The sequence below is a fragment of the Lathyrus oleraceus genome, chromosome 7 (genome assembly GCF_024323335.1).
Source record: "Lathyrus oleraceus cultivar Zhongwan6 chromosome 7, CAAS_Psat_ZW6_1.0, whole genome shotgun sequence".
In the NCBI taxonomy this organism is placed as follows: domain Eukaryota; kingdom Viridiplantae; phylum Streptophyta; class Magnoliopsida; order Fabales; family Fabaceae; genus Lathyrus; species Lathyrus oleraceus.
The window spans coordinates 339,348,757-339,492,935 of NC_066585.1; the positions used below are offsets into that span (position 1 = coordinate 339,348,757).

The 144,179-nt window shown below is 38.7% G+C and overlaps 1 protein-coding gene and 2 pseudogenes across 1 annotated transcript; all 3 read right to left on the reverse strand.

Annotated features, from left to right (window-relative positions):
- Positions 1-15,726: 15,726 nt before the first annotated feature.
- On the reverse strand, positions 15,727-85,903 carry LOC127103717 (uncharacterized; annotated as a pseudogene).
- A 111-nt stretch (positions 85,904-86,014) lies between these two features.
- LOC127103718 (short-chain dehydrogenase TIC 32, chloroplastic-like) lies at positions 86,015-90,418 on the reverse strand (annotated as a pseudogene).
- Positions 90,419-95,708: 5,290 nt separating this feature from the next.
- LOC127103719 (uncharacterized) lies at positions 95,709-97,941 on the reverse strand. Its single transcript, XM_051040950.1, has 4 exons — positions 97,469-97,941; positions 96,739-97,135; positions 96,299-96,640; positions 95,709-96,161 (listed from the first exon to the last, which is right to left on the reverse strand). Exons 1-4 carry the CDS (start codon positions 97,939-97,941, stop codon positions 95,709-95,711), a joined length of 1,665 nt encoding a protein of 554 aa, XP_050896907.1.
- Between the last annotated feature and the right edge of the window lie 46,238 nt (positions 97,942-144,179).

A 144,179-nucleotide genomic window follows, 5' to 3' on the forward strand; every position in this document is an offset into this window, starting at 1 on the left:
TCACGGTTAATTTTAAATATAGAGATATTATCAAATTATATGTTGCTAATGTTGTTAACTATATGATAAAGTTAAAATTACTTTTTATTTATAAAAAATAGAAAATATTATGATCAGAAATAAAATAAAAAATTTAGTCAAATAATTAAAGTTAATGAAAACTATTTTATTGATGAGTAAATTTGAATAAAAAATAAATTGATTATCTGCTTTGATTTTTATTAATCTCATCAAAATATCATCTAATTAAAATTTGTCAATAGCCTATTTTGGTGAGGATTTTTTTTTATATTTATATGTATTCTTATCAAAAAATTATAATACTAAAATGGAAGAGTGGTTTTTATTTATTTTAATTCAAAATCCCTACCTTTAATCTAAAATATAATATTTATTTTAGGATAAAAATTGATTGTATGTAAAGAGCAATAATATAAGACATAACTTTCTCTATAAAATTGGACCGATCATGGCTAATTTTAAGTAAGAAAATATTTTATGTCTTTTAAATTTTAAAAATAATTCACTGGTGTTTCTCTCAATATGTATGCTTTTATTATTTTATAATAAATTAATTAAATATTGTGGTTTTATGTTCATAGAGGTTGAGGTAAAATAAGATAGAGATAATTTAAATCTGAAATAATATGCGGGTAATGACCTTAACTATAAAATAAAGTTAAAATTATATTTTATTTATAACAAAATAAAAAATAATATAATGAAAAATAAAAAAGAATTAAATTAATTAATTAAAAATTATAAATGATATTATTAATGAGTGACTTTCAATCAAAAAAAAATTAATTGATTATCTGATTTGATTTTCATTAATTTCATTAAGATATCTTCTAATTAAAATTTGTTACTAGCCCATTTATGTGAGAATTATACTTTTATATTTTTGTCAAAAAAAAATTGTAACGAAAACTTTATAATGCTAAAATGTGAGAGTGATCTTTTTATTTTAATGCAAAATCCCCTGTTTTAATCTAAAATATAATATTACTCTATACTCAAGATTTGATTAAAACTAAGAATATATTTCATTTTATTTGATTAGCTATTTGAATATTTTATTTTATTTTTCGTTAAAATAAATTTTAGCAAAGAATAAATTAAATTAATTGGATTTTTAATTGTGTAAACAAATTTTACTAATATAAATAGGAACTTTTATTCTTGAAAAGGACACAATAAAAAAATCTTTGAAGGAAAAACTAGTGAAATAAGGAAGTCTCAGGATAGGTATACATTTTTTCTTTCTTGTTTTATAAGTTACTTGAAAACTAATGATTGTTAGCTTTTATTTATTTCTTATAACTCGTTTGTTTTTCATTATTATGATTCTTATGTTATTGCAACATATTAATATTTAAATTATATATATATATATATATATATATATATATATATATATATATATATATATATATATATATATATATATATATATATGAACTTTAGATTTAAATATTGATTAAACATAAACAAGTTTAAATAAATTATTTATATTGTTAAAACAAATTCTTACAATGGTGTATATTCGTGATTGATCTCCCATGCTAATTCAATATATATAATTTAATTGTTTATTTGTTTATTTAGTTTAACAATGAGCAAAGAATACAAGTGCAATGCACCAGGATGTGGCCGGTCTTTCACATCTCTTAATGGTTTGTATGGTCATCAAGGAGTTCACACCGAAAAAGAACCAAAACAATGTCCAACATGCAATCGAATCTTTTCATCTGAAGTAGGTCTTAATATTCATCAGGTGAAGGCACATGGCGGAAGAGCATATCGTCCACCAGGAATTGATTTGAACCATTTTCCTTAAAATATATTTAAAATTAATATATTTTATTTATGAATAATTACAATTATATTTTATTGAAATTTGTGATTTTTAGTTTTAGGAGTGATTTATATGCTTGTGCTATTATATTCTTATTAATTAATGATGAATTATAAATAAATAAAATAAAATATTAGCAGTTTTATTTTGAATTTCTTAAATTTTATATATTCTTGATGATTCTTTGTACTTTTTAATCAAATTTAATGGACTTTTTACCTCATTCAGATCTTGTTTTTTTCTTACAAATATATATTAATAAAAAGTAGCTATTATATAGTATATTGTAAATATTATATTAAACATAACTTTAAACTATACTCTTTTAAGTTCTATTTAGCTCTATTATTTCATATGCAATACACTTTTTTCCTTGATAAGGTTTTATTCCAAAGAATTTTTCTAATAAGACTTTTAACGAGGTAGTTCAATGTAATCTATTTTATTTTATTTTTTGGGTTTTGGCCTAGTATGCTTTAGAAATTTGTTTTCTCTTAAAAGTTTTAATAATATTTTTCTTTGAAAAAATATATATTATTGTTTTTTAAATGTATTTTTATTATTTTATACCTATCTTTGTGTCCTTGATAATAAGGGTAGATATGTGGTTCTATATGTTTAAAGGTACTCTTATTTTTTAGGTAAAATTACACCAGACATTCTTTAAGTTACTTTTCTGTAACAAGTTGGTCTTTTAAGTCTTTTTTCTAATAATTTGGTCCATTAGAGTTATTCCTATATCATTTTCTTTATATTTTGAATATTTACAAATCTGCTATTGTTGTATTTGTGGTTGTATTTCATAATTCTCATACCACTCAAAATAATTGCATCTATAATTAGCATATTAACCCTATTAAAAAGGATAATGATACACACGCTTGGTAATTTAAAGGACCAAGTTGTTAAAAAAAACTTAAAGAACCAACATGTTACACAAAAATAACTTAAAGGACTTCTGGTATAATTTTGACTATTTTTTATTATAATAAAATAAAGTAAGAAAAATGATAAACTCCGTAAACTAATGAAATACTTACACATCAAATAAACCAAAAAGCAAAAAAGATTTCTGATAATTTGTCCAAAGATATTCAAAGCTAAAGATTTTCACCAAAAAATAAAGTCAACTGCAAAAAGCATGCAAGTGGTTATTGCGTTATCTACTAATACGTTTGATAGGATCTTATGTTATATTAAGTGTGAGTAGCTATCAAAGTAATAATGTAATGCACATACACACTCAAAGATTTTTCTAAACTTCATATATTTTCAAAATTCTTAAAAGATTTCGGCCAATCACTAATGAATCATGGAGCCTATCTTATCAATTTGGAAGAAAAAAATTGTTGGATATCGATTATGACACTTGTCTAATAGATTATTCTGTAGTCATGTCCAACAATTACACATTTAAAATTATTTTAGTATTAAGTACGCAATTATAAAAAATATCTAATGGAAAAAGATTTTAGCATTCTTGCCGAAGGATGGTGACACAAATTCAAAAAAAGATCCCATAGGCTAATGTCGGATAGATAGGAAATTATTAAACTACCAACCTAAACGATAATGGCGTTCGGGTGGAAGGAGTTCCTAGTCTTCTTGAAGTTATCTCCAATCATTTTGAGAATCACCTTAAGTATGTTATTTTAGTTAGATCATATATTGAGAATCTTCCTTTTTAATCTCATAGTTCTTATATTACATATGTGTTGGATATATATTTAAGTGAAGAATAGGTTAAACAAGTTGTTTGTGACTATGATAGTTTTAAAAGCATGGACCTCAAGATAATTTTTGTTTTTTAAAATATTTATGCTTTGAAATATGCATAAAGACAAGTAAAGTACATATAAACATTTGTAAAAGAAATTGGGCATGGATGAACGTTGGACATATGATGATCATAGGAAAATCAAATTATTGACTTTATTCACTATATGCGGAGGGATGATCTTTGAATTGAGTATAATTTATGACCGGGTGAAATCGTCGTGTTGATGCAGATGGAAATAAACTGGGAAAATGAACCATGCAATGCAAAAATATGTAGGACAAAATTGGAGTATGACACTTAACATGTGTAAAAGCTCTATATGTTGTAAGCAGGTTCATGAGTTGGTCATATAAAATGTTCAAGTCACTTTTAGGGAAACTCTAATGAGTAAGTTTACGGATACATGAGTAGGATAAGTGGTTAGATCGGACATGTATAAGTCATTGGTGCAATCTCTCTATCTCTTATCTATTTACTTTTCATTGTGTATTTTCTTTCTATTGTATTCCTTTTTTTATATTAATTAGTCATTTTTTATCATAAAATAAAATTAAAATAAAAAAATAAAATAAAACTAGCAATCACTAGTTTTTTAGTAAATCGTAAAACAAAAAAGAAAAAAAAACCTATCTCGAAACCAAGTTATTCCAAACATAAGAGGAGAAAATGGTGAATTGTGATATTCAAAAATTAAAAATAAATTTTAAAATATGTTATTTAGAAAACCAATATGACTAATTAGATAAGAGATAGAGACAAAATGAATAATTAATATAAAAAAAATGATTGTATGGCTATTTTAGAATTCTCATTCAAGAGCAAAAATATAAGACAATTTTTTTGTATAAAGTTGGACTATTTTCAAAACACTAATAAAACTTTAGTTTTTTTGTCCATCATTCATTTACTATATCTTTTCTAATTAAATTTATGAATTTTGGCAAGACTAACATGTTATCCAAAGAAATAATTAGTTGAGGTATTGTGATTAAATAATCCATGAATCATGGTTAATTTTAAGTATAGAGATATTATCAAATTATATGTTGCTAATGTCGTTAACTATATGATAAAGTTAAAATTACTTTTTATTTATAAAAAATAGAAAATATTATGATAAAAAATGAAATAAAAAATTTAGTTAAATAATTAAAGTTAATGAAAACTATTTTATTGATGAGTAAATTTGAATAAAAAATAAATTGATTATCTGCTTTGATTTTTATTAATCTCATCAAAATATCATCTAATTAAAATGTGTCACTAGCCTATTTTGGTGAGGATTTTTTATATATTTATATGTATTTTTATCAAAAAAATTATTATACTAAAATGGAAGAGTGGTTTTTATTTATTTTAATTCAAAATCCCTTATTTTAATCTAAAATATAATATTTATTTTAGGATAGAAAATGATTGTATGTAAAGAGCAATAATATAAGACATAACTTTCTCTATAAAATTGGACCGATCATGGCTAATTTTAAGTATGAAAATATTTTTGGTCTTTTAAATTATAATTTTTTAAAAATAATTCACTGGTGTTTGTCTCAATATGTATGCTTTTATTATTTTATAATAAATTAATTAAATATTGTGGTTTTATGTTCATAGAGGTTGAGGTAAAATAAGATAGAGATAATTTAAATCTGAAATAATATGCGGGTAATGTCCTTAACTATAAAATAAAGTTAAAATTATATTTTATTTATAACAAAATAAAAAATAATATAATGAAAAATAAAAAAGAATTAAATTAATTAATTAAAATTTATAAAATGATATTATTAATGAGTGACTTTCAATCAAAAAAAATTAATTGATTATCTGATTTGATTTTCATTAATCTCATTAAGATATCTTCTAATTAAAATTTGTCACTAGCCCATTTATGTGAGAATTATACTTTTATAGTTTTGTCAAAAAAAATTGTAACAAAAACCTTATAATGCTAAAATGTGAGAGTGATGTTTTTATTTTAATGGAAAATCCCCTATTTTATACTAAAATACAATATTACTCTTCACTCAAGATTTGATTAAAAATAAGAAATATTTCATTTTATTTGATTAGCTATTTGAATATTTTATTTGATTTTTCGTTAAAATAAATTTTAGCAAAGAATAAATTAAATTAATTGGATTTTTAATTGTGTAAACAAATTTTACTAATATAAATAGGAACCTTTATTCTTGAAAAAGGACACAATAAATAAATCATTGAAGGAAAAACTAGTGAAATAAGGAAGTCTTAGGATAGGTATACATTTTTTTCTTTCTTGTTTTATAAGTTACTCGAAAACTTATGATTGTTAGCTTTTCTTTATTTGTTATAACTTGTTTGTTTTTCATTATTATGATTCTTATGTTATTGCACATATATATATATATATATATATATATATATATATATATATATATATATATATATATATATATATATATATATATATATATATATATATATATATATATATATATATATATATATATATATATATATATATATATATATATATATATATATATATATATGTATATATGTATGTGTGAACTTTAGATTTAAATATTGATTAAACATACACAAGTTTAAATAAATTACTTATATTGTTAAAATAAATTTTTCAATGGCGTTTATTCGTGATTGATCTCCCATGTTAATTCAATATATATAATTTAATTGTTTATTTGTTTATTTAGTTTAACAATGAGCAAAGAATACAAGTGCAATGCACCAGGATGTGGCCGGTCTTTCACATCTCTTAATGGTTTGTATGGTCATCAAGGAGTTCACACAGAAAAAGAACCAAAACAATGTCCAACATGTAATCGAATCTTTTCATCTGAAGTAGGTCTTAATATTCATCAGGTGAAGGCACATGGCGGAAGAGCATATCGTCCACCCGGAGTTGATTTGAACCACTTTCCTTAAAATATATTTAAAATTAATATATTTTATTTATGAATAATTACAATTTTATTTTATTGAAATTTGTGATTTTTAGTTTTAGGAGTGATTTATATGTTTGTGCTATTATATTCATATTAATTAATGATGAATTATAAATAAATAAAATAAAATATTAGCAGTTTTATTTTGAATTTCTTAAATTTTATATATTCTTGATGATTCTTTGTACTTTTTAATCCAATTTAAATGGACTTTTTAACTCATTCAGATCTTGTTTTTTTCTTACAAATATATATTAATAAAAAGCAATTACTATATAGTATATTGTAAATATTATATTAAATATAACTTTAAAAATGTATAACATGATTTTTGTTTTACAATAAAATAAAAGATTCATATGACTAGAACCCTTAAAATCATGATACAAATACATTATGAATAAATATTAATAATTATGGTCACACTTATTATAAAAGTAATTCAAACCAAACTTAATATTAAAAAGATGTTTATTGAAGTTTAAGGTTAATAGATTGAGCTTTATTTAATTTAGTGTCAGATTAGTAACAAATAAATAATTTATTTTGTTGATTTGCAAAATTATTTATTTTGTTGATTTGCAAAGTAACCTAACTACTTTGTTGAACAAGATTAAGTTTGATGATTTGTAAAGTAATCTAGCTACTTTGTTGAACAAAATCAAATGGGATATTTTCTTATCCACAATGACATACACATCCTTCTTTTCATAACTGCTTCGACTTTAGATGGATCTACTGATACTCCTCCTTGTTATATGATATGACCATGAAACCTCACTCCGTTCATCCAAAATTTACACTTACTTAACTTGGCAAAAAGTTGCTTCTCTTGTAGTACTGGCAGAATGGTCCTTAGATGTTCTCCGTGCTCTTGTGGAGTACGAGAATAAATAAGGATGTCATCAATAAAGATCACCACGAACCGGTCTAAGTAAGGTTGAAATATCTGATTCATATAGTCCATGAAAACAGCAAGGGCATTCGTCACACCAAAAGGCATTACAAGAAACTCATAATGGCCATATCGGGTTCTGAATGCAGTCTTTGGTACATCCGAATTCTTAACTCTAATTTGATGATAGCCCAATCGTAAATCAATCTTCGAGAACACATAAGCTCCTTTCAACTGGTCTAACAAATCGTTTATCCTTGGCAGGGGGTACTTGTTCTTAATGTTGACTTTATTCAACTGGCGATAATCAATACACAACCGCATACTACCATCCTCCTTCTTCACTAGTAACACTTTAGGAACATAAGTAAACTATACTCTTTTAAATTCTATTTATCTCTATTATTTTATATGCAATACACTTTTTTCCCTTGATAAGGTTTTATTCCAAAGAATTTTTCCAATAAGACTTTTAACGAGCTAGTTGAATGTAATCTATTTTATTTTATTTTTTGGTTTTTGGCCTAGTACACCTTAGAAATTTGTTTTCTCTTAAAAGTTTTAATAATATTTTTCTTTGAAAAAATATATATTATTGTTTTTTAAACGTATTTTTATTATTTTATACCTATGTTTGTGTCCTTGATAATAGGGGTAGATATGTGGTTCTATATGTTTGAAGGTCCTCTTATTTTTTAGGCAAAATTACACCAGACATTCTTTAAGTTATTTTTGTGTAACAAGTTGGTCTTTTAAGTCTTTTTTTGTAATAATTTGGTCCATTAGAGTTATTCCTACATCATTTTTCTCATATTTTAAACATTTACAAATTTGTGATTGTTGTATTTCTGGTTGCACTTCATCATTTTCATACCATTCAAAATAATTGCATCTACAATTAGCATATTCACTCTATTAAAAAAGGGTAACGGTATACACGTTTGGTAACTTAAAGGACCAAGTTGTTAAAAAAAACATAAAGAACCAACATGTTACACAAAAATAACTTAAAGGACCTCTGGTATAATTTTGACAAGTTTCTCAAATAAAGATACCGTAATGATGCTTACGATATGATGTGAATGCAAAACTCTGAATTTCCGTGGGTAATGATGCCACGGGAAACACACTACTGCTGGAGAAACCAAGCAGAGAGGAAAGGGACTAACACCGGGAAATAACACGAAAGACTAACAAACTGGGGAAAGTGTTTAAATTATAGGGGTAAAATTAACACTCCACCGGGGAACGAGAATGTAGGTTCTTGTAACAACCCGTATAATATATATCTAGAATAATATCATACAAGTGTTAATTTTTTGTACTGTCACAACATAAGTGCCTAATGACATCAATATATACACATGTCCAACTAAAAACATCAATGGAACATGGTATACAATAGTGCCTAAACAATAAAAATCTAAGAACTATGTGCAATATCTTCATTGCACACAACTCCACAGCGGAAGATCATGATAAACAGCATCCCTTGAAACATCCATAAATAGCTTCTCTTCTATTCAACTTGCAAGGATTACCTGAAAAATAACAACAATAATGGGATAAGATAATAATCTCAGTGAGTTCTCCTATCCTATGGATCCACTCGGCTCTACAGGGTTCCTACTCGATTCTAACTCAAGTATTCACCTTCCGTTATTTGTGCATCACTTGCACCTTGTAACTAGGACTTGAGTAACAGAGGGATAAACACAATATATGGAAACATGTCACTTGAGTGCATCCATTCAACAAATCACTATTCGGATTCACACAACATCGATCCCTAACCGGACCTACGTCTAGGCCAAGGCTTGGTTCACGCATGCCCGTATGATTCGACTTTCACGGTGGATATCAGGTTCCCCTATGGGATTCGAACCCACTTTTAAGAACCATCCCTCGTATGGGACTCAAACCCGCTTTTAAGAACCATCACTCGTATGGGACTCGAACCCACGTTGAGTATCTTTCACCATATGGGACTCGAACCCACTTTTAAGAGCCATCACTCGTATGGGACTCGAACCCACGTTGAGTATCTTTCACCATATGAGACTCAAACCCACTTAGGTGTCCATATTTTCCCGATGTCTGTCATGGTTGGGACTCAAACCCAATTGAGGCGCGAATATTGGTGCCACATCCCCACTTACCACTTTACATAGCCTTGAAGTGGATGTGCACAATCACAACTAATTCCGAATACGTGATTAGGTCTCAATAACAAATAGGACTTTCGGAGCAATGCTCCTCACCAAAATAGGTCTTTTGGAACAAATGTTCCTCACCAAAAATATCAAGCAATCCTCATGATATCATATCGATTCTCATGGCATCATAACATGATCCATTCTCATACATGAATCACACATGTTCCATACAAAGAATATTGATTCACTTACCGAGTGAATACTTGTCCACGATACACACTTAGGTACCGTTGCGTCCAAGCATCACCGTATACACATTTCTATAACCTAGATTATCTTTCTAAGTTATTAATCAAGTTATTCTCCTAGGCTTCCTCACTCATATTTGTAAGGTTTTTAATCATGTTATTTCACCTTCAACATAACAATAATATTTAACTTTCATCATAATATAATTCATAGCATTTATAAATCACATAATATTTTATAACATGGAACAATAATAATAGTCGTTTATGTTATCTTTCTAACGTCCGTGTCCAAAACGGAGTTATAACCCTCAGTTAATTCATTAATCTATCTTAATCAAGATTTAGATTAACATTTATTCATTGCATAAGTATTTGACAACAACATCCTTGGCCTAGTGGTAAGGCTTCTACCATACCAAAGAGGTCCCGGGTTCAAACCCCATTGGTGACATATTTTAATTCATCAAATAATTAATTCTCAATTTCTCTCAAAAATTTCACTAAACAAATCGATTAGTGTGAAATATTACAACCTAACCTCATAAACCATTTTCCTTTCCATCTACCATTTTTACCTACCATTTTCACATAACATGATTCTTCAACAACAATCAACACTCAAGGATTTCTCAACCTCATAAACACATGTTCATAGCAACAACAACAACCATGTTCAATCACAACAACACCATAATCATAGAAAACATGGTTAACTCATGATTCATGGAATATTTCATGAATAACTTATATTGTTATGAATTCATGTGATTAACCTCCACAACTTCAACAACAAAACACATCAGCATCAAACACTCAAGAATCACAACTTCAACAACAAAACACATCAGCATCAAACACTCAAGAATCACAACTTCAACAACAACAACATGATATCAACACATAGCATGGATGAGAAGTATGAACACAACAAGTTCATCACAAATTCACACAAATCCTAACCCCCCAAACATAGGTTATTTTCCCTCAAATGCTAAATCTATCTAAGAACTCACCTTGAAGATGAAAGTTGTGAAATGGAGATGAAGTTGGTGATGATGAAGATGAGATGATGGTGGTGATGAACATGATCTTCATGAGCTTTTCCATATTCTTCCTTCCTTCCTCTTCTTCTCTTTTTCCTCTTTATTTCTTTTCTTTTTCTGATATCTCTCTTTCTCTCTTACCTACTTCTTCTTATCCTTTTCTTTCTCTTTCTCTTACAACCACACAAATATATATATATATATATATATATATATATATATATATATATATATATATATATATATATATATATATATATATATATATATATATATATATATATATATATTATAATATTAGGTAGTAATAAAATATCCCAATTGATATTTTATCTTCCAGTACCAATTGATCAATTATTAATGTTATCAAAAATGTCCTCTCTTGTATTTATTAATATTTCTTTGTCCCTTTTTATTAATAATTAATCTCTTCAGAGTTCACTGGTTACTCTATTGGTCCCAATTGATAACACTTAGAGCATATAGGAGCTCTAATTGTTACAATTGATAATAGATAGAGTACATAGGAACTCAATTGGTCTTAACTGACAACTAATTAAGCATTTAAGGGAATATGGGATATTACAGTTCTGATAATTGAATTAGAACCAACTTCTAATATTGGAAAAAGGATCCAGCTTCTTCTTTAATAGATTTTATTTGAGAAAAGGGTGATCGCTAAATAGGATATGGGAACCAATGACTACACCGCGGATCTTCGAAACAAATTTCTCAAGTAAAGAGAAAATAACATCATCTGAAAGAAATCTCGTCAAACTTCTCTAGAGAGAATTTTCCGGAGAGATAGCCATTTGATTAGATGATGATTTTTGATAACGGCCTTATTGGGGAAATTGCCATTAGTCGTAGTTAACTTCATTTTGGGGAAGATAAAGCAAAGCGATAATCTTCGACAAACTTCTCTGACGGGAATTTTCCGGAGAGACAATCATTTAACGGAAGAGTAATTGATATGTTGATAAACTTAAAATGGGGAATGGACAAACTTCTCAGAGAAGAGACTGCCAGTTGTCATTCAAAAAGAAACAAGCTTCTCAAATAAAGAGACCGCTACTTGTCGTTGGATAATAAACTTCAACCATGATTTGGATTGTATGCCATAAATGGGTTTCCATTTCTTCTTTAATCAAGCATTCCGCTTGAAAAGGGTAAGTAAACTTCAAGAAACTTTTCGGGTTGTATGTCACGAACAAGACTCTGTCTCTTCTTTACTCAAGTATTCCACTTGAAAAGGGTAAAAGAGCTATAACAAACTTCTCTGACGAGAATTTTCTGGAGAGATAACCATTTGATGAAAGGACCTCATTGGGGATAGACAAACTTCTCGAAAAAGACGTTCATTTGTCATCCAAAATGAAATAAGTTTCTCAAATAAAGAGACCGCCACTTGTTGTCGAATAAATTTTCACACGATTCGGGTTGTATGCCATGAATGGGTTTCAATTTATTCTTTAATCAAGTCTTCCACTTGAAAAGTATAAATAAACTTCCTCAAACGATTCGGGTTGTATGCCATGAACGGATCTCAGTTTCTTCTTTAATCAAGACTTCCTCTTGAAAAGGGTCAAAGAGTTCCAACAAACTTCTCTGAAGGGAATTTTCCGGAGAGATTACCATTTGATGGAAGAATAAGGAAGTTTATATGTGTGTTAACTTCACTGGGAAGAGACAAACTTCTCGGAGAAGAGACTTCCATTTGTCATTTGAAACAAAATTCGGGAACAAAACGAGCTTCTCAAATAAAGAGACTGCCACTTATTGTCGGAATTTCAAAAGGAGTGTTATAAGGACGCTGTTGGGGAACAAAATTCGTCTTTGATGGGGAACCATAAGCAAGTTTTTCATAGGGGATCAAAGTATTTGGAGGTACAAAATAAATGTACCATCAATCTAGGTTTTTACAGCCTAGAGAGATTCAATATCACACTTGTCATAGATCAGGTTCAACCCAGGAATAAGCTGGAGAGGGATATTCAAACAAGACTCTTCTCAGTGAGGAATGATCTCAAATTGGAGATTTATCCTATCCAAATATGAAAAGGATAGCTAAATTAAAATCTTCCATGAGGGATAAACTCAGTGGGAATTTAGAAAGGGTATACACTTTCTGCTTAAGGTCGACGACTTTACTGAAGAGAGGAAATATATATCACTTGAGGGATAAACGCAGCCAAATTAAGTAAAGCAACACAGGGGATACAATATGAATTGTGAATTTAGTTACACATGATGTATATACATGCGTAAATGCGTGTTATGTTTATGTTGACAAAAATAGGCAATAGTAGATGAACTGGAGATGAAATAAACATCTCAGCGAAAATCAACACTCGGCTAATCTCAATAGGATGGAAACCTCACTAGAGATAAAATAAGAAGTCGTCAATGGAGTAAAATTTGCTTTCAAGCCCAATCTTCTCTGGGGATACTAACATAATGGTGCCAAATGGAGGGAAGGTCTCCTAAAGAAGCAAGTATCATATATTGCTGCAATTCCACTAGGAATAATAAATACATTATTTTAAGAAAGCACTAAGCTTCACACATAAGGATTCAACCTTTTATAGGATTACTGTTAACATTCCTTATCGTGTCCATAAATTAAAAGAAACACACACACACTTCTTAAAAGCAAGAACAAAATATTTTAAATTTTTTATTTCAATAATTTCTCATCAAAAGTAAAAAGTCATTTTGCAATAAAAAAATGAAATAAGAGTTGCAAGCAAATGGATAAAGTCTCGAATTTTATTGAAGGAATGGTAGTCCGTAAATGGAGGGACTCCATAGATTATTTACAAAGATGAAAAATGGTAAATGTAGGAAAAGGCTACATTAAAATGCAATGATCACTATTCTCCCTACCAACTTTGAAATCCATTGTGTTCGAGCTCCTGGAGAGAGTAATTTGATTAAGAAAACTTTTAATGAGCGAGGTCGTTTTAAGTTGATCAAGTATGGCCTGATGCAGTTACTTGCCATAATCCCTAACTTTTGTCTAGATTACCCCTTGTGGGTGTCAATCTACCGGGATAATCATTTTTTATTTATGTCTCTAACTTTTGCATGGACCGTCCTTTCGGGTTTTCGGCCCACCGAGACGCTCTTTTTTTGCCTAAGTCACCCTTGTGGGTTTTCAACTTAGAGAGTTATTCTTTTTATTTTTTAGGCGAAGTATTTTTTGACTGCATCGTGTCGCTACGTGAAAAATATAGAGTCGTCATCGGTTTTTATTTATTCCAAAGAAAAGGTAAAATATCGAGAAAACCCCAAAGAATGGTCATCACAACCACGAATAGATTCGGAAGTCGGTTATGCAAGGGGAATGTATTAGCACCCCTCACATCCATGGTACTCTATGGGAAGCATCTAGGATGTTTATGCTTAAGTGGATATCGTTATCAAAATGTTTGCTTGCTAAAGGTTTGCGGAGTGGAGATGGATTTTTAATTAGTGTGCTCACCAAGGATTTGGGTCCTCGTGCCTACGTATGCTCACTTGTTGAAGTGAGAAATCAGAGCCCCGTAGTTCATGGGTACAAAATGTTGTTTGTTTTGTTGATTTTATACCTTGAAAAGGGTTTTCGAAAGTGATGCCCTAAGGGTCAAACAAAAGGTTTAAATTAGTTGGTGTTGTTTTTAGGTTTTGAAAATAAAGTGTTATTGACTTCGGATTAAACTAAGGACTATGGATAAAGGTGAATACTTCGAACTACCAAGCCAAACATCTTGTGTTTAAGATATTCAGAACGAGTGTAGGAAAGCTCCATTCTCGTCCCTTCTTTACCATTTAAGGCTCGTGACATACAATCCTAATCGCCTCTTATTATGTTTTTTATTTTGATTTGAGAAAAGACCGCTTGACATTGGATCAAGGGTTTGCTTATTGATTATGAAATAGTGATCTCTCCTGATGTATAATGGATGACTGACAAGTAATAAAGAAGGATAAGGAAAAGCAAGTAAAAAAGTACACCCAAAAAGGGGGGGACATGAAAAGTACAAGGGATTACAGGAAATAAAAGGTCTCATTGTCAGGTAGCCCAAGAGAAAGCCTTGTGTGTGCAAGTGTGTCCTATACTAACAATTGGATAATTGAATTACAAAGCATGTCTCCCTAAGGTAGTGCCATAAATGCTCTCCATTCTTGCAATAAAATATTACAAGTCCTCGGAAACTCCAGGTTGCATAGGTCAATCACACAGGTCCAAGTCCAAATGCAAGGGTGCTACAAGAAATCTCTAAGTCCATGATCCATTGTCCATTCCACGCTTAGGTCTTATTATCTTTGTCCTTTTCCATTTTTTTATGTTTAGTCCGTTTTAAGTCAATTTTCAAGATGAAGTGAAGAATGTTAATGGATGCATAATATGAAGCGGAAATAAAGCGAATAAAATGACAAGAATAAAATGTTAGGAGTTAGGTGCGAAAATGTAAAGAGTTAGGAGTTAATTGTTAGATGTTAGAAATTAGAAGTTATAATTAATCAAAATCGAAGAATATAAGAGAATATAAAGTTAATACTAGAATTAATATTATAAAAAAAGCAATATCTAAAATTAATATTCACAAACAATATCAAGATAACAATCCGAAATTAAAATCAAACAATAATATTTTGGTTAATCTATGATTAAAAATCTAACATTCTAATTAATCTAATTCTAAAACTAATATAATCTAATCCAAAAACTAATCTAATCTAATCCAAATAATATTCCAAACTCTAATTCTAAAATCAACATCTAAGATCCATTAACTAGAATTAATCTCTAATCAACCTAATAATATTCTAAAAATAATACTAATATAATCCTAAAACTAATCTAATCTAAAAAAATCCTAATTAAAACTAATGACAACAAAAACAAGGGAAGATGAACTCCAAAACCGGTTTGGGCCTTGAATTTGGAAAGGATCATCAAGGCTCAACCGACAAGGAGGTGCACTCGGTCTAAGTATGAGAAGCACAATCACTTTGGGCTCCATTTGAGGCCTAAGGCCCAAATCAAGGGTAAAGAAAGAAAGGAGACTTCGCTGCATGAAATATAAAGTACTTGCCTGACACATTGAAGAGCCTTGGAAGCAAGAAAGAAAACTTAATTTGCAAGAGGAATATCACGTTCTCGGGTGAATCCGGTCCTCACAATGATGGAGAGTTTTGAAAGAGTACAAGCACACTTTTGTTGCCACTTATAAGAGCCAAATGGGAGATGACGTCATATGTAAACCATTTGTGTCTGGCGGAAGGTATGTTCACTATCCTCCATTGGATCCCCATCTTCTCCGTCGTTTCAACCATCGTCTTCGTCAACAACTTCGTTAATAGAAAATGACCTAGATAATTAGGTGTAACACCTCAAAATTTGCCCTCCTCTCTTGGGACTAGCTTAACATATTGCATATCATTTGTTAGGTCATTAGGCATTGCATATTGCATATCATGTGGCAACTTTGTGCAAGTCATCCTCATAAGTCTTGATCAGGAAATGAAGAGGTTGAGATTCAAGCTTGAGGGTTTATTGAATGGATCACTAGTCATCTGAGGATGTGTGATTCAAATTAGAGTTTCTGGATCTCAAGGAGATTTATCTTCATCTTGGTTGCAATGGTACATCATCATCATCATGGTTTTGTTATCATCCAAGAGATTCAAGAGATTGATCAGATACCTTAAGATTAGGGTTTTGACCACTGGTCAACCCTAATCAATTGAATCAGTTGTATTGGGCCAATCAGGGCTTGGCAAGGAGATGGGGTCTATAATGGATATGGGGATCATTTCATGATTGTATTGAGCTTATGGAAGCTAGGGTTTCATCATTGAGCCATTTCATCAGAGGATTGGGGCTCAACTTGATCAGTGCATAGCCAAATTCATCTATCAATCAGAAAAGTTAACTGTGGTCAACTGTGCCAGGATTGATGGATTTGGAGGTGGGAGAGGGTTGGATACACTTCATTCATGTTGAAACAAATTTCATTTGGCATTTCAAACATCAAGAATGAAGAAAATAAAGTCAGGAGAAAAGTTTCCAAAGATGGAAAGTGACTTGTAAATGAAAGTTTCCAAAAATGGAAAGTTTTTCACCTCAAAATTACGTGTCCAAAAATGCTTCAAATGAAATTTTATTCAACATGAAAGTTGTAGATCTTGCTCTCACCTTTCCAAAAAGTCCAAGAACATGAATTTCTCATGTGTGGTTGGCAAGTTATGATCAAATCATTTTCCAAAAATGCCTAAATTCAAAGTGGCATAACTTTCACATGGAATGGCCAAATTGAGTGATCTTTCTTTGAGAAAACCACATTTCACATGTACTTTCATGATGCATGATCAAATTTCATCAAAAATAATCATGGCAAAAGGTCATTTTTCAAGTGATCACTTTGAAAATTGGTGTGTAAAATGGTGAAATTTCAAATTACATGGATTTTGCACACAAGACCAATTCCAACACATCCCAAATACCAAATAGAACTTGCTTGAACTGATATTGCACTGTTACATTGGCTGGTTTGGCAAAGGCATTTTTGACATTTCACTTAAAACTACATTTGTGCTAATCATTTCCAATTTTGCTAATTGAGATTAAAAAGTGGATTAAGCATTGGTATAAGAGGTTAATTATAACAGAATTGATAATCACATTGCACATTTCAAGATCTAACTACTTTTCCCTCCAAAAACCTCCAAATTCTCTCAAAATTTTCACACACTTTTTCATCAATTTCATCACAATTCTTCATTCATAGTGTGAATTCGTGTTGGATCTACCTTCTCCAATCACTTGTGTGCATCTGTTTCATCAAATCAAGGACAAAAGCTTGCATAATCGTGACTGTTGGAAGCTTGATCTACCATGGCAATTTCATAATTCTTGCATCTGGAGCATTGTTGAGCTAAGGCATTCGTTTCATTCAACTTCCACATCAATAATCTTCGTCTGTTTTGGCTTGTTGGACGTTGAAGAGCAAGAATCACGATATGCCATCTCCAAGAGGTAAAATCTCGATCTCTTTAATTGCTTGAATTATCATGTGGCTTAGATAGATCTCTCAACATAGATTATCATGCTGTTTGTGGTTTTGGATTTGGTTGAGTATCGAGAGAGAAATCTTGATTGGAAGTTTGATGTGCAAACCTATTTTTGTTCGATTTGCTTAGCACAGTTAGAGTTAGGTCAAACTAATTGCATATTTGTGATGTGCGTGTTCAGACGGTTTCATTGATGTATAGCATATTTATTTTGGTGAGAAAAAGTTCTTGAGGATTTTCTGGAATTCTGGTGATGTTCTTGATGAAGAGCAAGCTCGCGCGCGTGTTTGATCCATATTTTTCCATTTCCTTTTCAAAAACGTGTTTCCCGCTTCCAAGAGCCAATGAGAGCGCGCCACTGAATAAATGAATACGGCGTCGTTTTGCTTGCGTTGCAGAATATTACAAAATTGCCATTTTCAGTTTAATATTATTTCATTATTTCTTTTTCTTTTTCATTTTCCATTTCATTTTTGATCTATGATTTAGAAAATTCATAACTGATTCATTTCTTGTCCAAATTTTGTGAGGTTTTTTGCATTATTCTCCTTGTGATGTGTAGTTTTTAATGGTGATTTTTAATATTTTTGTGCACGTGTGAAAAAATAAATTGCTTAGGGTTTGTTTGGATGTGTGCAATTTGTACATGCTTTGCCATTTCATTCATAAAATGATGATGCTTCCATAGAAATGTTTGAAATTGTTTTTGCTTATTCTGGACTCTTTTATGGTGATTTTGGTATGTAGTTTGTAATTTTTGGATCCCTGGTTGATGAGATATGAATTTTCGATTAGAGGTGTGACAATTTGTGTCACACCAAGCTTGATGAACTTCATGATTTTATTTGCCTTGCTTAGGGACATTGGATTGAGCCAAATTTTTGCATGATTGAGCATATGTATGTTGAGAACACATGTGAATTTTTCTGGATTTATTGATGACATTTCCTATTTGATTGGAATTTCCTCCCCTGTTGGGTCATTTTGTGATTTTTTGTGACACTTGTTTGTATTTGGCTTGTGAAATTCTGGTAATTAATTGGATGGATGTGAAATTTGACATGTGAATTCTAGACACATTATAGGTCATTGTGGTTTTGGTCCAATTCATTTATCATGTATTGTCACTGTTTTATGATTATTGGAAGTTGATGCTTGTTTTGATGCCTTGTGTTGGCTTGCTTGAACTTGTCTGGACTTTTTGATTTTTATTGACCTACTTCCTTTGATCCAAATGAGCTGAAATTTGATATGCTATTCATTGGATATGTTCTGTTTAGACTTAAATTTTTGTGGAATTTATTGAAATGTTTTGGTATGCTTTTGATGATGATCATTCTGTTTGGTCCTTTGAGGTTGCAAATTGCATGTTTGGTGCCTTTTTGTGCATGAAATGATAATGGTGAATGATATGAGCATGGGACCAATTGGATTTGTTTCTAAATTGTTTGATTGTGATTTTGGATAATTTTCACTTGCTGTTTTGATTTTTTCATCTCCTTTGGACCCTAGGCTTGGCCTAGTGGTCTTGTTTCTCATGTTTGAGTTTGCTTTTCAAGTTTGAGATGCAAATGCCTTAAGGAGAAAAATGCAAGTTGATTGAATTGAGTTTGGTTGCTTGTTGTAAACTAACTTGTGTGTTTTGTAGGATGCTTGGCTCAATTGAGTTGATTGTGCTTTGCACATGGCATTGCTTGTACATTGTGTTAACTGTTGACTTTTGATGTTTACTTTTGGTTTGTCTGGTATACTTACTGTATTTGATTGATTTCAGGTACATTAGTTGCTAACAGTTCTTTAAGAACTTGCTTGCTGTTGCTTGGTTGTATAAACCAATTGAGGTAGAATTTCTTTTCTCCATGTAGTCTGGAAGACCTGGCCTGTTACTTGGCCAGGCACCTGTCTGAAGTCCTCCTTAAGAGGCAATGATTGTGCTTGTTTATTTTTGTCCCCAAGCAGGAAAAGTCCTTGATTAAGGCAATTGGCGGATAAAAGAGATATGTAATCTATCTCCCGTTATTCTGTTGAGTCGTCCCTCTGCTCACACCACTGTGTTGATGCATTGGGACACAAACCCAAGATCTTGTACAGTTGTACAGTTGTGTCAGAGTCATGAGTGTAGAAGGGTTCCCACTTTCTGAACCCACGCTCCTTTGTCTGAAGCTCTCCCTGGACAGGGATAAGAGCTGTGAAGTCTAATCTTCACTCACCTTTCATCAGCTTCACCCTGACTCTCAATGTCAGGGTTAAGAGCTAACACCACCCTTGTACAGATGACTTGCCTTGGCAGTCTAACCCATTGTTTGAGCCCACTTCTGACTAGATATAGTGTGTGCTAAATGTGAATGTTTGCTTTGTTTTGCTTATGCTTGCATGCTTGTTTTTCCTGGTTAGGATTAGCTTGCTGTTGTGCAAGTAGATAGTGAACCTTAACATAGGGCAATGATGCATGATAACACCTAGGCTCGAGTCCAGCTCCCTAGTAGTGTGTCTCCCTTTGTTTCTGGTTAGGAGATATTTTCTCCCCTGTTTAGGGGAACTACGTTGCCATGATCCTCATACCATATGAGGTACGTAGGCAGGAGGTCGTGCGAGATTTCTCTGGGAAAACTTCTTTTCTTTTTGTGTGTGTTTGCTTGACAGTTGCTAGGCTCGAGTTCCCGACTCCTTAGTAACTTGTTGTTGTTTGTTCTTGTTGTGTGCTTGGAAGCTGATATAAGTCCATCAAGTGGCATTCGGGTTCCAGTGTGGGTTGTTGGTTCGGAAGCTGATGTAAGTCCAGTGATTGGCGTTCGGGTTCCATGTTTGCCTGCTTGTGTTTGTTTTGATGTCTCAGCGTCTGTGCGTGTGTTTTGTTTCGGCGTGCGTGAGCCGAACTACGGTAGCTCTGATTCTCATTCCAGATAAGATACGTAGGCATAGGATGCGATATCCTAGCGAGCCCTCTTCCCTCTTCCTCCACCTGTGTTGTTTTCAGTGTGTGTGTGATGTTTTAGCAACCTTAACCTATCTTTTGAGCGTGGATCCCGTCGAGTACGATGGATGCGTAGGGGTGCTAATACCTTCCCTACGCATAACCGACTCCCGATCCCATTCTCTTTGGTCGCGAGACCATGTTCTTTCCAGGTTTACTTCGAGCGTTTCCTTTCCCTCTTTTGGGATAAATAACGCACGGTGGCGGCTCTGTGTTGTTTTGTTTTAGCCCGCCGGTTGTTTTTCGCGGATGCGACAGCTGGCGACTCTGCTGGGGATTCTCAAGATGTTGACCTGTGCTGGTCCATCTTCCCTAAGCGAGTCTCTCCTAGCGTTCTAGGATAGTTTAGGTTGCTTGTGCTTTATTTATTGCATTTATTATTCTGACTGTGTATATATTTGCATAAATATTTGCATGCATCATACTATCATGTTGCCGTCCTCTGTGCAGGTGGTTCCTCTGTTTTGGGGTGGGTGTTCTGAGTGGGGCTAAAACCCAGGCCCGAGTATACACCTAGGATTAGTGTGGTCTCACGTTCCTCACATGCCGGTTGGGCATGCTGTTGCGACGTGACATACCACAAGCCGGACGAGGTTCATCTGAGAGTGCTTTTCCTCAGCGGGGTTTTCCACTTTGGTTGGGTTACCTCTTTTGAGCTATTGACTCTGGTGACCGATCATTTCCCGGATCTTTGGTTTAGACGATCTCAAGAGAGCTACAATGGCACACCCGAAAGGGCAAACCCATTGAGTATCTCTGCCCGATTGTCGAGACTATTGTCCGCCTTAGGATGACCTGATTAGAATTTACCTGTGAGGGGAGGGTGATTCTTTCAGATGCATGTTCAGATGGTGACTTTGATGGTGACTATTGGTTCCGTTGATCAGAGTCCTATTTATAAGTCAGATTTATGGCCATTTATTTCTGAGACGCCGGAGTGCTGTCCAAGTTATTTATCAGTGGGGATCCGTTTATTTCAGGATTCCCCGGGCCGATTCAGAGATGGTTATGGGTATCTGCTCAGAGGTTGTCTGATGATGATGGTGATGTATCTTTCGTTTATTTCGGAACCCTTGAGTTGGATTTGTGGTTACATTTTCCTTCAGATGGTTGTGATCAGTTCAGAAATCAGGGCTGTGATTCAGAGCAACAGATGATCAGATGACTTGGAGGATGGCAATGCATTGCATTCATTCATCAGCATCATCACATTTTGCATTTATCTGCATCTAACACATGTTTATCCATATGCAGGGACGTTTTTGATCGAGATCCTGGTTGAGAGACTTCTTAGACATGAGGAGGCCCGATTTAAAGGACGATGTTGCGTATAGCTTCTTTGACCCAGAGATCAGTGTGCTGAAGGATATGATAGCTTTGATTACACCCGACCATGTGGGGATGTTTCGTGAGGCATATGGGGGTATTCTGAAGACGGTTTTCAGACTCACTGACAGAGACAGGAGCGCCATTCATACTCTCCTCCAGTTCTATGATCCTGGTTTGAGGTGCTTCGTCTTCCCAGATTACTTATTGGGGCCTTTGATGGAGGACTATGCTGATATCTTGGGCATTCAGATCAGAAATCAGGTTCCTTTCTATGCTACTAAGGAAGAGCCTGATATTGGAGGGATTTCCCGTGCTCTTTATTTGAGTCCGGAGATGGTTAAGGAGAGTCTGAAAGAGAAGGGGAAGTTGCCTGGTTTTCATCTGAGTTTCCTAGAGGCTAAGGCTAAGGAGCATGCTGAGTTGGGTAATTGGAAAGCTGTCTGTGCTTTGATTGCTGCGGGCATTTATGGGATCATTCTGTTTCCTAACCAGAAGAGCTTCGTGGATATTAACGCCATTCGCTTGTTTGTTCAGAGGAATCCTATCCCTACCTTGATCGGAGATGTCTATTACTCGGTCCACAATCGGAACGAGAAGAGGCGAGGGGGGTTGATTCGATGTTGCGCTCAATTGCTATACAAGTGGTTTATGGGTTATTTGCCTTCCAAGGGTGCTTTTGTTCTGCTTGGCCAAAATGTTAATTGGGCAACCAAGCTGATGGGTTTGAGGGCCAAGGACATAGCTTGGACTCACAATAGTGGGGTTGGACAAGATTTCATCTGCAGTTTTAGGGGTTTTCCCAATGTGCCACTTTTAGGAGTGCAGGGTTGCATTAATTATAACCCGACACTTCTTAAGAGACAAATGGGATTCGCTATGGAGCTTCCTCCGTTCAAGAGTGAGGTTCAGGAGACTTTGTACTTCCTAGCTGAGGGCAATCAGGCCAGGTTGAAGCAGGTAGCTGAGGCATGGCGTAGCATTCAAAGGAAAGGCAAGGTTTCTTGGGGTAGAGCTAATAACAGATCTTTTCCTCCGTTCGATGACTGGCTCAGTAAGAGAGTGGAGCTTACTTGTCTACCATTTCCTGTGGTCGATCCTTGGTATCCGTTGGTTGAGGAATCTCCTTCTTCTGTTGGTATGGATGAGTTCCTAGAGATGAAGCGGGAGAGAGATCAGTTGCTTGCAGAGAAAGCGGAATTGGAGATGACTGTTGCTCGGGTTCAGATGGCTAACCAGGAGATCAAAGGGAAGATGGAAGATCAAGACAAGCGACATGCCCTGGAAGCAAAGCGCTTTGAGATGGATACTGCCTACTATGGGAAGGTCAGTCAGGCTTTGGAATCTTCAACAAAGGAGCACGACGTCACCAAAGAGAGATTGGCTAGAGCTTCAAAGGTCATTGAAGATGAGAAGAGGAGGCAAATCCTCGTGAGAGATCAGAGAGACGCCAGAGCCAGAGTCCTCGCTGCAGAGTGGGAAGCGGAGAAAGCAAAGATCATCGCCGAGAGAGATCATTACCTTGCTGAGAGGGATCATTACTTCAGGCAGATGAAGATTCACCAGAAAGAGGTGGGGAGATTACAGCAGGAGAACACCGAGCTCAGGTTTTCCGCGGAGTTTGCGAAGATGGTTGATGAGATCGGACCTTCTGTGGGACCCTCATCAGGCTAGCTTTATCATTTGTGAGGATTACCGTCAGGCTTGTTGACGGAATTCATTTGCTTGTATTTCTTTCTCGATTCTGGAAATCTGTATCTGATTTGATGTATGACTATGGCACTTATTGTGCATTTTGTTATGTGATGGTTATTTTCATTCAGTGATTGATCTTCAAGCTTTATTTGCTTTACCATATGCACTCACACAAGCACACACATGGTTGGGGGTATTTCGCTAAATCATATATCTCTGATCTGTATGATGAAATCAAATGCTGAATATCAAAATATTGCTGCCGGGTTATTATTTTGTCTCGATGAAGCCAGGATCAAGAGACAAAGTGTTCCGCATATGGATAAACACTGCATTCATGCATGATCATAATAACTTGTGTTTTATTTTGCAGGTATCTGTTGCTAACGTGCTTGATTGTTTCAGGAATCATTGCTCGTGCTCGCAGAGCTGTACCTTTGCACTCAACCCGTCCTCACAGATACTTCACGCGGCGCAATACTCCCAGACTGATGGATCTCCCAAATACAGACATCCTCGAGCTGAAGGACAAGATGAACGAGCTGATCAACATTATGCAAGGTTTCGCAGTTGGTCAGAAGGCTCTAGCTGATAAAGTCGAGAAGCTCGAGCGGGCTTCAGCAGCAAACAGTGGTGTGAACCTGGATGGTGTCTCCAACCAGGGGCTGGGTGGTTCTCGGGATGGTGGCAAGAGAGCAACCGTGGGTATGATGAATAATAATGCTGGAGGTTTTGGTGGTGCCGGTGGTCAACCTGGGCCGATGGGTCAGAACTTGAAAGATAGTCTTTTCCCTCCTTTCTTCGGGGTTGATGACGACAGAGAGGAAGATAGGGAGGCCGATCAGTTCTCGATGCACAATGAACCTTTTGGTCAGTATGGTGCCCCACCACAGAACAAGGAGATTCAGTTGCTGGCTGAGAAAATCAGGGCCTTGGAGAGTTATGCCACTCCTGGGGTGGTCAACATGTCAAATATGGGGCTTGTGGAGGGGATTGTGATCCCGCAGAAATTCAAAGCGCCCGCGTTTGATAGATATAATGGGAGCACTTGCCCCGAGACTCATCTGCAGGCGTTTGTCCGTAAGATCTCAGCTTACACCATGGACCAAAAGCTGTGGATGTACTTCTTCCAGGACAGCCTGTCCGGAGGCTCACTGGAGTGGTATACCAAGCTTAAGTCCTCAGATATCAAGAATTGGCAAGATCTTGGGGACGCATTCTTTAAACAGTATCAGTTCAATGCTGATATGGCCCCGAGTCGTACCCAGCTGCAGGGTATGTCTCAAAAGAATAATGAGGGGTTTAAAGAATATGCCCAAAGGTGGAGGGAGTTGGCTGCCAGAGTGCAACCTCCTCTAGTTGACAGGGAAATGTCTGATCTCTTCATGGGGACCCTGCAAGGGGCGTACGCTGAGAGAATGGTTGGTTGTCCTGTGACCAACTTTTCAGACATCGTCATGGCCGGAGAGAGAATTGAGAGCTGGTTGAAGCTCGGGAAGATTCAGGGTAATGCTTCGTCGTCAGGATCGAAGAAGCCCTTCAGTAATGGTCAGAGGAAGAAAGAGGGGGATACCAGTGCGGTATATGCTCAGAGAGGACCCAGTAGGGATCGTTACTTCCAGCACACTGCTGCGGTAACTATTCCTGCTGATAATCAACAACCGCAACAGCAACAGCAGCAACCTCAACAGCAGAGACAACCCTTTCAGCAGAGGCCTCAGAGGGCTGGGTACCAAGTCAGGGGAAGGATGAATGATAGGCAGTTTGACAGGCCGCCGGTGACTTATTCTTTTTTGTTAAAAAAGTTGATGGATTTGGGGCTGGTACAACTCAGAACTTTGGCACCTTTGAGACCTGATCAAAGGCCAGCCAATTATGATGAAAATGCAAAATGCGAATTCCATTCGGGTGCTCCCGGACACAACGTAGAGAACTGCAAAGCTTTTAAGCACGTAGTTCAAGACTTGGTGGATTCGAAAGCAATCAACTTCGCACCATCTCCCAACGTCAATGCTAATCCCATGCCCGCGCATGGTCAAAGGGGGGTGAATGCTATTTCTGAAGAGAGTAGGGTTGGGCTGTCTACTGTTGATCAGTTGAAGACTCCTTTGGCTGAGGTTAAGAGGCAATTGATGTTAAATGGGGTTCACCCGGGCTGCGGTATTGATTGTGCTGAGTGCACTGTTGTTCAGAATGGATGTTCATTGTTGAGGAGGACTGTTCAGGGTCTGATGGACGAGGGGAGTATTTTGATTGAGAAGGCTGATAAGGGGAGAGATGAGGTCTTCACCATAACGATTTATTTTGATCCGGTGGATTTGTCTACTCTTGCTGAGGCGACTCCAGTTACCATCACGGTACCTGGACCAATTCCGTATGACAAAGATGATGCCGTGCCATGGCATTATGGTGGAGAGGTATACTGCAATGGTGAGAAGGTGGAAGACCAGACTGCAAGTGAAACCACCGTTTCAAAGGTGGATAATGCCGGTCCCAGCGGTTTCACTCGCAGTGGGAGGTTGTTTGCACCAGATGCCTTGAGGGGAGGAGAAGGAGAAAAAGAGAAAAAAGAAAAGGCCGAGGCTTTAGCCAGGGAAAAAGGAAAGCAGTGGTGAGTGATGGTACTCCAGTGGCGACACCGGCGCCGGTGGGGTCGGAAGAAAAGCTTGATGATGATGCAGAAGAATTCTTGAGGATCATCAAGAAGTCTGAGTACAAGTTGGTTGACCATCTACAGCAAACTCCTTCCAAGATATCGATCTTATCGTTGCTGTTAAGCTCTGAGGAGCACAGGGAGGCTTTGTTGAAAATTTTGAAGAAGGCCTATGTTCCTCAGGAGATAACAATTAATCAGTTGGAAACGGTCGTGTCTAATGTGCATGCCAGCCATGGGCTAGGTTTTACAGACATGGACCTGACTGTGGATGGGAGGAATCATAATCGGGCATTACACATCGCGATGGAGTGTAAAGGAGCCGTGCTTTCGCATGTGCTGGTTAATACCGGCTCCTCATTAAATGTGTTGCCAAAGAAGGCTCTGGCTAAGCTGAATTGTGATGGGCTGATTCTGACTCCGACTGATTTGATAGTGAGGGCGTTTGATGGGTCAAAGCGGGCCGTGTTCGGAGAGGTTGAGCTTCCTGTAAAGATAGGTCCGGAGGTGTTCAAGTCGACTTTCTATGTCATGGATATTCAGCCGGCATACAGTTGCTTGTTGGGTAGGTCGTGGATTCATGCTGCTGGAGCAGTGACCTCGACTTTACACCAAAAGTTGAAGTATATCTGGGGAGGCCAGGTTGTTACCGTCTGCGGGGAAGAGGACATCTTTGTCAGCCACCTGTCCTCATTCAAGTATGTGGAAATGGACGGCGAAATCTGGGAGACGCCAAGCCAAGCATTTGAAACCATTAAGGTGGAGAATGCTCTTTTTGCCAAGGAGGAAGAGAAACCGTCCATATCTTCATACAAACAGGCCGCTGAGGTGGTGAAGAGTGGAGAGGCTCCTGGTTGGGGCAGGATGATGGATATCTCTGCGAAGAAAGACCGCTTCGGAGTAGGGTACCAGTCGGGCCGAGGCTCAGGACAAGGCAGAGGACGTCGTACGTCAGTCACCTTCACTAGCGCCGGAATGCTGGATCCGGATCACATCTGCATGATAAGTGATCAAGCTGACAGCGACTGCGAGATGGACTGGTGGATAAAGTCGTGCGCACCAGGGATGGGAATCCAGAACTGGAAGGCTGAAAAGATCATCCGGGTCACTCTGCTGGAAGAGTAATATTTTTCCTGTTTTGATTTTATATGCATGAAAGCCATACGTGTTGCCCGACACGTAATGGTTCATTGTAAGGGCCACCTCATGTTTAAAATTTGCAAGTTTGCATCATTAATAAAAGGATGGTTTTTCAGTTAAAAGCGGTGTTCCCTGTTTTTCACCTATTTTTGCAGTTTAAAAATAAAAACAAAATAAAAATGGCAATGCTTTCATTTTTCTTTTTCAATTTGTCTCGTTCCGGTTCTAAGCAATGCATGAATCCACATTCATGCAGATGCGATCATTCTCCGGATCTCATTGATAACAATTCTGTTACACCCTCATATGACTTCGACAATCCAATCTATCTTGCTGAAGAAGAAGACGAAGAAGATTGTGAACTGCCAGGGGAATTAGCCAGGTTGTTGAAACAAGAGGAGAAGGTGATTCAGCCGCATGAAGAACAGATTGAGGTTGTGAATCTGGGTACCGACGAGGTCAAGAAAGAAGTGAAAATCGGGGCTGCTTTGAAGGAAAGTGTCAAGAGCAGATTGGTAGTATTGTTGAAAGAGTATGTCGACATCTTTGCCTGGTCTTATCAAGATATGCCAGGGTTGGATACCGATATTGTTGTGCACAAGCTACCGTTGAGAGCAGATTGTCCTCCTGTGAAGCAGAAGTTGTGCAGAACTCGACCTGATATGGCGATGAAAATCAAAGAAGAGGTGCAGAAGCAGTGGGATGCAGGGTTTCTAGCTGTCACTAATTATCCGCCATGGGTCGCAAATATCGTGCCGGTCCCGAAGAATGATGGGAAGGTGAGAATGTGTGTGGACTACCGAGATCTGAATAGAGCTAGTCCGAAGGATGATTTTCCGCTACCTCACATTGATGTGTTGGTAGACAATACAGCTCAATTCTCGGTGTTTTCCTTCATGGATGGCTTTTCTGGCTATAATCAAATCAAAATGTCGCCAAATGATATAGAGAAAACAACGTTCATCACACCGTGGGGCACTTTTTGTTACAAGGTGATGCCATTCGGTCTCAAGAACGCCGGTGCTACTTATCAGAGGGCCATGGTGACTTTGTTTCATGATATGATTCATCGTGAAATTGAATGCTATGTTGATGACATGATAGCAAAGTCCCAGACAGAAGAGGGACATTTGGTAGATTTGGCCAAGTTGTTTGACCGGCTGAGACAGTTCAGGCTGAGGTTGAATCCGAACAAGTGCACGTTCGGAGTGCGGTCCGGTAAATTGCTGGGGTTTATTGTAAGTGAGAAAGGAATCGAGGTTGATCCTGCTAAAGTAAAAGCGATAAGAGAAATGCCTGAACCGAGAACGGAGAAGGAGGTTCGTGGTTTCTTAGGTAGATTGAACTACATTTCACGGTTCATATCTCATCTAACAGCCACGTGTGAAACAATATTCAAATTGTTGAGAAAAGATCAAACGGTCAGGTGGAATAATGATTGCCAAGCGGCATTTGAAAAAATAAAAGAGTATTTGCAGGAGCCTCCGATTCTGATGCCTCCTGTGGAGGGAAGACCGTTAATTCTGTACCTGACAGTCCTCGAGGGGTCTATGGGGTGTGTATTGGGGCAGCATGACGAGTCTGGTCGAAAAGAGCATGCCATATACTACCTTAGCAAAAAGTTTACTGACTGTGAAACAAGATATTCACTGCTCGAGAAAACTTGTTGTGCTTTGGTCTGGGCTGCTCACCGACTAAGGCAGTACATGCTGGTTCATACCATTTTATTGATTTCCAAGATGGATCCAATCAAATACATTTTTGAGAAGCCAGCATTGACCGGACGGGTTGCGAGGTGGCAAATGATTTTGACTGAATATGATATACAGTATACCTCTCAGAAGGCGATCAAGGGGAGTGTATTGTCTGATTACCTTGCTCAGCAACCCATTGATGATTATCAACCGATGAAGTTTGAATTCCCTGATGAGGACATCATGTTTCTCAAATCGAAAGATTGTGAGGAACCAATCCCGGAGGAGGGGCCTGACCCTGAATCCGAATGGATTCTGATGTTTGATGGGGCCGTTAACGTGAATGGAAGCGGTGTTGGTGCTATTTTGGTTACGCCGAAAGGATCCCACATTCCTTTTGCTGCTCGGCTAACATTTGAGTGCACCAACAACGTGGCTGAATATGAAGCTTGTATATTGGGGATTGAAGAGGCGATTGATTTGAGGATCAAGAACCTTGTCATATATGGAGATTCGGCTCTGGTGATAAATCAAGTTAACGGAAAATGGTATACGCATCAGTCTCATTTAGTGCCATACCGGGATTATACGAGGAGATTGTTGACGTTTTTCACCAAGGTAAAGATGCATCATGTGCCTAGAGAGGAGAATCCTTTGGCAGATGCTTTGGCTACTCTGGCCGCCTTGATTAAAGTGCAGAGGTGGAATCAGTTCCCCAGTGTTGAAGTAGGTCGTCTGGATAGACCGGCTTATGTGTTTGCTGTTGATACAACGTCTGATGATGAGAAGCCATGGTATTACGATATCAAGCGCTATCTGGAAACTCAAGATTATCCTGAGGGAGCATCTAAGAAGGACCGAAAGACTCTGCGGAGGTTGGCCATGGTGTTCTACCTGAATAAGGATGGGGTTTTGTACAAGAGGAATTTTGATTGGGTCTTGCTCAGATGTGTTGATGATAAAGAAGCAAGCCAATTGATGAAAGAGGTTCATGAAGGATCGTTCGGTACCCATGCTAGTGGGAGTGCAATGGTAAAGAAGCTGCTGAGGGCAGGTTATTACTGGATGACAATGGAGGCCCAATGTTTCAATTTCGTGCGGAAGTGTCATAAAGGCCAGATTTATGCTGACAAGGTGCACGTGCCTCCAAATCCGTTGAGCTTAATGTCGTCTCCATGGCCGTTTGCTATGTGGGGCATTGATATGATCGGAAAGATTGAGCCTACAGCGTCGAATGGGCACAGGTTCATATTAGTGGCTATCGACTACTTCACCAAATGGGTGGAAGCAGCCTCTTATACAAATGTGACGAAGCAAGTCGTTGCCAGGTTTCTCAAGAGAGACATCATTTGCAGATATGGGGTTCCCGAGAGAATCATTACTGATAATGGTTCTAATTTGAATAATAAGATGATGGCAGAACTGTGCCGGGAATTCAAGATTGAACATCACAATTCTTCTCCCTATCGTCCGAAGATGAATGGGGCGGTTGAGGCAGCCAACAAGAATATAAAGAAGATTGTGCAGAAAATGGTGGTAACCTATAAAGATTGGCATGAGATGTTGCCGTTTGCATTGCATGGGTATCGAACGTCAGTGCGTACATCTACTGGGGCAACGCCTTTCTCATTGGTATATGGGATGGAAGCGGTGCTACCAGTTGAGGTTCAAATTCCCTCTTTGAGAGTCCTGATGGACGTGAAATTGCAGGAGGCTGAATGGGTAAGGACCCGGTACGAAGAGTTGAGCTTGATAGAGGAAAAGAGGCTGGCAGCCATCTGTCATGGGCAGTTATACCAGCAGAGAATGAAGCGTGTTTTTGACAGAAAGGTGCGACCTCGGGTATATCACGTAGGTGATATGGTGCTAAAAAGGATCCTTCCTCCTCAAAACGATCTGTAAGACCCCAATTTTGGCCCTAAGATCCCCCATGGCCCATAACATATCATATCATGGCCTCAAGGATCATTGCATACCCTAGCTTCCTTCTTAGTGGGTGGGTTACCTTGTGAGTGTAGTTTTTGATCACCAAGCATGTATTGCATTTGTATATCATTGCTTTTCATATGTTTACTAACCAAAAGTACAAAAATATTGTCATCTAACCATGTTGCTTGCAGATGAAGCAATCATCAGTCTGTCAGTTAAAATCAGGCATTGAGCATTAGAGGGTGACCATTCTTGAAGAATTTGGACACCATGATCATTCGTGAAGAGTTCATATAACTTGTGATATCATTTGGAGTCAAGATCTCAATTGAAAGAGGCTTGGAATTCATCAGAACATGGCCCAGTCAAGAAAAGTCAACAAAAGTCAACTGTGGTCAACTGTGCATTTAATCAGGGATTGGAAGGTGTGAGATGGTTAGAAAGACCTCATTCATGTCTATATGAGCCTCATTTGACATTTCAAAGCTTAAGAATGAAGAAAATCAAGTCAGACAAAAAATTGCCAAAAATAGAAAGTGACTTGTAATGGAAGTTTCCAAAAATGGAAAGTTTTTGACCACAAAATTACATGTCCAAGGAAGCTTCAAATGAAAATTTGTTCAACATGAAAATTGAAGATCTTGATCTCACCATCCCAAAAAGTCCAAGAACTTGAATTTCCCATGTATAGTTGGCAAGTTATGGTCCATTCAATTTCAAAAATGACCCATAATCAGAGGGGCATAACTTCCACATGGAGTGTCCAAATTGAATGATCCTTTTATGCACAAACTCCATTTGACATGTACTTTCATGGTGCATAATTGGAATTCATCAAAAATGGTCAATGCAAAAAGTCAAATTTCAAGTGTACAGTTAAAGATCCAGGGGCAAAATTGTCCAACTTGAGAAATAATGGAAATTTTTGAGTGGGGATTTTTTCAACACCTCACAAATGACATTTGAAAATGGTTGGAATCATCATAACATGCCAAGGCCTCATGGTTTGAGATTTCACTTTTGAAATGAACTTGAAAAATGAACAAAGTGCCATCACATAGTGAAATTCCAAAATACACATCCAATCAACATGAGACAAGTTGCAACAGCTCACACATGTCATTTTGAGAGTGTGTGAGCTGTCAATGAGCTGGCATGTGAAGTTACTATTTTGCCCTTGCTTGGAAAATAACAATTTTGCTAATCATTTCCATTTTGATTAATTTGGTGATTAAGGCTTGTTTAAGTGGGAGTATATATTCTTAATCCTAACTAACTTCAGAAGATTTTCACAATTTCACAAATCACAATTCCAAATTCCCTCCAAATTCATCACATTCTCTCAAGAACACATCAAGCCAAAATCCATAGAACTCCTCCAATTCTTGATCATTTGGCAAAGTTCTTTTGGATTCGATCCCCGATCATCATCTACTTCATCTGTTTTGGCAAGGCAACTTCAAATTCATCTCCATTTGCAACTGTCCGAGTGTGATGCATCAATGGCATTTGGAATTTTCGCGCATTAGAAGCGACTTCAATCGAACCTGAGCGTTGCATTCAACTTCTTGGAGCTTCTACTACATCTGTTTTGGATCAAAACACCTTGAAATCTCCAATTTCAACACTGCCTTCAAATCAAGGTTGGAATTCGAAACGCACCATTGCCTTAATTGTTATATGCGTTTTATAGTGTGTTTATCATAGATCATCGTGATGCCTTTGGTTTGTAAAATGGATGAACATAGAGGAAGTTAGGTTGATTAGAAGAAACGATGCAAAAACCTAATCCCTTCGATTCGTGAGATTTAGGAAAAATTAATGGAAATCATTGTGATATTTGAGATCCTGAGAACGAGACCTTTCCAACGGTTATAGGCATGGTAATTTTCATTGAACTTTGGTGTTCATGTGTTCTTGGTGATTCTGGGAAAGAGATGAAGAATTCTGGAAATTTTTCTCCATTTGATCCGCTTGGCTCGTGTTCCTCTTTTGAATTGTGTTTCCCGCGTACGCCTTAGCCAATCAGGAGAAGCCAGCGAAAAACTTAAACGCCGCGTTTTGATCCTGGGCGCGCATAATTACCATATTGCCACTGTTATCACTTAATTAATTAAAACAATTGAATAATTATTAAAAAATCACACAAACATTAAAAAATTCATAAAAAAATAATTAATGATCAAAAAAACATGAGGATTTTTTCTATAGCTTCCATTTTCCCTGTAGAATTTTGTGAGCATATTTTTAGAAATTGTGCTTGGTGAATAATTGGTTTGACTTAGAGATGTTTGACTTAGGTCATTTTTGTGCACATTTTGCCATTTTTGATGTGAAATCCTCATGCCTTAAAAGAAATGCTTGAAAATTTTTGTGGTGATTGTAGACATGCTGATGGTGATTTACATATAAATTTTGTGAATTTTGGATACCTGGTGATTGAGTTATGAATTTTTGAATCTAGGTGTGACAATTTGTGTCACACCTAGCTAGGTCAACTTTCTGGATTTATTTTCATGACCTAGGCTTGTTGAAATGACTTGAAATTTTATATGTGTGATCATTAACATGTCGAGATGCTATGTGAATATTTCTGGATTTTTATTTGGCATTTTCAATTTGATTGATATTTTTCATCTCTGTTGGTCAAATATGCAAGCTTGTGTGACATATGTTGGTATATCTTGTGTGAAATCCTCATATGGTTTTAGATGAATATGAAATTTGGTATGCTGGTTGTAGACACATTGTAGGACATCCCTGTTTTGGTCCCATTCATTTCTTAATTGTTTTCATTGACTTATGAATTTTTGAAGTGAATGCATATGTTGATGCTTTGGTTTGGCTTAAATAATTGTGTCTGGATTTCTTGATTTTTATTGACATAGTTCCTTTTGTCCAATTGAGCTGAAAATTGACATGCTACACCTTGAATATGTCCTGTTTAGGTGTGAATTATTTGAGGATTTTTGGAATTGATTTAATATGCTGTTGATGGAATTCATTCTGTTGGGACTTTTGATGTTGCATTTGACCTAATTTGACTTGTTTTGGTCATGAAATGATTATAGTAAATGATATAAACATGGGATCAATTGCTCTTGCTTTTGAATTGCTTTAGCTTGATTTTAGTTGAGAATCATTTGCTGTTTAAAATTTTTTCTCACTTTTGGACCCTAGGCTTGGCCTAGTGGTCTTGTTTCTCACATTTGCTTGATTTTTCAGGATGAAATGCATAATGCATAAAGGAGATTGAACCAAGTCAATAAAATTGAGTTTGTTTGATGTGGAGAACTAACATAACTTTGTTTTGTAGGTTGTGAAGCTTGAGCTTGAGCTTGTAGCTTGCATTTATGTGCTTGTGTTGTTTGTATAGTCTGACTGATTAACATTTGCTGTTTATTGCTGTCTGTCTGAGTACTGATGATACTTGATTGATTGCAGGTACCCTTAGTTGCTCAGTTCTCTTAAGAACTTGCATTGCTTTGCTTAAATAGCAATTTGCATTGAGGTAGACTCTCTATTCTTCATGTAGTCTGGAGACCCGGTCTGTTATTTGGCCGGGCAAACTGTCTGAAGTCCTCCTTAAGAGGCAATGTTTGTGATTGTTTATGTTTGTCCCAAGCAGGAAAAGTCCTCATTTGAGGCAATTGGTGGATATAAGAGATATGTAGCCTATCTCCCACTATTCTGTGAGTCTTCTCCTTGCTCCCATTACATGGTTGTAGCATTGAGATCCCAACCCAAGATCTATCGAGTCAATAAAATATGGAGAGAGTTCCATCTTTTTGAACTCCCACACCTTCTGATATTCAATACTCTCTCTGACCAGAGATAAGAGTGATGAGGCACACCCCTCATATCCTTTCATCTGCTTCACCTTAGCCCCTCAATGGCAAGGTTAAGAGCAACTTGAACCCTATTACAGTTGGCTTTAATGCCTCACCCTTTTGCTTGAGCCTCATTGAATGGTTATAGTGTGTGCTACTTGAATTTATGTGATTGATTACTTGACTCATTTATACATGATTACTTGATTGCCATTGTGCATTTACTATCATTGATTGCCGTTGTGCATTTATCATCTTTGTTTGCCATTAGTGCATGATCATTTCTTTTGTCCTTGTGACATTGATGTTTTCCCATTGAGGACAATTGTAAGTCCATATTGATTGGCTTTTGTTCCTATGACATGGAAGAGATAGAGTGTAAGACCTCATTGGTCACTCATATCTTCTTTGCTCTTTGTTTGAGCATTGTTGTTGTATGTGAGGATTCATTGTAAGTCCCTGTGATGTGGCATTTGTATTCCTAGGATCATACTGTGGAGGTTAACATAAGTCCAGATGGATTGGCAGTTGACTTCCCTGTTTTGTTTTTTGTTTTATTCTGATGGAGATTAGTGTAAGTCCATAGAGTGGCCTCTGATATCCTTACTTGTTTTAGGAGACAGGTATAAGACCATTGAGTGGCATCCAGTATCCGCTTTTATTTACTTTCATCTGTTAGATATAATGGGAGCACTTGCCCCGAGACTCATCTGCAGGCGTTTGTCCGTAAGATCTCAGCTTACACCATGGACCAAAAGCTGTGGATGTACTTCTTCCAGGACAGCCTGTCCGGAGGCTCACTGGAGTGGTATACCAAGCTTAAGTCCTCAGATATCAAGAATTGGCAAGATCTTGGGGACGCATTCTTTAAACAGTATCAGTTCAATGCTGATATGGCCCCGAGTCGTACCCAGCTGCAGGGTATGTCTCAAAAGAATAATGAGGGGTTTAAAGAATATGCCCAAAGGTGGAGGGAGTTGGCTGCCAGAGTGCAACCTCCTCTAGTTGACAGGGAAATGTCTGATCTCTTCATGGGGACCCTGCAAGGGGCGTACGCTGAGAGAATGGTTGGTTGTCCTGTGACCAACTTTTCAGACATCGTCATGGCCGGAGAGAGAATTGAGAGCTGGTTGAAGCTCGGGAAGATTCAGGGTAATGCTTCGTCGTCAGGATCGAAGAAGCCCTTCAGTAATGGTCAGAGGAAGAAAGAGGGGGATACCAGTGCGGTATATGCTCAGAGAGGACCCAGTAGGGATCGTTACTTCCAGCACACTGCTGCGGTAACTATTCCTGCTGATAATCAACAACCGCAACAGCAACAGCAGCAACCTCAACAGCAGAGACAACCCTTTCAGCAGAGGCCTCAGAGGGCTGGGTACCAAGTCAGGGGAAGGATGAATGATAGGCAGTTTGACAGGCCGCCGGTGACTTATTCTTTTTTGTTAAAAAAGTTGATGGATTTGGGGCTGGTACAACTCAGAACTTTGGCACCTTTGAGACCTGATCAAAGGCCAGCCAATTATGATGAAAATGCAAAATGCGAATTCCATTCGGGTGCTCCCGGACACAACGTAGAGAACTGCAAAGCTTTTAAGCACGTAGTTCAAGACTTGGTGGATTCGAAAGCAATCAACTTCGCACCATCTCCCAACGTCAATGCTAATCCCATGCCCGCGCATGGTCAAAGGGGGGTGAATGCTATTTCTGAAGAGAGTAGGGTTGGGCTGTCTACTGTTGATCAGTTGAAGACTCCTTTGGCTGAGGTTAAGAGGCAATTGATGTTAAATGGGGTTCACCCGGGCTGCGGTATTGATTGTGCTGAGTGCACTGTTGTTCAGAATGGATGTTCATTGTTGAGGAGGACTGTTCAGGGTCTGATGGACGAGGGGAGTATTTTGATTGAGAAGGCTGATAAGGGGAGAGATGAGGTCTTCACCATAACGATTTATTTTGATCCGGTGGATTTGTCTACTCTTGCTGAGGCGACTCCAGTTACCATCACGGTACCTGGACCAATTCCGTATGACAAAGATGATGCCGTGCCATGGCATTATGGTGGAGAGGTATACTGCAATGGTGAGAAGGTGGAAGACCAGACTGCAAGTGAAACCACCGTTTCAAAGGTGGATAATGCCGGTCCCAGCGGTTTCACTCGCAGTGGGAGGTTGTTTGCACCAGATGCCTTGAGGGGAGGAGAAGGAGAAAAAGAGAAAAAAGAAAAGGCCGAGGCTTTAGCCAGGGAAAAAGGGAAAGCAGTGGTGAGTGATGGTACTCCAGTGGCGACACCGGCGCCGGTGGGGTCGGAAGAAAAGCTTGATGATGATGCAGAAGAATTCTTGAGGATCATCAAGAAGTCTGAGTACAAGTTGGTTGACCATCTACAGCAAACTCCTTCCAAGATATCGATCTTATCGTTGCTGTTAAGCTCTGAGGAGCACAGGGAGGCTTTGTTGAAAATTTTGAAGAAGGCCTATGTTCCTCAGGAGATAACAATTAATCAGTTGGAAACGGTCGTGTCTAATGTGCATGCCAGCCATGGGCTAGGTTTTACAGACATGGACCTGACTGTGGATGGGAGGAATCATAATCGGGCATTACACATCGCGATGGAGTGTAAAGGAGCCGTGCTTTCGCATGTGCTGGTTAATACCGGCTCCTCATTAAATGTGTTGCCAAAGAAGGCTCTGGCTAAGCTGAATTGTGATGGGCTGATTCTGACTCCGACTGATTTGATAGTGAGGGCGTTTGATGGGTCAAAGCGGGCCGTGTTCGGAGAGGTTGAGCTTCCTGTAAAGATAGGTCCGGAGGTGTTCAAGTCGACTTTCTATGTCATGGATATTCAGCCGGCATACAGTTGCTTGTTGGGTAGGTCGTGGATTCATGCTGCTGGAGCAGTGACCTCGACTTTACACCAAAAGTTGAAGTATATCTGGGGAGGCCAGGTTGTTACCGTCTGCGGGGAAGAGGACATCTTTGTCAGCCACCTGTCCTCATTCAAGTATGTGGAAATGGACGGCGAAATCTGGGAGACGCCAAGCCAAGCATTTGAAACCATTAAGGTGGAGAATGCTCTTTTTGCCAAGGAGGAAGAGAAACCGTCCATATCTTCATACAAACAGGCCGCTGAGGTGGTGAAGAGTGGAGAGGCTCCTGGTTGGGGCAGGATGATGGATATCTCTGCGAAGAAAGACCGCTTCGGAGTAGGGTACCAGTCGGGCCGAGGCTCAGGACAAGGCAGAGGACGTCGTACGTCAGTCACCTTCACTAGCGCCGGAATGCTGGATCCGGATCACATCTGCATGATAAGTGATCAAGCTGACAGCGACTGCGAGATGGACTGGTGGATAAAGTCGTGCGCACCAGGGATGGGAATCCAGAACTGGAAGGCTGAAAAGATCATCCGGGTCACTCTGCTGGAAGAGTAATATTTTTCCTGTTTTGATTTTATATGCATGAAAGCCATACGTGTTGCCCGACACGTAATGGTTCATTGTAAGGGCCACCTCATGTTTAAAATTTGCAAGTTTGCATCATTAATAAAAGGATGGTTTTTCAGTTAAAAGCGGTGTTCCCTGTTTTTCACCTATTTTTGCAGTTTAAAAATAAAAACAAAATAAAAATGGCAATGCTTTCATTTTTCTTTTTCAATTTGTCTCGTTCCGGTTCTAAGCAATGCATGAATCCACATTCATGCAGATGCGATCATTCTCCGGATCTCATTGATAACAATTCTGTTACACCCTCATATGACTTCGACAATCCAATCTATCTTGCTGAAGAAGAAGACGAAGAAGATTGTGAACTGCCAGGGGAATTAGCCAGGTTGTTGAAACAAGAGGAGAAGGTGATTCAGCCGCATGAAGAACAGATTGAGGTTGTGAATCTGGGTACCGACGAGGTCAAGAAAGAAGTGAAAATCGGGGCTGCTTTGAAGGAAAGTGTCAAGAGCAGATTGGTAGTATTGTTGAAAGAGTATGTCGACATCTTTGCCTGGTCTTATCAAGATATGCCAGGGTTGGATACCGATATTGTTGTGCACAAGCTACCGTTGAGAGCAGATTGTCCTCCTGTGAAGCAGAAGTTGTGCAGAACTCGACCTGATATGGCGATGAAAATCAAAGAAGAGGTGCAGAAGCAGTGGGATGCAGGGTTTCTAGCTGTCACTAATTATCCGCCATGGGTCGCAAATATCGTGCCGGTCCCGAAGAATGATGGGAAGGTGAGAATGTGTGTGGACTACCGAGATCTGAATAGAGCTAGTCCGAAGGATGATTTTCCGCTACCTCACATTGATGTGTTGGTAGACAATACAGCTCAATTCTCGGTGTTTTCCTTCATGGATGGCTTTTCTGGCTATAATCAAATCAAAATGTCGCCAAATGATATAGAGAAAACAACGTTCATCACACCGTGGGGCACTTTTTGTTACAAGGTGATGCCATTCGGTCTCAAGAACGCCGGTGCTACTTATCAGAGGGCCATGGTGACTTTGTTTCATGATATGATTCATCGTGAAATTGAATGCTATGTTGATGACATGATAGCAAAGTCCCAGACAGAAGAGGGACATTTGGTAGATTTGGCCAAGTTGTTTGACCGGCTGAGACAGTTCAGGCTGAGGTTGAATCCGAACAAGTGCACGTTCGGAGTGCGGTCCGGTAAATTGCTGGGGTTTATTGTAAGTGAGAAAGGAATCGAGGTTGATCCTGCTAAAGTAAAAGCGATAAGAGAAATGCCTGAACCGAGAACGGAGAAGGAGGTTCGTGGTTTCTTAGGTAGATTGAACTACATTTCACGGTTCATATCTCATCTAACAGCCACGTGTGAAACAATATTCAAATTGTTGAGAAAAGATCAAACGGTCAGGTGGAATAATGATTGCCAAGCGGCATTTGAAAAAATAAAAGAGTATTTGCAGGAGCCTCCGATTCTGATGCCTCCTGTGGAGGGAAGACCGTTAATTCTGTACCTGACAGTCCTCGAGGGGTCTATGGGGTGTGTATTGGGGCAGCATGACGAGTCTGGTCGAAAAGAGCATGCCATATACTACCTTAGCAAAAAGTTTACTGACTGTGAAACAAGATATTCACTGCTCGAGAAAACTTGTTGTGCTTTGGTCTGGGCTGCTCACCGACTAAGGCAGTACATGCTGGTTCATACCATTTTATTGATTTCCAAGATGGATCCAATCAAATACATTTTTGAGAAGCCAGCATTGACCGGACGGGTTGCGAGGTGGCAAATGATTTTGACTGAATATGATATACAGTATACCTCTCAGAAGGCGATCAAGGGGAGTGTATTGTCTGATTACCTTGCTCAGCAACCCATTGATGATTATCAACCGATGAAGTTTGAATTCCCTGATGAGGACATCATGTTTCTCAAATCGAAAGATTGTGAGGAACCAATCCCGGAGGAGGGGCCTGACCCTGAATCCGAATGGATTCTGATGTTTGATGGGGCCGTTAACGTGAATGGAAGCGGTGTTGGTGCTATTTTGGTTACGCCGAAAGGATCCCACATTCCTTTTGCTGCTCGGCTAACATTTGAGTGCACCAACAACGTGGCTGAATATGAAGCTTGTATATTGGGGATTGAAGAGGCGATTGATTTGAGGATCAAGAACCTTGTCATATATGGAGATTCGGCTCTGGTGATAAATCAAGTTAACGGAAAATGGTATACGCATCAGTCTCATTTAGTGCCATACCGGGATTATACGAGGAGATTGTTGACGTTTTTCACCAAGGTAAAGATGCATCATGTGCCTAGAGAGGAGAATCCTTTGGCAGATGCTTTGGCTACTCTGGCCGCCTTGATTAAAGTGCAGAGGTGGAATCAGTTCCCCAGTGTTGAAGTAGGTCGTCTGGATAGACCGGCTTATGTGTTTGCTGTTGATACAACGTCTGATGATGAGAAGCCATGGTATTACGATATCAAGCGCTATCTGGAAACTCAAGATTATCCTGAGGGAGCATCTAAGAAGGACCGAAAGACTCTGCGGAGGTTGGCCATGGTGTTCTACCTGAATAAGGATGGGGTTTTGTACAAGAGGAATTTTGATTGGGTCTTGCTCAGATGTGTTGATGATAAAGAAGCAAGCCAATTGATGAAAGAGGTTCATGAAGGATCGTTCGGTACCCATGCTAGTGGGAGTGCAATGGTAAAGAAGCTGCTGAGGGCAGGTTATTACTGGATGACAATGGAGGCCCAATGTTTCAATTTCGTGCGGAAGTGTCATAAAGGCCAGATTTATGCTGACAAGGTGCACGTGCCTCCAAATCCGTTGAGCTTAATGTCGTCTCCATGGCCGTTTGCTATGTGGGGCATTGATATGATCGGAAAGATTGAGCCTACAGCGTCGAATGGGCACAGGTTCATATTAGTGGCTATCGACTACTTCACCAAATGGGTGGAAGCAGCCTCTTATACAAATGTGACGAAGCAAGTCGTTGCCAGGTTTCTCAAGAGAGACATCATTTGCAGATATGGGGTTCCCGAGAGAATCATTACTGATAATGGTTCTAATTTGAATAATAAGATGATGGCAGAACTGTGCCGGGAATTCAAGATTGAACATCACAATTCTTCTCCCTATCGTCCGAAGATGAATGGGGCGGTTGAGGCAGCCAACAAGAATATAAAGAAGATTGTGCAGAAAATGGTGGTAACCTATAAAGATTGGCATGAGATGTTGCCGTTTGCATTGCATGGGTATCGAACGTCAGTGCGTACATCTACTGGGGCAACGCCTTTCTCATTGGTATATGGGATGGAAGCGGTGCTACCAGTTGAGGTTCAAATTCCCTCTTTGAGAGTCCTGATGGACGTGAAATTGCAGGAGGCTGAATGGGTAAGGACCCGGTACGAAGAGTTGAGCTTGATAGAGGAAAAGAGGCTGGCAGCCATCTGTCATGGGCAGTTATACCAGCAGAGAATGAAGCGTGTTTTTGACAGAAAGGTGCGACCTCGGGTATATCACGTAGGTGATATGGTGCTAAAAAGGATCCTTCCTCCTCAAAACGATCTGTAAGACCCCAATTTTGGCCCTAAGATCCCCCATGGCCCATAACATATCATATCATGGCCTCAAGGATCATTGCATACCCTAGCTTCCTTCTTAGTGGGTGGGTTACCTTGTGAGTGTAGTTTTTGATCACCAAGCATGTATTGCATTTGTATATCATTGCTTTTCATATGTTTACTAACCAAAAGTACAAAAATATTGTCATCTAACCATGTTGCTTGCAGATGAAGCAATCATCAGTCTGTCAGTTAAAATCAGGCATTGAGCATTAGAGGGTGACCATTCTTGAAGAATTTGGACACCATGATCATTCGTGAAGAGTTCATATAACTTGTGATATCATTTGGAGTCAAGATCTCAATTGAAAGAGGCTTGGAATTCATCAGAACATGGCCCAGTCAAGAAAAGTCAACAAAAGTCAACTGTGGTCAACTGTGCATTTAATCAGGGATTGGAAGGTGTGAGATGGTTAGAAAGACCTCATTCATGTCTATATGAGCCTCATTTGACATTTCAAAGCTTAAGAATGAAGAAAATCAAGTCAGACAAAAAATTGCCAAAAATAGAAAGTGACTTGTAATGGAAGTTTCCAAAAATGGAAAGTTTTTGACCACAAAATTACATGTCCAAGGAAGCTTCAAATGAAAATTTGTTCAACATGAAAATTGAAGATCTTGATCTCACCATCCCAAAAAGTCCAAGAACTTGAATTTCCCATGTATAGTTGGCAAGTTATGGTCCATTCAATTTCAAAAATGACCCATAATCAGAGGGGCATAACTTCCACATGGAGTGTCCAAATTGAATGATCCTTTTATGCACAAACTCCATTTGACATGTACTTTCATGGTGCATAATTGGAATTCATCAAAAATGGTCAATGCAAAAAGTCAAATTTCAAGTGTACAGTTAAAGATCCAGGGGCAAAATTGTCCAACTTGAGAAATAATGGAAATTTTTGAGTGGGGATTTTTTCAACACCTCACAAATGACATTTGAAAATGGTTGGAATCATCATAACATGCCAAGGCCTCATGGTTTGAGATTTCACTTTTGAAATGAACTTGAAAAATGAACAAAGTGCCATCACATAGTGAAATTCCAAAATACACATCCAATCAACATGAGACAAGTTGCAACAGCTCACACATGTCATTTTGAGAGTGTGTGAGCTGTCAATGAGCTGGCATGTGAAGTTACTATTTTGCCCTTGCTTGGAAAATAACAATTTTGCTAATCATTTCCATTTTGATTAATTTGGTGATTAAGGCTTGTTTAAGTGGGAGTATATATTCTTAATCCTAACTAACTTCAGAAGATTTTCACAATTTCACAAATCACAATTCCAAATTCCCTCCAAATTCATCACATTCTCTCAAGAACACATCAAGCCAAAATCCATAGAACTCCTCCAATTCTTGATCATTTGGCAAAGTTCTTTTGGATTCGATCCCCGATCATCATCTACTTCATCTGTTTTGGCAAGGCAACTTCAAATTCATCTCCATTTGCAACTGTCCGAGTGTGATGCATCAATGGCATTTGGAATTTTCGCGCATTAGAAGCGACTTCAATCGAACCTGAGCGTTGCATTCAACTTCTTGGAGCTTCTACTACATCTGTTTTGGATCAAAACACCTTGAAATCTCCAATTTCAACACTGCCTTCAAATCAAGGTTGGAATTCGAAACGCACCATTGCCTTAATTGTTATATGCGTTTTATAGTGTGTTTATCATAGATCATCGTGATGCCTTTGGTTTGTAAAATGGATGAACATAGAGGAAGTTAGGTTGATTAGAAGAAACGATGCAAAAACCTAATCCCTTCGATTCGTGAGATTTAGGAAAAATTAATGGAAATCATTGTGATATTTGAGATCCTGAGAACGAGACCTTTCCAACGGTTATAGGCATGGTAATTTTCATTGAACTTTGGTGTTCATGTGTTCTTGGTGATTCTGGGAAAGAGATGAAGAATTCTGGAAATTTTTCTCCATTTGATCCGCTTGGCTCGTGTTCCTCTTTTGAATTGTGTTTCCCGCGTACGCCTTAGCCAATCAGGAGAAGCCAGCGAAAAACTTAAACGCCGCGTTTTGATCCTGGGCGCGCATAATTACCATATTGCCACTGTTATCACTTAATTAATTAAAACAATTGAATAATTATTAAAAAATCACACAAACATTAAAAAATTCATAAAAAAATAATTAATGATCAAAAAAACATGAGGATTTTTTCTATAGCTTCCATTTTCCCTGTAGAATTTTGTGAGCATATTTTTAGAAATTGTGCTTGGTGAATAATTGGTTTGACTTAGAGATGTTTGACTTAGGTCATTTTTGTGCACATTTTGCCATTTTTGATGTGAAATCCTCATGCCTTAAAAGAAATGCTTGAAAATTTTTGTGGTGATTGTAGACATGCTGATGGTGATTTACATATAAATTTTGTGAATTTTGGATACCTGGTGATTGAGTTATGAATTTTTGAATCTAGGTGTGACAATTTGTGTCACACCTAGCTAGGTCAACTTTCTGGATTTATTTTCATGACCTAGGCTTGTTGAAATGACTTGAAATTTTATATGTGTGATCATTAACATGTCGAGATGCTATGTGAATATTTCTGGATTTTTATTTGGCATTTTCAATTTGATTGATATTTTTCATCTCTGTTGGTCAAATATGCAAGCTTGTGTGACATATGTTGGTATATCTTGTGTGAAATCCTCATATGGTTTTAGATGAACATGAAATTTGGTATGCTGGTTGTAGACACATTGTAGGACATCCCTGTTTTGGTCCCATTCATTTCTTAATTGTTTTCATTGACTTATGAATTTTTGAAGTGAATGCATATGTTGATGCTTTGGTTTGGCTTAAATAATTGTGTCTGGATTTCTTGATTTTTATTGACATAGTTCCTTTTGTCCAATTGAGCTGAAAATTGACATGCTACACCTTGAATATGTCCTGTTTAGGTGTGAATTATTTGAGGATTTTTGGAATTGATTTAATATGCTGTTGATGGAATTCATTCTGTTGGGACTTTTGATGTTGCATTTGACCTAATTTGACTTGTTTTAGTCATGAAATGATTATAGTAAATGATATAAACATGGGATCAATTGCTCTTGCTTTTGAATTGCTTTAGCTTGATTTTAGTTGAGAATCATTTGCTGTTTAAAATTTTTTCTCACTTTTGGACCCTAGGCTTGGCCTAGTGGTCTTGTTTCTCACATTTGCTTGATTTTTCAGGATGAAATGCATAATGCATAAAGGAGATTGAACCAAGTCAATAAAATTGAGTTTGTTTGATGTGGAGAACTAACATAACTTTGTTTTGTAGGTTGTGAAGCTTGAGCTTGAGCTTGTAGCTTGCATTTATGTGCTTGTGTTGTTTGTATAGTCTGACTGATTAACATTTGCTGTTTATTGCTGTCTGTCTGAGTACTGATGATACTTGATTGATTGCAGGTACCCTTAGTTGCTCAGTTCTCTTAAGAACTTGCATTGCTTTGCTTAAATAGCAATTTGCATTGAGGTAGACTCTCTATTCTTCATGTAGTCTGGAGACCCGGTCTGTTATTTGGCCGGGCAAACTGTCTGAAGTCCTCCTTAAGAGGCAATGTTTGTGATTGTTTATGTTTGTCCCAAGCAGGAAAAGTCCTCATTTGAGGCAATTGGTGGATATAAGAGATATGTAGCCTATCTCCCACTATTCTGTGAGTCTTCTCCTTGCTCCCATTACATGGTTGTAGCATTGAGATCCCAACCCAAGATCTATCGAGTCAATAAAATATGGAGAGAGTTCCATCTTTTTGAACTCCCACACCTTCTGATATTCAATACTCTCTCTGACCAGAGATAAGAGTGATGAGGCACACCCCTCATATCCTTTCATCTGCTTCACCTTAGCCCCTCAATGGCAAGGTTAAGAGCAACTTGAACCCTATTACAGTTGGCTTTAATGCCTCACCCTTTTGCTTGAGCCTCATTGAATGGTTATAGTGTGTGCTACTTGAATTTATGTGATTGATTACTTGACTCATTTATACATGATTACTTGATTGCCATTGTGCATTTACTATCATTGATTGCCGTTGTGCATTTATCATCTTTGTTTGCCATTAGTGCATGATCATTTCTTTTGTCCTTGTGACATTGATGTTTTCCCATTGAGGACAATTGTAAGTCCATATTGATTGGCTTTTGTTCCTATGACATGGAAGAGATAGAGTGTAAGACCTCATTGGTCACTCATATCTTCTTTGCTCTTTGTTTGAGCATTGTTGTTGTATGTGAGGATTCATTGTAAGTCCCTGTGATGTGGCATTTGTATTCCTAGGATCATACTGTGGAGGTTAACATAAGTCCAGATGGATTGGCAGTTGACTTCCCTGTTTTGTTTTTTGTTTTATTCTGATGGAGATTAGTGTAAGTCCATAGAGTGGCCTCTGATATCCTTACTTGTTTTAGGAGACAGGTATAAGACCATTGAGTGGCATCCAGTATCCGCTTTTATTTACTTTCATCTGTTACCATGTTCATATTATTGCTCATTTGTAGCCTATTCCTAAGGACCCACTTGAATCATCTTCTATATGATTTCAAGAGGTGGACCCTCCTAAGAAGTTTTACATTCACTCCACCATTCCATTCACCCCATTGTGTCCTACCTTTTCACACATGTTTTAAAACTTTGAAATAAGTGTTGTGCAAACATTCTCACCCCTTTTCAAATTAGAAACTTGGACCATAAGTCCATGATTTTCCAAACTCCATTTTTGTAAATACTTCATTTTGAATTGACTTTAATCATACTTTGACTATATTTTGTAAATAATCCCAAATCAATTAACTTCACCCATTCAAATGATTTTGTGGCTTTGTCCATGTTTGTTAAGTTTTCATACGTTAGCTATAGGTTTGATTTACCCTAGTTGGTTGATATTAATCTCACCTATTTGTCCTTAGTAGATGAATTATAAGTCTTCCTTGCCTATTATAGGGTTAACCCCTCTCTGGCAAGTTGAAGCTTTTCTCACATGGTGGACTAGTTGTTATATAAGGTCGAGTTTTCTCCCATGGGTAACGTAAAACCTTAGGGCTTGTGTTTAAAATTGAACTCACTAATTTTTGGAAATCTTTTAGCCGAACTACGGCGTTTTGATCCTTACCTTTGATGGAAGGTACGTAGGCAACGGGTTCATCCGTTCGAACACAAAAATAATTAACATGTACATTCTTTTCTCATCATCCCACTCATGTTTGCACAATATGTCAAAAACAAATAAATATTTTTCTTATACAACAATTGTGAAAAAGGTTCCCTAGGAGTACCTAGGACGCATTGGGTGCCTAACACCTTCCCTTTGCGTAATTTACCCCTTACCCCGATCTCTGATCTTTTCATTAGTTTTCTACGTGTAAAACTTCTTAGGTTTTTGTTCGCTTTTTAACCAGTCCTTAGGATAAATAAAAGTGCGGTGGCGACTCTATATTCATTGTATACATTGCTTATGATTTAATCAATAGATCATATAGTAACGAATACACCGCTACAGAAAAGTGGCGACTTCACTGGGGACTAAAATCCTTGGTGGTATTGCCTACTTTTCACCCTTGTTGTATGATATTGTTTATGTGTTATTTGACATATTTTTGTACAATTTGGGATAACTGTATTGATTGTAATGTTTGAATTGCTTGATATACAATTGTTGTTTGCTTTGGTGATCTCTGTGAGATGAGTTCTATACCCGAACTCGAGTGCACTCTAGGATAGGAGAATGGCATAGTCTTGTCGATTGGTGTGGAGTATTCCTTAGCCAGTTGACTTGCGAGCCCATTCACTTGGTGGAGGTCATGTTGGATTAATAATGTCACACAAGTTATTTGTGGTTAGGCATTATTCTTTCAATCATGTGCCTTAGAAGCCAAGGACCTTAGTTTACCAAACCCATCTTGGCCTATTTTTAGGACGTAGTGCGGAGGTCGTTCAGATGTCAGTTCTGATGCGATTGTCACGCGATACTACACTCATAAGAGTCTCTCTTGAGAATATTTTTGGAATACGAGTATTCGTTCCTCCGATAATATCCGAGAGATGGGACGATGATTATGGGAACCTCTGGTAGAACATGTCTGGCAGGTTTAAACCCTAGTACACTCCCTTTGGGTGGTTCTTAACCGAAACTCCATGCTCGTGACTCTCAGCAAACCCGTGATTCATGGTTGAGTCGTTCAAACATCGTTAATATCAATGGAACTTGGGCGTCGATAAGGTGTAAACCTAAATCCGCCAAAATGGATGATTGATATTAAGGATGTCAGAGCCGGTTCATGTACCGTTAATATCAATGGAACTTGGGTGTTGATAAGGTGAAAACCTAAATCCACCAAAATGGATGATTGATATTAGGGATACAATGAGCTTTCCCATGACCTTTGTTTGGTGTGACTTGCTTGATCCTTGAGTGTGATTGTTGCATTCATGCATCCATGCATTCATCTACATCCATATCATCAGATAAAAAGAAAATTTTCAAGGAACTCAAAGGAGTTTATTTGCAAAAAATTTCAAACATGGAAAAAACCGGGAAAATTTTTTCACCTGATATATCTGATGAGATATTCTCATATATGATCAAAATGCTTAAACATTTCAAAGTTTGCAAATAAAACCCTTGAGTTCCTTTGAAATAAAAAACAAGCATATGCACAAACACTTCATGCATCATTTGCATAAGCAGGTGTTTTGTTCCGGTCTCCCGTCCTGTGGTCTGACCCTGCGATCTTCATTTATTTTGAAGACGCACTTCGCCGGTACTATCCCAGAGCCAACTCTTCCAGATTTATGGATCATGTTGAGCAAGAGAGTTGTGAACTCAGAGAGATATTTGCCAGACTATGTACTGTTGATGGATTTATTCCTGGTTAACCGATCCCGGGCTGGCATTGGCTACTGTTCCGGGGCATTTAATGAGCAAGGTCTGTTCACGAGTGGAGGATTCATCCATGATGATCAGCCTGAAGAGGAAACTGCTGCTATCATTGAAGAAGATGCAGGGGACTTGAACAATTTCATCATTCCTGGTGGTGTCTGCCACAATTGGGTCGCTGTGGATGTTCCTACGGTCGTCCATAGATCAGAGTAATTGTTCACTTTGTTTAAAACCCTTCTCCCATGCCAAAAGGAGAAGTGATGACATTGTTGGCAACATTTAAAACAATGATGTTTTCATTCAATTAATGCATTGTTAAACATTTGTTTTTCCATTTGTTTTCACTTTTTGCTTTTGCATGAAATCAGTGATCACAAAAAACCCTGAAAAACAAGAAAACAATCTTTTCATCTGCATAAATGATTTGCTTGTTTAAATTCAAAAGCTTTTCGTTATCCAGAATCGTTATGCAGGGATTTCTAAACCCATTGAACATAATGATCCAACGCCATCTCCCAATCTTGAATTCCTCGTATTCGAAGCAGAGGAAGATGATGTTGAAGGGGATTCCTGATGAGATTTCCCGAGCACTTGAGTAATGCAAAGCAGATCATTCAGTTGCGTCTCAAGAACCCAGCAACAGTCAGACTGGGGCATTACAAATGTAATGTAAAAAAAAAAAAAAAAAAAAAAAAGAGAGAGAGAAGAGGGTGAAAAATCAAAATGCAATGAAAAATCAGGAAAATTTTTTTCAAAGAGAAAAAAAAGGAAGAATGATACCCTCAAAGTCCCTAGTTGACTGATGCTGAATGGATTCAGAGTCGTTATGACCAGCTGAATTTGATTAAAGAGAAGAGATTAACTGCCATGTGTCATGGTCAGTTATATCAGCAGAGAATGAAGAAAGCATTCGATAAGAAGGTCAAGCCTCGTGTGTTCCGAGAAGGTGACCTTGTGCTCAAGAAAGTTTTGTCTTTCATGCCCGATTCTAGGGGCAAGTGGACTCCAAACTACGAGGGTCCATATGTTGTTAAGAGAGCCTTTTCAGGCGGTGCTTTGATGCTTACAACAATGGATGGGGAGGATTTCACTCGTCCTGTGAATTCAGATGCAGTTAAGAGATACTTTGCCTAGTAAAAAAAAAGTATATGCAAATGAAAAACAGAATAGCTCGCTAAGTTGAAAACCCGAAAGGGCGGCTTAGGCAAAAAATGAGTGTCTCAATGGAAAACCCGCAAGGGTAATCCAGAAAAAATCAGAGACTTGAAAAAAAAGCATATTTGCATCCCGATAGATTGAGTACCTCACCCTGGGGCAATCTAGGCAAAAATTAGGGATTTGGCAAGTAACTGCATCCTGACAAGACTTTCTGTTCACCAGTCGTCATTTCGTCAGAGGATTCTCGATTCGTCGTCAACTGAAGCTTCGAATACATCGAGATTCAAATTGGTAGAGAAAGGATCATTATGTTCAATGTAGCCCTCTTCCAATATATATCACTGATTTCAAATTTGTACAGATCTATGGAGCCTTGCCATTTGCAGACTACCATTCCATCAAATAAATTTGAGCTTTTTATCCAATTATTTGCACTCTTATTTGTTTCAATTCAACAAATGTTTTGCATGTTTTAATTGATAAAATATCATTGTTTTGAACAAATTAAAATTTTCAAAACTGTTGTTTTAAACAAAGTGAATATTCATAATGTTGAAAGGATACCTGAGGATATCTCAGTGCTCTCCCAAGGGTGGTATGATTCCCAACAGGTAAGACGTTTGTTCATATTCCTGGTTTGGTTGTATCCCTTTCTCCAGATCTTTGTTGGGGTTGTTCCTCAAGTAAAGTTGTTGGTGGGGTTGTTCCCCAGCATGATCATAAGTAGAGTGTTGTTGAAGACTCAGTTTTCTCCGGCAGCAGTTTCTTTCCAGCACGGATGTTATTTCTGGAAGATTCAGTCAGTGGGTTGCTATCCCCGTACTTTATCTATCCCCTCAGCGCAGTCGCGAGTAGAGCGGGTATTGATATCCCCATCATGGTCGCTAGCAGGTTGTTGTCACCCTCTCCAGTGCAGTTGCCAGTAGAGTTTGTTGATTTCTCTCTATCAGAGTATTGTTTCTCCTCAGTAGAGCGGGATTTATTTTTTACTCAGTGGTTGTTTGGGTTGATATCCCAGTTTTTTTTCATCCATCCCTCCTCAGCTTTGTCTGCAGAACGGTTGTTGTGGCAATATTGCCTGTTGAATCCTCCAATCCCCAGTATGGTCAGCTGACGGCTCTGTCATCCAGAGAATGGATTGATTTCCTGATTACTTTTAATCCTCAGTAGGGTGGCTTATATTGCAGAATCTACTGATGTGATCCTTCAGATGCATATTCTCCCCGAGTAGAGTGGTTTGTTGCAGAATCTACTTGTGAGGTGTTTTCTCCTTCAGTGGGTTGTTCCCCGAGTGAGTAGCCGGCGGTTTTCCCCAGTAGAGTTGCTTATGTAGATATATTCTACTTGGATGATGTTATTCTCCTTCAGTGGGTTATTCCCCGGATTTGTTTGGAGTTGTTATGACTGTTGTTTCTCAGTTGATACTGGGACCCCCTGCAGATGTTTTGAGAATTTCTCTTGTTCCCAACAGATTCGTCTTGGTGGCGGTTTCGCCCGTTGTGACTTTCTGTGCCTTAATTGGGACTTTCGCTGATTCATTAATCAGAGATTTGGTGTATCCTGATATCTCCAATCCGCTGCTCCCCAGCAGTACCCGCAGATCTTTGCTTTATAGCATGTTAGATCTCCGCAGATTGGCTTTCCAGCTGGTTTTTCCCCTGGAAGTATAATACTGGGTGTTTGATTCCTGGACTGTTGTGTTAGATATGTCTGTTTTGTCAGCATTCATCAAACATAAAAACACATATTCATGCATATTCATGAAACATTCAGATATTCATGTTGCATTATTTTGCCATATATCTCTTGTTTGTTTGTCTCCTGCTATGGGTTTCATAGATCTCTCTAAAAGATCTTCCCAAGCGGATGTCGGGTTTTAAATCTCTCAATATAGAGTCAACCCCGTAAGCAGAAAAAGTCTGTCTTTCCTTCTGCAGTTCTCCACCGAGATACTTCCTCGTGGATGACGGTTTCTTCCGTTTCCTCCCAACATATATATTGGGGTGGATGTTCCTATTGAGTTATATCCTCATAGGACGTGTCTTGATTCAGTCTGTCTTTTCGGAATATTCCCGAATTGGCGTTTTTGTCAAATATCTTGTGCTTCCCAGTGGGTTGTTCCCCAGCGGAGTTTTCGGGCCTCTACCCTGATACCGGTAGTTGTAAGTCCTATTGTTCCTCCTTTCCTCTTGGCGGAATTTGTGGTTATATACCTTTTATTCCTCAGCAAGAGTCGATTGGCCTCTACCCTGATACCGGTAGTTGTAAGTCCTAATTTTCCTTGCCTTTTGATGAATTGGTGGTTATATACCTTTTATTCCTCGGCAAGAGTTGTTGGTTTTCTGCCTAGTTGGGGGTAGTCGTAAATCCTATTTTCTTACTCTCCAACAGAGTTTGTGGTCTGTTATAAACCTCATTTTGGTTTCTCGTGCGGATTCGTGATTTATTCTATCCCCACGCAGAGTTTTTGGTATTCTACCCCGTATTCGGTAGATGTAAACCCTAATTCCTTTGTGGTTATCTTCATTCAATATTCGATGTTGATATTCCTCCTTTCTTCCGGGTAGTTGCTCTTGAGTAAGCACTTATATCCCCAGTAATCTTCTGGATCATTGCCGTATGCTTGCAATGTTATCCTTTTGGGAGTCGCCAGTGGGTCTTTTCACCGTTTGCTAGTGATGCATTCCCCGGGATTATTGATTGATTCTCAATGTATCCCCAGCCAGTCCCTGCGGATAATTGCCGGATGCTTGCAATTTACCCCCAGCGGATCGTCTTTCATTTACCCGTTTGCTTGGTAATGATTGTTGCTTTTTGATTGGTCATCTTTATATACCTAGTTTTGGTATCCCGATGCCTTTCTTTTCGGTCGATTTATCCTTTATTAACCCAGTAACCGGTTGTGGATAATCTTCCATGCGAGTGTATTATTCACGTTCTGACGGTAATGAATAATATATCTCATGCACTCTTCAGTCGAAGCCTTTCGTGTTTCCCTGGTCGAGTAAGATTCGTTATTCCCTTTGCGGAGTCGAATGTTCTTTGTTATCGGATAATTGCCGGATGCTTGCAATTTATCCTTTGAGTTGTCTTTCGTTTACCCGGATGCTTGGTATCGATTGTCTCTCTTTTTGGTTAGTCACCTATTATATACTTCGGTATCTCTGGTGTCTTTTCCTTTCGAGTATATTATTCACGGTCTGCCGGTAATGAATAATATTTCTCATGCGCTCTTTAGTTGGAATCCTTTGTTGATTTTCCCCAACTGAGCAAGATTCGTATTCTTTGTAGGATCGAATATCCATCCTTTAACCAGTCTGTGTTTTGGGTGATGTGTGTTTTGGCATATATACCAATCCACGTTTTCGGTAGATCACCTATTATATGCTTCGGTATCTCTGGTGTTTCTTACCATGCGAGTTTATTATCTACGTTCTGACGGTAATAGATAATATATCTCATGCGAGTATTCTTACCCACGGTCTGCCGGTAATGGATATTATATCTCATGCACTCTTTGGGTTTGTGTCCCCATTTGAGTAAGATTCGTCTTTCTGTTGTGGATTCGAATGTCCATCCTGTAAGTTGATTTGCTTTTTCAAGCCCTCCTTTTGGATGATGAGTGTTTTGGCATATATACCAATTCACGTTTCGGTCGGTCACCTATTATATACCTCGGTATCCCTGGTGTTCCTTCCTGTCTACTCCCTATTATGACTTTGGTCCCCTGTGGAGTCAGATTTTCCTGAGTTTATGTACCTTTTTCAGGTTTTTTCTCAGATGATTGGTCGATTGATATCTCTCACCCTTATACCGGTCTTAGATATTCATTCTTCCTGAGTTTGTTACCCTTATACCGGTGACATCTCATCCTTTGGCTTCCCCTGGAAAGTCTTTTCTAGATTTCCCCAGCGGAGTTGTGTTTCTATTTTGTGTTGCTGTATTGGTGTTCTTCCCAGTACATGCATTTTGCGAGTCAGCTTGAGTCTTTCCAACGAGATTTATTTTCCTTTGGAATTACTTCTATCCCCGGCTTTAGTCCTTTAATTCCCAGTGAGGTCTCCAGTCTGATTTCTGTTATACTAATCAGAGTCGTGTCTCGCGCACGTTGTGTCAGTTTTGTTTTCCCAATTTGAAGTCGTGTCCTGCTCACGCATTCTTTTTCCTTTATTATCCCCACGAGAGTCTTGTTAGTCTCTGGCCCTAGTGAGTGTATTACTCCGACGGATCGTCTGTTCTTCTGTGTGAATCATATTCCCCACAGAATTTGCTTTTGCATGCATACATCTGCATCATGAGGTCTCTTAGGGACCAAAATTCGTCTCATCACTATTATTTAAGCCCATTCTACCGCGTCGAGATGAAGATTTCTAAACTTCACCTCTCCGGATAGAATGACCTTAAATAGGGGCATCTGTAAGACCCCAATTTTGGCCCTAAGATCCCCCATGGCCCATAACATATCATATCATGGCCTCAAGGATCATTGCATACCCTAGCTTCCTTCTTAGTGGGTGGGTTACCTTGTGAGTGTAGTTTTTGATCACCAAGCATGTATTGCATTTGTATATCATTGCTTTTCATATGTTTACTAACCAAAAGTACAAAAATATTGTCATCTAACCATGTTGCTTGCAGATGAAGCAATCATCAGTCTGTCAGTTAAAATCAGGCATTGAGCATTAGAGGGTGACCATTCTTGAAGAATTTGGACACCATGATCATTCGTGAAGAGTTCATATAACTTGTGATATCATTTGGAGTCAAGATCTCAATTGAAAGAGGCTTGGAATTCATCAGAACATGGCCCGGTCAAGAAAAGTCAACAAAAGTCAACTGTGGTCAACTGTGCATTTAATCAGGGATTGGAAGGTGTGAGATGGTTAGAAAGACCTCATTCATGTCTATATGAGCCTCATTTGACATTTCAAAGCTTAAGAATGAAGAAAATCAAGTCAGACAAAAAATTGCCAAAAATAGAAAGTGACTTGTAATGGAAGTTTCCAAAAATGGAAAGTTTTTTACCACAAAATTACATGTCCAAGGAAGCTTCAAATGAAAATTTGTTCAACATGAAAATTGAAGATCTTGATCTCACCATCCCAAAAAGTCCAAGAACTTGAATTTCCCATGTATAGTTGGCAAGTTATGGTCCATTCAATTTCAAAAATGACCCATAATCAGAGGGGCATAACTTCCACATGGAGTGTCCAAATTGAATGATCCTTTTATGCACAAACTCCATTTGACATGTACTTTCATGGTGCATAATTGGAATTCATCAAAAATGGTCAATGCAAAAAGTCAAATTTCAAGTGTACAGTTAAAGATCCAGGGGCAAAATTGTCCAACTTGAGAAATAATGGGAATTTTTGAGTGGGGATTTTTGCAACACCTCAAAAATGACATTTGAAAATGGTTGGAATCATCATAACATGCCAAGGCCTCATGGTTTGAGATTTCACTTTTGAAATGAACTTGAAAAATGAACAAAGTGCCATCACATAGTGAAATTCCAAAATACACATCCAATCAACATGAGACAAGTTGCAACAGCTCACACATGTCATTTTGAGAGTGTGTGAGCTGTCAATGAGCTGTCAATGAGCTGGCATGTGAAGTTACTATTTTGCCCTTGCTTGGAAAATAACAATTTTGCTAATCATTTCCATTTTGATTAATTTGGTGATTAAGGCTTGTTTAAGTGGGAGTATATATTCTTAATCCTAACTAACTTCAGAAGATTTTCACAATTTCACAAATCACAATTCCAAATTCCCTCCAAATTCATCACATTCTCTCAAGAACACATCAAGCCAAAATCCATAGAACTCCTCCAATTCTTGATCATTTGGCAAAGTTCTTTTGGATTCGATCCCCGATCATCATCTACTTCATCTGTTCTGGCAAGGCAACTTCAAATTCATCTCCATTTGCAACTGTCCGAGTGTGATGCATCAATGGCATTTGGAATTTTCGCGCATTAGAAGCGACTTCAATCGAACCTGAGCGTTGCATTCAACTTCTTGGAGCTTCTACTACATCTGTTTTGGATCAAAACACCTTGAAATCTCCAATTTCAACATTGCCTTCAAATCAAGGTTGGAATTCGAAACGCACCATTGCCTTAATTGTTATATGCGTTTTATAGTGTGTTTATCATAGATCATCGTGATGCCTTTGGTTTGTAAAATGGATGAACATAGAGGAAGTTAGGTTGATTAGAAGAAACGATGCAAAAACCTAATCCCTTCGATTCGTGAGATTTAGGAAAAATTAATGGAAATCATTGTGATATTTGAGATCCTGAGAACGAGACCTTTCCAACGGTTATAGGCATGGTAATTTTCATTGAACTTTGGTGTTCATGTGTTCTTGGTGATTCTGGGAAAGAGATGAAGAATTCTGGAAATTTTTCTCCATTTGATCCGCTTGGCTCGTGTTCCTCTTTTGAATTGTGTTTCCCGCGTACGCCTTAGCCAATCAGGAGAAGCCAGCGAAAAACTTAAACGCCGCGTTTTGATCCTGGGCGCGCATAATTACCATATTGCCACTGTTATCACTTAATTAATTAAAACAATTGAATAATTATTAAAAAATCACACAAACATTAAAAAATTCATAAAAAAATAATTAATGATCAAAAAAACATGAGGATTTTTTCTATAGCTTCCATTTTCCCTGTAGAATTTTGTGAGCATATTTTTAGAAATTGTGCTTGGTGAATAATTGGTTTGACTTAGAGATGTTTGACTTAGGTCATTTTTGTGCACATTTTGCCATTTTTTATGTGAAATCCTCATGCCTTAAAAGAAATGCTTGAAAATTTTTGTGGTGATTGTAGACATGCTGATGGTGATTTACATATAAATTTTGTGAATTTTGGATACCTGGTGATTGAGTTATGAATTTTTGAATCTAGGTGTGACAATTTGTGTCACACCTAGCTAGGTCAACTTTCTGGATTTATTTTCATGACCTAGGCTTGTTGAAATGACTTGAAATTTTATATGTGTGATCATTAACATGTTGAGATGCTATGTGAATATTTCTGGATTTTTATTTGGCATTTTCAATTTGATTGATATTTTTCATCTCTGTTGGTCAAATATGCAAGCTTGTGTGACATATGTTGGTATATCTTGTGTGAAATCCTCATATGGTTTTAGATGAACATGAAATTTGGTATGCTGGTTGTAGACACATTGTAGGACATCCCTGTTTTGGTCCCATTCATTTCTTAATTGTTTTCATTGACTTATGAATTTTTGAAGTGAATGCATATGTTGATGCTTTGGTTTGGCTTGAATAATTGTGTCTGGATTTCTTGATTTTTATTGACATAGTTCCTTTTGTCCAATTGAGCTGAAAATTGACATGCTACACCTTGAATATGTCCTGTTTAGGTGTGAATTATTTGAGGATTTTTGGAATTGATTTAATATGCTGTTGATGGAATTCATTCTGTTGGGACTTTTGATGTTGCATTTGACCTAATTTGACTTGTTTTGGTCATGAAATGATTATAGTAAATGATATAAACATGGGATCAATTGCTCTTGCTTTTGAATTGCTTTAGCTTGATTTTAGTTGAGAATCATTTGCTGTTTAAAATTTTTTCTCACTTTTGGACCCTAGGCTTGGCCTAGTGGTCTTGTTTCTCACATTTGCTTGATTTTTCAGGATGAAATGCATAATGCATAAAGGAGATTGAACCAAGTCAATAAAATTGAGTTTGTTTGATGTGGAGAACTAACATAACTTTGTTTTATAGGTTGTGAAGCCTGAGCTTGAGCTTGTAGCTTGCATTTATGTGCTTGTGTTGTTTGTATAGTCTGACTGATTAACATTTGCTGTTTATTGCTGTCTGTCTGAGTACTGATGATACTTGATTGATTGCAGGTACCCTTAGTTACTCAGTTCTCTTAAGAACTTGCATTGCTTTGCTTAAATAGCAATTTGCATTGAGGTAGACTCTCTATTCTTCATGTAGTCTGGAGACCCGGTCTGTTATTTGGCCGGGCAAACTGTCTGGAGTCCTCCTTAAGAGGCAATGTTTGTGATTGTTTATGTTTGTCCCAAGCAGGAAAAGTCCTCATTTGAGGCAATTGGTGGATATAAGAGATATGTAGCCTATCTCCCACTATTCTGTGAGTCTTCTCCTTGCTCCCATTACATGGTTGTAGCATTGAGATCCCAACCCAAGATCTATCGAGTCAATAAAATGTGGAGAGAGTTCCATCTTTCTGAACTCCCACACCTTCTGATATTCAATACTCTCTCTGACCAGAGATAAGAGTGATGAGGCACACCCCTCATATCCTTTCATCTGCTTCACCTTAGCCCCTCAATGGCAAGGTTAAGAGCAACTTGAACCCTATTACAGTTGGCTTTAATGCCTCACCCTTTTGCTTGAGCCTCATTGAATGGTTATAGTGTGTGCTACTTGAATTTATGTGATTGATTACTTGACTCATTTATACATGATTACTTGATTGCCATTGTGCATTTACTATCATTGATTGCCGTTGTGCATTTATCATCTTTGTTTGCCATTAGTGCATGATCATTTCTTTTGTCCTTGTGACATTGATGTTTTCCCATTGAGGACAATTGTAAGTCCATATTGGTTGGCTTTTGTTCCTATGACATGGAAGAGATAGAGTGTAAGACCTCATTGGTCACTCATATCTTCTTTGCTCTTTGTTTGAGCATTGTTGTTGTATGTGAGGATTCATTGTAAGTCCCTGTGATGTGGCATTTGTATTCCTAGGATCATACTGTGGAGGTTAACATAAGTCCAGATGGATTGGCAGTTGATTTCCCTATTTTGTTTTTTGTTTTATTCTGATGGAGATTAGTGTAAGTCCATAGAGTGGCCTCTGATATCCTTACTTGTTTTAGGAGACAGGTATAAGACCATTGAGTGGCATCCAGTATCCGCTTTTATTTACTTTCATCTGTTACCATGTTCATATTATTGCTCATTTGTAGCCTATTCCTAAGGACCCACTTGAATCATCTTCTATATGATTTCAAGAGGTGGACCCTCCTAAGAAGTTTTACATTCACTCCACCATTCCATTCACCCCATTGTGTCCTACCTTTTCACACATGTTTTAAAACTTTGAAATAAGTGTTGTGCAAACATTCTCACCCCTTTTCAAATTAGAAACTTGGACCATAAGTCCATGATTTTCCAAACTCCATTTTTGTAAATACTTCATTTTGAATTGACTTTAATCATACTTTGACTATATTTTGTAAATAATCCCAAATCAATTAACTTCACCCATTCAAATGATTTTGTGGCTTTGTCCATGTTTGTTAAGTTTTCATACATTAGCTATAGGTTTGATTTACCCTAGTTGGTTGATATTAATCTCACCTATTTGTCCTTAGTAGATGAATTATAAGTCTTCCTTGCCTATTATAGGGTTAACCCCTCTCTGGCAAGTTGAAGCTTTTCTCACATGGTGGACTAGTTGTTATATAAGGTCGAGTTTTCTCCCATGGGTAACGTAAAACCTTAGGGCTTGTGTTTAAAATTGAACTCACTAATTTTTGGAAATCTTTTAGCCGAACTACGGCGTTTTGATCCTTACCTTTGATGGAAGGTACGTAGGCAACGGGTTCATCCGTTCGAACACAAAAATAATTAACATGTACATTCTTTTCTCATCATCCCACTCATGTTTGCACAATATGTCAAAAACAAATAAATATTTTTCTTATACAACAATTGTGAAAAAGGTTCCCTAGGAGTACCTAGGACGCATTGGGTGCCTAACACCTTCCCTTTGCGTAATTTACCCCTTACCCCGATCTCTGATCTTTTCATTAGTTTTCTACGTGTAAAACTTCTTAGGTTTTTGTTCGCTTTTTAACCAGTCCTTAGGATAAATAAAAGTGCGGTGGCGACTCTATATTCATTGTATACATTGCTTATGATTTAATCAATAGATCATATAGTAACGAATACACCGCTACACGATCGAAGGGGAAAATGGACACCCAATTATGAAGGTCCATTCGTGGTCAAGAAGGTTTTCTCTGGCGGAGCCTTGTTGTTAACGACCATGGATGGCGAGGATTTTCCATCCCCTGTGAATGCGGACGCAGTTAAAAAATACTTCGTATAAGGAGACCCGCTGGACGAAAAGAATAAAATAGTCCAGGCAAAAATGGGCATCCCGGCGAACCAAAAAACAGAAGAAAGGTTCGGGCAAAAATTAGGGATAAAATGAAAAACTGTACACCCGGCAAGTCGAAAACCTGAAAAGGCGACTTGGGCAAAAAAGGGTATCCCGGTGGACTGAAAACCCGAGAGGGCGGTCCAGGCAAAAGAGGGATTGAAACGAACAACTGCGTCTAGCATGATCGTTTGCGCTTTGGTTAAGGCACATGGATAATACCCGGTAGGGATCAGTCGGAAGCGTCTTGTTCAGAAGGCAGAAAGCACGGAGAGTCTGAGGACATAGGGGGTGTAACTGAGTTGGAACTCGATGAGATCACGGGTTTCACATTGCCATTAGGATAGATTTTTCCTTTTGTGCGCAATTACCTCTTTTCAGGAATTGCTTCCTTTGTATTGCTCAATTTGAGCCACACACTTTTCAATCAATAAAATGCATATTCAGTCAAATAATTTTGTTTTTGTTTTTCATTACCGCTTTGATTGCAAAAACATCCAATTATTTTGATAAAGAATTTTGCATTTTAAGACATACAGGTCCCTTCCAATGCATGCCTATAAGATTGAAAGCTTGAAATCTTATTCGGAAGGTTAAGTGACCCAAGTGTTGAAATCTTGACACGCCTGGGGCACGGTTTTATCTAACGATCTCTTTTGCAGGTGCTGTTAGGTATTCTTCACTCACTTGCAGGTTATGATGTGGAAGCTTTTGACGAAACAAATCCCCATGGAGTCCAATCAGGGACGGAGGAATGGAAGCGATGAAAAGACGACGGTGAGACGTACGACGATCCTTGGAATTAATCAAGAAGACTCTTCAAAGTCGGAAGATTGAAAAGTCTGTATAGTCCCCAGGATTTCGCTCTCCGTCGAGTATGGAGCGATTGGGAATGCAAGATGATGGAGCAGAAAAGGTCCAGACAAGTAGGGATGTATATCCCCAAGCAGAGTCGTGAGGACTATCTTCCCAGCAGATCCAAGGTCTGTGGTTCCCTAGCAGGGTCAGGATGGTTATCCCCAGCAGGTGTCAGATCGATGCTTCCCCAGTCGCCAGGCCTGAAGGTTGTTGTTTCCCAGTGGAGGTATCTGTGAGGGTTCCCCAAAGCAGAGTCGGGTTGTATATCCCTAGCAAGTCAAAGACTATTGTATCCCCACAGAGTGCGTTGGTGGTTATCCCCAGCAGTTTCCCGAGCGGATGGGGTGCAAAGAGGGTTTTCCCCAGCCAGGGGTGTTTTTCCCCAGCAGCAGCGCTATTCCCCATCAGGGTGGAGATCGGAGTGTTGGCGAGTTCCTCAGCAGAGTGTCTCGAGCTCCTCAGAAGAATCCCTTGAGGGGGATACTTTTTATGCATTCATCATGTAGAGTAAGCATAGCATGTTGCATAGAAAAAATAAATCGCGTAGCATTTCCATAATTATGGAGCATTTCGCAGAAAAATCAATCATGCATCATATTGCAAGCATAAGCTAGTCTCAAGCCGTGGTTATCATTTGAGAGGTGGTGGTGCCCAGAGGTGAAGGTGTTACTCCGAGGAGTCTAGCATCATGAATTTGAATCAAAGGTGTTCCCCAGTAGTACGATACTGGAGGAAATTTTTCCGTCGGACAGAGATGGAAATATTACGCGATCAGCGCGACTCAAGCCGTGGTTACCGTTTGAGGTTTTGGTTTTGTCGGATGGTGAAGATGTTACTCTGCGGAGTTTAGCATCATGATGTCAGATCAGCAATGTCCCCCAGTAGTGCGATACTGGAGGAAAGTTTCCGTCGAACGGAGATGGAAATGGAATCAAAGGACGTTACGCGATCAGCGCGACTATCGGGGTTCAAATGGAGAAAGGGAAATGTTGAGGCATTTTCTGGAGATTGGGGTCCAAATGGAGAAAAGGAAATGTTGATACATTTTCTGGAGAGAGGGGTTCAAATGGAGATTGGAGATGAAGATTATATCCGGGATGAGGTCCTCAGGATTATCTTCTGTTCATGTGTCACCTTAGACTTGGGCTGAGGCCAACAGAGGTCGTTAGGGGTGTCTTCTGAGGAAGAGATGCACATGTTACCTTCCTTTTGTGAAGGTGTACCCTCTGATATGTCGCCCTCAGAGTGGTGTTTGGTGTTATTTCCGACGTTGCCAGCGGAATTATCACGAGAAATTGGAGAACGGGGTTCAAATGGAGAAAGGGAAATGTTGAGGCATTTTCTGGAGAACGGGATTCAAACGGAGAAAGGGAAATGTTGAGGCATTTTCTGGAGAGCGGGGTCCAAATGGAGAAAAGGAGACACGAGGTGTTTTCTGGAGATCGGGGTTCACGATGGCGATCGCAAGTTATCGTCAGGCGACTGGGGTTCAAAATGGAGAGCGGGGTTCATTATTTTGGCAAACAAGATGTCGGGGTTCAAATGCAATGATCTGGGATCATTTGCGCGAAAGAAATTTTCGGGGTTCAAGAAAATGAAAAAAGAGAGAAAGATCAGAAAGTTTCGGGGTTCAAGAAAAGCATAAAAAAAATAATAAAAAAAAAAAAATATATATATATATATATATATATATATATATATATATAAAATAGTAATCCCCAGCGGATGTGGTGTTCAGGCCATGATTATCCCTGTGTTACCATTTATTTTGGTATCCAGGTCGACGTTGCTGTTTCGGTGATCAGGCCGACTTTCTCCGTTCCAGACGGATGTTTGTTTCAAGATTGTGTTCTTTGCCGATTCTGACAGGCATCGTTAATTATTTCCCATCAGAGTGAAAATTGTTCGTCTGTTCTTGGTATTCAATCACTCTTCATCCTGATCATCTGAAAGCCGAGGCTATTCATATCGACAGGTTCACAGTGGATTGAATAGGGGCAGCTGTAACACCTCAAAATTTGCCCTTCTCTCTTGGGACTAGCTTAACATATTGCATATCATTTGTTAGGTCATTAGGCATTGCATATTGCATATCATGTGGTAACTTTGTGCAAGTCATCCTCATAAGTCTTGATCAGGAAATGAAGAGGTTGAGATTCAAGCTTGAGGGTTTATTGAATGGATCACTAGTCATCTGAGGATGTGTGATTCAAATTAGAGTTTCTGGATCTCAAGGAGATTGATCTTCATCTTGGTTGCAATGGTACATCATCATCATCATGGTTTTGTTATCATCCAATAGATTCAAGAGATTGATCAGATACCTTAAGATTAGGGTTTTGACCACTGGTCAACCCTAATCAGTTGAATCAGTTGTATTGGGCCAATCAGGGCTTGGCAAGGAGATGGGGTCTACAATGGATATGGGGATCATTTCATGATTGTATTGAGCTTATGGAAGCTAGGGTTTCATCATTGAGCCATTTCATCAGAGGATTGGGGCTCAACTTGATCAGTGCATAGCCAAATTCATCTATCAATCAGAAAAGTTAACTGTGGTCAACTGTGCCAGGATTGATGGATTTGGAGGTGGGAGAGGGTTGGATACACTTCATTCATGTTGAAACAAATTTCATTTGGCATTTCAAACATCAAGAATGAAGAAAATAAAGTCAGGAGAAAAGTTTCCAAAGATGGAAAGTGACTTGTAATTGAAAGTTTCCAAAAATGGAAAGTTTTTCACCTCAAAATTACGTGTCCAAAAATGCTTCAAATGAAATTTTGTTCAACATGAAAGTTGTAGATCTTGCTCTCACCTTTCCAAAAAGTCCAAGAACATGAATTTATCATGTGTGGTTGGCAAGTTATGATCAAATCATTTTCCAAAAATGCCTAAATTCAAAGTGGCATAACTTTCACATGGAATGGCCAAATTGAGGGATCTTTCTTTGAGCAAACCACATTTCACATGTACTTTCATGATGCATGATCAAATTTCATCAAAAATAATCATGGCAAAAGGTCATTTTTCAAGTGATCACTTTGAAAATTGGTGTGTAAAATGGTGAAATTTCAAATTACATGGATTTTGCACACAAGACCAATTCCAACACATCCCAAATACCAAATAGAACTTGCTTGAACTGATATTGCACTGTTACATTGGCTGGTTTGGCAAAGGCATTTTTGACATTTCACTTAAAACTACATTTGTGCTAATCATTTCCAATTTTGCTAATTGAGATTAAAAAGTGGATTAAGCATTGGTATAAGAGGTTAATTATAACAGAATTGATAATCACATTGCACATTTCAAGATCTAACTACTTTTCCCTCCAAAAACCTCCAAATTCTCTCAAAATTTTCACACACTTTTTCATCAATTTCATCACAATTCTTCATCCATAGTGTGAATTCGTGTTGGATCTACCTTCTCCAATCACTTGTGTGCATCTGTTTCATCAAATCAAGGACAAAAGCTTGCATAATCGTGACTGTTGGAAGCTTGATCTACCATGGCAATTTCATAATTCTTGCATCTGGAGCATTGTTGAGCTAAGGCATTCGTTTCATTCAACTTCCACATCAATAATCTTCGTCTGTTTTGGCTTGTTGGACGTTGAAGAGCAAGAATCACGATATGCCATCTCCAAGAGGTAAAATCTCGATCTCTTTAATTGCTTGAATCATCATGTGGCTTAGATAGATCTCTCAACATAGATTATCATGCTGTTTGTGGTTTTGGATTTGGTTGAGTATCGAGAGAGAAATCTTGATTGGAAGTTTGATGTGCAAACCTATTTTTGTTCGATTTGCTTAGCACAGTTAGAGTTAGGTCAAACTAATTGCATATTTGTGATGTGCGTGTTCAGAAGGTTTCATTGATGTATAGCATGTTTATTTTGGTGAGAAAAAGTTCTTGAGGATTTTCTGGAATTCTGGTGATGTTCTTGATGAAGAGCAAGCTCGCGCGCGTGTTTGATCCACATTTTTCCATTTCCTTTTCAAAAACGTGTTTCCCGCTTCCAAGAGCCAATGAGAGCGCGCCACTGAATAAATGAATACGGCGTCGTTTTGCTTGCGTTGCAGAATATTACAAAATTGCCATTTTCAGTTTAATATTATTTCATTATTTCTTTTTCTTTTTCATTTTCCATTTCATTTTTGATCTATGATTTAGAAAATTCATAACTGATTCATTTCTTGTCCAAATTTTGTGAGGTTTTTTGCATTATTCTCCTTGTGATGTGTAGTTTTTAATGGTGATTTTTAATATTTTGTGCACGTGTGAAAAAATAAATTGCTTAGGGTTTGTTTGGATGTGTGCAATTTGTACATGCTTTGCCATTTCATTCATAAAATGATGATGCTTCCATAGAAATGTTTGAAATTGTTTTTGCTTATTCTGGACTCTTTTATGGTGATTTTGGTATGTAGTTTGTAATTTTTGGATCCCTGGTTGATGAGATATGAATTTTCGATTAGAGGTGTGACAATTTGTGTCACACCAAGCTTGATGAACTTCATGATTTTATTTGCCTTGCTTAGGGACATTGGATTGAGCCAAATTTTTGCATGATTGAGCATATGTATGTTGAGAACACATGTGATTTTTTCTGGATTTATTGATGACATTTCCTATTTGATTGGAATTTCCTCCCCTGTTGGGTCATTTTGTGATTTTTTGTGACACTTGTTTGTATTTGGCTTGTGAAATTCTGGTAATTAATTGGATGGATGTGAAATTTGACATGTGAATTCTAGACACATTATAGGTCATTGTGGTTTTGGTCCCATTCATTTATCATGTATTGTCACTGTTTTATGATTATTGGAAGTTGATGCTTGTTTTGATGCCTTGTGTTGGCTTGCTTGAACTTGTCTGGACTTTTTGATTTTTATTGACCTACTTCCTTTGATCCAAATGAGCTGAAATTTGATATGCTATTCATTGGATATGTTCTGTTTAGACTTAAATTTTTGTGGAATTTATTGAAATGTTTTGGTATGCTTTTGATGATGATCATTCTGTTTGGTCCTTTGAGGTTGCAAATTGCATGTTTGGTGCCTTTTTGTGCATGAAATGATAATGGTGAATGATATAAGCATGGGACCAATTGGATTTGTTTCTAAATTGTTTGATTGTGATTTTGGATAATTTTCACTTGCTGTTTTGATTTTTTCATCTCCTTTGGACCCTAGGCTTGGCCTAGTGGTCTTGTTTCTCATGTTTGAGTTTGCTTTTCAAGTTTGAGATGCAAATGCCTTAAGGAGAAAAATGCAAGTTGATTGAATTGAGTTTGGTTGCTTGTTGTAAACTAACTTGTGTGTTTTGTAGGATGCTTGGCTCAATTGAGTTGATTGTGCTTTGCACATGGCATTGCTTGTACATTGTGTTAACTGTTGACTTTTGATGTTTACTTTTGGTTTGTCTGGTATACTTACTGTATTTGATTGATTTCAGGTACATTAGTTGCTAACAGTTCTTTAAGAACTTGCTTGCTGTTGCTTGGTTGTATAAACCAATTGAGGTAGAATTTCTTTTCTCCATGTAGTCTGGAAGACCTGGCCTGTTACTTGGCCAGGCACCTGTCTGAAGTCCTCCTTAAGAGGCAATGATTGTGCTTGTTTATTTTTGTCCCCAAGCAGGAAAAGTCCTTGATTAAGGCAATTGGCGGATAAAAGAGATATGTAATCTATCTCCCGTTATTCTGTTGAGTCGTCCCTCTGCTCACACCACTGTGTTGATGCATTGGGACACAAACCCAAGATCTTGTACAGTTGTACAGTTGTGTCAGAGTCATGAGTGTAGAAGGGTTCCCACTTTCTGAACCCACGCTCCTTTGTCTGAAGCTCTCCCTGGACAGGGATAAGAGCTGTGAAGTCTAATCTTCACTCACCTTTCATCAGCTTCACCCTGACTCTCAATGTCAGGGTTAAGAGCTAACACCACCCTTGTACAGATGACTTGCCTTGGCAGTCTAACCCATTGTTTGAGCCCACTTCTGACTGGATATAGTGTGTGCTAAATGTGAATGTTTGCTTTGTTTTGCTTATGCTTGCATGCTTGTTTTTCCTGGTTAGGATTAGCTTGCTGTTGTGCAAGTAGATAGTGAACCTTAACATAGGGCAATGATGCATGATAACACCTAGGCTCGAGTCCAGCTCCCTAGTAGTGTGTCTCCCTTTGTTTCTGGTTAGGAGATATTTTCTCCCCTGTTTAGGGGAACTACGTTGCCCTGATCCTCATACCAGATGAGGTACGTAGGCAGGAGGTCGTGCGAGATTTCTCCGGGCAAACTTCTTTCCTTTTTGTGTGTGTTTGCTTGACAGTTGCTAGGCTCGAGTTCCCGACTCCTTAGTAACTTGTTGTTGTTTGTTCTTGTTGTGTGCTTGGAAGCTGATATAAGTCCATCAAGTGGCATTCGGGTTCCAGTGTGGGTTGTTGGTTCGGAAGCTGATGTAAGTCCAGTGATTGGCGTTCGGGTTCCATGTTTGCCTGCTTGTGTTTGTTTTGATGTCTCAGCGTCTGTGCGTGTGTTTTGTTTCGGCGTGCGTGAGCCGAACTACGGTAGCTCTGATTCTCATTCCAGATGAGATACGTAGGCATAGGATGCGATATCCTAGCGAGCCCTCTTCCCTCTTCCTCCACCTGTGTTGTTTTCAGTGTGTGTGTGATGTTTTAGCAACCTTAACCTATCTTTTGAGCGTGGATCCCGTCGAGTACGACGGATGCGTAGGGGTGCTAATACCTTCCCTACGCATAACCGACTCCTGATCCCATTCTCTTTGGTCGCGAGACCATGTTCTTTCCAGGTTTACTTCGAGCGTTTCCTTTCCCTCTTTTGGGATAAATAACGCACGGTGGCGGCTCTGTGTTGTTTTGTTTTAGCCCGCCGGTTGTTTTTCGCGGATGCGACATTAGGGAGAAGGTCATTTTAACTCCATCTTCTGAGATTGTGTGCTTTTCTGCAAACTTTCCAGCATTGTTTATGAGGAGATTGAGAGGGAAACCGAGAGAGTGAAAGCGAGTAACGAAGTTCGCAACGGAATTGAGAGAACTGAGATCGAGTTTCATAACGATTATCTCCGCCCCAAGACATTCTATTACAATTTTTTTCTCGTTTCGTCCGTATTTTTCATGCCACGAGCCGGTAGAAACACTCTCGTACCACGTGAAACCAACTTGCGTGCTGTTTCCGCTCCGATCCAGACGTACCGCCCGTGATGATAGCGGTTGGCTATCATTTTGGTGAATTGTTAAAGCTGAAGGAATAAGATGATGAATATGAAAGCTCGAAAAAAAATTATGCAGGTGGTGGGGGTTGCAAGTTTTTTTTATGCAGAGATTTGCAGAGTTTTCATCCGCGCCTGCCCAAAAAAGCTTCACTGTTTGCTCATGATTTATATAGAATTCTGTTGTGTGAAAGTGTGGATTCTGCGTTTTGATTTCATCCATGCCGTTATGAGCTTTTATTTTCTGTTGCATTTGGTTGTCGTCTTTGCGTTTGGATTATCGTACCAGCTTATGCACTTGCGTTTGGACTTGGCTATGCGGCGCCGTTTATGCATTTCATTTTCCGTCGTTTTGCTGCGTTTGGCTTTACAATGCACACTGTGTTTTGTTAATTGTTGTTCATGCCGTTTACTACATTGCAATTCGCTCGCGTTATTCCCCTGCTACATTCCTTTTCTTTTTGTCTCATTTGAGTGTAATAGTGGATATGATTTTTTGGATAATTGGTTCAAACTGGATTGGATTAACTAGATTGGTGGTTAAATGGATTTGGATTTTTGATTAAATGGATATGGATTTAGAAATTGGTCAAATGGGCTTAATAGATTTGGATATGGCTTATGGAACTTAGAATTGAATGTGGGTTGATATTGAATGTGGATATAGAATTGGTCTTTTGTTGGATAATGGATTTAGAAAGAATGAATAGGCTTTTTAAAAAAATGGAAGAATGAGCTTATGAAAATGCATTGCAAATGTTGGGTTTTTAATATGAGAAAAAAAAGTTAATGGGCCGACTTTTAATTAACAACCATGGCCTATTAGTAAAATTCTAAAATTAAATCAGAGCTTCCATAATTAATTCAAAATCAAAAGGCTAATGACCCCTAAAGGTAATTCATCTCCAAATTTCAAAATCAACTTGAAATCAAAATCGATTTGAAGTCTAAAGATTAATGATCTCTACAATTAATTTGTTAAAAAAGATGCAACGACTTTTAAAATCAATTTAATTTCCAAAGATCAACTTGAGCCTCCAAAAGTCAATTTGGACAAAGTCAATTTGAACCTTCGGGATTAAATTGCAATTAAAATCCAATTTGAATTTAAACTCAATTCGAATAGAAAGTCAAGACGCAATGATGAATGTAATGGTCGTTAACGAGTTCAATTAATCAGCATGGTTCAAAAGACGGTTCAAAATGAAATATGAACGGATAATGAGCATGGTTTAACAAAGCTTACAGGTGAGCATGAATATGAACATGAGTTAGGGCTAGGAAATTGATCTTGGTCAGATGGTTGACTTTGGTCAACTAGTTGCCCGAAAAGTCAACTCAAGTGAAGAATGTGTACTTTTGTATGGACAATTAAGTGTGGACTACAATCTCCTGAACCAAATGACTTAGGTCAATGCTATGAATCAAACCAGATGAATGTCAACCAAGCAACAGGTCATGCACAAGATCCTTGAATAGCAAAGTCATGAATTAGGGTTTCAACCCATATGATGTGTAATACCATAATCTTTAATCTGAAACCCTGATTTTATCAACCACAAGCCATGAATCCATAATACTTGTTAGCAGATGTTAATCATGAATGAATGATGAATATGAATGAGACATGGATGAGGGTAGATGGATCAAGTTATAGGTCAGATAAAAAGTAAAAAAGGAGGGCAACTTTTGGGGTATGACAGTTGCCCCTATTTAATCTTCTCAGACCTGAAGGTATGAATCGCAACGACTTTCAAACATTCAAGGTAAGAGAGGATTAAATACTAAAATAACTAAGAAATTTGTCTGCATGGAATGAATGAAATGAGTGAGATGTAAGGTAAGGGTATTAATGGAAAGTTGTTCAATGAGATGTTTTATGAAGTCATGCATGTTATATGCAATATGCTATGCATGTTGATCTCTTATTTGCATCTTTCTCTATTTTTTCCATTCTTTTCTTTTTTCTTCATCTCTGTTTTCATTTTTGCCTCCACTAACAAGTTTTGGCATGTAACCGATAATCAAGGTATTCCCGCAGGATTCCGTGAAGGAAAAAGAATTAAGTGTTTGCAAAAGGCAAGTAGTAGTGGGTAAAGAACTGAAATAAGATCTCCTGCAAAAGGCGGAGTGACATCTTCCTAAAGGCAAGCAACTCAACTGAGAATCGACATTCTCTTGCAACAGGCAGCAACGGCTCCTTAGCAAGAGAAACAGAATCTTCATATATAGTTAAGAAAAGGGATAGACAGATTTCTCACACAAAAGGTCATGAGAACTCCTTAACAAAAGGTTAAGAATAAAATGGGAATGAGGGACGACCTCGATGGGGAATATGATTTTCGCATAATAGGTAGCACCAGCTCCTTTGCACAAGAAATGGGTCTTCCAAACAAAAGGTTAAGAAGAAAGATGGTCAAATTCCTCATGTGAAAGGTGACGAGAACTCCTTAACAAAAGGTTAAGAAGAAAATGGGAGTGAGATTCTCATACAAAAGGTAACGAGAACTCTTAGACACAAGGTATGTTGGGGATTTCACATAAAAGGTAGTGAGAAATGAACTACCTCCCATGCAAAAGCCAGGGGACTACTTACTAAAGGTAAGTAAGTGGACAAAGGGTCACCAACATCTGCACAAGGTAAAACAAAGAGACAAAGTCTTCTAGGTAAAACCTAGACTTAAGGGGATTTTCCATACGACTCTGGGCTTTAGCACACTCTAATAGGCAGGGAACTTTGCAAATAGGTGAAAACCTTATATCGTCCCTCAGGCACAACAGTGGGGATGACGTTCTCAAACAATGGTTACCCAAACCCCATGACTCACTAAACCTATTTCAAGCGTTTAAACAAACGGGAAGTAAAGATCTGAAAAAGGTACCCTACTCGTGCGAAAGGTAACAAGGGGGGACGTGATTTCGTGCACAAAACAACGAAATAAACTCACAAAAGGTAAGTTATCTCAATTAACCTTCTCCAAGAGAAAGGCATGGAGAGGTGGCACAAGGCCAAAGGGGACTTATGAAAGATAAGTGATTTATGAAAGATTTAAAAGGTACTTGCAAAAGGCAACACAGAGGAGATACTTCGGGAAAACCTGCGGGGAACACCGCTCGAGAGTTTCATGGTAATATTCTCAATTGGGGAGGAAAAATGTCTCAACGGAGGATTCTTTTATGCTCTCGAGAAAGACTTTTATGTAGTTACGCATGTTTATTGCATGGCGTAATGCTCCATCTTGATGGAATATGCTATGCGCTTCATGATGCAATGTTACGTAATGAATGATTACTTATGCAGGATGCTGATACAATTTATGCAATGGTCTGGATGTATTTGGGTACACCAAGTGTGGTTGGGATTTTGGTAAGGCCTTTTGTGGGGATCTGACTTCAAAGGTTTATGAAATACCAATTGTCCTCATCAAAGGGTTGACGAAAAAGGAAGGTCGTCACCAAAGGGTTGGTGGGACAACAATTGTCATCGTCGAAGGGTTGATGGGAGAGAACTTGGCATCATCAAAGGGTTGACGGAGAAACCACTTAGGTAATATCATCATCAAAGGGTTGATTACATCATCAAAGGGTTGATGGAAAAGTAAATGTCATCGTCAAAGGGTTGACGGAAAAAGAATATCGTCATCAAAGGGTTGATGGAAAAGTAATTGTCATTGTCAAAGGGTTGACGGAAAAAGAATATCATTATTAAAGGGTTGATGGAAGATGAATATATTCATCAAAGGATTGATGGAATATAGTGAATTTCGTCGTCAAAGGGTTGACGGAAAAACCATTATCATCGTCAAAGGGTTGACAGAAAAGGATCGTCGTCATCAAAGAGTTGATGGAAAGGGTAGTCATCCTCAAAGGGTTGATGGAAAATGCTAGGTTTTGTATGCATATGGTGCATGTTAATTTGATGCAATCTCCTCGTTTCGGAAAGAGAGCTTTTTTATATGGGACTTCTTGCCTTGACGTGAAAGTTGTGTATGTATGTTGTATGTAATGCATTTGGAAATGCAAACAGGTGATTAGTTTTTGGATTGGTCTGCCTTTTTTTAAAGGTGAGATCTTTTGGGTACCAATATTGATTGGATTTGAATTTATGATGATGCCAACAAAGTGGACTTTGGTTTTTTGGTAGTTGCCAATAGGGATTGGACTTTTGGTTTGTGAAAGGATTTGACTTCCTAACACTCGATATTTGACGATGCTATGACCGAAGGATAGATGCTGATGCTCTTGGTGCCCCAAGTTTGATCCTCAGTTGAAGTTGTGTCTTTGTTCCCGAGAGAACTTCCACTCATTTGCCTGATATGCAATGACAACTTACAGATGATTGCATGAGTGTAACGACGTAATTAATGCATAACGATCATGCTCTTGCTCTTCCCTAAGGCCTTCTTGTCAAGATATGATGTTGTACTAGTGCAATCTTTAGACACTTGTTATGAACTCAACTATTACCAGTGCCCGACATGGTCTGCTTGACTAACTTGAAAGCGTGAAGAGAATTTGCCCCTTTGCGACTTATCTGCCCCAGTTTGTAGGGTATTCAAAGGAATCCTTGTCGAAAGGAAACCTTGGGAGGGATTATACCATGACATGGTCTAAGATGATTTTCCCCAATGTATGAATTTGTAGTGGTATGCCCTTGCCTGGGCCCTTGAGGGAATTACCCCTGATTAACAGAGTATTGAAAACTTGTCTCCCTGATCATTGATGCTCGGAGACTTACTTCAGACTACCCAACTCTTAGGTCAATATAGTCATTGGATGCCTTGCCCCTGGTCCATAGGGTTATGAGGTAGTCTTGATTCGGGATAACCTCAGCCTCGATGAATGTTCAAGCTTCTCTCTGATTGATCCTTGGAATTTCCTCGATGTCAAGTACTGGCTTGCATTTAAAGTTGTTCATTTATCAATGGTAATTTTAATGTGACATTCATGTAAGTTTTAAAAGGAATCATTTATTTGAGATGACGTAGCGACATGTGACGAGTGGACCATTAGTTCAAACATAATATTGATATGGATAACGTGAAAGATACATTGAAAATATGATATTAACACAAACGATTATCAAGTATCTAGGAGTCATTTTATGCAACCTTGTTGTAGTATGCTTTTCAGAATAAACCCTGCTTCAATTAGGTCTTTTGAGGGTTGTAACATGGTCTAGTTCACGGTTATCGAAACAAAGGATATAAGGCTCGAATTTAATTTTAACCCACCACTTCTTCGTGATGTTCTACAGTCCTACGTTCAGCTAATTTAACATACACATTCATCTTTCAAGAGAATTTGACGGTGTACGAACGAAGATGATAATTCAAGGTTCGCTTGAAGTGGCAGTCATCTTATTTTTTCACGGATGTCGGTGACCTTTGAATTCCTGATATGGTGGTTACCAACTCTTGCTTTGTCTTTATTGAGGATTTAACGACCCTTTTTTATTTCTTTGTTGTTGTTTTTCCCTAATTTTTGCCTGGACCGTTTTTTCGAAGTTTTTGGTCCACCGGATTACCCTAATTTTTGCCTAAGTCACTCCTTTAGGGGTCCGACTTAGCGGGTTTTTGCTTTTTCCTTTTTTCAATTTTTCTAAAGGGTTGTAACTGCCAAGTCATTGGTCATTGAAAAACCACCATCATAACTTTTGGATTTCTCATGGTTCTTTCGACACTCCAAGACGTGTGTGAAGAACATCATGTGGTTGATCCCTAGCCGGGATATTTTGCCTTATAGTCTGAATGCATAGTCGAATTAATTGAACACTACCCTGTCCCAGGTTAAGCGTAAGGGTTTTTATATCCGAAAGAAATACCTACTTCTAGGCTCGAAGTGGTTAACTAGGGATTAACTCCTTATCTCTCCAGTGTTTGGGGATTTGAAATAATTCCTGTACATCCTCAACAAGGTTTTATCCGAAAGCATACTATCAGTAATTATGGGTATCTTGTTTTCGACATCCTCCCTCCAATATTCTCTAAAACAACATTTTGATAAAGTAAAGGAAATCTATTTTTGAGATTTTTGCAAATAAAAATGAGAAAGATGAGTGTATACGAATGGATTCATTCAAAACATGCATGCTCATTTTATTAACATTACCATTTATAAACAACAATGTTTAAAAGCAAGTAGCACTTAACAGTAAAGAAACTACAAATGCAAAGTAATTAGGTGATTTAAGGATTGCCAGTGTTGGGGAACTGAGCTTTCCTCTTTCGCTTTACTGTTGGGCCAGCTTTCTTCATAGTTGAACATCGAGGCCAATATAAGGAGTAGCATGCACCGATGGACCCTCATGACCAGGTGAAGGACTATTGTTGATTCGAAGACTTTGAGGCACAAATGAGAACATCTTGGAGTTAAGCAACTTTTGTACCTGGCTTTTCAGCACTTTATAGTGTTCAGTTGAATGCCTATGTGCCTGTAGCGGTGTATTCGTCACTTTATGATTTATTGACTAAATCAAAAGCAAAGCATACAAAGATAGAGTCGCCACCGCACTTCTATTTATCCAAAGGAATGGCTAGAAAGCGAACAAAAGCCTAAGAAGTTTTACGCAAAGAAAACTAATAAAAGGTCAGAGATCTGGGTAAGGGGGTAATTATGCAAAGGGAAGGTGTTAGGCACCCAATGCATCCTAGGTACTCCTAGGGAACCTCTTTTCACAACTTGTTGTAAAAACTATTTGTTTATGAAATATTTTGTGCAAACATTGATTGAAGGGATGAGAAAAGAATATACAATTTTTATTATTTTTGTGTTTGGATGGATGAACCCATTGCCTACGTACCTTTTCATGAAAGATAAGGATCAAAACGCCGTAGTTCAGCTAAAAGATTTCCAAAAAGTGAGTGGATTGATTTTAAACAAAAGCCTTAAGGTCTTTCATTATCAACGGGAGAAAACTCAACCTGAATCAACAATCCACCATGTGAGAATAGCTTCGACATACTAGAGAGGTTAACCCTGTTTTCAGTATTGAAGACTTACGATTCGATCACTAAGGATGCGGTGAGATTTACATCAACCACTATGATAATTCAGATTTATGGCTAATGTATGAAAACTTATCAAGAAGTGGACAAGGGCCACAAAAGCAATTGAGTGAGTGAAATTAACCAATTATGAGTATTCACAAAGATGGTCAAAGTTGACATTAGATTCAATTCAGAAGAAGTATTGTGAAAATGAAGTTTGAAAATCAGAGGCTTAAGGCCTAGGTTTCTAGTTTTGAAAACAAGTGAAAATGTTTGCACAAAAGTTTTCTGGTTTTGGGTTAAAGGTGAAAACAAGGTTCAGAGTTAAGCACAAAAGGGTTAAGGGACAAAGCCATAGGCAGGATTGCTTTCTCAAAATCATAGAAATGATTCAAGTAAGTTCCTTTGGAATGAGCACAGGGCAATAAGCAAATACAAATAAGCAAGCTCAAAGGAGCAACAAAACTGGAAATGGATTGCCAATAAATGGTCTTACGTCCTACTCCACAAAGCAACATGGGAAACAGATAGCCAATCAATGGTCTTACATCTAACTCCACAAAAGAAAATAAGATAGGAAACAGATGGCCAATCAATGGTCTTATACCTGACTCCACAAAGAAACAAACACAGGAAACAGATAGCCAATCAATGGTCTTACACCTAACTCCTCAAAACGAAACAATATAGGAAATGGAGTGCCAATCAATGGTCTTATATCTAACTCCACAAAAAGAATCAAGATAGGAAATAGAGTGCCAATAAATGGTCTTATATCCAGCTCCCCAAAAGGAACATGAAACAGATAGCCAATCAACGGTCTTACGTCCAACTCCACAAAGCAACATGGGAAACAGATAGTCAATCAATGGTCTTACATCTAACTCCACAGAAGAAAACAGACACAGGAAACAGATAGCCAATCAATGGTCTTACATCTGACTCCACAAAGAAACAAACATAGGAAACATATAGCCAATCAATGGTCTTATATCCAGCTCCCCAAAAGGAACAGGAAACAGATAGCCAATCAATGGTCTTACATCTGACTCCTCAAAAGAAAACACATAACAAATGCAAAGCAAACATATGAATAATGCACAAATAAGCGAACAAGCAATCAATTATCACACGCTATACACAACCAAGAGGCTCATACAAGGCTGGGCTTTAGTTAAGGGGTCATATTGACCTTCACAAACAAGCCAAATACTGGAAGGGGTGTTTAGGCTCTTAACCACTGACATTGACCGTCAGGGTGAGCAGATGAAATGGGAGATGAGGGTTAGGCCTCATAGCTCTTAACCCGGGCCGGGGTGAGCTTGAATCAATGAAGGTGTGGGAGTCCAGAATGAGGAACTCTATTCCACATGACTGACTCTATGTACAATGATCTTGGGTGTTTATTCAAATGCATCAGCACGTAGTGCGAGCAAAGTGAAAGACTCAACTGAATAGCATGGGGATGGATTGCACATCCCTTCTATCTGCCAATTGCCTCTTCACTTAGGAGGACTCGAAGTACATGGCACAAATATAAACAATCACAGACATTGCCTCTTAAGGAGGACTTCAGCCAAATGCCTGCCAAACATAAACGATAGGGCTTCCAGACTACATGGAGTTAAAGAGATTACCTAAGTGGTATGCCAACCACAAGAAAAGCAAAGCAACTCAAGTAATGAGTTAAAGCTACTAAAGTACCTGTAAGAAAATCAAACAAGTCAATATTCACATTCAGACAAACCAAACAGACAGTCAACAGTGAGACAACCAATATACACAATGCAAGTCAATAACTCAAGTGAGTTAGCCATCCAAGGATCTACAACACAATCAACATTAGTTAAACAAATCAAATTGCATCTCAAGCAAGGAGATCACATCATCCATTAGGACTTATTGCTTGAACCTGAAAGGCAAAGCTCAAATTGTGAGTACAAACCCCTAGGGCAAAGCCTAGGGTCAAAGGCAAAGCAAAAAGTTAAAACAGCAACCAATATTCAAGATAAATCTCATTTAAACAAGTGAGAACATGTCCTAAAAAGGACCAAGTCAAAAGCATAAAGCAAAGTCATCCCATGAGCAAGCTATGGCAAGGACAATTTCAAAGCACACAATTGGACATCAAGAGTCAAAATTCCATATTAAAACAGAAATGAATCAAACAATTATGAAAAAATTTATGTGCATACAACATGTCAAATACAATCATCATGCAAAAAATTAGAATCAACAGAGTTCATTTGGCCTAGAAATGAAAATTCACAAGTATGACATCAAATTGTGTGACACACATTGTCACACCATACAATCATGTGTCTAAAACAGAGATGAAAAAATGAGAAAAATACACAACTAAGCCTCAAACATCAAGCAACATGTTGGGAATCAGCATATAAAATTTCATGGCAATTGGATCATTATTGAGCATTTCACAATAGCATGAATGAAGCATGTCACATTTGCATACATGTTCAATCAACAGTCCACAATCAAAAATCCAGAAATGATAAAATCATGAAATCACAACCAAAAAATAATAGACATTTCAAAGATCATGTGAGAAAAAAACTTTGGAATTATTTGGAATCATTTTCAATTTTTAGTGATTTTTTGAAGTTGGAAGAAAATAATGAAATAAAATGTGAAACATGTACATGATATTTGGAGGCAAAGGATAAATGTGGAGTAAATTTGAAAAAGTGTTGGAGCGGAGGATCGAAGCATGTAGCAATTAAAACAAACGCGCTGAAACAAATAATATTCAGAAATTGCCTCGCCAGGAATCGAAGGGAGTACACGCGCTAAGACTTGAAACACAGTCGTTTCATTAAACGAGTTGGCGTGCCAACTCATGGTCAAGGGAGATGCGTGGAACAGTCGAAACAGCATCCAACCAAAAGGCCAAACAGGCGCAAGCGTGGCAGCTGACTAGGCAAAACCCTAGCGTTAAACAGAGGCGGAGCACGCGGTGTTTTCCACCGTCTTCTTCGTGAAGACGGTGGTTGCTACAGTGATGTTTGTAAGACCCCAATTTTGTCCCTAAGATCCCTCATGGCATCATATCATAACATTGCTAAGCCTCAAGGATCATTAGACACCTTGCTTCCTTCCCTGTGGGTGGGATCTTTCTTGAGAGTGGTTCTTTATCACCAAACATTGCTTGCATTTGTGTATCATTGCTTTTCTTTTAATCACTAACCAAAATGTACAAAAATATGTCATTAACCTTTGTTACTTGCAGCTTAAGCAGTCAACAGGTCAAGGCAATCAAGTGAATCCTTTGATCAAGAGATGAGGTTTTCCATTTAGATATGGGTCATGTGATCATTATATTGAGCTTATATGAGCTAGAGATTCATTTTGGAGCAAATTCCCCAGGTGGTTGAGGCCCAAGTTCATCAGAGTATTTGCAGGTCATCTAGGGCCTATGCCAGTCAACTAAAAGTCAATTGTGGGTTTTGAATTGAGAAATTGAGTTTCTTCATCCCATTCATGTTCAAACAATGCTTATTCATCATGTCAAACATCAATGTTGAAGAATTTGAAGCCAGTGCAAAAGTTTCCCAAAATGGAAAGTGACCTATAATTTCAAGTTTCCAAAAATGGAAAGTTTTTGGACCAACTTCAACTCAACTTTCAAACATCAAAGAAGCTTCAAATGAATTTTTGCCCAACATGAAAGTTGAAGATATCTCTCTCCCATTTCCAAAAAGTCCAAGATCATGAGCATCTGATGAATGGTTGAGGAGATATGATTAAATCATTGCCAAGTGTGCATGGAACTTCAAAAGGCCATAACTTTTGACTCATAACTCCAAATTTAGTGCCTCTTTTTGCATTTTGCTTCTCATGACATGTATTTTCCAAATCATTCATCACATTGCATGAAAATTCATCACATGATCATTTGTTCATTCATGCCCATTTTGGAGGGAAAATGACAAATTTAAAATTGGTGCATTGTATGAACAAAATATCATTGCCAACATGTGAATGAGGTGATTTTAAGTGAATTTGACCATGCATGTGGTACTGTTCACGTTTGAATTTGCCATGCACCACACAAATTGTCATTTTTGGTCACACACCTTATTTCCACTAATCTCAATTAAACCATGCTTAATTTTAATTAGGATGTGATTAAGACTGAGTATATATACCAAATCCTAACAGAATTTCTGAGGATTCACCATTTCTAGATCCAAATTCATCTTCCCTCCAAAATTCTCTCTCAATCCAAATTCAAAATTTCTTCACATAACATAGTATTTTTCTTCCATAATCTGGTTTGTTGAGTGTTGTAGATGAAGATCCAAGCATTCATTTGAAGAAATCGAGCCAGAATCCATCACATGAAGCTCAAGAACACAAACATGGAAGTTCAAATCTGAGCTAGATCTAAGCCTCTCCAAGCCTCAATTCACTCTTAAAGCTTCAAGACATCATCTCAGGAGTTGATCTACACACTTGCCAGGCTTTGGATCTACTGTTTCATTGATCTGCTCTTCAAGAGGTAAAAATTCGATCCTCTTAATTCTTGATGCTATGCACATGTTTAGATAGATCTTCTCACGCTAAAAATTCTGATCTAAATTTCGTAAAAAATGGATGATTATTGAGTGAGATACGTGTTTGAAGTTTTGAATGCAAAGATGTTTTGATTCGATTTGCATTGTTTAGGAAGAATTAACATGATTTGATGATGGATTTGTGTTCCTCGTGTGATAACGGTTCGAATGATATAAATTTTGGCTGATTCTGGAAAAAATTTGGCCGTGAGTTACTGTTCAACACCGTCTTCATGAAGAAGACGGTGGTTTCCGCCCTAGGCGCCGCCGTCTGCAATTTATGTTGCTGGCTAGGGTTTTGTGTGTTGGCTGCCACATGTGCGAGCCTGTTGGCGAATCCATAGGCCTACGTTCTTTTGACTTTTGCCACATATGCTTGGACTGCTGTGTTGGCACGCCAACGCATTAGTGAGACGACCGCATTTTGATACGCTACGTCCATTCGATCCTTGGCTCCATCATTTTGGAAATTATTTGATTCAGCGCCTTATTTTATTTGCACACAGGGTTCGATTCTCCCTGGCAACATTTTTTCAAATCAATTCACATATTTACTTTTCCCTCCAATTTAGCATGTACATGTTTCATTTCCATTTCAAATATTTTGTCAACTTTGAAAAATCATATAAAATTGAAAACACATCCAATTAATTCCCAATTTTTTACAAAATGTTCATGTGTTTGTATATTATTTTTTGGTGGTGGTTTCATGATTTTACCATTTCTGAATTTTGAATTGTGGACTGTTGATTGAACATGTATGCATATGTGACCTTGCTTCATTCTTTCTAGTGTGAAATGCTCAATAATGATCCAATTGCCATGAAACTTTGTATGATGATTCCCAACATGTTGCTTGACCATTGAGGCTTGATTGTGCATTTTTACCATTTTTCATCACTGTTTTAGACACATGGACATTGTTGTGCAACATTTGGTGTCACATTCTTGGTCTCATACTTGTGCATTTTCATTTCTAGGTCAAATGAGCTCTGTTGATTATCATTTTTGGCATGATGATTGTATTGGACATGTTGTATGCTCATAAAAATTTCCAGAATTGTTTGAGTCATTTCTGTTCTAATATGGAATTTTGTTTCTTGATAATCCATTTGTGTGCTTTGAAATTGTCTTTGTCATAGCTTGCTTATGATATGCCTTTGCTTAATGATTTTGACTTGGTCCTTTTTAGGACATGTTCATGATTGATTAAATGAGATTTATGTTGAATATTGGTTGCTGTTTTGATTTTTTGATTCACCTTTGACCCTAGGCTTTGCCCTAGGGGTTTGTACTCACAATTTGAGCTTTGCTTTTCAGGTTTAATCAATTAGTGCTAATGGATGATGTAATCTCCTTGCTTGAGATACAATTTGCCTTGTTTAACTAATGTTGATTGTGTTGTAGGTCTCTGGATGGCTAACACATTTGAGTTGTTGACTTACATTGTGTATATTGGTTGTCTGACTGTTGACTGTCTGTTTAGTTTGTCTGAATGTGAATATTGACTTGTTTGATTTTCTTACAGGTACTTTAGTAGCTTTAACTCATTACTTGAGTTGCTTTGCTTTGCTTGTGGTTGGCATACCACTTAGGTAAACCCTCTGTTCTCCATGTAGTCTGGAAGACCTGTCATGTTCTTTTGGCAGGCCCCTGTCTGAAGCCCTCCTTAAGAGGCCATGTTCTTGATTGTTTAATTTTGTGCTTAAGACCTCCTTGTCGAGGCATACAGGTTAAGTCCTCCTAAGTGAAGAGGCACTGGCAGATAGAAGGGATGTGCAATCCATCCCCTGCTATTCAGTTGAGTCTTTCATCTTGCTCGCACTAAGTGCTGATGCATTTGAATAAATACCCAAAATCTTGTATATAGAGTCAGTCATTGTGGAGTAGAGTTCCTCATTCTGGACTCCCACACCTTCTTTGATTCAAGCTCACCCAGGCCCGGGTTAAGAGCTATGAGGTCTAACCCTCATCTCCCATTTCATCCGCTCACCCTGACGGTCAATGTCAGTGGTTAAGAGCCTCTAACACCCATTCCAGTATCTGGCTTGTTTGTCAAGGTCGATATGACCCCTTGACTAAAGCCCAGCTTTGATTGAGCCTTTTGATTGTGTATATAGTGTGCTAATTGATTGATTGTTTGCTTACTTGTGCATCCTTCATGTTGCTTTTACATATTGTTTGCATTTTTGCTTTTGCATTTGTTATCTGCTTTGTTTGAGGAGTCAGATGTAAGACCAGTTGATTGGCTATCTGTTTCCTGTTCCTTTTGGGGAGCTGGATATAAGACCATTGATTGGCTATCTGTTTCCTATTTGTGGAGTCAGATGTAAGACCATTGATTGGCTATCTGTTTCCTATTTGTTTTCTTCTGTGGAGTTAGATGTAAGACCATTGATTGGCTATTTGTTTCCCATGTTGCTTTGTGGAGTTGGACGTAAGACCATTTATTGGCACTCCGTTTCTCATTTGTTCTCGGAGTTGGACGTAAGACCATTTATTGGCAATCCATTTCCAGTTTTGTGCTCTTTGAACCTGCTTATTTGCTTATTGCTTTGTCGCATATTCCAAAGGATGGTACCTACTTGGATCATCTACATATGATCTCAAGAGAGGAACTCCTAATGAAGTTTTACTCCTCATCCCCACCTTTTGTTTCCTTACAACCTCCACTTGCATTCGTAACCCAAACCAGAAAACTTTGTGCAAACATTTTTCATCTGTTTTCAAACTAGAAACCTAGGCCTTAAGCCTTTGATTTTCAAACTTCATTTTCACAATACTTCTTTTGAATTGAACTTTAATGTCAACTTTGACTTGTCTTTGTGAATACTCATAATTGGTTAATTTCACTCACTCAATTGCTTTTTGTGGCCCTTGTCCACTTCTTGATAAGTTTTCATGCATTAGCCATAAATCTGAATTATCTTAGTGGTTGATGTAAATCTCACCGCATCCTTAGTGACTGAATTGTAAGACTTCCATGCTTATTATAGGGTTAACCCCTCACTAGCGTGTTGAAGCTGTTCTCACATGGTGGATTGTTGGTTCAGGTTGAGTTTTCTCCCGTTGATAATGAAAGACCTTAAGGCTTTTGTTTAAAAATCAATCCACTCACTCTTTTTGGAAATCTTTTAGCCGAACTACGACGTTTTGATCCTTATCTTTCATGAAAAGGTACGTAGGCAATGGGTTCATCCATTCAAACACAAATAATAAAAATTGTATATTCTTTTCTCATCCCTTCAATCAATGTTTGCACAAAATATTTCATAAACAAATAATTTATACAACAGGTTGTGAAAAGAGGTTCCTTAGGAGTACCTAGGATGTTGTGGGTGCCTAACACCTTCCCACAACATAATTACCCCCTTACCCAGATCTCTGACCTTTTATTAGTTTTCTTTGTGTAAAACTTCTTAGACTTTTGTTCGCTTTCTAGCCATTCCTTTGGATAAATAGAAGTGCGGTGGCGACTCTATCTTTGTATACTTTGCTTTTGATTTAGTCAATAAATCATAAATTGACGAATACACCGCTACAATGTTCATACAAATTTTTCCAGAAACGCATGAAACTTATATCAATCGAAAGCTTATGCTATGTACATTCCAAATCCAGCATCAATTCATCATAAACAAAGCAAATCGAACAAAAACAAAATGATCATACAATCTTTAATTCGCCATAACTCAACCAATACTTCACCATTTTCAAAAGTATTTATATCAGCATGCTCAGCGTGAGAAACTCTACATAAACATGGCAAAAGAATGGAGAATTAAGAGGTTCGAAAACCTAACCTCTTGAAGAGCAGTCACTGAAATCAGGCGATTCAAGGCCTTGCAAGTATCCAAATCCAGTCCTGAGATGATGTTATGAAGTTTGATGTATGAATTGAAGCTTGGAGATGCTTGGATCTAGCTCAAAAGTCAGTTTCCATCTTCATGTTCTTGAGCTTCATGTGCTTAATTCTTCACCAAAACCTTCGATCCACACCTTGATCTGCACTCAATGATGATCAGAGAACACAAATATCCAAGAAAATTCAAGTGCTATGTGGAAGAATTTCAAGTTTCAATGGAGAGAAAAATTTGGAGGGAAGAAGAATTTGAGATCTAGAATGTGATGTTATGAACAATTCTGTTATGATTTAGCATTTATACCATGTGTTAATCCTACTGAAAATGTAATTAGGCATTGGTTAATTAGAGATTAGTGAGAATAAGGTGCATGACCAAAATTGGAAAGTTGTGAGGTGCATGGAGCATTTGAACGTGAACAGTACCATATGCATGTGGAATTTCACTCAAAATCATTTCATAATGCAACGGTGTTTTGTTCATATGATGCACCAATTTTAAATTTCCAAATTTCCCTCCAAAATAATCATGAATGAGCAAATGGTCATGTGATGAAATTTCATGCAATGTAATGATGGATTTGGAAAATATATGTCATGAGGAGCATAATGCAAAAAGAGGCACTCAATTTGGAGTTTTAGATCAAAAGTTATGGCTTGTTGAAGTTCCATGCACACTTGGCAATCATTTGACCATATCTCCTCAACCATTCATCATATGCTCATGATCTTGGACTTTTTGGAAATGGGAGAGAGAGATATTCAACTTTCATGTTGGACAAAAATTCATTTGAAGCTTCTTTGATGTTGGAAAGTTGGGTTGAAGTTGGTCCAAAAACTTTCCATTTTTGGAAACTTGAAATTATAGGTCACTTTCCATTTTAGGAAACTTTTGACTTGACCTCAAAATCTTCAATGTGAATGTTTGAAATGATGAATAGGCCTTGTTTGAGCATGAATGGGGTGAAGAAATTCAATTCCCACACTCAAAGCCTTCAGTTGACTTTCAGTTGACTTGTATTGGTCCTTAGATGACCTGAAAATATTCTGATGAACTTGGGCCTCAACCACTTGGGGAATTTGCTCCAAAATGGACCTATAGCTCACATAAGCTCAATAAAATGATCACATGGTCCATATCTCAATGGAAAACCTCATCTCTTGCACAAAGGATTCACTTGAATGACTGCTTAAGCTGCAAAACAAATGTTAGATGACATATTTTTGGTACTTTTGGTTAGTAATTAAACAAGAAATGCAAATGATATATAATGCAAGCAATGCTTGGTGATCCAAAACCACTCAAAAGATAGATCCCACCCACAGGGAAGGAAGCAAGGTGCTCAGAGATCCTTGAGGCTATGTAATGCTATGATATGATGCCATGAGGGATCTTAGGGTCAAAATTGGGGTCTTATAGAGCCCTAGCATGGAAGTCACATTAGGAGTTGACTTCAAAGCCTGGTGGGTATGGAGGAATCACTAGACGCAGTTCCTTTGGCATTATCAATCCACCTTTGATCAAATATGGTAGTACTTGACTATACGACATTGGAAGTAGATCAAGATGCCTTACTGGCTTCCTTGGTCTTTGTCGAGTATGTTGACGCTGCTGATGCGGAGTTTGCCGTTGATACCAAGGAGATCCTCGGTTTTCAGGAGGGTGTTGAACCTGTGGAGGGAATGGTGTCTGATATAAAGCTTGTGGAGTTTCCAATATTGTATTAATTTCTATCTCATCTTCCTCTTGGGAATTGACAAGGGATTCACTCTCTCTATCCTGGATGTTCGAGACGTCTTGGATCTTTCCACTTTTGGGCATGCTCTCGATGTGTATTCCAATTGACACCAAGTGAGAAAAATCAGGTGAAGTATTGCCTATCATCCTTTCAAATTATGGACCTTGCAAAGTATCCATGAATAAGTCAACCAATTATTTCTCTATAAGTGGTGGTCGAACGCGAGCAGCTAACTCTCTCAATCTTTGGGCATACCCTCTAAAGGATTCATTGCTCTCTTGAGATAAACCTTGCAACTGCATACGGCTAGGAGCCATGTCCAAATTGTATTTGTATTGCTTCAAAAAGGTGTTAGCCGGGTCCAACCATGATTGGATGTGGCACTTTTCTAGCTGCATGTACCAACTCAATGATGCTCCACTCAGACTGTCCTGGAAACAGTGAATCATTAGCTTATCATTATGAGCATGGGAAGTCATTTTTCTGCAAAACATCACCAAATGTTTCTTTGGACAGCTATCCCCTTTGACTTTTTGAAATCCAGTGTCTTGAACTTTGGAGGTATTATTAGGCCAGACACTAAACACACGTTTGAAGCATTCAGACCGAAAGCATCATGCCCTTTATGGCTTTAAGCTTCTCTTATAACACACGAAATCTTTCAGCAACCTCCATATCTCATGAATCCTAGGTTTTCGTCACTGGGACTTCCCCTTGGGAATTTTGCACAGAGAATGCAAAACTATGATACTCAACTGCATCATGAGGTGAAGAGTGTCCATCTTGGACAATGTGACGCTCTTGTATAACCTGGTCCTCAATAGGGATCTGCACAGGCTGAGTTTGAGCAAGATTGTTTACTTAAGGAGGAATGACATTCTCAGTGACTGCATTCCGTTGAACGTTATCCTCTCTCCTTGCTAAGGCTGTCATAGCTTCCACAAGTTGGTCCAACTGGTTCTTCATCAAATCAACATCTGCCTTTAACGCAAATTGGTTTTGCTCCATGATCTTTCAAGTCCAATACGAGTGTCTGGAAGTCAACTGCGGATCATGGACAAAGGATGTATGAGCTTCTTTTTGTTTTTTGTTACGGTTTGGAAAAATGATATGCAAAGAATGATGCATGGATGCATGCAGATTTTTTGTTTTGATGTATGAATGAACAAATGAATGGACGATCTTCAGGCACCTAAATTCAAAAGTTCAAGGTACGGATGAAGCATAATACTAGTTGCTTTCCACATCAGGGACCTCACTAGGTACGGTCTAGGGTTATATATATAGGAACCCCAGACTCAATGATTCATTTGATTATTTGCCGCTTACGGAAAAAGCTCGTCGGTCGACAACTATATCAAATGAGTCTATTTTTGGTGAGATCTTCATACTGACCCTCGCGAAAAGCTTCTCGGGGACCTGTACTACATGACCATCGGCATTGAGTTCTAGACAAGGGTCTCAAAATCATGGACTTCCTTGATTGATTGCCACTTACGGCAAAAGCATGTCGGTCGATAACTTCATTAAGAAAATCTACTTTGAGTGAGATCTTCGTACCGACCCTCGCGAGAAAAGCTTCTCGGGGACCCGCACTACGCGACCATCAATATTAATTGGTCAAAGGTTCAATGTTCTACAAAGGTCCTCAGAGTAATTGATTCTAATGAAAATATTGATCGCTTACGCCAAAAGCTTGACGGTCGTCAACATCTCTAGAAGAATCTACTTTAAGCGAGGTTCTTGTATCGACCCTTACGAGAAAAGCTTCTCGGTGGCCCATACTACTCAACCTCTCATATCTCAAGTTTCCACTCTAGACTCGGGTAGAGAGTCTTTCTTACAAGGCTTCTTGCAATCAAAGTAGTATCCATCAATACCATAGAACCATGGAACCATGGAACAGATATTACATAATTTAAAGTGAAAGGCAACAAATAAGGCAAGCAATCAAAAGGATAAACATCCACACACGCGAGGAAGCAACCTAGATTAGGCTTGACTTGCTAAGGGAGAATATCCCCAGCAGAGTCTTCAGTTGTCGCTACGCGAAAAATACAGAATCGCCATCGGTTTTTATTTATTCCAAAGAAAAGAGAAAATATTGAGAAAACCCCAAAAAATGGTCATCGCAACCACAAATAGGTTCGGAAGTTGGTTATGCAAGGGGAAGGAATTAGCACCCCTCACATCCATGGTATTCAATGGTAATTGTCTAGAATGTTTATGCTTGAGTGGATGTCGTTATCGAAATGTTTGCTTGCTAAAAGTTTATGGAGTGGAGATAGATTTTTAATTAGTGTGCTCGCCAAGGATTTGGGTCCTTGTGCCTACGTATGCTCACTTGTTGAAGTGAGAAATCAGAGCCCTGTAGTTCGTGGGTACAAAATGTTGTTTGTTTTGTTGATTTTATACCTTGAAAAAGGATTTTTCGAAAGTGATGCCCTAAGGCTCAAACAAATTTTTTGAATGAGTTGATGTTGTTTTTAGATTTTGAAAAGAAAGTGTTATTGACTTCGGATTGCACTAAAGACTATGGACAAAGCTGAATACTTCGAACTACCAAGCCAAACGTCTTGTGTTCAAGATATTCAGAATGAGTGTAGGAAAGCTCCATTCTCATCCCTTCTTTACCACTTAAGGCTCGTGACATACAATCTTAATCGCCTCTTATTATGTTTTCTATTTTGATTTGAGAAAAGACCGCTTGACGTTGGATCAAGGGTTTGCTTATTGATTATGAAATAGTGATCACTCCTAATGTCTAATGGATGACTGACAAGCAATAAAGAAGGATAAGGAAAAGCAAGTAAAAAAGTACATCCAAAGGGGTACATGAAAACTACAAGGGATTGCAAGAAATAAAAGGTCTCATTGTCAGGTAGCCCAAGAGAAAGCCTTCTGTGTGCAAGTGTATCCTATACTAACAATTAGATAATGAAATTACAAAGCATGTCTCCTTAAGGTAGTGTCATGGATGCTCTCCATTCTTGCAATAAAAGATTATAAGTCCTCGGAAACTCCAGGTTGCATAGGTCAATCACACGGGTCCAAGTCCAAATGCAAGGGTGCTACAAGAAATCTCTAAGCCCAATCCATTGTCCATTCCACGCTTAGGTCTTATTATCTTTGTCCTTTTCCATTTTTTATGTTTAGTCTGTTTTAAGTCAATTTTCAAGATGAAGTGAAGAACGTTAATGGATGCACAATATGAAGCGGAAATAAAGCGAATAAAATGACAAGAATAAAATATTATGAGAGAGTTAGGAGTTAATTGTTAGATGTTAGAAATTAGAAGTTAGAATTAATTGAAATCGAAGAATATAAGAGAATATAAAGTTAATACTAGAATTAATATTCTAAAAAAAAGCAATTCAAAAATTAATATTCACAAACAATATCAAGATAACAGTCCGAAATTAAAATCAAACAATAATATTCTAGTTAACCTATGATTAAAAATCTAACATTCTAATTAATCTAATTCTAAAATTAATCTAATCCAAAAACTAATATAATCTAATCCAAATAATATTCCAAACTTTAATTCTAAAATCAACATCTAAAATCAATAAATTAAAATTAATCTCTAATCAACCTAATAATATTCTAAAAGTAATACTAATCTAATCCTAAAACTCACCTAATCTAAAAAAATCCTAATTAAAACTAATGACAACAAAAACAAGGAAAGATGAACTCCAAAATCAAATTAGGCCCTGGATTTGGAAAGGATCATCAAGGCCCAACCGACAAGGAGGTGCACTCTGTCTAAGTAGTGTATCGGAAGCACACTCACTTTGGGATCCATTTGAGGCCTAAGGCCCAAAGCAAGGGTAAAGAAAGAAAGGAGACTTTGCAGCATGAAATAAAAGGTACTTGCCTGACACATTGAAGAGCCTTGGAATCCAGAAAAAAAACTAAATCTACAAGAGGACTGTCACGTTCTCGGGTGAATCTGGTCCTCACAACGTTGGAGAGTTTTGAAAGAGTACAAGCACGCTTTTGTTGCGGCTTATTAGAGCCAAATAGGAGATGACGTCATCTGTAAACCATTTGTGTCTGGCGGAAGGTATGTTCACCATCCTCCCTTGGATCCCCGTCTTCTCCGCCGTTTCAACCATCATCTTCGTCAACAACTTTGTTAACAGAAAATGACATGGATAATTAGTGGCGAAGGTCATTTCAAATCCATCTTCTGAGATCGCGTACTTTTCTGCAAACTTTCCAGCATTGTTTATGAGGAGATGGATAGGGAATCCGAGAGAGTGAAAGTGAGTAACGAAGTTCGCAACGGAATTGAGAGAACTGAGATCGAGTTTCATAACGATAATATCCGCCCTAAGACATTCTGTTACAATTTTGTCTCTCGTTTCGTCCGCATTTTTCATGCAATGAACCGGTAGAAACACTCTCGCACCATGCGAAACCAACGCGCGCGTTGTTTCCGCTTCGAATCCAGATGTACCACCGGTGATGATAGCGGTTATGGAACGAAGCTCGCCGAGGACTTCAATGACTTGTTCGACGGTGGATTTGGATCCTAATCTGCTTGACCGGGCCAAACGATCAGGTATTAATTGTTTCGAGCAATTCATGAAATCTGAAGTAATATTGATTTTGGCTATTGTTTTGGTGAATCGTTAAAGCTGAAAGAATAAGGTGATGAATATGAAAGCTCGGAAAAAAATTATGCAGGTGGTGGGGGTTGAAGGTTTTTTTTATGCAGAGATTTGTAGAGTTTTCATCTGCGCCCGCCCCAAAAAGCTTCATTGTTTGCTCATGATTTATATAGAATTTTGTTGTTTGAAAGTGTGGATTCTGCGTTTTGATTTCATCCATGTCGTTTTGAGCTTTTATTTTCTGTTGCATTCCGTTGCCGTCTTTGCATTTGGATTGTCGTACCAGCTTATGCACTTGCGTTTGGACTTGGCTATGCGGCGCCGTTTATGCGTTTCGTTTCCGTCGTTTTGTTGCGCTTGGCTTTGCAATGCACACTGCATTTTGTTACTTGTTGTTCATGTCGTTTACTACACTGCGCTTTGCTCACGTTATTTCCCTGCTACATTATTTTTCTTTTTGTCTCATTTAAGTGTAACAGTGGATATGATTTTTTGGATAATTGGTTTAAAATGGTTAAATGGATTTGGATTTTTGATTAAATGGATATGGATTTAGAAATTCGTCAAATGGGCTTAATAGATTTGGATATGGCTTATGAAACTTAGAATTGGATGTGGGTTGATATTGATTATGGATATGGAATTGGTCTTTTGTTGGATAGTGGATTTAGAAAGAATAAATTGGCTTTTAAAAAAATGGAAGAATGGGCTTATGAAAATGCATTGCAAATGTTGGGTTTTTAATATGAGAAAAAAAGTGAATGGGTCGACTTTTAATTAACAATCATGGCCTATTAGTAAAATTCTAAAATTAAATCGGAGCTTCCATAATTAATTCAAAATCAAAAGGCTAATGACCCCTAAAGTTAATTCATCTCCAAATTTCAAAAATCAACTTGGAATCAAAATCAATTTGAAATCTAAAGATCAATGATCTCTACAATTAATTTGTTAAAAAAGATGCAACGACTTTTAAAATTAATTTAATTTCCAAAGATCAATTCGAGCCTCCAAAAGTCAATTTGAACTTTCGGGATTAAATTATAATTAAAATCCAATTTGAATTTAAACTCAATTCGAATAGAAAGTCAAGACACAATGATGAATGTAATGGCCGTTAACGATTTCAATTAATCAGCATGGTTCAAAAGACGGTTCAAAGTGAAATATGAATGGATAATGAGCATGGTTTAACAAAGCTTATAGGTGAGCATGAATATGAACATGAGTTAGGGCTAGGAATTTAATCTTGGTCAGATGGTTGACTGTGGTCAATTGGTTGACCAAAAAGTCAACTCAAGTGAAAATGTGTACTTTTGTATGGAAAATTGAGTGTAGACTACAATCTCCTGAACCAAATGACTTAGGTCAATGCTATGAATCAAATTAGATGAGTGTCAACCAAGCAACAGGTCATGCACAAGATCCCTGAATAGTAAAGACATGAATTAGGGTGTCAACCCATATGATGTATAATACCATAATCTTCGATCCAAAACCTTGATTTTATCAATCACAAACCCTGAATCCATGATACCTGTTAGCAGATGTTAATCATGAATGAATGATGAATATGAATAAGACATGGATGAGGGTAGATGGATCAAGTTATAGGTTAGATAAAAAGTAAAAAGGGAGGGCAAATTTGGGGGTATGACACATCGGCATTCACAAGGCGAGGGACCTCCTTACCATCCATAGTTGTAAGAATCAATGCACCACCAGAGAAAGCTCTCTTGACAACATATATGCCTTCATAATTAGGAGTCCACATGCCCCTAGAATCAATAGTGAAAGATAAGATCTTCTTGAGTATGAGGTTGCCTTCTCTGAACACATGAGGTCGAACCTTCTTATCAAAAGCTTTCTTCATCCTTTGTTGATACAATTGACCATGGCATAAAGTCGTCATCCTCTTTTCTTCAATTAAATTCAATTGATTAAATCTACTCTAACACCATTCAGCCTCAGACAATTATGCTTCCATCAAGACTCTCATTGACGGGATCTCAACTTCCACGTTACTTTCATGCCATATACAAGAGAGAAAGGGGTTTCCCTATTTGAAGTGCGGACGGATGTACGATACCTATGTAGAGCAAAAGGGAACATCTCATGCCAGTCCTTGTAAGTCACAACCATTTTCTGGATGATCTTCTTTATATTATTATTCGCTGCTTCACCAACTCCATTCATCTTGGGTCTGTAAGGAGATGAGTTATGGTGTTCAACTTTGAATTATGCACACATTTCTTTCATCATTTTGTTATTCAAGTTTGATCCATTATCAGTAATGATCTTATTTGGAACACCATAATGACAGACTAGTTGATTCTTGATAAATCAGACCACCACTTGCTTGGTCACATTGGCGTACGATGCAACTTTGACCCACTTGGTAAAGTAAACAATGGCCACTAGGATGAAAAGATGTATGTTCGAAGCTTTGGGTTCTATCATACCAATCATGTCAATTCCCCATATAGATAAAGGCCAAGGAGATGAGATACCGTTAAGAAGGGTTAGAGGCGCATGAATCTTATCAGCATAAACCTGACATTTATGGCACTTCTTCACATATTCGCAACAGTCAGATTCTATTGTTAGCCGATAGTAACCTTCTCTTAACATCCTTTTAGCCATTGCGTGTCCATTGGCAATGGTACCAAAGGATGCTTCATGAATTTCCGTCATCAGCATATCTGTTTTGTGTCTATCCACGCATCTGAGTAAGACCATGTCAAATTCTCTCTTGTACACTACATTTTCATTCATAAAGAAGGTACCATCCAACCTTCTAAGAGTCTTCTTATCTTTGTTTAATGCCCTAGGTGGGTACTCTTGTCTTTGAATGAAGCATTTAATATCATGATACCATGGTTTGTCATCAATGACCTCTTCTGCAGCGAACACATAAGCAGGTTTGTCAAGGCATATAACATCTATTATAGGCACATCATTCCACCGGTTCACAATAATCATGGAGGATAAAGTTGCCAGAGCATATGTTATCTGACTCTCCTCACGAGGTATATGATGAAATTCAATTTGGTTGAAGAAAGTTGACAGCCTCCTCGCATAATCTTTTTAAGGAATCAAACCAGGATGACGGGTTTCCCATTCTCCTTTGATTTGATTAATCACCAAAGTCGAATCTCCGTATACATCCAGAATTTTGATTCTCAAGTCGATAGCCTCTTCAAGACCAATAATGCACGCTTTCTATTCTATCATATTGTTCATACAAGTGAATGTCAATCTCACGGTAAATGGCAATGGTTCATCACAATCTTTCGCTTTTAAGTACATTACATCCTCATCGGGGAATTCAAATTGAATGGATTGATAATCGTCAATTAGCTGGTGAGCTAAATGGTCAGCCAAGATACTTCCTTTTATTGCCTTCTAGGTATGGTACTCAATATCGTATTCTGACAACAACATTTGCCAACGAGAAATTCTTCCAGTTAAAGCAGGCTTTTCGAAGATGTACTTGATTGGATCCATTTTGGAGATCAATCAAGTAGTATGATTGAGCATATATTGGCGGAGGCGACAGGCAGCCCAAGCTAAAGCACAATAAGTATTTTCGAGCATAGAGTGTCGAGACTCATAATTTGTGAATTTCTTACTCAAATAGTAAATGACATGCTCATTTCTTCTAGTTTCATCTTGCTGAACGAGAACACAACCCATGGAATCTTCTAATATGGTCAATTACATAACCAAAGGTCTTTCTTCCACTAGAGGAATCAGAATAGGAGGCTCCAACAGGTACTCCTTGATACTATCAAAAGCTTTTTGACAGTGTTCTGTCCACACACAACCTTGATCTTTGCGAAGAAGCTTGAAAATTGGCCCACAAGTAGCAGTCATGTGAGATATAAATCGGGAGATTTAATTCAAACGTCTAAGGAATCCTATGACTTGTTTCTCTGTTTTAGGTACGGGCATTTCTTGAATGGCACTGACTTATCAGGGTCTACCTCAATACCTTGATGACTGACGATGAAGCATATGAGCTTTCCTGAACGGACACCGAAAGTACATTTGTTGGGATTTAGATGAATTTTGTACTTCCTCAGATGTTGAAACAGCTTTTATAAATACTCAACATGCTTTTCTTCAGTCTTGGACTTAGCAATCATGTTATCCATATAAACTTCAATTTCCTTATGCATCGTGTCATGAAAGAGCATTGTCATGGCTCGTTGATAGGTTGCACCAACATTCTTCAAACTTAAAGGCATCACCCTGTAGAAAAATGTTCCCTGAGGTGTAATAAATGATGTTTTCTCCCTATCTTAGGGCACCATTCTAATCTGATTGTAGCCAAAGAATCCATCCATGAAAGAAAATACCTTGAATTTGGCAGTGCTATCGACCAACATATCAATATGCGGCAAAGGGAAATCATCCTTTGGACTGGCCTTATTTAAATCTATGTAGTCAACACACATTCAAACTTTACCATATTTTTTTGGAACGGGCACTATGTTGGCCAACTATTGAGGATACTCAGATGTAACAAGAAAATCGGCATCAATCTGCTTCTGGACCTATTCTTTGATCTTGAGAGCCATGTTTAGATGTGTTCTTCTTAATTTTTGTTTGACTGGTGGACATTTTGATTTCAACGACAAATGATGCTCCACAATATCAGTATCAAGACCTGGCATGTCCTAATAAGACCAAGCAAACACATTTGTATGTTCTCTGAGAAGATCTATCATTTTCTCCTTGACATCTGGGACAAGCGATACTCTAATCTTGACCTCCTTTCTATCTTCTTCAGAACCCAAGTCAATCACTTATATTGGCTCTTTGTTAGGCTGAATAGCCTTTTCTTCTTGCTCAAGTAGCCGGGAGATTTCATCTGGAATCTCTTTATCACTTTCTTCTTCGGCCTCAAATACAGGGAAATCAAAGTTGGGAGAGGGCATAGGGTCATTGCTTTCAATGGGTGTAACATTGATTAATCTGCACACATGATTTATGCTTGATTTTTAGAATAAAATAAAAAGTGGAATTTGCATGCAGAAAAATGATTTTTTGTTTGTTTGTTTGTTTTAGGTTACCATTTTTCGAAAGGCAAAAAGTAAAACAAAATGGAAGACAAAATGAACATTTTTATTAATGATAATGGGAACTTGAAACAAAACTCAACAAAACACTCTTTCGTCTTGGGTAGAACGAAAGGAATTTTTAAAATGACAAAAAAGTATCACTTAGAAACATGAAGAATTGTAGGAACATCAACGACTATTCAATTTTGGCATACCATCTCGTTCTCCACGAAGCTTTGTGCCTCCTCTTCGGGGTTCTCTTCTATGACAACATTTGTTTCAGATTGAGTAGGGTTGATGAATCCTCCACTTAGGAAAGTCTCTTGAATATGACGGAGAACTATGTCTTGTTGAGCAACCTTTGAAGATGTAGGTGAGAAGCCAAGGCCTTCACGAAATTTGTTTTCAGGGAGACTCATAACTTGTCCCCATCCACCTACTGAACCATCTTCAACTAATTGTCGTGCATCGTTAAAGGAACAAATGGAAGCTCCATTCTCTTGTACATTCTTGTCAGCAATAGATAGAGTTTGAAATTGGGTTCCAACCTCGTCCTCGGCATCGACGAAATAAAATGATGATAGGTGACTCACCACTAAAGCTTCTTCTCTACATACTGTGACTAGCTTCCCCTTCCTTACAAACTTAAGCCTCTAGTGAAGAGTTGAAGTGACAGCCATCGCCTCATGGATCCAAGGGCGACCCAACAAATAACTGTAAGAAGCATGGATGTCCATTACTTGAAAGGTGACTTGAAAGGTATGTGGACCATTGTCATGGGGAGATCCACCTCGCCAATGACAATCTTTCTGGAGTTGTCAAAAGCTTTAACAATAACCCCACTAGACCTCATAGGAGCTCCTTGAAAAGTCAACCTAGACAAGGTTGATTTTAGCATGACATTGACTGAAGAACTTGTGTCCACCAACACACCAGATAGAGAATCGGTAAGGGGATTAATGGAAATATGCAAAGCCATGTTGTGATTCTTGCCTTCTACTGGGAGTTCTTCATGACTGAAACTCAAATTATTGCAGGCAGTTATGTTGGCGGCGATGTTGTCAAATTGGTCAATTACGTCATGGTCGACATAAGCTTGCTCAAGAACCTTTTGTAGAGCCTTCTTATGAGCCTTAGAACTCATCAGTAGGGATAAACAGATATCTTGAAAGGGGTTTATAGGAGATTATCTACCATTTTGTATTCGCTCTTCTTGATCAATCTCAAAACCTCCTCAAATTTTGAGTTGATATTAGCCCCATTGGACTCTCCCAAAACATCAGGTTTATTATTCACAATCGACGCCTTAACTTGCGTTTTCTTCCCAACTGAAACTTCAATATTTCTTGGCGGTATTGTAGTAAATACACGTCTGCTTCTCGTGACCCCACCTACATTGGCAATGTTAACGACGAAAGGCATAGATGGTAGAGGAATCTCCTTTCCATCGTTAATCATGGTAGCTTGGTACTTGTAGGGTATGGCTTGGTTAGATTGGTATGGAGTTGGACCTGGTAAATAGATAACCAAAGGAGAAATCTTAGAGTTGTGACTATCGAATGTAATCTCCAAAGGTTCAGGAATATTAAACTGAGGGATTATAACATTGACATCATTCTCGAGATTTCTGGGATGGACAATAGTGATAGTTCTTGCGTCCAACAATTCTTGGATATCTTATCGTACAAGGGGACATGCACATGGGTTTATTGAACAAACTTCACAAGTGGTATAATCATGTGATAGAACAAAAGCAAGCTAAAATAAATTTTGGTGCATCCTAACCAAAGATCCTCTCATGAATCTCACATTGTAGACTTGGTAATTACTCTAACAACCTTCAACCATATTGATAAGAGCTTCCTCATGTTGGGGTAAAGATTCAGCTTGTACCATATTGGCTTGATTGATGTTCCAGTCTCTATCAACTCGGATAAACCCGTTGTCTATTTTGTTTTACAAATCTTGTCTTACTATACGGCAGCCACTAAGAGTTTTATGACAAAGTCTGCAAGCCGCATAGTTATGTGGTGTCATATGGATGAGCTCACCCAATTTAAGGTGCATCTCAACCAAATCTCCTTCTAAATAACGTACATCGTAAACTCTGAAAGTTCCAGGACAACCTTCCACCATGTTGATAGAAGTTCCTCCATGTTGAGGTAGAAGATTGACTTGTACATTTGGATTGACATCTCCGAAAGATAGAATGCCATTTTTGATCAATCTTTGGACATCAGACTTCAAGCCATAATAGTCTTCTAAATTATGTCTGGGTGCCCCTTGGTGGTAGGCGCAAAATTGGTCAGCTTTGTACCAATATGGAAGTTTCTCTGGAACAGGGGAAGGAGGTCTAGTTTGAATGTGCTTCTTGTCGACCAAAGATAGGAATAGTTTTGTGTAAGTCATAAGTATCAAATCAAATTGCGGCATTCTTTGCACTTGATTATTATTGTATTGTGGACGGGCCAGTTGCTGAGGCTGTTGTTGCGGTTGTGGGATATTATGCTGAGTGTACTGAGGTTGTTGTTGTGTAAATTGTGATTGTTGTTGTTGTTGTTGAACTTGTGGTTAAGATTTTTGTAAGCACTGTGGCTGGTAGGCTGGAGCTACCACTGCTGAGTTGAGAACTGGGGTAATTGATGCAATATGTTATTGTTGATATCTCTACCTTGGTCTTTTGTGTACCACCGCACTGACATCTTGCTCTTTCTTCTTAGGGAACTCAACTCTGAATTTTTTGACGCTCCTAGATGAACCACCTTCCTTAACCAATCATCCCTCACGGACACCTTCCTTGAGACACATCCCCATACTCACCATGTCGGTGAAATCACTTGGTGCACTCACTATCATTTGTTTGTAGTAGAAAGAACTTAGAGTCTTCAAGTAGACCTTAGTCATTTTTCTTTCTTCGAGAGGAGGACAAATCTGGGCAGCAACCTCGTGTCATATTTATGCATATTCCTTGAAAGTTTCCTTGTCTCTTTGGGACATAGCCCGTAGTTGATCTTTGTCCGGTGCCATATTGACATTAAGCTTCACCTAGATCATTGAATGTGCGGATATGGGCACTATCCAAGTTCATGTACCACTTGAGAGTGGCACCAGTCAGACTATCTTGAAAATAGTGAATTAGAAACTGGTGGTTGTCAGTTTGAGTGGACATTTTTTGGGCATACATAGTTAAGTGACTCCTCGGACAAGAATCCCCCTTGTACTTTTCAAAGTCAGGTACTTTGAATTTGGCAGGTATTTTGACATTTGGAACAAGGCAGAGATCACAGGCATTCTTCCTAAATAGGTATTTTCCCCTAAGGGCTCTAATCTTTCTTTGCATCTCAGCGAATTGATCTTGGAATTCATCCATTTTCTCATGTGCTCTCATACTCTCATTTGGAGTGACATGAAAGATGGGCACGTCGTGATATGGAGTAGTGTGTATAACAGGAGGCGGCACTGACATAACTGCAGGCATTATGAGAGCTTCAGGAACTTGTGGGTGGTAACCTTCTGGTACATAATTTGGTGGCATGCCTCAAGGGAAATTGAGGTGCATCTGATACTGAGGAGCATTCACATGTGACATAAAAATGGGTGTAGACATGACCTCTAAAATTACAGTTCTTTGAATATGCTCTAGGGGTGGCTGATTCTGAGCAGCCACCAACATTTCCATCATTGTTATGAGTCTCTCCAAATTACCTTTCAGTGAAGCAACTTCTTTCCTGAGTTCCTGGTTTTCCTGCTCAAGTTGTTCCACCCTTTTCTAAGGACTAGCTTGAGTGTTATACCGGTGAAACAACTTGACTTGGTCCTTCATTTGAGTCTTCTCAACCACTAGCTTGTCGACAATCATCTTCCAAGCGCCTGAAGTAAGAGGATTATCTAAACCAGGAACTGGCCTAATGCTATAGGAAAATAAATCCTCTTGCACCTTTCTTTTCTTGTTAGCAAGCTCTTCATCATTCCTTTGCTTCAAGTATCTTTGAAGCTCTTCATTCTCTGCGTAGACTATCTGATACTTGTTCTTTCAAGCATCCCTTTCTCGTTGCATCCTAGTCAAAGCAATCTTGAGTTTCTCTGTGTCAGTCATGAAAACGAGAAAAGGTTCTTTAATAGTTAAACACAAAGGCTCTTGTCGAGGATAATGCATTTTCAAACTGACGGCCCTAGCTTACACCCATTGGAGATAAGGCTCCAAAGAGACACAATCTAGCTTTCCTAGAACTTCTTTTCCTTTCTTATGGACGTGGCGCAAGGCATGCACAATCTTTTCTTTGAACGCTTTGTTGCTTTCTCCTTCCTTGAAGATGAAACTCTCTAAGAAGATGGTGTTGTGCTTGTCCTACATTGGGTATCCAAACTGACGACGAGCCAAAATCGGGTTGTAGTTAATGCCCCCCTTTGTACCAAGAAGAGGTACATTAGGAAACTCCCCACAATCAAACCAATCAATGTCAGAATGAGTGAGTGACATAACCTTTTGTGACCATAGCAAACCATCCTTGAGGTCCCAAAAGGCAGTAGATTGAGGCAAGTGTGAAATAAACCACATGTAGAGCAGAGTTGTACAAAATATGATCATTCCTCTCTTATGAGAATTCCTAAGATAGACTGAATGGTAAATATCTGCAAGCAAGGCAGGAACTGGATTTCCAATTAGGAATATTTTGATGGTGTTAATGTCAACAAAGTCGCCAACGTTGGGGAATAGGAGCAATCCATAGATGAGCAAGGCAAGAATAACCTCAAAAGCATCCATACTCTTCATGCTAGAAAAATAACAAGCCTCCTCTATCAAGAATTTAGCAAGCAAGCCAAGAATTCCTCCTTCTTTAGTCGTATTAGCTTTAATCTCAGACATCCTTAAATGAATAACTTATGTAATGTGTTGATGCTTTAGAATTTATTCTAAACCGGAAAAGGGGACTTTATCAGGACTGGGTAGACCAATCAGGTGGGAAAACTCCTCCAAGGTAGGCACAAGCTGATAATTTGGAAAGGTAAAGCAATGGTACAATGGATCATAGAATTAAACCAATGTAACAAGAATCCCCTCTACTATGTTGGTCTTCAAAAGAGGTAGAAGTCTCCCATATTTTCCTTTGAAGTCTTCAGGATTAGCCACCAAAGATCCTAGCCCTCTTAAATTCTCCAATTTTGGACTCGTGAAAGTGTACTTTTGAGTTCTTCTTCTTCCAAAATCCATAGTGAAAAATATTTATGATGTTTGCAACAAATGCTTCTAAGTTCCTTGAAGACTTTAATTCAGATGATGAATACATTAATGTATGAATGCGAAAACACATAAAGATCATCAAACATATGCAAGATATCAAATACATGGGGTTCACAGGTTTGACTTCACGAGCATGAGGCCATGGGTCTAACCATCCCAACAAGGTAAGTGCTAAGGGTTTATCATCAAGACAGGAACTAAGGTTCTAAGAAAGTTCCCAGAATCATAATCCCATCTTTCGGACATTACCAGTTTGGACGATTACTTGTCAACCAATAATATTCTCAAGAGAAACTCATTTGGGTGTAGTATCGTGTATCAACTAATTCAGGTTTACACCTTCATAGTCACCACACTACGTCCTAACAAGGATTAATAGGGTAAAGGGACACTAAAGTCATCAGTTTCTCGGGCTCCCAGGTCAAAGATAGCAAATGTCTTCACGATTTCTCATTCAATAAATACTATCCCCAAAGGGGCCTCCACTGATTCAGGGATTCTTAAGTCAGCTTGTTCGGGATTACTCCACTCAGGCCAACTTGACTATACCACCCTTTTATCTCAATATGCCCTCAAGTTTGGGTTAGGACTTATCTTAACACAAAGATAACCCAAGCAAGTATAAACAAACAAATAATAAAACATAGATAAAAACAAGATAGGTATAACCCTTTTGGGGAGTTTGTCCCCAATGAAGTCACTATTTCTATCGCGGTGAGAATCAGAGACCAAACTATTGGATTAACTTAACTCGCAAAAAATTGATATCACCACCAAACTTTTATTTTTCCAAGGGAAGGGGGAAAGATTTAAAAAAACAAAATAAGCATGCATAGCGAATAGTAAAACTAAAAGCAAAACAAGTAGAGATCAAAGGTACCGGGGTTGATTATGCAAAGGAAAGGTATTAGCATCCTAAACATTTGTATAATCTACAGGAACCTTTTGAATTTATCTATGTTTTGGTTTAAAAGTTGTTTGCATTTTGAATGGGGAAATAAAAGGGGTAGAATTTTTTTTGGAAAGTGTTACTTGACTAAAGGTAAGTCAAAGTTTAATTTTGATATGCTTCATATGTACTAAAGCATTTGGGAGTGTAATTGAAAAATCCATTGATTAAAAGTAAGTCAAGGTTTGTGTATGAAATGCCTCATGTGTACTAAAGAATTTTCAAGAGTGTAATTGAAAGTTCATTGACCAAAAGTAAGTCAAGGTTTTGTGTGGGTGTTTTAGCTTGAAAAAAAGGGGTAGAGTTTGGTTTGGGGTAAATACATGAATGGACAAACAAAGTCAACAAACAAACAATGCATGACTAAGAGGTCAACATAAGATCTTTTCCCTTGGATTTAGATACATAAAGACATATAAATTGGTAATACATGAACAAATTACTCACATGATTTTGAGGTATGATGAACATAAACAAGACATGATAAAGGTTTACATAATATCACAAGAGATAGCACACGAACAATTATGAGATACTTGTTGAACATTATGGAAGTTCATGAAGGAAATACTTGGATGAAGTGATAAACAATTACAAGACATGGATATATATCACAAGTTGAGATGGAACACAAGTGGAGTATCACAAGACATGATTAAACAAGTGTACATGATTCAATACAAGGGTATCAAACCATATTTAAGCAAACAAGACAAGCATCATTTAGCAAGGATATCAAACCACATTAAGCAAACAAGACAAGTATCATAATTAAGATATATGGTTATCAAGTAAAGTTGTGACAAAATAAAGATATTAAAAGCATGGATCATATGAGCATGGTAAAATTAAAATCCTAAGTGGATCACTATACACACAAGTCAAACAAGAAGCAAGAACATGTTAGGGACAAGTTTGGACCTAAACCCTAATCATGGCATGAATAAGAAATAAGCAAATGGAAACCATAATCATCTCCTAACCATTCATTAAAAACATGTTTTCAAGGGGAATCATTCGAGACATGGGATGAAAATAATCAAGTTTAAACATGTTAAGGATAGAAATCAACACTTAAAAGAGTCTGCTATGATCATACAAGCTTTCAACATTAAGAACAACCAAGAAATGAACCAAAGGAATCAAATAAGAGTCTTAAGAACACTTAAAAGGGACATGTTTTCCATCAAACAAAAAGTAGTGAAATAAATAATATTTTGGGATTTTTTTACATCATCATAAAATAGACATTCTCATTAATACATGGCAAAAATAATGGGTCAAAAATGTTAACGGATCATGAAGTTATGGATTTTTAAAGTTGTGAAGAAAAAAATGAAAATTAACAAGTTATGAAATAAAACATTTTGCACTGGCCAGGTTCGAACCCACGCTCTTGGGGTTCCATGTGCTGCTTGGAAAAATAAAACCAAAGGCTGGGGCGAGGGGGATTTGAACCCTAGACCTTTTGGTTACAAGTGACTTAAGACACACACTTCTACCACTGGGGTGGTGATACATTCGTTAGTTAAAACACAAACATTTATATATATTATATAACATGTTTTGTTTGACTTTTTCAATGCCACATCAACATCAGCATCAACCTCACGCTTTTCATTTTGTCATTCATTCTTTCATCATTTTATCCAAAATTTTCAATAATGATATCTCTCTCATTTCACAACCATTTTTAATGAAATAAAGATCGAAGTTGTTCAAAATAAAACAAGGAGCACAATGGTACAATATGTTTCAGCTAACACTCAAAGATAAAGATGTGTGAAGGCCAAAACCAGACCTGAAACCCAAGGTTTCATGCAACACAAACTCACACAAACAGCAAGATAAATGACATGTAAGTTAATGATCAATCTTAACACAATTAATGCTACATGTTTGCTTCAGAAATCAAAATGATATGATGCATGTATAGTGAGTTTCGAAGTGCAAGAATATACCTATTGAAGAAAGGTCTGATGCCTCTTCAATACTACTTCCAGATGTTGTTTAAGGCTTCTCCTAATGCCTGTCAGTTCCCAGAATATGACTAGACTCTTTGGTTTGCAGAATACACGAAAGGTTGAAAAGCTCTCAAGAATGAGGTTTTGCTTGGTAAGCTTGGTGTGTGGATAACTAAGGTTTTATCCTCTATTTATAGTGATCCTTGAGGGTTTAATAAGCCTCAGATATCATAAAATAATCGTTTCTTGTACTTGTTTGCTTGCTTGGATAGGTTTTGCATAAAACACCAAGTGGGAAGCATGGCCAAAAGCATGGAGTGCATGAAGTGTTTTGTGTTGCTTTTTCTGAAGCATAGGAGTTAACTTGAGGTTTAGAGTTGGTATGTACAGAACCAAAGCCATTTGTGAGCTCAATGGTACTAAATGTTGGGTTAAGCTACTTTACAAAGATGGAAGTGTGACCTTTATGCCAAAAATGGAATGATTCATTGTGTAACGGTTTAGTTGCTTGGATAATGGCTCAAAATTCTGTGAAATATTCTGATTTGAATGATATTTGGAAGAAAGAAGGACCTGTACTTGGATATCTTATGGATTTGTTTGGATTTGTAATGTAACTTGGCATGGAACTCAACCTGTGAACCATTTCATGATGTTGTCTTCCCAAATTCGATTCTCTTAGCTCAAGCATGGAAAATTCTTGATCTTGGATATTTTGGAAAAATGAAATCATGATCTACAACTTTCATGTTGAGCACTTTGCTTGAATTTGTTAAACGGTGTGGCAGGTGATCGAGAGGGGGGGGGTGAATAAATCACCACAGAGAAATCACGGATTTTAAATCTTTTAATTGATTTTTAAAGGCTAACGAAAAAATGCAGTCCCGAATCGACTTCTGTCTATTCTGAATCGACTACTAGAAAACCAGATATGCGATAAACCGATGGATAACAGTATGCCGATAACAAATAAACACGCTTGGATAATTATTTTAATGAAATTCACACACAACATTATATTCCAATGAACAAGAACAAGCAGAACACTTTTATCAAACAGTTGGTGTGTAATGTTTAATGATCCTTATTGTCAATGGAGTTGTCAAAATAATTTTCTCAAATCAAAACACTAAAAAAAAATCAATTGTGCAATTCTTTTTTTTCCAATGTAGGATCATTTAACAAAAAAATTAACACCACAATTGAATGATAAACTTGCTAAAAAAGTAAAGAGATTAACGATAGAAAATTATACGCAGAGAGTTTGGTAAGGAAGTTCCCCACTATCATCCTCGCGTGTGGGTATGTCTCCCCTCAATTTGAATTTGAAATTGAGATCTTATTTCCAATAATGTTCCAAATGTTTATAAGGTTACATCACAAATAACAAACACCAATCCCACCGATTATGTTGAATTTGTCTTAACCCCGCTTGATCCGATCTGATCAAGTCTTGAACCTCAAAATCAATGATTAATCCTTCGCTCCACTACTTGTTTGTGAAATCTCCCTGAACCTCACCTTCACCTTCGTTCAACTCACACTGGACTCAACCCTTAATTAGACTTCTAAAAAAAACAGAATTTGCAAAAGAGAGGGTAGATCAGGGGAAAAAAAGAGGAAAAAAGATAACATAGGCATTGGATTTGAAAATAAAAATGCTCACCTTTTTACAATTGCGAATTGAAGAGCATTTGTGTTGCAATGATCTTTCTGCTTCTGTGCTGATTCACTCCTGAGAAGCTTCTGAGGAGACATTATGTTGTTGCTGTAATGTTATCTCAGTTCATGCTTCAGGATATGACTCTGATCACCAAACTTATGAAGAATGGAAAGCTTCTGAAGTTATGTTATGTAGCTGAAGATTCTAAAGATCTTAAGCCAGACGATTGAAGTTATCAAGGTTCTGACTAAAGATTCTGAAGACTCTGAAGATACTGAAGATCCCAAGCCAGACTAATGACATTGTCAAGGTTCTGACCAAAGATTCTAAAGTTTCTTAATCCATATTTATGTTTCTTCATTTCATGCTTCATCAACTTTCATTAGAAGCCAATGAACTTGAAGATAAGATCAAATAGGAATGTGATCAAATAGTACATAGTACAAATCGAACATCTTTTCCATTACCTGATTTCGTGGGTAAGGACAATACTATACATCACACATGTCACTGATTTTTTGGGCGAAGGATAATACACATTATCACTCCTTTCCCATCAAACAGGGGATAACTGCTCTATGAGTTTTTCCCTTTTTCCCTCCAACGGTCTTCTTCTTATGCTATATAAGTGAGACTTAGAGACTTAAAGAAAACGTCAGTGACACAATATTTTGATAAGTCTATTTCTTTGTGAAAAGCTATCATTTGTTTGTACGCAATTTTTATTTAAGTGTTTGTTATTCATTTGTGTAAAATTTGCTTGTATAGAAGCAACTTGTAACACACAAAATTTTATTCAAATTGTTTGTTTGATTCCTTGAGGAGGTTATCCTTGAGAAGACAAAGAATGTTGTTATTTGTGAGTCCTTAAGGAGACTAGGGTATAGTTGGATCCTTGAGAAGACAAAGATGGTTAATCTTTGTGATTATTGTAGTCTGTTGATTATAATGGATTAAGCTCTTGTGTATAAGGAAAAATCACCTTGGCGGGCGGACTGGAGTAGCTTTGAGTTTCAAGTGAACCAGAATAAAAATACTTGTGTTTTTATCTCTTTGTTATTAACTTTTTTGTGGTGTTCTTTTTTTGGAAAAAGCTTTTGCTTATAAAACCCAATTCAAACCCCCATTTCTTGTATTTTTCACACCTTGAGAATCCGGTACATTATTTCTTCCTTCATTCTTTTCTTTCCTTGCACAAGATCGAATGCGGATTCGAGATTCCTCGTTGATTCCCAATGGATCATGTCAAATCCGAGAGAGGAGTGTTATTGATACGTTACATCACCGTGTTGCTAGGGATATAAGTTGTTTAGCGTTTGTTTTTATTATCTGCGGGTTCTTGGTTGCTGATAAGATCCAAATTTTAAGTGTTGAAGCGAACCTTTTTCCCAATAACCTCTTGGCTAACCAAACATTTCCATTCATCCCTCCCTTAATGCATCACACCTCTAAGGCCCATTAACCCATTGTTAATGTTCATTAATCCCATTAATCCTTCCCTAATCCCCCTTAATCCATGTTATAATTTTAATTTATTTTAACTTTGTTTCTGTTTTTAATCTTGCTAGTGAAGGATAATAGCGATCCAAAATGCAGCGGAAATTAAAATTTTCTCCTTTAGTGATCCTTACGAATGGGAATGATCAGTGATAGAATCATTATCTCTTGTGGTGATTGAAACCTTTGATGCAGATCTAAGGAGTGATCACGAACGTTGAATGGTGACAACGCCTCTACTCAGTCCACACGAACGAATTCCTTCAAATCTTAGTACTAGCTGCTATGAATGAAGGCTTTGAGTGGGAGAGAGAGAGAGAGAGAGAGAGAGAGAGAGAGAGAGAGAGAAATTAATTTTCATATGAACAAATGCTTCTGCACAAGGGTTCTATTTATAGAACCACTTGTGTGGGCTGTAAGCTAAAAAACCCACTTAAGTGTATGTGGCCCTTATCTTATGATATACCAAAATCACTTAAGCACGTGGCACCTTACCATATTTTGTATTCTACTTAAGTGCACTGTACCTTATGATGTTCTACAATTCACTTAAGTACATTGTATCTTACGGTGTTTCTTATTTACTATATCTCTTATCAACCCGTCCTTTTGTGTATGAACCTTTAGGTTCTCGCGACATTGGTAATTATATTAAATCACATATTTAACATAAAAAATAGTGAGAGGTATCTAGCAACACATCACTGCTACCCAAGACACGAAAATGTCATGTGATCTGACAAATCCTTTTGTGATAATACTTATGTGTACAATTACCCTTTTGCCCTTATGTCTATATTAAACATTGTCGCTACACGAAAAAATACAAAGTCGCCATCGGTTTTTATTTATTCCCCAGGGAAAATATCGAGAAAACCCCAAAGGAATGGTCATCGCAACCACAAACAGATTCGGAGGTCGGTTATGCAAGGGGGAGGTATTAGCACCCCTTACATCCATGGTACTTCATGGGAACCATCTAGGATGTTTGCGCTTGCGTGTGTATTATTTACCGAATGTTTGCTTGCTAAAGGTTTGTGGAGTGGAGGTACATTTTAAATTAGTGTGCTCGTCAAGGAATGAATCCTCGTGCCTACGTATGCCCACTTGTTGAAGTGAGAAATCAGAGCTTTCGTAGTTCATGGGTTTTAAATTGTTTGGTTTGTTTTGTTGATTTTATTACCTTGAAGAATGGTTTTCGATTGTGATGCCCTAAGGCTCAAACAAAAGCTTTGAATGTGTTGGATGGTTTTTATGCTTTGATAAAGTGTTATTGATTTCATATTGCACTAAAGACTATAGATAAAGGTGAATACCTCAAACTATCAAGTCAAGCATCGTGTGTTCGAAGCATTCAGAATGAGTGTAGGAAAGCCCCAGTCTCATCCCTTCTTTATCGCTTAAGGATCGTGACGTACGATCCTAATCGCCATTTATTGTGTTTTTGAATTTGATTTGGAAAAAGAGACCACTTGACGTTGGATCAAGGGTTTGATTATTGGTTTTGATTTGAAAAGGAGACCGCTTGACGTTGGATCAAGGGTTTGATTATCGGTTGCAAAGTGATCGCTCCTAATGCCTAATGAAATGCTAACAAGCAATAAAAGAAAGCAAGTAAATGCGTACATCGGAAAGGGGAGGGGGGTACACGTAAAGTACAAGGGAGTGCAGGAAATAAAAGGTCTCATTGTCAGGTAGCCCAAGAGAAAGTCATGTGTGTGCAATTGTTTCCTAAACTAACAGTTGGATAATGAAAATACAAATCAAGTCTCCCTCGGGTAGTGCCATGAATGCATTCCATTCTTGCAATAAAAGATTACAAGTCCTTGGAAACTCCAAGTTGCATAGGTCAATCACACAAGTCCAAGTCCAAATGCAAGGGTCCTGATGAGTCTCTAAGTCCTTTGTCCAAGTCCTTTCCATGCTAAGGGAATTATCTTATTTTTTTGTCTTTTTAAGTCTTTGCCATTTTTAGTTTGTTTTAAGATGAAGTGAGAATGATTCAATATGGAATATGAAGCGAAATAAAAGCGGATAAGTAAATGACGGAAATTAAATGTTAGAAGCAGAATTTAAAAGTTAGTGGTTAGAATGCGGAATTTAAAAGAGTTAGATGTTAGATGTTAGCAAATTAGGATAAATCGATTAAAAAACAATAATATTCCAAGAATAATACGCTAGAACAATTCTAAAATATGAAAATCAAATTAAAAAATGATTCTACAATTAACTCTAAAAATCCAAAAACCCACAAAATAGTATCAAAAATCTAAAATATTATTCGAGAACAACCTTCAAAACAATTCTAAAATTAATCCTACTAATAGATATTCCAAAAATCCAAATTAATCTAAGAACAATCTCTCAAGTCTTATTCCAAGTCAATTCAAAAAAACAAATCAGAATACCATTCCAAAAATAAAAGCTAACAATTCTAAAATAATTCTAATTAACTAATTTACCCTAAGAATATCTAATTAACTAAAGCATACTAATTAATCCTACAATTATCTACCTAACACGATTCCAGGACGGGCCCTGGAAGGAAGGGAAATAGGCCTAATGCAGTAGGAATTATGGAGGATCCATCTTCCCTCACTTACTCTTATTCAGAGATCCAACAATGGACCGGTGAGAATAGAAACGACATCACGCTGCCAATAGGAGATTCACAAAAAAAACGGTCCTCAAATCGGCGTCGCACTCCTTGGCCGAAACAACCAACCGCAACACCGCCACGTCCATTTGAACACAACGAACACACCCGCGCGAAATCTCACCCACACACTCTCGATTCAAAGATTAAAACATGCAACTCAACATGGATTCAGATCGAGAATCCACGAATGGACCATCACCTCACAGCGAGCTATGGGGAGTGTAACTCGAAGCATCAAGTTGTGTTTCAACCAGATCGAGCATACAATCGTTTTAAGGTGTACCTTTGTGAATTTTGGCATGACGGTAACCGCGAGTTTCCAAGTCCTTTTAGATTTGAAACGTCCTTCTTCTTCTAGCCCGCGTTTGTTGCTGTAAAGTTTGGTTCGAACTCGTCGTTGCTCCCAACTCTAACGTCCTTTTTACTTGGTCTCGTGATGTTCTTCTGATGGAGGTTGTTGTTCTTCTCGTCGTGTGTGAATGATGCTGCAGTGACGATGGATGAAGGTTGAGGAAAAAACGGTTAGGGAAGATCAGAGCAGAAGGACGGAGGGAATGCTTAGCATAGAAATGAGGGGAGAGAAAATAGAGCCTAAAATCACACTTTAGTCGTGTATTTATAACTCTGAAAATTGAATTCTGCATTTTGATTTCTTTGGAGTTGTTTTCGTTTTCTGTTATGGATGGTATTATGGCTTGTGAGCAGCTAGAAGTAGTTTGGCTTTGGAAGCGTTAAGCTAGTTTTGTGAAGCTATGCAGCTTGGATTCTCTGTTGGTTTTATGTTGCAGCGGCTCATGTTGGCTTTCATGCGTCGCAGGCTTTGAAGTTTTATTTGGTTATGCCGTTAGCAGCATCTCCTGCGTTTGGATTTGTTACCATTGGCTCTTTCACGTGCAACTGTTAGTGTTTGGAATTGGTTGCTTTGGAATTGGTTGCACGTTTTTGTACTGCATTCGCTGGTTTTGAGCTTGCCGTTGTGTTTTGTGTTGCTGTAGGCTTTGCTGCAGCTTCACTTTCCATTGTTGTTTACTGCTATGCGCTAAAAGCAGCACTTGTTATGGCACTTGGTGGCTCGTTGCAGCTTGCGTTTGAGCTGTAGATTGGCTCATTTGGAAGCTCTTTTCTGTAGCTTGTTGGCAGCAGTAGCAGCTTATGAGTTTTTGATGCATTTTTCATTTTTTGTCTTATTTGGATGTGTGGAAATGGATGTGGATTGGATTTTACATGGATTTAATTGGATATCAAGAATGGGAATTGGATAATTGGATGAATGAATAAGAATGGATTATTGTTTTGGTAAATGGATTTAAATGGTTTTAAAATCAAATGGGATTATGGTTTGAAAAATTGGATGGATTATGGATTTGGGCTCAATCCAAAGAAAAATGGGCCTCTCTAAATTAACAATAATGGTCCATTCCCAAAGATGAATAAAAAAAGGCAATTCTAAAGATTAAATTGGATTTAAGAATTGATTTGAATTATCAAGAATTAATTCGAATCATCAAAGTTGATTTGAATTTCCAAAATCAATTCGAATCATCAAAAGGCTAATCTTGACAAAAAGACGAAATGATATTCAACATTAATCTAAATCAACTTAAATCTCCAAAATCACTTTGAGAGGAATGATGAAATCACTTCCAAAATTAATCTAAAATCTCAAAAATCATATTGAATATCCAAAGTAGATTTTGAATTTAAATCAATTCGAACTTCAAAAATAAATTTGAAACTAAGAACAATCGGAAAAAAGATTATGATGCAAATGATGAAAATATGAATCAGATAACGACATGCAGTGAACTAACGAACCCAAATGATCACAAGACTTGTGAATCATCTTAAACCATGGTTGGATGAAATGACTGAACAAATGCATCAATGCACCAAGAAACACACGAATTCAAGTCATGTACCTCCTTGTGTTGAACCATGCTTACTCAAATGAAATGAATGTATGCAGATGATATACAAATGCTTGAGGTTATTGACCTATATGAGCATGTGAAGGGTAAGGCGAATTTTGGGGTATGACAACTGCCCCTATTTAATCTTCTCGGACCTAAATGTGCGGATAGCAACAGCTTCCAGACATTCAAGGTAGGAGAGGATTAAATACTAAAATAACAGGAAATTTGCCCGCCATGAACAAATGGAAAGCTATGTGAAGATAGGTCACAAGGAGGTCTTCTTCACTGGTATGTGGTATGAACAAGTTATTATTTGCATAGGGCAGCTGCCGGGAATTGGAATGTTATTTGGTTGATGGGTATATGAGAGGTTAGATATGCATGACGGATGCAGTATGCTAATGCAATATGATTGATGATGATTCATCTTTCTCTAAGCTTTTTCTTTTTTTTCTTATTCTTTCTTTTTTCATTTTCCATTTTCATCTCTTTTTCATTCTTTTCTTCTTTCTTTTCTTTCTTTTCTTTCTTTTCTTTTCTCGCCTCCCCTATCATGTTTTGGCATGTAACAGGTGACCGAGGTATTCCCTCAGGATTTCATGACGGTAAAAGAATCAGGTGTTTGCAAAAGGCAAGTATCGGTGGATAAAAGAATTGAAATAAGATCTCTTGCAAAAGGCAAAGAGACATCTTGCTAAAGGCAAGCAACTCAACTAAGAAGTGTCATTTTCTCGCGACAGGTAGCAATGGCTCCACAGCAAGAGAAAGGGAATCTCCCAAATACAGTTAAGAAGAAAAAGATAGATAAATTTCTCTCACAAAAGATGATGAGAACTCCTTAACAAAAGGTTAAGAAGAAAATGGGAATGAGGGACAACCTCACTGGGGGATATGATTTTCTCGCACAACAGGTAGCAACGGCTCCTTAGCACAAGAGAAGGGGTCTCCCAAACAAAAGGTTAGGAAGAAAGATGGTCGAATTTCTCACACGAAAGGTAGTGAGAACTCCCTAACAAAAGGTTAAGAAGAAAATAGTGATGAGATTCTCGTACAAAAGGTAACGGGAGCTCCTAGACACAAGGTCTACTGGGGGTTCTCACACAAAAGGTAGTGAGGACTTTTTAACAAAAGGTTAAGAAGGCGCATGAAGATGGATATGATCCCTCATACAAAAGATAATGAGAGCTTCTCAACAAAAGGTTAAGAAGAAAGGTGAAATGATTTCTCATACGAAAGGTAATGAGAAACTTCTTAACAGAGGGTTAAGAAGAAAACTGGAAGGGATTTCTCATACGAAAGGTAATAAGAAACTTCTTAACAGAGGGTTAAGAAGAAAATTAGAATGATTTCTCATACGAAAGGTAGTGAGAGACTTCTTAACAGAGGGTTAAGAAGAAAATTGGAACGTATTTTTCATACAAAAGGTAGTGAGAAACTTCTTAACAGAGGGTTAAGAAGAAACCGAAAAGGAAAATCTTCTCATACAAGAGATAGTAACGACCTCTTTGTAGGAGGAGATTTCTAGGCCAAAGGCAGGGGTCACTTACAAAAGGTAAGTAGGTTCAAGAATAGCAATGCTCAAGCAAAAGGCTGAGGAGACTTACAAAAGGTAAGCAGATGGGGATAACAAACTTTATGTGAAAGGCACAAAGGGGACTCATAAAAGGTAAGCTAGAAGCGGAAGACCTCCCATGCAAAAGGCAGGGGATACTTACGAAAGGTAAGTAATGGACAAAAGGCCGCAAATATTTGCACGAGGCAAAACAAAGAGTGGGGCAAGACCTGCTAGGTAAAACCTACACTAAAGGGGATCTGCTAGACGAATTTGGGCTTTGGAACACTCTGACAGGTGGGGAACTTTGCGAATAGGTGTGAAAACTTCATATCATCCCTCAGGCACCACGGCGGGGATGAAGTTCTCAAACAATGGCTACCCAAACCCCGGGACTCACCAAACCTACATCAAACGTTTAAAAAACTGGAAGAAATGATCTGACAAAGGTACCCTGCTCGTGCGAAAGGCAATGAGGGGGAGACGTGATTTCGGGCACAAAGCAACGAAATAAACTCACGAAAGGTAAGTTATCTCAATCATCTTCTCCAAGCGAAAGGCAAGGAGGGCTTGCAAATAGCAAACAATAGAATATACTCCCAAAGGAAATTACTCGACGAAAGGTCACCAATACTTGTAAAAGTTCTGAAGATGTTTCGCCAAGCGAAAACTGAATTGAGAGAATTTTCCAGACAAAATCCGGGCTTTGATACGCTATGTCAGGCGGGGACATTGCAGTAGGCACATAAACTTCATACCATCCCTCAGGCACAACGACGGGGATGCAGTTTTCGACACAATGGTTACCCAAACCCCGAGACTCACCAAACCTACATCAGGCGTTTAAACAAACGGGATGCAAGATCTGACAGAGGTACCCTACTCGTGTAAAAGGCATCGAGGGGGAGACATGATTTCATGCACAAAGCAACGAAATAAACTCACGAAAGGTAAGTTATCTCAATAATCTTCTCCAAGCGAAAGGCAATAAGGACTGGCACGAGGCTAAAAGGACTTACGAAAGGTAAGTGACTGACAAAAGACTCAAAAGGGTACTTGTAAAAGGAAACACGAAGAAGAAATATCTCGAGAAAACCTGCGGGGAATACCAATCCACGGATTCTTGATGATGTTCTCATTGGGGAGGAAGATCGTATAAATGGAGGATTTTTCTTTTCCTTTTTTATGCTTTCGAGAAAGACTTTTATGGAGTTATGCATGTTTATTTTGCATGGCGTAATGCTCCCTCTTGATGGAATATCCTACGCTCTTTTGGTGATGCAATGTTATGTAATGCATGATTTTTTATGCAATGCTGATGCGTGGTCATGCTTTTGGTTGGACTGTATGGCAGGAAATGCCTGGAGATTGAGAACATTGGGTACCAGTAACCACCAATTTTATCAATTAAGATCAGTGTTCTCTGTCGAAAGGTAAGGGGATGTGCTTAGCGTGACTCCCCGACATTCATCTCGAACTTAGCAGTCTCTTATGCACCATGGATCTTGCTCTGAATAACTCCAAAAGTACAGAAAGGATCTTCCTTCTCTAGTTAGCCATGCCCTGGTCTGTTGGGAATCTACATGTGTTGCCCTAGTCACCAGTTATGAAGCAACTTTGTCATGATAGCCATCTCGATCTGACCTGCCCCAGTATCTTGGAACTATACACCTCTGATTAACTATCTCGAAGAGATTGACTTCTTGGATTCCTGAGGTAGCTTGCCCAAAGGTAAGTCTTGGAATAACGTTTGCCTCTGGCTGGCCGACCTCTGAGGGAATGCCCCTGACTAATGTCTCGTAGAGATTTGTCGAATCTCGACATAACTTCCTTAGATCAATCGATTTGTAGAGATTCATCAACGTGATTGCTTTAGATTGACTTAAAATTGAAGTGTCTTGTCTTTTCTGCTCAACGGAGTTCTTTAGACATTCTGCTTCTAGATATAATCACACGAAGTGGCTAGTCGCTGCTCAACAGAGTCTCAGGCGTTCAACACTTGTTAGGATCAATCAAAATAAATTGCCCCTGCTCAACGGAGTTCTCAGGCGTTTGTTCTTATGAAGCGATCAACTGGAGTGATTTACTCCCTGACTATCTGATCTTTGGAGAGATCCTCCGAATCTCTATATAACTATCTCATACTGACTGAATCTTGCTGAAATTTCTTGACATAACTGTCTCAGATTGATTGAAATATGAAACATCTTGTCCTTCTGCTCAACGGAGTTCTTGGACATTCTGCTCCTTAATATAATCACATGAGGTGGTTGGTTACTGCTCAACGGAGTCTCAGACTTTCAACACTCGTTGTGATCAATCAAAGATAATTTGGCGCTGCTCAACAAAGTCTTAGGCATTTATCTCTCTGAGTACGACCAAATCAAGGTGACCTTTTTCTGCTCGACGGAGTTCTCATGCGTTCTGTCTTATGATTCAATTAGTTGAAGTAATTTTCCTCTACTTAACCAATTCTTTAGGTATCATTCTCTTATGGGGGTATCAAGTTTTCCAATGCACGTTCATTATGAAGTCTCTTGACATCAAATGCTCACTCATGAGTAACGCATGTTCATTTTTAGAAATGATAATAACAATGTCATGTTTATGCTAGTTTTGAAATCCAAGCATGCTCACTGAAATTATGACATATATGAATGCATCACTGATTGAGAATTTCATATCAATATCAACACAAATTATGAGCAAATTATTGAGGAGTCAGTTTTAACACGATTGTTCTGACCATAGTACGCTTTCGAAATAAACCCTGCTTCAATTAGGTCTTTTGAGGGTTGTAACGTGGCTTGGTTCACGGTTTCAGAAAGAAAGAATTTATGGCTTGAACCTATCCTAACCCTCCCGCTCTTCGTGATGTTCTCCAATTCTACGTTCGGCTAGTTTGACACAAGGGCTCTTCTTCCAAAATGGATTTTGAAGTGATGGTTAATGAACCCACTAGGTTTTTGGTGTGGCAGTCATCCTGCTCTTGTTTGGTTTATAGCCACACGAATTTGTTCTTGCTGAGGATTTTCTTTTGATTCCTCTTATGCAGATTTGTTTTTTTTTTATTTCTCTACTTTTGCTGGATTGGTTCAGAGTTACAATCCACAGGGATGCCCCAATTTTTACCTAAGTCACTCGTTTCAAGTTTTCGACTTAGCGGGCTTTCTTTCCTTTGATTTCTGATTTTTTTTTGTTTTTCCTGTTTCTTATTGTTGAAACAAATCGTGTGGCATCTGGCCATTTGATTGGAATGGGTTGTGATCACCCCGTGCTTCTGTATGCGGGGGACAACCATTTGGAATTTGGTGTTTTTCGACCTCTTATGAGGGATAAGATATGGTTGATCCTTAGATATGACACTCCTCTTTTGAAGTTTGAACGCTTGGTCAAACTGACTGACGACTACCCTACCCCGGTTTAAGATTGGGGGTTTTAATGCATAGTGTCGCAACCTGAAAAATACAGTGTGCGAAAAAACAACCGGCGAAAGAAAATGACAGAAGAGTCGGCACCGTGCGTTATTTATCCCAAAGGAGGTAAAGGAAACGCTCGAAGTAAACCTGAAAAGAGGAAAGGAAAAGACAAGGTCTCGCAACCAAATCTTGGATTCGGGAGTCGGTTATGCGAGGGGAAGGTATTAGCACCCCTACGCATCCGTAGTACTCTACGGGATCCACTTTTGTAGTTCTTGTCTAAAGGGTGTGAGTTTATCTTGTGTTGTTTACTAAAAAAGGGGGTTAAATGAACATGACTCGCGCGGATGTCGCATCCACTGCATACGTATCTCATCTGAATATGAGAATCAGAGTCTTCGTAGCTCGGCTGACCTATGGGTTGGGGGGATGTGTGCTCGCTAAGACATCGCGTCTTATGCCTACGTATCTCATCTGGAATGAGAATCAGAGCAAGCCGTAGTTCGGCTAACTACGGGGTTATGGATTATGTTTTGGGGGCGGACGACGTTATTACACAATCTACCGGATGCTCGACCTTTGGAGACTTACTCACCTGTAGTAGAAGGAGTAAACGTGTGTTTAGGAGAAGAAAAATCAATGAAGGGTTAGGGTTTGGGATGCTCATGCAAAAAGGCAGTCCTTGATGAAGGAACCTGTAAAAAAAAACACACAAAAACATTGCCTCCTATCGAGGTCTTCCAGCTAGGAAAGCAGTAAAATGCGGGAAAAATGTAAAAGTACCACGCGGATAAAGATCCGAAGTAACAGCAATTAGAGGAATGGGAAACCCAGGGATCCTTCCAAGCTAAACACCATCAAAGAAAGTGAGTCAGTACAGGTAATCGGAATGAAACCTCCAGGCGGTATCCCACAAATAAAGTGGAACACCAGGCAAACCATCTCTGCAAGAGTCATATGAGCCCTCACAAAACAAAACTCAACAAACAGGTTAGAGAAACAAAATAGGGTAACCAAGAGTTGCCCCCAAATCAAAATGTAACCACATGAATCATGCCATTAAAATTCACAAAAAGCTCACAAAAAGCAACCAAGGGTAGGAGGCCTAAACCTCTTGTCAAACACATGCATCAAAAGGGTATCAAATTCACCCATAATACCTCATACATTTAGAGCATTCAAATTAAAGGCATAAAGATGATGGATATAGGGCAAACCTGATTGGAGAGATCGGTTGAAATCAAATGGCACGGTTGGATTTGCAAACCAATGTTAGGGTTTGCTTGAGCTGAAAGTGTGTGGGTCAGAATGAACCTTTCAAAGTTGCCTGGAGGTTGCTCTGAACTCTGTTAGCTCTTCTCTCACTATCTTTTTCCCCAGGGTTCTTCTCTCACTATCTTTTTCCCAGACAGGGTAATAGGAATAGAATATCTTTTTGTTTCACTGAAACTCTGAATTTATAACCTGATTTTTGTGGACCTGTGGGCTCAAATGAGAGAGGTCCAAGTCCAAGATTTTTTTTTTTTTTCAAAACACGTGGGCTTCGCCTAGCGAGCATGACAGCTCATGAACAAACCTTTGCTCCTTCAAGATTAACATTTTGACTGACGAATAGACCCCTGTTAGAAGTAACTCAAGTATTTCCCTTGTGTTGACTAATCATCTAAATAGAGCCCACAAAGTGTCTTGGATGATGTTTAAGCTTCTTGGATCCGATTCCGATTGCCATGATAAAATGCAAATGCTAAATGACCTAAAAATGAATGCATGCATGAGGTGTAAAGCGTATGCTTCCAGGAAAAATGAAGGGTAAATTTTGGGGTATTACAGTTGCCCCTATTCAATCAACTGGAGACCTGGAAAGAAGATAGCAGCGGCTTTCGTGCTTTCGAGGTATCAAGGGATTGAATACAATAAAAGCTCGAAAATTTGCACTGAAGTGAAGTGAAGTAACAATGTCTGTCAGAATCGGCAAAGAGGTGGTCTTGAAAGAAGGATCTGTCTGGTACGGTGAGAGTCAGTATGAATGCCGAAAAAGAATGTTAACCTGGATACCAAAATAAATGGTAACACAGAAATAACCATGGCCTGAATGCCGCTCATCAGTCTGAATACCGAAAAAGAATGTTAACCTGGATACCAAAATAAATGGTAACACAAAAATAACCATGGCCTGAATGCCGCTCATCAGTCTGAATATTGGAAATGACTTCAATCTGAACATCGGGAGATATGAGATTATTAATATCGGTCTGAACACCGAGAGGCTGGCCTGAATGCCACAAGTTGCATCGACCTGAATGTCGGAAACTTCTTCGATCTGAACATCGGAAAACTGGCCTAAATGCCACAAGTTGCATCGACCTGAACGTCAGAAACTTCTTCGATCTGAACATCGGAAAACTGGCCTGAACGCCCCAAGTTACATCGACCTGAACGTCGGAAACTTCTTCGATCTGAACATCGGAAAACTGGCCTAAACGCCACAAGTTGCATCGACCTGAACGTCGGAAACTTCTTCGATCTGAACATTGGAAAACTGGCCTGAACGCCACTTCGGTCTGGATATCGGAAAACTGGCCTGAACGCCATAAGTTGCATCGACCTGAACGTCGGAAACTTCTTCGATCTGAACATCGAAAAACTGGTTTGAACGCCACTTCGGTCTGAATACCGGAAACTTCATGCCTGACAGCATCGGCAGAAATAGGGAACGATAATAGAGGCGGCGCATGGGCCAATGACATTTGCTGGGGATAACAAAGGTAAATCATGAACAATCTTCAGTATGAGTACTGGAAATAACTTCTGGCTTATCACTTGGGATACCGAGAATGTTTTATGCTTACATGCGTATGTTTGAATTTTTCAATGGCGTAATGCTCCATGAAAATGGAAATGCTACGCGATTTGGGAGGATGCAATGCAATATGATTCTACATGCAGGGATGCGAAATGCTGGGTAGAATGCCAAGCTGAGGCAAGGGGATCTGCTGGGGAAATGATCCGCCACACGGTGTTCTAGCAATGATGAAATACCGAGATTCTGACTGGGGAGAGAACGGCACTGAAAACCTGCTGTTGGGGAAAGCGGTAGTGGTTCTAGCAACCACAATCTATGATAGATGACTCAGCAGGGGAAGCAAACACCGATACGGTACCGAGGTTCTGCTTCAAGGAAAGAAACCATGGATCTGGCATTGAGATTATCGATTTGGCCTCGAACTTTGAGGAGCAGCCGCTTCTGCTGGGAAGATACAGTCTGGCACTGTCAACTTAGCTATGGGTATATAGTCTGACACTGTCAACTCTACTGGGGAGTGTATAATCTGAAACCACCGCTTGGGGGGAGGTATATTGGTGAGAACCTGTTGGGGATTGAAGAATCCAACGCTCTGATTAGCTCTACAGGGATAAGATACCGAATTCGTCTGTTGGTGGAAAACATTCACGATCATCTGCATGGGATTTTAAGGAAATGCCCGAGGGTACCTGTTCTGAGTAGACGATCCAAAGCACTTAAAATTTACAGCAATTTTAAATGTTTATTAAGCATGTACCTGTAAAGCTCTTATGTGTCATGATGCAATGTTTATCAAAACATTCGGACGTCATTTTTGCAAACAAAACAGAAAAATGAAAATGAAAACAGAGATATACTGAATAACATGATTTTATTGATTGAACGACCTCTGAATAGGCATTTACATCAGGAAGCAATCCCTGGAAAGAGGTAATCGCACAACAGATAAAAACAGACATTAATCTAATGGCAATGTGAAATGGATTTCTATTGGGTTCCAATTCTGCTATGACTTGCTCGTCTTCAACATCCTCCAGATGATCAGCTTTCTGAAAGAGTGAATGGACTGTTTCCTATCCTTCAAAAGTTTCCAGTCATTGACACGAGATGAGATTCAGAACTACTCAGAACGCAGTCATTCGCTTAATCCCTAACTTTTGCCTGGATCGCCCTTTTCGGGTTTTCAATCCACCGGGATACCCATTTTTGCCTAAGTTGCCTTTTCAGGTTTTCAACTTACCGGGTGTACAATCTTTTCACTTTTAATCCCTAATTTTTTCCCGAACCTTTTTCATTTTCTTGGTTCGCCGGGATGCCCATTTTTGCCTGGACTGCTCTTTTTATTGTCCAGCGGGTCTATTTCATGCGAAGTATTTTTTAACTGCGTCTGAGTTCACCGGGGAAGTGAAGTTTTCACCATCCATCGTTGCAAGCATTAAGGCCCCACCATCAAAAACCTTGGTGACAATATACAGTCCATCATAGTTAGGAGTCCACTTACCCCTGTGATCTGTCTGAGGAGGAAGGATCCTTTTCAACACCAAATCTCCGACCTGGAAGCATCGAGGACACACTTTCTGATCAAAGGCTCTCTTCATCCGACTTTGATACAACTGCCCATGACAAATGGCTGCCATTCGCTTCTCTTCGATTAGACTGAACTCATTAAACCTTGTCCGAATCCATTCAGCTTCGTCTAACTTGACATCCAACAGGACTCTTAGAGAAGGAATCTCCACTTCAACAGGTAGGACTGCTTCCATACCATACACAAGGGAGTAAGGGGTTGCCCCGGTCGATGTACATACTGAAGTACGGTACCCATGCAAGGCGAAGGGTAGCATCTCATGCCAATCTCTGCACGTAACGACCATCTTCTGCACAATCTTCTTTATGTTCTTATTTGCCGCTTCAACAACACCGTTCATCTTAGGGCGGTAAGGGGAAGAATTATGATGCTGAATGTTGAAGCTCTGACACAACTCCTTCATCATTTTGTTGTTGAGATTAAAACCATTATCAGTAATGATTCTTTCGGGAATCCCATAGCGACAAATGATTTCTTTCTTGATGAATCGGGCAACCACATGTCTGGTGACCTTTGCAAATGACGCTGCTTCGACCCACTTGGTGAAATAGTCGATGGCAACAAGGATGAAGCGATGCCCATTGGAAGCGGTTGGCTCAATCTTTCCAATCATATCGATGCCCCACATAGCGAAAGGCCATGGCGAAGACATCACATTCAAAGGATTCGGCGGCACATGCACCTTATCAGCATAAATCTGGCATTTATGGCACTTCCGAGCATATTTGAAACAATCAGATTCCATGGTCATCCAGTAATAACCTGCTCTTAACAATTTCTTAGCCATTGCATGTCCGCCGGCATGAGTACCGAAGGAGCCTTCATGAACTTCCTGCATTAACATGTCTGCTTCGTGTCTGTCCACGCATCTGAGCAAAACCATGTCGAAGTTCCTCTTATACAGAACATCGTCTTTGTTCAAGAAGAAACTGCCTGCCAATCTTCTCAAAGTCTTTCTATCATTGTTGGATGCTCCTGCAGGGTACTCTTGATTCTTCAGAAAGCACTTGATGTCGTGATACCAGGGCTTGTCATCAACTACCAGTTCAGCAGCAAACACATACGTGGCCCTATCAAGGCGCATAACATTGATCTTGGGAGCATGGTTCCACCGAATCACGTTGATCATGGAGGATAGAGTGGCAAGAGCATCTGCCATCTGGTTTTCATCACGAGGTATGTGATACATCTTTTGTGAAGAAAGTCAACAGTCTTCTCGTGTAATCTCTGTAGGGGACCAGAGTAGGCTGGAGAGTGTTCCAATCACCATTCACTTGATTGATTACCAGAGCTGAATCTCCGAAGATGTCCAAAGTCTTGATTCTCAAATCAATGGCTTGCTCAATACCCAAGATACAGGCTTCATACTCAGCTTCATTATTGGTGCACTAGAAAGTCAGACGAGCGGTGAAAGGCATGTGGGCACCTTTCGGAGTTATAATGACAGCACCAATTCCACTTCCTCTGGCGTTGGCGGCCCCATCAAACATTAAAGTCCACTTTTCGTCTGGATCAGGTCCCTCTTTAACAACTGGCTCTTCACAATCTTTCATCTTGAGGAACATGATGTCTTCATCTGGAAAATCAAACTTAATCGGCTCATAATCTTCAACCGGCTGTTGAGCAAGATAGTCTGACAGAATACTCCCCTTGATGGCTTTCTGGGAATTATACTGGATGTCATGCTCTATCAGTACCATTTGCCAACGAGCAACTCTTCCGGTGAGAGCTGGCTTCTCAAATATATACTTGACTGGATCCATTTTGGAGATCAGTAAGGTTGTGTGAGATAGCATGTATTGTCTCAATCGCTTAGCAGCCCATGCAAGTGCACAACATGTTTTTTCAAGCATTGAGTATCTCGACTCGCAATCTGTGAATTTCTTACTCATGTAGTAGATGGCATGCTCTTTCCTACCTGTCTCGTCGCGTTGACCAAGAACACAACCCATGGAATTTTCTAGTACTGTCAAATACATAATCAGCGGTCTCCCTGGGACCGGAGGCACAAGGATAGGAGGATTCTGCAAATACTCTTTTATCTTCTCGAACGCCCTTTGACAATCATCATTCCACCTGATAGCCTGATCTTTTCTCACCAATTTGAATATTGGCTCACACGTGGCTGTTAGGTGAGAGATGAACCTTGCAATGTAGTTCAACCTCCCTAAGAAACCACAGACTTGTTTCTCTATTCTTGGCTCAGGCATTTCCTGTATCGCTTTCACTTTGGCCGGATCCACCTCAATCCCTTTTCCGCTAACAACAAAACCCATTAGTTTTCCAGATCTCACCCCAAAAGTACACTTGTTCGGATTAAGCCTCGGCTTGAATTTTCTCAAACGCTTAAACAATTTCTGCAAACTCACCAAATGTTCTTCTTCTGTCTGAGATTTGGCAATCATATCATCAACATAAACCTCGATTTCATGATGAATCATATCATGGAACAGAGTCACCATCGCTCGCTGATATGTTGCTCCGACATTTTTCAGACCAAACGACATCACCTTGTAGCAGAAGGTGCCCCATGGGGTTATGAATGTTGTCTTCTCCATGTCTTCTGGTGCCATCTTAATTTGATTATAGCTAGAAAAGCCATCCATGAAGGAGAATACCGAGAACTAAGCTGTGTTATCTACCAAAATGTCAATGTGAGGTAATGGGAAATCATCTTTAGGACTAGCTCTGTTCAGATCTCGATAGTCAACACACATCCATACCTTTCCATCCTTCTTAGGTACCGGAACGATATTTGCAACCCATGGCGGATAATTTGTGACTGCTAGAAACCCTGCATCCAACTATTTTTGCACTTCTTCCTTTATCTTGATAGCCATCTCTGGTCTTGTTCTTCTGAGCTTCTGCTTGACCGGAGGACAACCTTCTTTGAGCGGCAAGCGATGTACCACGATGTCTGTGTCAAGCCCTGGCATGTCCTGATAAGACCAAGCAAAGATGTCAACATACTCTTGCAGCAATTCAATCAACCCCTTCTTCACATTGTCTTCCAAAGCAGCCCCTATCTTGATTTCTCTCTTGGCGTCCTCGGTGCCGAGATTAATCACTTCAACAGACTCTTGATGCGGTTGAATGACCTTTTCCTCTTGTTTTAATAACCTGGTAAGTTCTTCAGGGAGTTCACAGTCTTCATCACCCTCTTCTTCAGCTTGAAAGATTGGATTTTCAAAGTCGAAGCGAGCCATAGCAGAACCGTTATCAATAGGATACGATGATGTGCATCTGCATGAGTATTGGTATGTGCTTATGAGTGTGAAAAAAAAAGTGGAAACTAAATAAAACATTGCCATTTTTTTTTTGAAAAACTGCAAAAATAGAAAGACAGGGAACGAAATATTTGAATGCAAAAAGATGTCCTTTATTTATGATAAAAAATGCAAGTGTCACATAGATGAGCCCTACAATGAGTCATTACGCCCTGGCGGAACGTAATACTTGGATATGCATGAATAAACAAAGAAAATTACTCCTCCAGACAAGTGGCTTGGACAATCTCCTCAGAAGACCAATTGTTGAGAACTTCACCCGGGATCCTTGGACGCACCCAGTTATCGATGTCGCAATCACTATCCCCATCTTCATTGTTGACCACAAAGACTAATTTGACTTCTCCTTCAACCATGTTAATGTTGGCTCCACCATGATGGGGCATGGGATTGTTGACGACATTAGGAGCTGGTGCAAAGTTAACGGCCTTTGAATCAATGAGGTCCTGAACTACGTGCTTAAAAGCTTTGCAGTTCTCAATATTGTGGCCAGGTGCCCCAGAGTGGAAGCTACACCTAGCGTTGGCGTTATAACCCACCGGAAGCCTACCAACGGGAGGAGCCAGAGTGCGCAACTGCACAAGTTGTAGTTGTTGAAGACTAGAAAGCAACTGAGCGTACGACATTGGAAGAGTGTCGAAACGCCGGTCCATCGTCCTTGGCCTCGGTTGATAGGCGGGTCTGTTACCCGGTTGTTGTGGTTGGTACTGAGCTGGTTGACGTTGTGGTTATTATTGTTGTAGTGGTGATGCAGCTGGAATGGTCACAGCCGCAATATACGGTTGCTGATGATAGTTCTGAAAGTTATTCCTCCGGTTATCCCTGTTCTGATAAGAAGATATGGCACTTGCATCCCCTTCTCTCCTCTTTTGTCCCTGAATGAATGGCTTCTTCACCCCTGATGAGGATCCACCTCCACTTTGGGTCTTGTATGTCCTCAGATAATTCTCCACCCTCTCTCCGGTAGAGACTACATCAGCAAAATTGGAGGCATTGAAACCCACCAGGCGCTCCAAATAAGGTCCTGGCAGAGTGTTCATGAACATGTTAGCCATTTCCTTCTCCAACATAGGAGGTTGAACACGGGAAGTTGTTTCTCTCCAGCGTTGAGCGTATTCTCTGAAGCACTCATTGCTTTTAAGAGACAGATTTTGAAGTTGAGTTCTGTCCGGAGCCATTGTCGCATTACGCGAAAAACCGGCGGGAAAACGAAACAACAGAGCCGCCACCGTGCGTTATTTATCCCAAAGGAGGGAAAGGAAACGCTCGAAGTAAACCTGGAAAAGACATGGTCTCGCGACCATAGAAAGATGGGATCGGGAGTCGGTTATGCGAAGGGAAGGTATTAGCACCCCTACGCATCTGTCGTACTCGACGGGATCCACGCACAAAAGAATAGAAGAAAGGTTGCTAAAAACTGCTCACAAACTGCACACACACTGGAAGGAGACACAGAAAGACAAAAGAAACGGGACTCGGCAGGATATTGCATCCTGGGCCTACGTAGTCTGTCAGACACAGACATCAGAGTCGACGTAGTTCGGGAACAGGGGAAACATGCTCGCTAGGATGTCGCATCCTATGCATACGTATCTTCTCTGACCGGAGAAGAATCAGAGCACTCGTAGCTCGGCTAACGCACGCCAAACAAAACCCACACAGGAAACCGACTGCCAATCGCTGGACTTACGTCAGACTCCACACAAACAGGCAAACATGGAAATCGAATGCCAATCGCTGGACTTACATCAGACTCCGAACCAACAAACACACACAGGAAACCAACTGCCAATCGCTGGACTTACGTCAGACTCCAACAAGCAAACAAGACACAGGAAACCAACTGCCAATCGCTGGACTTACGTCAGTCTCCAAACACACACAAAGGGGTTGAAAAAGAAAAAGGGCGCCCGGAGAGATCTGCTCATCTCCTGCCTACGTACCTCATCTGGTATGAGGATCAGGGCGACGTAGTTCCCCTAAACAGGGAAAGAACTTCTAACCTAACCAGAGACAAAGGGGATAACAAGCTACTAGGGAGACTACGACTCGAGCCTAGAAGTTGTCATGCATACGATCCCTATGTTGAGGTCTCTATCCTAACTTGCACAGGAAGCAAGCTATCCTAAACAGCACAATCAAACAAACAAGCACAATAAAGCAAGCACACACACTATATGCAAACAATTGGGTTCATATAAGGCTAGGCTGTAGAAACAAGCCAACTGGAATGAGGTGTTTTTAGCTCTTAACCCTAACATTGAGAGTTAGGGTGAAGCAGATGAAATGGGAGATGAGGGTTATGCCTCATAGCTCTTATCCCTGGCCTGGGAGAGCTTGACTCAAAATAGAAAGTGTGGGAGTTCAGAATGTAGGAACTCTTCTCCACAGATGACTGACACAACAAGATCTTGGGTTCTTATTCACAATGCATCAACACATGGTGTGTGAGCAAAGTGAATGACACAACTGAATAGCAGGGGATGGATTGCACATCCCTTTTATCTGCCAATTGCCTCTTAAGAGGACTTAATCTGCTTGGCACAAAATTAAACATCCACAAACATTGCCTCTTAAGGAGGGCTTCAGACAGGTGCCTACCAATAACAGTAGGTCTTCCAGACTACATGAAGATCAAGGAATTATACCTCAGTGGTATGCAAACCACAAGCAATGCCAAGCAAGTTCAAATGAACTTAAAGCAACTTAGGTACCTGTGGAAACAGCTAAACCAATCAGTACACAGTTCAGACCAACAGTCAACAGTCAATATCAAACAGACAACAAGTCATCATCAGACAACAATGAGTAATCCACAAGGCAAACACAAATGAATTATCCTCAACCTACAAAACACACAAAGGTTAGCAAATAACAACAAAGGGCCAAGCTTAAATGAAGGAGCCACTCCAATCATGGAAATGTACACTTGAACCTGAAATCACAACTCAAATGGTAAGTAACAAACCACTAGGTCAAAGCCTAGGGTCAAAAGAGGATCAAAAATCCAAAACAGAACCTCAAACTCAACACAAAGCATGTTTATTCACTCAAGAACAAGTCCTAAAGAGGACCAAAGCAAAATCATTATGCAAGTTCATGTAATAGGCATGTGAAGTCAAAGACCAAATCAAGGCATCCAAATGATCATCATGAATGAAAATTCTCAATTAAAACAGAAATGATTCAAATAATTCTGGAAAAATTCATGAGTATCGAACACATCTAACATGATCATCACACAAAGAATCAGAAGAATTGGAGGTCATTTAGCATAGAAATCAAATTGCACAAGTTAGACATCAAGAGGTGTGACACAAATTGTCACACCATGCAAACACAATCATAAAACAGAAATGGAGCATGAGAAAAATGTCAAACCAAAGCCAAAATGTCCATCAATGTGTCTAGAATCAGCATGTAAAATTTCAAGTTCATTGGATTAAAAACAAGCATTTCATGATAGTTTGAACAAGGCAAGGTCCTAAATGTACATATGATCAATCAACCTAGAACAAATTAATTTTCCAGCCATGCACAACTTTCCAATTTATGATCATAAAAAACTAGACAAAACAAGTAGCATTTTGCAAAAAATTGGGGATCAATTGGATGATTTTTCAATTTTATATGATTTTATGAAGTTTGGAAAAAAATTGAAGTTAAAATATGAACTAGCATGGCAAAATGGAGGGAACATGTGAAAATGATGACCAATTTGAATAAATGCGCTCGGCCAGAATCAATCCTTGGCCAAATTCAAAACGCGCGCTCTTCACCAAAACGACATCGTTTCGTTTAAAAACCCTAAGCTGCATGGAAACTCCAGAAATTCGTAGCTAAACATGAACATTCGTAACTAATTCTGGAAAATGTGATGATCTTCATCTTCCTCATGAAGATGAAGATGAAGATGATATGAACTTCAAATGCAAATTTCCAGATTTCCAGAAAATTCTCAGAATCCAACAAAATTTATACCAAACGAATCCTTGTCTCATGTACATTAAAGATCAAAACACAAATCATGCTAAAACATCATGCATCGTTCAAATCGAAGAGAATAAATATTGACATCAAAACTTCAAACACACATAACTTCATGAATAATGCACCATTTCACTTGATTTTTTGCTCAGAATCATCACCAACACAAGATCTACACAAATATAACAATGAATTTAAGAATTAGTGAGATTGAAACTTGACCTCTTGAAGAGCAGCAAGTTGGAAACGCATGCTACAAGGCTCAGCAATGGTCCAAAGCTCCTCTACAATGCTTGTTGAGATGATTGATGGAGAGATTGAAGCTCAAACATGCACGAATCCAGTTGAATTTGAAAATTCCATTAATGCTTCAAGCTTCATGTATGGTCGAGTATGGCACGAATTCCTCCAAATTCACGTTCAAATTCACTCAAAACCTTACCAGAAACCAGAATTATGCAAGGAAATGGAAGTTTATGTGAAGAGTTTGGAAAATATTTTTGAGAGAAAAATTTGATCAATTCAAGATTCAGATCTGAAAATGTATGTTAATGCCCAATGCAGTTGTGATTATCATTATATATGCCTTGCTAATGATTCTGAAAGTAAGCTTAAGCCAAAACTAAATGAGATTAGCAAGTTACAAGGTGTATGCATCAATTGGTATTTTCACTCCATGCATGAGATGCATGCGTGAACAGTGCCCAAAGCTGGCCCAAATCCACTCAAAAATAGCCCATGCACACTTTGGAATTGGTATTTCATGCATATGATCAACCAAATTGATTTTAGTAATTTTCCTTCAAAAACTTCATGAATGAGCATGTGATCATGTAAAGGAATTTCATGTCATGTAATGAGATATTTGGAAAGTGCATGTCATGAGGAACAAAATGCAAAAAGAACCACCAAAATTGGAGCCTTGGTTCAAAAGATATGGCCATTTGAATTTTTAAACACACTTTGCCATGATTGAATCATATCTCCTCAACCACACATCATAAATCCATGATCTTGGACTTTTTGGAAATGGGAGAGAAAGATCTTCAACTTTCATGTTGGACAAAATTTCATTTGAATCTTCTTTGATGTTGTAAAATTGAGTTGAATTTGGTCCAAAACCTTTCCATTTTTTGAAATTTCAAATTATGGGTCACTTTCTATTTTGGGAAATTTTTGACTTGACTTCAAATTCTTCAATGTGAGTGTTTGAAATGTCAAATGAGACTTTTTTGAACATGAATGAAGTATCTCTGATCACTTCCCACCTCCAAATCCACAGTTGACTTTGCAGTTGACTTTTATGGGCCTCAGATGACTTGGACATGCACTGTGGACTCTGAGCCTTCAACACTTGACCAAGTTGCTTCCAAATGATACTTGGGTCATGTAAGCTCATTGGAGCCACCATATGGATTTCATCTCATGGAAAATGCTCTTGCTCTCTTGCACAGTTGAATCTCCTGACCAGTCTTGACTGATGAGATGTAATGGACTATGCAATGTGAATGCAATATTAATGACCTAAAAAATGAAATGTATAAACAAATGGGAGGTGCAAATTTGAGGTGCTACAGCTGCCCCTATTCAATCAACTGGGAACCTGAACGTATGAGAGCGACGGCTGTCAGACCCTCAAGGTACACAGGGATTGAATATCAAAGAACCGTAGAAATTTGCACTCTGCGGGGATCCAAGAACAGACTGTCCACCAAGGACAACTTCCACTGGGATCTGATATTTATCACCGGGGATTTTAATTTTTATCAATGAAAAGGTACCGCCAGACGTCAACGGACGAATGGGAAAAACTCAACGTTTATCGACACCAACGGAGAGGTGACCAGACATCAACGGATGACTGGGAGAAAGAAATACAACCATACGTCAACGGACGAAATGGGAAAAACTCAACGTTTATCGACACCAACGGAGAGGTGACCAGACATTAACGGATGAACTGGGAAGACTCAACCAAACGTCAACGGACGAACGGGAGAAGCTCGACGTTTATCGACACCAACGGAGAGGTGACCAGACATCAACAGATGAATGGGAGAAAGAGATACAACCAGACGTCAACGGACGAATGGGAAAAACTCAGCGTTTACCAATACCAACGGAGAGGTGACCAGACATCAACGGATGAATGGGAGAAAGACTCGATGTTTACCGACATCGAAAGATGATGTTTACCGACACCAAAAAAAGAACGACCAGACATTTATCGATGACTGGAGTGAGACTCGATGTTTACCGACACCGAAACAATGGTGTTTACCGATACCGAAAGATGAGAACGACCAGACATTTACCGATGACTGGAGTGAGACTCGATGTTTACCGACACCGAAACAATGGTGTTTACCGACACCAAAGAAAGAACGACCAGACATTTACCGATGACTGGAGTGAGACTCGATATTTACCAACACCGAAACAATGGTATTTACTGACACCAAAGAAAGAACACACACGGGTGCTGACATGACACTTACCGGTATCACAGGGATGACATCTGCATATGTCAAGGCAAGGCTAAACACTTGCTGGGGATCTCATTGGGGAGCCCACTGGGGAGAATCAACCTTGAATGCTGTCTGTCAAGAGCAACTGTAGCAAATGTGTCGTACAGATGTTGAACAATGATCCGCCTCTGCCGGGGATATGGTTTGATTAGGTTTAACACATGAATGCATATGTTTGAATTTTTTATGGCGTAATGCTCCATGTTGAATGTAAATGCTACGCGCTTTGAGGATGCAATGATTACTACATGCAATATGCAAAATGATGAAAACTCCTGCTGGGGAGCAAACGGATTGCTCTGCTGAGCACACAAATCTGAATAGATTCTCCAACTCTGTGGGGAGACGCACTGCCGGGGGTGCCCTGCTGATCTGATACTCTGGGGACAGCAGAGGAAATAACTCAACTGGGGATACTCTGTCTGGGGAACACACCAACTTCTCAAACGTGTTGGCGGATAGCATTGCTGCTGGAGAAAGGATAAATCCTAGCGGGGACAACCTTCACCGAATCCAATCCACTTGGGGACTCCGCTAGGGAAACAACCAATGCTCACCTCTGCTGAGGATAGCGGCCAATCCACAGGTAGGATAAACTCTACTGGGGATAATTTTCACCGACCCTGATCCACTTGGGGAACTCGTTGGGGAAAACTATCAACACAAACCTCTACTAGGGAGATCTGCTAGGGGAAAACATTCACAACCCTGATGGGGAAAGGCACTCACAACCCTGCTGAGGATTACAGTGCTTCATACCCGACCGCTGAGGAATAAACTACTCACTGATACCTCCGCTGGGGATACAACATCCTTCAGACTCAGTGGGGACTAACAGCCTTCAGACTAGCTGGGGATGGAATAGCCTTTGAACTTGCTGCTGAGGGACACACTACCCACAAACGCTTCTTCCAGGGAAGAACAGTTATAATAGCTTTCAGACTTGCTTGGGGAAACAGCCACTTCCAAGCCTGCTGGGGAAACATCCTCAATCCTGATGAGGAATCCCTAATCTTGACTATGCTGGGTAGACAAGTCCTGAACTTGCTTCATCTGCTGGGGAAGATCCCCATCCTCTCACACTACTGGACAATGCTGACAACATCCCTGAACAAACCGTGGCTTATCTGCTTCAGCCAGGAACCAAAGGTGATAACCTGCAACCAACAAGACATACATGCCCCAGGGGATTGCATGGACAAGATACACTCAAGTATACTCAACATTCAAAATGATTTTCAAATGTTTTATCTTTCTGCACGTTATTGTCTAGCCTTCATGTTTTTATATGCAATGTTTATCAAAAATTCGGACGTTTTTGCAAACAAAACAGTAAAAATAAAAACAAGAGAGCAATTTATCTGAATAACGACTTTTATTGATTGAAAATGGGCCTGAAACGGCAAATACATCAGGAAGCAATTCCTATAAAGAGGTAATTGCGCACAAAAGGAAAAATCTATCCTAATGGCAATGTGAATACGGCATCCACTATTTCCCAATTCTGTTATGACTCACAGATCATCAATTTCTCCTCAAATTCCTTGCTTTCTGAGAAGAATGACTGGACCGATCATACCCTTCGAGATGGTAGACACTGAGGCGCGATGAAATACAGATAACTCAGACTGTAGTCTTCGCTTTAATCCCTCTTTTGCCTGGATCGCCCTTTCGGGTTTTCAATCCACCGGGATACCCATTCTTGCCTAAGCCGCCCTTGCGGGTTTTCGACTTACCGGGTGTACAAATTCTTTTCATTTTTTATCCTTAACTTTTGCCCGAACCTTTTTTTCCCTCTTTTGTTTTTTGGTTCGCCGGGATGCCCTTTTTTGCCTGGACTCTTTTGTTCTTTTTGTCCAGCGGGTCAATTTATGCGAAGTATTTTTTGACTACATCTGAGTTAACAGGGGATGGAAAATCTTCACCATCCATAGTTGTAAGCATCAAGGCTCCACCGGAGAAGACCTTCTTAACAACATATGGACCCTCATAATTCGGAGTCCACTTGCCCCTGTTATCTATACCGGGAGGAAGGATCCTCTTCAAAACTAAATCACCAGTCTGATAGCTTGGAGGACGCACTTTCTGATCAAAGGCTTTCTTCATCCTTCTCTGATACAACTGCCCATGGCACACAGCTGCTAACCGCCTCTCTTCGATAAGGCTCAACTCATTAAACCTTGTTCGAATCCACTCAGCCTCGTCAAGCTTGACATCCAGCAGGACTCTCAGAGAAGGAATCTCCACTTCAACAGGTAGGACGGCTTCCATACCATACACAAAGGAGTAAGGGGTTGCCCCGGTCGACGTACGTACTGAGGTACGGTACCCATGCAAAGCGAAAGGCAGCATCTCATGCCAATCCTTGTACGTCACGACCATCTTCTGCACAATCTTCTTAATATTCTTGTTTGCCGCCTCTACAGCACCATTCATCTTCGGTCTGTAAGGAGAAGAATTGTGATGTTCAATCTTGAAATCTTTGCAAAGCTCCTTCATTATCTTGTTATTGAGATTCGAACCATTATCAGTAATGATTCTCTCAGGAACCCCATAACGACAGATAATTTCCTTCTTGATGAATCGGGCAACCACTTGCTTTGTAACATTGGCATAGGAAGCTGCTTCCACCCACTTGGTGAAGTAATCAATCGCAACCAGGATGAAGCGATGTCCATTGGAAGCAGTAGGCTCAATCTTCCCAATCATATCAATGCCCCACATCGCGAATGGCCAAGGCGAATTCATGACATTCAGAGGACTTGGTGGTACATGCACCTTATCAGCATAAATCTGACATTTATGGCATTTCCGAGCGTACTTGAAACAATCGGATTCCATAGTCATCCAGTAATAACCGGCTCTCAACAATTTCTTGGACATTGCATGACCACCAGCATGGGTACCAAAAGATCCTTCATGCACTTCCTGCATCAACATGTTTGCTTCGTGTCTATCCACGTATCTGAGCAGCACCATGTCAAAGTTCCTCTTGTACAACACGTCATCCTGATTCAAATAAAAGCTTCCAGCTAGCCTTCTCAGGGTTTTCTTATCATTCTTTGACGCACCTTCAAGACATTCCTGGCTCTTGAGGAAATTCTTGATATCATAGTACCACGGCTTCTCATCAACAACAGACTCGGCTGCAAACACATACGCAGGCCTCTCGAGTCGATTCACCGCAACATGTGGCACATGATTCCACCAATGGACTTTGATCATAGAAGACAAAGTAGCCAAGGCATCAGCCATCTGATTTTTATCTCGGGGGACGTGATACAACTTCACCTTCTTGAAGAAAGTCAGGATCCTTCTGGTGTAATCTCTGTAAGGAATCAAATGTGGCTGATTGGTATTCCAATCTCCATTGACCTGGTTAATCACTAGAGCGGAATCTCCATAAATGTCTAGTGTTTTGATCCTTAGATCGATGGCTTCTTCTATCCCCATGATACAAGCCTCATACTCAGCCTCGTTGTTGGTCACGTCAAAGGTCAATCTGGCAGAAGAAGGTATATGAGCCCCTTTGGGATTAATAAGTACTGCCCCAACACCGTTTCCATTCATATTCACAGCCCCATCAAACATCAATGTCCACTTGTCATCAGGATCCGGTCCTTCCTCAACAAGAGGCTCTTCACAATCTTTCATTTTCAGATACATGATGTCTTCATCAGGGAATTCAAACATCATCGACTGATAATCATCAATCGGTTGCTCGACAAGGTAGTCTGACAGAATACTACCTTTGATGGCCTTCTGTGACGTGTACTGGATATCATACTCTGTTAAGATCATCTGCCAACGAGCAACACGTCCGGTGAGAGTCGGCTTCTCAAAGATGTATTTCACTGGATCCATCTTAGAAATCAACAAGGTAGTATGGTTCAACATATACTGCCTCAGTCGGCGAGCAGCCCAGGCCAAAGCACAGCAAGTTTTCTCGAGCTGCGAATATTTGATTTCACAGTCGGTAAACTTTTTGCTAAGGTAGTATATGGCATGCTCTTTTCGACCAGACTCGTCATGCTGTCCCAATACACACCCCATCGAGTTCTTAGTCACCGACAGGTACATTATCAGAGGCCTCCCAGGAACTGGAGGTATAAGGATTGGAGGTTTCTGCAAATACTCTTTTATCTTGTCAAAAGCTTTCTAACAGTCATCATTCCACCTGATTGCTTGATTCTTCCTTAGCAATTTGAATATCGGTTCACACGTGGCAGTTAGGTGAGATACAAACCGAGCAATGTAGTTCAATCTCCCTAAAAACCCACGAACCTGCTTTTCTATTTTTGGTTCAGGCATCTCTTGTATAGCTTTTACTTTTGCTGGATCAACCTCAATCCCTTTCTCACTGACAATGAAACCCAACAGCTTACCGGATCTCACCCCAAACGTACACTTGTTTGGATTCAGCCTCAGTCTGAATTTTCTCAGCCTTTCAAACAACTTCTGCAGATTTACCAGGTGCTCCTCTTCTGTCTGCGACTTCGCAATCATATCATCCACGTACACTTCAATCTCTTTGTGCATCATGTCATGAAAGAGAGTCTTCATAGCCCTCTGATACGTAGCACCGGCATTCTTCAGCCCAAATGGCATCACCTTATAGCAGAACGTGCCCCAAAGGTGTAATGAATGTCGTCTTTTCCATGTCTTCTGGCGCCATCTTAATCTGATTATAACCAGAGAAACCATCCATGAAAGAGAAAACCGAGGATTGAGCAGTATTATCAACCAATACATCGATGTGAGGTAATGGGAAGTCATCTTTCGGACTGGCTCTGTTTAAATCCCGGTAATCGACACACATTCTGACTTTGCCATCCTTCTTTGGCACAGGAACGATGTTGGCCACCCACGGGGGATAAGTAGTAACTGACAAAAAACCCGCATCCAACTGCTTCTGAACCTCTTCCTTGATTTTGACAGCCATATCAGGACTAGTTCTGCGAAGCTTCTGCTTGACTGAAGGACAATCTTCTCTGAGAGGTAGCCTATGCACCACAATATCCGTATCCAACCCAGGCATATCTTGATACGACCAGGCGAATATCTCCACATATTCTCTCAGCATTTCAATCAGCCTTCTCTTGACATCTTCCTTCAAAGCGGCCCCGATCTTGATCTCTCTTCTGGCGTCCTTGTAAGACCCCAATTTTGCCCCTAAGATCCCTCATGGCATCATATCATATCATTACATTGCCTCAAGGATCATTGTGCACCTGGCTTCCTTCCCTGTGGGTGGGTTATCTTTTTGAGAGTGATTCTTGATCACCAAGCATGTTTTGCATTTGTATATCATTTTCTTTTCTTTTTACCACTAACCAAAAGTACAAAAATATGTCATCTAACCTTTGTCTTGCAGATGAAGCAATCACAGGTCAAAGCAGTTAAAGGCAGTCATTGAGCAATAGATAGTGGCCATTCTTGAGAATTTGGACCCCACAATCATTATCAAGAGTTCATATGAGCTATGATATCATTTTGAATCAAAATCCCAAGTGGTAGAGGCTTGAATTTCATCAGAACATTGTCAAGTCATCTGAAGACCTAGAAAAGTCAACTGCAAGTCAACTGTGGATTTGGAGGTGGGAAGTGATTAGAAATACTGCATTCATGTTCAAACAAGTCTCATTTGACATTTCAAACATCAGCATTGAAGAATTTAAAGTCAGGTCAAAACTTTCCAAAAATAGAAAGTGACCTATAATTCAAATTTGCCAAAAATGGAAAGGTTTTAGTCCAACTTCAACTTCAAAATACATCATCAAGAAAGCTTCAAATGAAATTTTGTTGAACATTAAAGTTGTAGATCTTTCTCTCCCATTTCCAAAAAGTCCAAGATCATCAATTTCTCATGTGTGGTTAAGGAGATATGATCAAAACATGGCAAAGTGTACTTGAAGATTCAAATGGACATAACTTCTCAACCAAAGCTCCAAAATGGATGGCTCTTTTTGCATTCTTCTCCTTTTGACCTATAGTTTCCAAGCCATGCATTGCATTGCACAAATTATCATCACATGAGCACTTGCTAATTCATTGGATTTTTGGAGGGAAAACATGAAATTCAAATTTGGTGCATTGTTTAAACATTTGACCATTACCATTGGCTCCAAAATGGATTTTTAAGTGAAAATAAATCAGATTTCGTGCACTGTTCATGCATGCACTTCATGCATAAGGGTGAAAAAAGCCAATTTGCACTTACACCTCATTTTTGCTAAACTCACTTACCAATTGGCTTAAACATGATTAAAGACTGATTAGCATGACCTATATAAACTAAAACCCTAACTGTTTTTCAGATTAGCTTTCATTTCTTCAGATCTAGATCTCAAATTCATCAATTTTTCTCTCAAAAGTTTCTTCAAATTTCTTCACATTCAAGTACTTTCTCTTGCTTGATTCTTGTTCCTGAGGTGTTCCTGAGCAAGATTGCACGTGGAAGTGAAGCAAACAGAGCCACATTAAAGCATTCTTGAAGATGGAAGCAACAATGGTGATTCAAAATTTTGGTGGATTCGTGCACAATTAAGCTCCATTTTCTCTTCCAATCACTTATACAAGCATCCTAGAGGAACATTGAAGCTATCACAAGCCTTGAATCCATCCAATTCCAGATCTTCTCTTCAAGAGGTTACAAATCAACTCTCTTATTTTTTATTTTTCTTGCCATGATATTATAGATCTTGTTATGCTGAGCATTTTGAGCTTTGAATCATGAAATTCCATGCTGTTTTGAGTGAGATATGACTGATTGAATTTTGGATGATGAATCTTATTTGCTTCGATCCGTGCGTGTTTGATTGTTTCTTGATGAAATGTTTGTGGATTATTGATGTACGTTGAAGGCACTACACAATGCTATGCTCATTTTTGATTTCTGGATACTTTGAATTTTTCTGGAAATTTCCAGATGAAGATCTTCATGATCTTCATCGTGTTCATACATTCTCCAGTTTTCCTGCGAATTTAGCTAGGAAACGCATAGGTTTTGTTGCGGATTTTGCCACGAGTTCATATGGATTACCTGCGGATTCCAATTGCCATGCACAACGCGCGTTTTAGGGTTTGTGTATTGAAACGTCGTCGTTTTGAACTTGGCGCGCCAATTATTTAAATTGTATCCGCCTTCGATCCTTGGCCAATGCAAATCATTTCAAATGCTTTCATATTTATTCCTTTTCCCTCCATGATTCCATATGCTTGCTTCATGCATTTTTTTTAATTTTCCTCATCTTAGAAAATTCATATCAATTTGAAAACTCATCCAAATTCACTCCAATTTTTTGCACTATGATCCTGATTCTTTCTAGTTTTTTGTGATCATATTTCCACAAATTGTGCTTGGGTGGATTTCATTTTGTGCTAGGGTATGTGAGCATGTATCCATTTTTGTACCTTGCCTTGCTTATTCATTTGTGAAATGCTGGTCTTTAATCCAATGATTCTGAAAATTTGCATGATGAAACTAGACTCATTGCTTGACATTTTGGTGTTGATTTGGTATTTTTATCAATTGTCATTTCTGTTTTATGATCATGCTAAGTTGGTGTGACAATTTGTGTCACACCTTGTGATGTTCAACTTAAATGATGTGTTTGACATGCCAAATGGTCTCCAATTGTCCTGAATTTTTGTGTGATGCATGTTATGGATGTTGTGATTGCTCATGAATTTTCTTGGAATTATTTGAATCATTTCTGATTTAATTGAGATTTTTCATTCTGGTTGGTCACATTTGAGCTTTAAAATTGCCTTGAACTTCAATTGATCATGAAATGCTTTTGGTATATGATATTGATGTGAGACCTTTTGGATTGTTTCAAGATGTGTTTGAATTTGATTCATGTTAATTTTCAGCTTCTGTTTTGAATTTTTCTCCATCTTTGACCCTAGGCTTTGACCTAGTGGTTTGCCTCTCACATTTGAGCTTTGATTTCAGGTTGAACATCCAAGTTACTTGGTTATTGATGCTCCATCACTTAAGCGTTGATGTTTACCTCTGATTACTAATCTTTGTGTGTTTTGTAGGTTGATGTTAACTCATTTGAGTTTGACCTTTGGCTTACACATTTGTGTACATTGGGATTGTTTGTTGCTTATTGACTGTTGTTTGATTGTCTGAACTTTGTACTGATTAGTTTGATGTTTCCACAGGTACATAAGTTGCTTTAAGTTCATTTTGAACTTTGATTTGCTTGGTTGCTTAACCACTTATGTATAACCTCTCTTCTTCATGTAGTCTGGAAGACCTGTCTTGTTATGTGGGCAGGCACCTGTCTGAAGTCCTCCTTAAGAGGCAATGCTTGTGATTGTTTACTTTTTGTGCCAAGCAGGAAAAGTCCTCTTATGAGGCAATTGGCAGATAAAAGAGATGTGTAATCCATCTCCTGCTATTCAGTGTGTCATTCACCTTGCTCACACCATGTGTTGATGCATTGTGGATACTAACCCAAGATCTTATAGAGTCAATCACTTGTGGAGAAGAGTTCCAACTTTCTGAACTCCCACACCTTCTATTGTTTAAAGCTCTCCCAGGCCAGGGATAAGAGCTATGAGGCACACCCCTCATCTCCATTTCATCTGCTTCACCCTAACTCTCAATGTTAGGGTTAAGAGCTCATATTACCCCATTCCAGTTAACTGTAAAGTCTAACCTTGCTTGAGCCTTATTGCTTGTATATAGTGAGTGCTAATTGACTTGTTTGTCTGCTTACTTGATTCATCTGTGCATATTTGCTTATGTGTGCCTCTGTGCATTTATCATCATTAATTGTACATAATTTCATGATCATTATTCATATCTTTGTAACACCTTTGTTTGTCCATTGAGGAGTCAATTGTAAGTCCATTTATTGGCAGTTGTTTCCTATGATCTGGAAGGAGTTGGGACTAAGACCCTTTATTGGCATCCTATTTCCTTGGAGTCGAGTGTAAGACCATTTATTGGCAACTTGTTTCCTCTTGCTTATTGTTTTGTTTTACTTGTTGTGTGTGAGGAGTCAATTGTAAGTCCATTTATTGGCATTTGTTTCCCATGATCATTCCTTGGAGATTGGTATAAGTCCAGTTGATTGGCATCCGGTATCCATCTTTTGTTTTGTTTTAGGAGATTAGTGTAAGTCCATTTATTGGCATCTGATATCCATGTTTTGTTTTGTGTTAGAAGATTGGTATAAGTCCATTGATTGGCATCTGGTATCCATGTTTGTTTGTGAGATTGGTGTAAGTCCATTGATTGACATCCGGTATCCATTTTACTTTGTTCATCTGTTATTGCTCATTGCCTATTCCAAAGGAATCACTTGGATCATCTACATATGATCTCAAGAGGTGAACATCTAAGAAGTTTTACCTCCCTCACCTTCCACCTTTTGTTTCTTTAAACCTCCATTTGCATGTTAACTCAAACTTGAAAACTATTGTGCAAACATTCTCATCTCTTTTCAAATTAGAAACCTAGGCCTTAAGCCTTTGATTTTCCAAACTTCATTTTCATAATACTTCTTTTGAATTGAATTCTAATCATACTTTAACATCTTTTGTGAATAATCCTAATTGGTTAATTTCACTCATTCAATTGTTTTGTGGCTTTGTCCATTCTTGATAAGTTTTCATACATTAGCCATAGGTTTGATTTATCCTAGTTGGTTGATGTTAATCTCACCTTTTGTCCTTAGTGATTGAACTATAAGACTTCCTTGCTTATTATAGGGTTAACCCCTCACTAGCAAGTTGAAGCTTTTCTCACATGGTGGACTTGTTGTTTGTATAAGGTTGAGTTTTCTCCCGTGGATAACGAAAGACCTTAGGGCTTTTGTTTTAAAATGAACCCACTCATATTTTGGAAATCTTTTAGCCGAACTACGAGGTTTTGTTCCTGTAAAGATACGTAGGCAATGGTTATCCATCCAAACACAAAAATAATAACTTGTATATTCTTTTCTCATCCCTTCAATCCATGTTTGCACAATAAATATTTCATAAATAAATAACATTTCGTACAACAAGTGTGAAAAGGGCTCCCTAGGAGTACCTAGGACGTTTTGGGTGCCTAACACCTTCCCATTGCGTAATTTACCCCTTACCCCGATCTCTGATCTTTTCATTGGTTTTCTATGTGTAAAACTTCTTAGGCTTTTGTTCGCTTTTTAGCCATTCCTTTGGATAAATAAAAGTGCGGTGGCGACTCGATTCTTTGTATGCTTTGCTTTTGATTTAGTTAATAAATCATAAAGTGACGAATACACCGCTACAGAAAAGTGGCGACTCCACTGGGGAAACTCTCCTTGGTGGTATTGCCTACTTTTCACCCTTGTTGTGTGATATTGTTATTTGTTATGTGACATATTTCTGTACAATTTGGGATGACTGTATTGATTGTAATGATTGAATTGCTTGATATACAAGTGTTGTTTGCTTGGTGATCTCTGTGAGATGAGTTCTATACCCGAACTCGAGTGCACCTTAGGATAGGAGAATGGCATAGTCTTGTCGACTTGTGTGGAGTATTCCTTAGCAAGTTGACTTGCGAGTCCATTCACTTGGTGGAGGTCATGTTGGATTAATAATGTCACACAAGTTATTTGTGGTTAGGCATTATTCTTTCAATCATGTGCCTTAGAAGCCAAGGACCTTAGTTTACCAAGCCCATCTTGGCCTATTTTTAGGACGTAGTGCGGAGGTCGTTCAGATGTCAGATCTGATGCGATTGTTACGCGATACTACACTCATAAGAGTCTCTCTTGAGAATATTTTCGGAATACAAGTATTCGTTCCTCCGATAATATTCGAAAGATGGGATGATGACTATGGGAACCTCTGGTAGAACATGTTCGGCAGGTTTAAACCCTAGTACACTCCCTTTGGGTGGTTCTTAATCGAGACTCCATGCTCGTGACTCTCAGCAAACCCGTGATTCATGGTTGAGTCGTTCAGATAACCTTAATATCAATGGAACCTGGGTGTCGATAAGGTGAAAACTATAATCCACCAAAATGGATGATTGATATTAAGTATGATTGAGCCGGTTCATGTACCGTTAATATCAATGGAACTTGGGTGTCGATAAGGTGTAAACCATAATCCACCAAAATGGATGATTGATATTAAGGATACTATGAGCTTTCCCATGACCTTTGTCTGGTGTGCTTTGCTTGATCCTTGAGTGTGATTGCTGCATTCATGCATTCATGCATTCATCTGCATTCATGTCATCAGAAAAATCAGAAAATTTTCAAGGAACTTAAAGGGTTTATTTGCAAAATTTTTAGACATGGAAAGACCAAAAAGGCATACAAAGAAGTACAGCTTTCGACAACCCGATGTGAAAGAGTTAAGGAATCTGACATCCTATGTATTAGATCCCTTGGGTTTCAAAGCTCGTTATGGGAAGCTTCTGCCTCTGTTGACTACTCAGGTTGAAGAAGGGTTGATGAGTACTTTGGCGCAGTTCTATGATCCTCTGTATCACTGCTTCTCTTTTCCGGACTTTCAGTTGTTACCTACGCTTGAGGAGTATGCTCATCTTATGGGTATTCCGATTCTGGATCAGGTGTCGTTCAGTGGCTTGGAGAGTATTCCGACTTCTCGAGAGATTGCAGACCTGTTGCACATAGATGAATCCCTGATTAAAGCTCATATGACCACCAAAGGTGGAATCCGGGGTCTTCCTTCTGATTTCCTCGTCGCTCAAGCTACCGTTTATGGGAAGGCCATGAGTGAGGATGCCTTTGAGGCTTTATTTGTGCTGCTCATCTATGGTTTGGTATTGTTCCCCAACATCGACAAATTTGTGGATGTGAACGCCATTAGGATCTTTTCTGTTCTTAATCCCGTTCCTACTCTGTTGGGTGATGCCTATTTCTCTTTGCATCTGAGGAATGCAAAGGGTGGAGGATTTATTGTGTGCTGTTTGCCTCTGTTGTATAAGTGGTTTATTTCTCACTTACCGCAGACGGTCGCTTTCAAGGAGAACAAGGGATATCTACGGTGGTCTACGAGACTTATGTCTCTCACTAATGATGATATCTCTTGGTATGATCGCGTGTATGATACAGTTCAGATTATTGATTATTGTGGTGAGTTCCCTAATGTGCCTCTTCTTGGTACGTGTGGTGGGATCAGCTACAACCCTATCTTAGCACGTCGTCAGCTTGGGTTCCCCCTAAAGGATAAACCTCATAACATTATGTTAGAAGGTGTGTTCTTTCAGGAGGGTAAAGATCCCCAAGGCCTGAAAGCCAGGATGGTCCACGCTTGGCGCAAGGTTCACAAGAAGGGTAGAAACGAGTTGGGTCCGAAGAACTGCATTGCTTTGGAGCCTTATACTTCTTGGGTCAGACAGAGAGCATCTGAGTATCTTATGCCGTATGATTATCCGAGACCTACACCGTTGGTTGTGGCTGGGCCTTCAACCCTCCCTAACTAAGGCGTAGAGGAGTTGAGAGACGAAGACCTTTCACGTGCCTGGATCCGTGAAAGAGAAGAGTTGCTTCAGCAAATCAAGGAGAAGGATGTCCTGATTGAATTTCTTGAGCATCAAGTGATCGATGATCCAAATGATACCTGGACTTCTCTGCTTCCTCAGTCTTCCAAGTTCTGGAAGAGGAAGTATGATCGACTTGCTAAGGAGAAAGCGGATATGGAAGCAGCTTATGAGAGAGAGATCGAGAAGCTTTGTGTATCTCGTCTTCCAGCATCCCGAGCTTCTAGGGATCCATAGGATGTTTATTTTCCTTATCCCTTGTAATAATCAACAATGTTGTACTTCTTTGTCTTGAATATATATTTGATGAGATATTTTCCATATAAGATTAAATGCTTTAAATATTCAAAAATTGCAAATAGAACCCTAAAAGTTCCTTGAAATTAAAACAAAGCATGTGCACGAGCATTACATGCATCATTTTGCATAAGCAGGTTGTTCTGGTCTTCTTGTCTGTGGCCTAACTCTGTGCTCTTCATTTATTTTGAAGACAAGCTGACTCATCGGTACTATACCAGAACCAATTCTGCAAGAGTGATGGATCAACTTGAACAAGAGAACAGAGAGCTGAAGGAAGAGGTTGCTAGATTGAGTGCTCTGATGGAGCAATTCTTGGCTGCTCAGAATCAACCGTCTCCACCTCCTGCAACTCCTCCCCAGAGGACTGTTATATCAAAGGTTGTGTCTTCAACTGTGCCAGCTGCCAGTGCCCACTTCATGCCAGCCATGCCAGCCGGGTTTCCGTGGGGTATGCCTCCAGGTTTTATGCCTGATATTCCAGCTCCTACTTTTGCTTCCATGCCGGCATCTAGCCCGGTCCTTGCTATGCCTCCTCCTGTCGTGCATACCACTCCCAGGGTAGACGACACCATCTATCATTCTGAGCCGTCTGAGGGCCCAGATGTTAATGTGAAGATGGAAGTTATGAATGACCAATTCCTCGAACTCCGCGAGGAATTGAAGACCCTCCGAGGGAAAGATTTGTTCGGCAAGTCTGCTGTTGAACTATGCTTGGTTCACGGTGTTAAGATACCCGTCAAATTCAAAGTCCCTGACTTTGAGAAATATAAGGGGAATACCTACCCTCTCAGCCACATGGTTATGTACGCCAGGAAAAT

Excerpts from the sequence above, each read along its gene's own strand:
- LOC127103719 (XM_051040950.1), bottom strand. The coding sequence starts at position 97,941 with ATGCCGCAATTTGATTTGATACTTATGACTTACACAAAACTATTCCTA. Across the intron at positions 97,136-97,468 it reads CGTATAGTAAGACAAGATTT|AAATCTCGAGAATGATGTCA; the intron begins GTAAAACAAAAT and ends TGTCCATCCCAG. Across the intron at positions 96,162-96,298 it reads GAAAGATTGTCATTGGCGAG|AGGCTTAAGTTTGTAAGGAA; the intron begins GTGGATCTCCCC and ends ACTCTTCACTAG.